A 141,157-nucleotide genomic window follows, 5' to 3' on the forward strand; every position below is an offset into this window, starting at 1 on the left:
TCCTGCCAGTGTGTGTAGCTTGCACTCCCTGCACTCCTGTGGGGGGAGAAGGGGCTGCTCTGGCTGGAGCAGGGCTGAGGAGGGACCGAAAAGGCCCATGAGTGAAAGGCTGCCTTGAGCCCAGCCTCACACCTGCTCCCCGCTCGATTCCAGGATGTCCAGGCTCCTGAGGATGTTCGGGAAGAAGGCTCTGCAGGTGGCCCCAGAGCCTGAGGGAAGGAGCTGCCATCTTCCCAAGGGGCAGAGCAACCTCTCCATCCCCGCTGGTGGGGAAGCAGCTCCCATCCAGGCCAGAAGGCAGAAGTGCCCAGCCTTCTGGTGAACAAAACCAGCTCCCGGTGCAGGCACTGAGCTAGGAAAGGCCCCGACCAGGCCCAGATGGAGCTGGCTCAGGGTGCGGTGTCGCAGACAGGCCCCAGCCCAGGAGGGGCGCTGGGCAGGGAGGCTTTGGGGCTTGTTGTGTGGGCAGCAGCGGCCCCAGGAGTTCAGCCTCATTCCCAGCAGGAGGCATCACCCTGCCCGGTCACTGAGGACCTTCCAGCGCCCTCAGGCCAGGAGGTGGAAGATCCCTGCCCCAGCACCAGCAGCTCAGCCTGGGACAGCAGCAGCGCCTGGGACTCTGGCAGCAGCGATGCTGATGGACGCTGCTGCTTTGTTCCAGGTGAGGAGCCAGGCTGGGCTCGGGGAGGGGTGGTGAGGACGGGGATGTGAACACCCTGGGCCCAGACACTCTCCCAGTGGTATGGCGGGGCAGGGGGTCCCCAGCCCAGGTGTCTGGCCTGAGCCACGTGAACCCCACTGACACCAGCAGCAGTCAGGGGAACTAGGGGTGGGGGCATCAAGAGCTGCTGCCACTTTGGTCCTTGGTGCTCCGGGGCTGGGGGAGTCGGCACCTCCCATGGAGTCTTGGACAGTGGGGTGGGGGGCTCTGCTATGGGCTTCTGAAGCTATTGGGGGCTGAAGGCATCCCTGAGAGGGAGGTGTTGGTGTCATCAGGTATCTGTATTAGGCCAGAATCGAGAATGGAATGTGTAATAGCCCCTTATCAGTGCAACACTGGCACCAGGAGATAATAAAGAGGCCTGCTTGTGTCTGGCTGAGGGAGGCAGAATAACAAATCAAATAAAGTAAACCAAGCTAACAGCCTTGAAAAGTTACTAACAAGATGAATTGTTTGCTGTCAAGAATGATTTAACCTGCTTAGTGTAATTACTAGCTATGCAATGTGTCTACTATATGGGAGGGGATTAGAGGGAGGGGGGAATAGTGGGGGTAATGAGAATGCCTAGCTGAAATCATGTATAAGAAGGGAGAAATAGCTTATATGTGTGTGCTTGATTTGAGACATGTGTCTCCTCGCACAAGCTTTGAGATCTCACATAAACTTTGTCTGCGTCTCCACCTTGGTGTGTTTATTGGAGCGAAGCACACCGGGCAATGAACCACTGTTTGCAGCCTCAGGCCTTTTGGGCCGGCAACAGTCTTGGCGTCCCTGGGTGGGCTCAAGGCTAAAATCTAGCCTTGCCCGGACCCCTCCTGGAGGTCGACGGATTGCGGCGATGACCGACGCCCAGCGCGCACCGGTGACTTCATCGGGGGCCTCGGCGAAGACGCAGTGTGGTCGACCCCGGAGGGCATCACGGTGCAACGCGCTCGAGTAGTGGAGAAGCAGCTGCGGGCGATGGTGGGGAACGGTCCCGTGGATAAGGTAGGAATAGTCCAGTGCTGTTAACCTTTTGTTTGCCTGTTAAGATCTGGGGACGCCCAGTGTCTTCCCATAGGTATGGGGCAGGAACAGAGTACAGGCAGGGCACAGTGTATGCCCTTAGAATGCATTCTATTGAATTGGAAAGTGTTTGAAAAAGATCCATTGACTAAAAGTAAACTGAAAAGATTCTGTACAGTAGACTGGCCTCAGTACCAGCTAGAGGACCAGGAAAGGTGGCCACCGGAGGGATCACTTAATTACAATATGATCCTTCAATTAGCTTTGTTTTGTCAGCGAATGAATAAATGGAATGAACTTATGTATGCACAGTTGTTTATGACGTTAAGAGATAAGTCAGATCTCTTGTTAAAGTGTAATTTGACTCCGACAGGTTCGGTAGTCACTAGTGTTAGTTCCCCGAACCCCTGCCAGGTTGTAATGGCAGAGTCGGTGTCCCCTTTGGCTCCTACACCCCCACCATATAAAGACCAGGTGCCTCAGGTCCCAGAGATTGCCCCCTCAGTGGGACTTTATCCGTTGATCACTGAGACTGTGGTAACCCTCCATGGAGCAGACAATCGCCAGGCCACCACTATGCAGGTCTACACGCATGTGCCTTTCAACCCGGTGGACCTAGCAGCCTTTAAGGCACAGGCAGGGGAATTCTCCACGAACCCCAGCAAGTTCATTTCAGTTTTTGAGGGATGTTTTGCCAGTCACAAGCCTGATTGGGATGACTGTAATATCCTTATGAGGACTCTGTTGTCTGAGGTGGAGAGGAATCAGGTTATAGCCAAGGCAAGGGAGGAGGCACAGCAGAGGCATGATCGGGATCAGGTTCATATCCCCATTCCTGCCGACATGGTCCCCACGGCAGATCCTGGGTGGAATCCTAATGATCCTAATGGTCAGACCCGCCTCACCGTGTATAAGGAGCTGCTTTTGCACAGACTCCGACGCTCAGCTGTTCGCCATAACAATTGGGCCAAACCTTACGAGCTCATACAGGAGCCTAAGGAAAGTCCATTTGCTTTTCTGCAGCGCATCCGGGATGCCATTTGGCAACACACTAATGCAGACCCTGATGCTGAGGCAACTGAGGCAATTATAAAGGGTATCTTTACCAGCCGTGCGGCCCCTGACATTAAAAAGAAATTGCAGAAAAAGGAGGATTTAATGGGAATGTCTATGGCTCAAATTTTGGAAACTGCAAATAGGGCTTACAGCCTTAGAGAGGGAGAGAAGGAAAAGAGGCAAGTGAAGATGATGGTTGCAGCAGTACAGGCCAGTGACAAGAGAAAGTTTCAGGAAGGCGGTGGAAGGGGCCGGGGAATGAGAGGCCGTGGACGTGGGCGCCCTGGCCCACAGGCAAGGCGTTTGGGTCGCAATCAGTGTGCCATATGCTGAAAGGAGGGACACTGGAAAAATGAGTGCCCCGAAAGGGAAGATACCCCTATGATGGCAGCAGAGAATCAAGACTAGGGGTGTCAGGGGAGACAGACTGTCCTGCCCCCGGAACCCTGAGTAAAAATGCGGGTGGGAAATTCGGAAATAGACTTTTTAATAGACTCTGGAGCAGCTCAAACCGCTGTAAATCAACCCCTTCAGCTGCCTGTGGCAGATTCCCTCACTGTGGTAGGTGCCACAGGGAGAGGAACTAAGTGTCCAGTGTATGCCCCAGCAGAATGTGCCTTGGGAGACAGAACTCTATCCCACAAGCTGGTTTACCTCCCTGACTGTCCAACACCTTTATTGGGACGGGATCTGCTCTGTCGCTTAGGTGCCACCCTGCATTTCACTCAAGAGGAAATCACCCTCACCCTACCCCCAGAGAATGCCAGGATAATGACTCTTGCAGTTGAGCCCTCAGCCATGCAAGCCCCAGAGTGGAGCCAGTGGGAGGACCAGGTTTTTCCTCTAGTATGGACATCGGGGGTCCCAGGAAAGGCAGCCCATCACACCCCCATTAAGGTTCAGCTCCTGCCAGGAAAAGGTCCAGTGCGGATCAAGCAGTACCCGATCAAGAGGGAAGCCAGAGAAGGGCTGCAGGAAACTATAGATCGGTTTCTGAAGTATGGGGTACTGCGAGAATGCCAGTCAGCCTGGAACACCCCTATCCTGCCTGTTCGAAAGCCCAATGGCACATATCGGCTGGTCCAGGACCTGAGGGCAGTTAATGAGCGGGTTAAGATTCTGCACCCCCTTGTTCCAAACCTGTATACACTGTTGGCATCTATAGGGGGGCAGTACACCCACTTTTCGGTCCTGGACTTAAAAGATGCTTTCTTCATAATTCCGGTTGATACTCAATCTCAGGAGATTTTCTCCTTTGAGTGGGAGGACGAGAAGAGGGTTAAAAAGCAGTTCTGCTGGACTGTGTTAGCTCAGGGGTTTAAAAACTCCCCCACCCTTTTCAGCCAGGCTCTGGCTAGAGATTTGGAAGAATGGGATAATGCGGACAAAGTCCTCCTCCTGCAGTATGTAGATGACTTGTTAATTGCTGCTGTGGGTCTGACTCCTTGCCTTAAGGCTACTGTGAGCCTCCTGAACTTTGTTGGACTCCGAGAATACTGGGTAGCTCGGAGCAAGGCTCAAATTGCCCTCTCAGAAGTACAGTACAGTACTTAGGGTTTCACATACGGCAGGGAGAGAGACAGCTTTCAAATGAAAGGAAGGAAGCAATCTGTCAAATTCCTGTCCCCAGCAATCGTAAACGGCTCAGGGCTTTTCTGGGCATGGCAGGCTTCTGCAGAATATGGATCCCAGAGTTTGGACTGTGGGTTAAACCTTTATATGAATGTGTTAAGGGAGCGGACCACGACCCCTTTCACTGGTCCTCAGAAGCCGACAAGGCATTTAAAGTGTTAAAGAGAAAACTAATGGAAGCCCCCGCCCTCGGTCTGCCAGACCTCTCTAAGCCGTTTCAACTGTATGTGCATGAAAGAAAGGGAGTAGCCCTAGGAGTGCTTACTCAGTTATTAGGCACCTGGAAACGTCCTGTGGCATATTTCTCTAAACAACTGGATCAAGTTGCCAAGGGGTGGCCAGCATGCTTGCGGGTGGTCGTAGCAACTGCCCTAGTGCTTGGGGAAGCAGAGAAACTGACTTTGGGGGGAACTGTGCAAGTGTATACCCCTCACATGGTTCAAGCCCTGCTGGACACTAAGGGTTGTCTCTGGCTCACCCAGGCTCGGGTAGCTCGGTACCAGGCTAAACTCCTAGAAAATCCTGAGGTTTCCCTGCAAACCTGCCCCTCCCTTAACCCAGCCACTATGTTGCCAGAAACAGAGGAGCAGGAACATGATTGTCTGGAAGTCATAGATGCCCAATACTCCAGCCGTCCAGACTTAAAAGATCAGTCACTCCCGAATGCAGAGTATGAGTGGTACACTGACGGCAGCAGCTTTGTCACAGATGGACAAAGGAGGGTGGGCTATGCTGTTGTAACTCTCCACGAAACTGTGGAAGCGGAGGGTTTGCCTGCTGGAACGTCAGCCCAGCTGGCTGAATTGATAGCTTTAACCCGTGCACTCGAACTGTCAAAAGGAAAAAGAGTTAACATTTTTACTGATTCCAGATATGCCTTTGGAGTGCTGCACACTCATGCAGGTCTGTGAAAGCAAAGAGGAATGCTGAAAACTGAAGGTTCTCCGGTCAAGCATGGGACACTGATCCTCCGGCTTCTGGAAGCGGTACAGCTCCCTTCAGAGGTAGCAGTTGTACACTGCAAGGCTCATCAAAGAGAAGACCAAGATGTGGCCAAGGGCAACGCCAGGGCAGACGGGAAGCCAAGCGAGCTGCCACCCTGGAACCATTGGGAGCTGAGGAGGCCCATATGCATGCCCTTATCCCATCAGTGGGTGAGCTCCCAGCCCCTCAGTACTCTCGCGAAGAAAGGAACCTGGCTAACTCACTTGGGCTCCAGGAAAAGGAGGGATGGCTCCACTCCACAGAAGGAAAAATCCTCCTACCTAAAAGCCTAATACGGCCAGTACTACAGAAACTACATCAGACCACTCACGCTGGAAGGGAGGCTCTCACCCAGCTTATGAATAAGTATTTTCTAACCTCTGGACTTAGAGCCCTGGCTTCCCAGGTACAGGCTGAGTGTTTAGTCTGTCAAAAGAACAACCCTCGACCAGGAGTGTCAGTACCGCCAGCCACTCTGGAACCTACCCCAGGGCCAGGATTGGTGTGGCAAGTAGACTTCACTGAATTCCCCCGGACCCAAGGGTTCAGATACCTCCTCGTCTTGGTGGATCGATTCAGCGGATGGCCTGAAGCCTTCCCATGCCAAAACAACACTGCCAGAACGGTGGCTCTCAAGTTTGTCAAGGAGATCATTCCTCGCTTTGGACTCCCCCAGTGGATGGAATCTGACAACGGAACACACTTCACATCGCAAGTCATTCAGGGGATTTCGGATGTCCTACAGATCACCTGGAAGCTCCACACTCCATGGCGACCACAGGCCAGTGGAGTAGTGGAACGTACTAATCAGACACTCAAGCGGCATCTCTCAAAGGTCTGCCAAGAGGCTTCTCTTCGGTGGCCTGATGCCCTACCCCTTGTTTTGCTCCGAGTTCGTGCTCTCCCAAAGGGCAGGTTAGGGCTTAGTCCCTTCGAGATTATGTTTGGGAGGGCATGGCCCATGAATGGTACACCGGTTCTGTTAGGGGAGTGGGAGGTAGGCTGCGGTTTCTTATCTCAGTACATGTGCTCTCTGTCTGCTGTTCTCTGTTCTCTCCACAGGTATACCAAAGATTTGCAGCCTCTCCCGCTGGATGCCCCTGTCCACTCCCTGCAGCTTGGTGACTCCGTTCTCGTTCGTACCTGGAAGGACGAGCCTCTCCAAGAGAAGTGGAAGGGACCCCACACCGTCCTGCTGATCTCCCACACAGCAGCAAAGGTCGAGGGATACAAGAACTGGATCCACCACTCTCGTCTGAAAGCAGTGCCAGCTCCTGAACGGTGGACCGTCCAACCCGCGGAGAAGACTGCCAGCGACGATCTGGGACTCAAACTGTTATTCAGGTGACGGTAAGGCCTGATGGGAATGCCCTGTGACCCCTTTGGACAGTTACAGCGCACTCCCTGTGAAAACTCTGAGCGTTGGCTGTGTTTATTTTCACAGGGCCAGCCTAACCTGTGGGCCTGGTCCCTTTTGTTTTTAATCTGCTTGTTATTAGTAGTAGTTATTTTGTGGGTATTTGGGGAATTGTAATTGTTAGGCCTTAGGATCACTTGCCCAGTATGGATCCAGGCCTAGGGTTTGCCACAGTGTTGCTCTTTGCTATGGGAACACTCCTCTCGTTAACTCCCGTTTCTCCCCAGGCATATGCGGGATGGAGGGGAATCCCTAATAAATTAGGAGCAAATACGTATGAGTGTTGCACCTCAGTGCACCTCATGCGGGCGTGGACATATGTTCAGCAGTCAGTATGATTGGTAACAGAGTCATTTATTTCTCTCCAGCATACATCTTTATACTCTTGAAGCAGGCAAGCAAGCAATTGCTAATTGGTTAACAAAATACACACAAGCACTGCTATAACTTCATAGGGTAACATCATCCTAAACAGCTTTCTAATTTATTATCCTATTATTGCCTGCTAGAGAGAAGTTAGCCAAGGCCAACTTCTCATAACAAAACTCACAACCTAATTAACCCAACCTGAAAACCTAAACATCTCAAGCTTCCCACACTACCATCTGCCAAGCTAGCAAAATATTCCCAACACCTCCCCCCTTAACTCAAAATCAAAACAAAAAAAAAGCAATAGCAAAACATTTCCAACTTATAACAACATAACACCACAATCTATCACAAGCCAAAATTAAAACTTTATAAAGCCAACCTATATAACCATGCAATTCTTAACACAACCCCAACAACACCAAACAAAAACAAAAAAAGCACAACAAATAAATGGTGTAAATTCTACAGGATTCCCCCCTTCTCTATAGCACACCAACTTGTGGCAAACTTCTATTACCAAATCATCCCTCAGATGTCAGGCGATCAAACTGACACTGAGGGAGGGGGGGGGGTCCTAGAAAAAACACAACATAAACCACATAAAATGCAAAAAACACTTCTGGCCAGAAAACAAACATAAAACATAAAACATAAATGTGAACTCTATAAATAAATGCATGGTACATTAAATACTATACAACTAACATCAATTTTCTATAATTATCTAAAAAACAAAAGCAAATCTACCCCTACTGGGCAAGCAATCATTACATACAATATACAAATACCCTTATTACTATCAGGCAAAAAAAAGAAAATTACATCATCAATTAAATCATTTACAATAATACAATTGCTTCCTAGCTTACCTCTAAAATCCAAAGCTAATCACAGCTTAAAATTTCTTACTATCAACTTCTGCTTTAAACACTAAAAAAAAAAAAACATCACCACTTATATGCCCATAAAACCTAATACAATCTCAATTACATAACACTACATACAATCTTCAGCTAATGCAACAAAATTATTCATAGCCAAACAATTACAAACTAATTTCTTTGCCTACATGTATTTACAAAAATTTCAAAACACCAAAAACTTTTCTCTCTCAGCATTTTTACAAAATTCAGCTATTATTCCCTTTAGCAACCACAGAGTTAACTTTTTACTCTGCCTAACATTACTCGCTTGTAGTTAATTACCTTTTCTATCAACTACACCCTCAAGGTTATCAACCAGTTTTCCAAGCTTGTTGTCTGTTGCCCGCCGCCTGGGCCCGATCCTTTTTTCCTCTTCAGCTTCTCTGTCCGTTGCCTACCCGCCTGGGCCCGATCCTTTTTTCCTCTTCCTAAACCGTTCCTGACATGAACACCAACTTATTTCACTATCAATTTAGCTAGGAGGGTGTACTTCTTAACTAGCCCCCACCCTTCTAATCTCTACTGCGAGCAATTATCTATACTTTCCCACCGTGGGGGCTACATTTTATGCATAACTTTAATTACAACATCTGCATTCAACCTATCTATATAATATTGGCTACATCTAATATCAAGCAATCTACAACAGCCAATAATCAGCACATAACACAAAATTAACAAAATCTAATAAGGCTAACAAAAGCACTTTACATAAAGGTACTTTGGGTCACATAAATTCAAAGCCATTCTCCCAAATTACCTAAATTTATGCCTAACAACACCATAAACTCCCCCCCCCCCTTGAGAATACTCAACAAACCTTTTGGCTGAGTTTTCTCAAACTTTAAAAACAAAAAACAATTAAACTCTAAAAAACCGGGGTTAGTAATGGTGGGGGGGGGTAATATCAGTACAATCCAATTAGGGAGGGCAATATATGCTAAAAATTTTATCCAAAACACAGGGCGCAGCCTGTAGAATAAATCCCAAAATCCAATTAACATCACATTTCTCAGCAGGAGTCCCAAATTTCTTCCTGCCAGTGTACAATTCTTTATTTCTTCACCAGGGTCAGTTCTCAATGTCTTTTTAGTCAGGAATTTCTGGTCTTTGGCAATATCAACAACGTGAGTGTTTTTTCTTCTTTTCCACCACCGTCGTGGTTCAGCTTCTACGGGGGAAATAATCAGGACGTGGGGGCTGCAGCGGACGAGGGAGAGATTAGCCAGCACGTTACCTTGTCCTTTTCTTTCCCTGCTTGGCTTCTTTTAAACTGTAAATCCTGTGTCAGAACACCCAGCTGTTGCTGCTCATACCGGAGAAGCATAACGGTATTCCCGGCACTGTCCCCGGCTCAGACCAGCCAGCGTGGAACACCTTCTCCGGGCTGCTGCCAAAACAACTTACTTGCTTGTAGGTCCGAACGACCTCCGGGGCCACGGCACGAACCTCTGCCTGTGCCATGCACTCCAAAGTTTTCCCGTCCAGGGCTCGCTTGCAGCGGAGCACCTCCTCACGTGCCTCTGCCTGCTCACGAGCCTCTGCCTGTGCCATGCACTCCAAAGTTTTCCCGTCCAGGGCTCGCTTCCAGCGGAGCACCTCCTCACAAGCCTCTGCCTGCTCACGAGCCTCTGCCTGTGCCATGCACTCCAAAGTTTTCCCGTCCAGGGCTCGCTTCCAGCGGAGCACCTCCTCACGAGCCTCTGCCTGCTCCCCCTCTTTCCACAATGATCCAGCTGGAAGACCTTGCATTTGATTTAACTTATTATAAATGGCCTGCAGCTGTTGACCCTGGCGCTCCATTTTCTTATAAAAGACATTAAACTGGGTAAACTGAATAGGCGTAGTCAAATTGGGATAGACTTGTGATGGCACGTGTCTCACCCGAGCCTCCTTTATTTCCCCGCATTCGTGACACCCCCAGGTCCCGTGGACACGGCATGGCTTGGGAGGGGGTGCATACGGCAAAGCTGTTTTCATAGGCTCGGGCGTATTGGAGAGTAGTGGAACCATAACAGGGGCAACATTATCCAGGTCGGAAACCAAAGGTATCACCGTGTCCTTGCCACCGAAAAACTCCCTGGCTCCAACCGACAACACAGAAGGCATTTCGGGCGTTGGGCGGAAAAGCTTAAAAAGGGCCGCCTGCACTCCTGCCTCGGCCACGAGAGTTTGTACTATCTTCTTTGTCTTATTCCATACTGGACTCAGGGAAAAGGCTTCCTTATCGCCCTGAGCCACCGACTTCCAAAGCTTGGAGCCTAGCCGCTCCCACACAGTTTTATTAAAAATTGTACTCGGCTTAACGAAAGGTTCCCTTCTCTGTCCCCACCGCAGCAGGCGGGATAACATATCAAAGGGGAGCCTTTCTCCCTGCCGCTTCATAATGTGCAATAAAGGCTCTTGTGTTATCTTTTCTTCAGCTGATACAGCGGTACTCACGTTAGCTGCTCTGCCCTTCTCCACCGCGGCTTATAGCCGCCCTCCTCAGGGCTCAGGTGCGCCTCTCTTTTCGGACGCCCGGGGGCTTCTCCAGCACTCCCCGCCGCAGCTCCTCCGCTCGCCTCTGGGCTCAGGCTCCTGGCCGTTCGCCTCTGGGCTCAGGCTCCCGACACTATCATCATTCGATACAAGTCACGTCGGGGTCCGGGGGCTTCTCAAGCACTCCCCGCCGCGGCTCCCAGCCGCCCGCCTCTGGGCTCAGGCTCCTGGCCGTTCGCCTCTGGGCTCAGGGCTTCTCCGCCTGGGTCAGGCCACCGACACTTTCATTCGATACGAATCACGTCGGGGTCACCATTTGTTGCACCTCAGTGCACCTCATGCGGGCATGGACATATGTTCAGCAGTCAGTATGATTGGTAACAGAGTCATTTATTTCTCTCCAGCATACATCTTTATACTCTTGAAGCAGGCAAGCAAGCAATTGCTAATTGGTTAACAAAATACACACAAGCACTGCTATAACTTCATAGGGTAACATCATCCTAAACAGCTTTCTAATTTATTATCCTATTATTGCCTGCTAGAGAGAAGTTAGCCAAGGCCAACTTCTCATAACAAAACTCACAACCTAATTAACCCAACCTGAAAACCTAAACATCTCAAGCTTCCCACACTACCATCTGCCAAGCTAGCAAAATATTCCCAACATATGAGGATCTGAAGATTTGCTTTGCCCAAGAGTTTAATCTCTCTAACTGCTGGATATGCTCCCAAATCCCGCACCACGCAGCTGGGTTGCCCTGGAGGGTGGTTCCCCAAAATTGGTCAGATCTCTGTTGGGGATGGTTCAGTAGGGGAAGAAACATCTCGGGTACCCCCTTGTACAAAACTGTACTATTGAATCCCAGTATGCATTGAGGGACGACCCCTGGGAACCACAGGCCAACTCGACGCATATCCCTTCCCCTATTAGACTGCAGTCAGTGGACCCCGGGTTAGTGTGCTATCGACAGTTCCAGTCCGACAATCACACCTGGTCTGCTGGAAATAGCACCTGTCAGTATTATTTCTCCCCTGGCCATAATGATTCTCTCCCGGTCTATGTTAATGGCAAATTCAACTCTACTGCCCGGGTTGGAACTCTTAGTCGTGCCCAAGAAAAACAATGGAGAAGTGGGAATAATGGGTTGGTAGGAAATGGCCACTCCTTTTACATTTGTGGTACCTCTGCCTATAAGTGGCTCCCGCATCGGTGGTATGGAAGCTGTTACGTAGGATATCTTGCCCCTCCCCTCCGAGTGCTCCCTAAGCTGCCCCCTGGCCGCCCCAGGCAGCACAGGTCCTTGTATGATGTCCCAGAGCCCATTGGCGAGGGAGACAGACTTGGCATGATCCTTCTCCCATCTTATGGGGTGGGACGGCTGGCTAAACTTTACTGTAAGCTCTCTATGTTTCTCACCAAGTTTGCCAATGACACCCTGGCCATAGAGAAAAGCCTTAACTCCGAGCTTTATCAGCTCTGGTTGCTGGCCCTGCAAAACAGACAGGCCCTAGATTATGTTTTAGCCTCTCAGGGTGGGGTGTGTGCCCTTATTGGAGATGAATGTTGTACTTATGTCCCAGACAACTCACAGGACATTAACAAACGCATCCTGTCAGCCAAACAGGCTTTCGAGCAGTGGAAGGCCCAGGAAGGGAAACCCACAATTTTTGATTCCCTTTGGAGTTGGTTGCCCAACCTAGGAGGACTGGGAAGTGGCCTTGTGCGTCTCCTCCTCACAGGTGTGGTACTGTGCCTGGTCACCCTCCTCCTGATTGCTTGTTTTAAACTGCTCCTTCGTAAACTTTGTGCCCCCCGTGCCCCGAAGGTCCCTATGTACCCTCTCATTGAGAGCCCCAGCTCCAGGGCACTCACTCACATCTTGTCCACAGTATATGAGAACACTCAGCCAAAGGTTTGTTGAGTATTCTCAAAGGAGGGAATTGTTGGTGGCATCAGGCATCTGTATTAGGCCTGAATGAACCAAAGTTATTCTATGCTTGCCTAGAGGGCCCCATCTTAAACTCTGATCGACCTTACAAGTCAGTAACCGAGAATGGAATGTATAGCAGCTAGTTATCAGTGCAACACTGATACCAGGAGGCAATTATAAGGCCTGCTTGCACCTGGCTAAGGAGAGGAGGGGGAAAGCAGGTTAACAAAGAGGGAGTAAAACAAAATAACCGGTCAAGAAAAGTCACTAACGAGATGATTTGTTTGTTGCCAAGTATGATTTAACCTGCTTAGTGTAATTGCTACTTTATAATGTACTTGCTACATGGGAACGTAAGGGGGAGGGGGGTAGAAAGGGGGGAAGGAAGGGGGGCAGTGGGGGTAGGAATGCTTAGCTGAAATTATGTATAAAGAGAGAAGGCTGCTTTTATCTGTGCTGCTTGATTTGAGATGTGTCTGTGTCTCCGAGCATCCACCTTTTCTTTGAGATCTCAAATAAACTTTGTCTGCTTCTCCACTTCGGTGTGTTTATTGGAGCGAAGCACACCGGGCAACGAACCACTGTTGCTGCTGCCTCAGGCCTCTGTGCCGGCAACAGCAGTGATGGGTGTATTCTCTACCTGTTTAAAGTAGAAGATTTCCTTTTGGGCCCTATTTTGATGTTTGACCGGCAAAGGCAACCTTGACAGGCCATTTGCATTGCCGTGCAGGGTGGATTTCCGATATTTGATGTCATATGTGTGTGCTGAAAGTAACAATGCCCAACGTTGCATACGACTAGCAGCTAATGGGGGAATGCCTGTGTAGGGTCCAAAAATTGACGTCAGAGGTCGATGGTCTGTGAGAAGAGTAAACTTTTGCCCAAACAGGTACTGATGAAACTTTTGAATTTCAAAAACAATTCCTAATGCCTCACGTTTGATTTGGGCGTAGTTAGTTTCTGCTTTGCTTAGAGTGCGTGAAGCAAAAACAATAGGTCTCTCTTCTCCTGAAGGCATAATATGTGACACGACTGCTCCCACTCCATAAGGGGAGGCATCACAGGCCAATTGTAGGGGTAAGGATGGATCAAAGTGCGTTAGAACTTCAGAATTTAGCAATGCATCCTTAGCTTTGTTAAATGCAACATCACAGGCTTCAGTCCATTTCCAGGCCTTGTTTTGCCCAAGGAGCTCATGAAGTGGTTTTAGCAGTGTAGCTAACTGTGAGATGAACTTTCCATAATACTTCAGTAGTCCTAGAAACGAGCACAGCTGGCTTACATTTCGAGGTGGGAGAGCCTCCACAATAGCTTTAACTTTTGTAGGGGCCTTATGAAGACCTGCAGAATCAATGATGTGTCCCAGATATTGAACAGAGGGCTTGAAGAATTCACACTTGTCTTTGCGAACTCGTAGGCCATACTCTTCCAGTCTCTAAATTTTTTAAGTGATCCTCTTCATTTTTTTCAGTGACCAGGATATCATCCAGATAGCACTGAACTCCTGACAAGCCACACAAGATCTGGTCCATAGCCCCCTGGAACAGGGCGGGAGCAGACGTTATTCCGAAGAGTAGGCGACAGTATCGACAAAGCCCCTTATGAGTCACAATAGTCAACAGCTCTTGGGACTTTTCATCGACGTGCATCTGTAAATATGCTTGACTCAGATCAATTTTACTGAACTTTTGTCCCCCAGCCAGGCCTGCGAAGAGGTCATCGATGTGGGGAAGCGGGTATTGCTCTGCACACAACACTGGGTTGATAGTGACTTTAAAATCACCGCAAATCCAGAGAGAGCCATCTTTCTTCGCTATTGGAACGATAGGAGTGGCCCATGAGCTATGGGTAACTGGTATTAGGACTCCATTGGTGACCAGGCGCTCCAGGTCTGCTTCAACTTTTGGCCTGATGGCACATGGCACAGTTCGGGCTTTCAGATATTTTGGTGGACTGTCAGGTTTAATGTTCAATGTTACAGTGATTCCCTTTATACTTCCCAAATCATCTCCAAAAACAGCAGCATATTTCCTTAGTATAGGGGTTAGACTGGTTTCTTCTTTAGTCATCCGGTGCACTTCTGCCCAGTTCAGTTGAATCTTCCCAAGCCAAGACCTACCCATTAAGGCTGGGTAGTTACCTCTCACCACAAACAGTGGCAATTTAGCAGCCTGTCCATTGAGCTCCACCTTAACATTAATAGTGCCCAACATGGGCACAGCTTCTCCCGTATACATCTTCAGAACAGTTTTTGTTGCCTTAAGCGGAAGATGCTGTAGCTTTTCTTTATACACAGTCTCGGAGACCAGCGAGATGGCTGCACCGGTGTCCAGTTCCATGCGTATAGGTTTGCCATCCAACAACGGGGTTACCCAGTATTCATGTGAGCCCACTGCCAAAGACAAAGCATGCAGTGGCACTTCCTTTTGCGATGAGGTGTCACCTGGATCATCCTGGGTCTGCTTTAGGGTTTGCAGAGTTCCTCTTTTTGTCAGCCAGACCACAGGCCTCTTTTTCTTTTGTTTACAGGCACACTCAATGTGTCCCTTTTTGCCACAGTGTCGACACACCAGGTCCTTACACCAGCATTCTGATGCCTGGTGACCCGGCTTACCACAGTGATAACATTCTTGACTCCACACAGTTTTGTGGGTCGGTTCTTGTGACACTTTTTGCACCCTATAGGATGCACCGATGTATTGCGCCTCCCTTGTAGCCAGTTCCATGGAGACAGTAATATCAACAGCCTTCTGTAAGGTAAGCTGAGCCTCTGTCAGTAGGCGCTTCCGTATAGCTTCACTGTAGAGGCCACACACTAACCTGTCACGCAGGGCATCATTTAACATCTCTTTAAATTTACAGTGTTCTGCTAGCTTTTTTAAAATTGCTACAAATTGTACAACTGTTTCATCTTCTTTTTGGTCTCTTTTGTGGAACCTATATCTTTCAGCAATTACCAGTGGTTTTGGGGAAAAATGGGACCCCAGGATTTCCACAATGTCACTGTAAGATTTAGTCTCAGGCTTAACAGGGTGTAGTAAGCAACGTAGCAGGGAGTAAGTTTTAGCCCCTACAACACTTAAGAATATTGGCACCTTCTTCGCTTCTGTAATGTCATTTGCAATAACAAAAAGCTCAAAACGCTCAGTATACACATGCCACTGCTCTATATTCTCATCAAAAGGTTCCAGTGGCCTGATCAGAATAGCCATGATTTTAGTTTCACTTTCACAGTCAGTGCAAACAAGCATTATTTTTCTTTGTTTGTTCTTTACCTTGACTTCTCTTCCTTCTGTTACTGGAGCAGCACCGGGATCCCATCCATCGTCGCCACTTGTTATATCCTTGGGGGCAGCCAAGGAAGAAATCACTTGAGGCCAGAGAGCAGACAGCTAACAAAACTACCCCTTTATTTACAGACACAGAGCTCACCCAACCAGCCGAAGCCGGACGGGCTATCCCCTAATAATCTAACTCAGTTGCCATAGGAACAAAAACCATGACAACCAAATACACAGCAGGTGACACCAAGGGGCAGCATTCCCTCACCAATCAGCCCTGTCCCAAAGGGGACATGTCCCTGCTATGCAACAAACCTGGGTTTTTTCTGCCCCTTACCATCCACCCCAGTGACACTGCTGTTTCCAGCCTATTGAATGTCATAGGAAAATGCTCTGTGCAGGGAAAGGAGCAGAGAGCTCCCAGGGGGAGGTGGGTCTCACCATGGATAAAACATCAGTGGTATGTACAGTATCTGCGTAGAGCTGGGCGCGTCTCCACCCTGCAACCAAACACAGACAGAGGGGTGAGAACGCCCTGAACACCAACACACTGAGCAGGAGACAATGTCACACAGGGTGATACTGGGGGGAAAGGAACTTACTGAGCTCAGCCTGGAGTTTGTCTGAAAATAAAACAGATAAATGAGTCAATAGCACATTATCTTGCAGAAGGGAAGCAAGTCAAAAAGACCTTAATACAGGGAAATTACAATCCTTAGACTCAGCCTGGAGGCTACCTCAACAGCCAGACACCTGAACCCCTGAGAAACAAAAGAATCAGCAAGAGGACAAATACTGTAACTCCACATGGCCATGGGCAAGGGGTTGTTAGAGCCAAAACAGGGATCCTTCAGCAAATGGAAAATATTAACCCTGTGAAGCCAAGAAAAAGGAGCACACCGTATATCAGGTGAAGTGCATGATGGGAATTAGGAGGCTAAAATGGAATTAGAAGAGTGACCAGGCAGAGATATAAACCAAATACCAGGGAATTATTTCAGTCCATCAGAATCAGAAAGCCTGTGAGAGAAATGAAGGATGCCTTGGATCAGCAGGGGAAAGGAAGCAATTGAGGACGGTAAGGACAATACTGAGAGACAATATCTGATTTCTTTGCATCAGTTTTCAGCAGGGTGTTGGGGCTGCTCTGTTCATGAAATAAAGATAATGGATTGGGGTGTGAAGAGGAGAGATTGGAACAAACTGGTAAGTTAAAGAAACAGCAGCCACCAAGACCAGATGGCAAATGCCCGAGAGTTCTGAAATGACCTAAGAGTGATATGGCTGAGCTGCTAACAGTAATCTACCTCTCATTCAAATCAGTTACTCTTCTGGAGAATCAGAGGGCTGGGAATGTTGTAGCCAGTTTTAACAATTTGATAGAGGTAATCCTGAGAATTACAGCCCGGTGAGCTTTATGCAGGGCCTGGTAAACAATAACTAACAGAGAACTGTGCGGTCATGCTATGCTAAGTTCTAACCAGCCTAGCTTCTGCAAAGGAAAATGGGGTCTCCCTAAATCTATCAGAATTCTCTGAGCATGTCAATTAAACAGTGGACAAAGGAGAACCCACTGACACGGTTTATGTGTTTGCGGTATAAGTGTAGCTTGGCTGGTCCCAGGGTATTAGAGAGACAAGGTAGATAAGCTAAAAGTTCCTGTGGAATTTCACAAGCCTTTGACAAAGTTCCTTACAAAAGGTTATAAGAAAATTGAGTCATCATGGTATGAGAAGTAAGATTGTCATGGATCAGAGATTGGGGCCTCTGTCACAGACAGGATCTCAGACTAGTCAGACTCTGGTCTGATTTGCTTTGGTGACTCCTGTGTTCTCAAAAGCTTCTGTTTTGGAGTCTGATTCAGGAAAACACTGTGCATGTGCTGAACAGGGATGAATTCACTCATGGGCTTATAAAATCATGGAATCATAGGACTGGAAGGGACCTCGAGAGGTCATCAAGTCCAGCCCCCTGCACTCATGGCAAGACCAGCACCGTCTAGACCATCCCTGACAGGTGTTTATCTAACCTGCTCTTAAAAATCGCCAATGATGGAGATTCCACAACCTCCCTGGGCAATTTATTCCAGTGCTTAACCACCCTTACAGTTAGGAAGCTTTTCCTAATGTCCAACCTAAACCTCTGACCTTGTAACTGACAAGGGGGCATCGTCATTGAATGGGAGAGCTGTTAACGAGGAGGCACAGGGGTTGGCTGTAGCCCCCTCACTATTCAACTTTGTAATTAACAATCTGGAAGTAAATATAAAATCACTGCTGATAAATTCTGTGGCTAACACAGCTGGCGGGGAGTGGTGGTAAATAATGCTAGTGACAGGGCAGTTGCACAGAGCAGCCCGTATGGTTTGGTAAACTGGGATTAGTAAAACAAATGCATTTTAATACAGCCAGCAGCAAGGCCCTATAGCTAGGAAGGAAGACTGGTGGCCACAGTTCCCTATGCTCTAGGGGTGGCCTGGAAAGAAGGGACTATGAAAAGGATTTAAGTCCTAGAGGATAAACAGCTGAACCTGAACTCCCATTCCTAATGTGATCCTTGGATGGATGTAGAAACAGGGGAGCAGCCTTGGCTTCTTTGTGTATGTAATTAAATCACCTATTCATTTCTGTAAGTAACTTGTTTGGGGGCTTTTCCCAGGCCATGGCTTCTGCTTTATTGTTGTTTGTTTGTTTGTTTTTTAATTTCCCACGTGATTGGCTCCTGGTTGTGCAATCTGCTTTAAAAAAAAAAAAGGTTGAAAAGGCTGCTTCCTTCCTCTGCTCAGGAGAGTGAAACTAACCTGCAGGGGCTGGTAGTGGGGGAGCAGCAGGGGTGAGCAGGGCAGAGCCTGGGAGGGGAGGACAAGGAGTGGAGGCAGTGAAGGGGATGGCAATGGGTGTGAGGCATCCAGGGTGGTGAGGAGGAGGAGTTGGGTGGCAACGATCAGAACAGAACTGCAGGGCAAGACTAGAGTCAGGATGGCCAGATGCTCTCTCCAGGCACCAACCTTGGCTCTGGTTCATTTCATCAGGCCCCACCAACTTGAATACATCTAACTTACTTACATATTCTGTAAGCTGTTCCTTCCCTATTTTGGGTGGAGCTCCTTTCCCGTTGCTGCTAATATTAATTGTGTTGAGTATCTGGTCACAATTAAACTTTTTAGTGAAGACTGAAGTAAAATAGGCATTAAACACCCCAGTGTCCGTGACCGGGACTTGGGCAACCAGGCCTAGGGGTCAGAACAGGGGTCAGTAACCAGAACTAGGAGCCAACACTGGAGCCAGAGCTGATGTCAGGAACCTGAGTCAAGGTCAGAACTGGGTTAGCTGGAATGAAGCAAATCAGGGGCAAGGCTAGAACAGGGCAGGTGCTATCCCAGCAGCACCTGATGCTTTGCAGAACCTTTAAGTGCATCTGCTGCTGGGCTTAAGAGCTGCTCTGCTGACTCTCCCAACCAATCAGGTGCTGTAGCCAGTCAAGCAGTCTCACTACTCCCAGCTGTTGTCCCCAGGGCACCGGCCCCTCTGCTCTCCAGGGACTCTGGGGCTCCACTGCTGGCTCCAGGCCCACCAGGACTCCGCTCCCCAGGGGTTCAGCCCCCAGCCGCTGGCCCCCTGCTCCTCTGGCTGCTGCCAGATCCAGTCTTCCCTGGTCCCACAACACTCCTGGCCCCAGCCTGTCAGTTTTTCCCCCTTGAGTGTTCCAGCCCCGGAGCACCCACTGGGTCACCGACTATGCCAGACCAGGGGTGTTGCCGGATTAGGGAGGTCCAGATTAGGGAGGTTCAACCTGTAGCATCAATTATTATTTTCTATGATTATTTATTATTACAACCATACACTGAGCAGCGCAATGACAGCCATGCACACAGAGTTATCCAAGATGCGCCGAGGAAAATAGGAGTAACCAAAACACTGCTTTAAAAAGGAGTTAAAAATAAATAACTAAAATAGAGTGAAGCTGCATTTACAGTGGCTTCTAGGAAACAGAGTAACTGTCAGGCCCTGGGAACAGCAGGTCAGAGCCACATCAAGTGACAATGAATTATTTTATGTAACAAAGACATATGGGGCAATGGGCTTTAACACCACAGCCCTGGGGAAGGGGTGCTGAGATGGGCCAACAAGGAACACCAGCCTCTCTGCCACATGGCCTATTTTGGCAACCACTGCAGATGGCTCACCCCACTGTGGTAACTTTTATCCCCTTTGCCTATTCATTTCTTAAATGTGCTTGTTTGGAGGCTTTTCCGGGCTGTGGCTTCTTCCTTTTTTTTTTTTTTTTTTGGGTGGACTATCCTGCCGGAGCGCGTGATTGGCTCCCTGTTGCACAAGCTGCTAAAAGAAGCTTTAAAAGGCTGCTTGTTGTTGATTTTTTCCTTTCACTTTCGGGTTGCCTGCGGGTGTGGTTGGTTGGGCTGCTGGCCGCCTGCAAAGGGCAGAGAGAACAGACACCCACCCAACTGCGATGACCTCTCCAGTTACAGCAGGGGACATAAAAGATGACGCTATTTGCTCCATCTGCCTGGGGTATCTGACAGAGCCGGTGACTATCGCGTGTGTGCACAACTTCTGCCAAGCCTGCCTCACCCAGTACTGTGCGGAAAAGGGAAGAGGGACACCTCCGACCTGTCCCCAGTGCAGAGCCCAGTTCCAGAAAGGGGAGTTCAAAGCCAACACCCAGCTGAGCAACATCGTACAAAAGCTCAAACAACTGGGGTCAAAACCAGGACAAGGGCAAAAGGAGGATCTGTGTGAGAGACACGAGGAACGTCTCAAACTCTTCTGTGAGGAGGATGGAGAAACCATTTGCTGGGTGTGTGAGAAATCCCGGGCTCACCGCACTCACACTGTGGTTCCTGTGGAGGAGGCTGCCCAGGAGTACCAGGTAGGAAATGCTGTTGACTTTGCTTAATTAAATCCCTTAAGGACACCAGGTTTATCCCCCATCAATCCAAGGACAATCTTTCACACCTGGCTGCCTAAGGTTAGGCCCCTAAACGAAAGGGGCCTGGTTTTCAGGGGGGTGAGCACTGGGGGTTGTGGGTAACGGGAAAAGATTCAGACATTTTTGCCCCAACACTGCAAGTGTCAATCCCCGATAGAGAGAACAGGGCTGATGGCTCTTTGTGCACCTGCAACCTGTCTGCCAGGTGGAGTGGGCAGCAAGAAGGGCTGGGTTCAATATACAACACAGAACCAGCTCGAGCCCCCACCCAGTGACCTGGGCAAACCACACCCCACCCCGCGCGCCTCTGAGAGGCCAAACTTCCTCTCTCTAAAGCACAGAGCCTGAGTGTGGAAAACACAGGTGCTGGCTTCCTCGTTTCCCCAGGGGTGCTCACGCCCTGCTCTGCACAGGCCCTGCCCCCACTCCATCCCTTCCCCCAAGACCACACTCCCACCCCACCTCTTCCTGCCCTGTTCTGCCCCCTCACCCGAGCGTGCTCTGCCCTCTCTCCCAATGCCTCCAGCTCTATACGTTCAGTCTCTTCAGGTTCCACCCTGCTCTTAGTGATTGTCAGCTCTTAGGCTTTGTCTACACTACAAAGTTTTGCTGGCAAAAGTGATGCCACTTTAATTAAAGCCGCTGTTGCATGTGCACACTAGCTCCTTGTGCAGGCAGAGCACATTCACACTAGCAGCTCTTACATCCACACAGAGAGCAGCACGGTTAGTAGCGATCCCGCTCTGAAAACTGGCCGCCAGGGTGCTTTGCAGAGGTGAAAGTGGGCCGGTGCGGGCTGGAGCAGTGCTCTGGCAAGAGCCGGCCGCCAGCCCAGCCCGCACACAGCTGACGTTTGCTCCCCTGTTGGCGGCCCTGCCGGTAGGTCCCAGCAGCACGGCCGCACTAGCGAGGTTAAAGCGCTGCCATGGCAGCACTGCTGGACCCTACCAGCAGGGCCACCGACAGGGGGGAGCAAAAGGGGCTGCTGCCCTGGGCCCCAGCTTTGGGGGGCCCTGTGGGGCCCAGGGTAGCCTGAGGGATTAGCAGGGGGCCTGGCGCCAGCCAGCAGCAGGGGTTGGGTGCGCACCCGCACTCACTGAAGCCGGTGGGAAGCAGAGCGACCCGGCCCCAGCCATGTTGCTTGGGGGGGGCGGGGCGGAAGGAATGCAAACCACCCCTCTCCCTGCACTCACCAGTGGTGGGAAGCGGAGCCCCCTTGGCCCTTCTGCCGCAAGGCCCCACCCCTTCCAGGAGGCCAGAGCCACCCACCCTGTTAAGGACGCCGGGCCTGGTGCAGGAAGCACTGGTACGTCGCGGCGTCTACTTTCACTGACAGGGCTCAGAAACAGCCAGGAAGTACTGGCTCAGGTGCCTGGGGATGATCATTTAAATATCAGCATTGTTAACAATTTCATTCACCTTGTGAGAGCGGAGAGGGAGAGTTACAACCCAGCACCACGTACTGCTAGTGATTCCTCCTTCCGGTGCCACAGGCGGGTGATGTTTGGGAGATGCCACCTCTTATTTCCCCCCCCAGTAAAGAATGTCCAGGCCCAGAGAGCCCAAGGATATATTCTAGCCCCATGAGGGGAGACCAGCCCCAGCAGCCATTTGGAGCCAATCAGCAACTCCATCCCGTTTTGAACAATGCACCATCTCCTGTGAACAGACCATGGTGTCTCCTTTTGGTGACTCACATGGGCGGAGCTTATTTTGTGGGTGGATCTTCAGAGAATCCAGCCACCTTTGTCCCTCTGTCCTCTCCCCCAGTCTGATCCCTGCTCACTAATGAAGCTAAAGCAACAAAGAATCCTGTGGCACCTTATAGACTAACAGACGTTTTGCAGCATGAGCTTTAGTGGGTGAATACCCACTTCTTGCATCCGAAGAAGTGGGTATTCACCCACGTAAGCTCATGCTGCAATACGTCTGTTAGTCTATAAGGTGCCACAGGATTCTTTGTTGCTTTTACAGATCCAGACTAACACGGCTACCCCTCTGATACTTGACACTAATGAAGCTGTTTTGCTGGATGCAAAGGCTGCTTTTCCGCCTCCTGTCTCTCACTAGTTCCTGCTGGCTCCCTCCCTCACTGCTTCCCTGCAGCAGCACCGCAGGGGTGTCACCGAATAGCTCCCCAGGAGCTCTCAGCAGCAGCTGCAGCAGCAGCCTGGACCTTGGGCAGAGAGGGGGAGAGAACTTGAGGGCCCAGAGAAAAGAGAAGGAGTGAAATGGGGAGATTCTGCAAGGAGCTCAGGAGGGGACTCTCGGGTGCTCCCCTGAGTGCAGTACAGAGTCATGCTGACAGAGCAGGAGCACGTTGCTGTGCCGGGTGAAGGAATCACACAATGTCAAAGGGGAAGAGAGTCCTGGGTTATTACAGCTCTGGAGCAGTTGTAATTATGGGTGACACATTCCCCCAGACCGAGTGTGTTCCTGTTCCTCACTGACCTCCAGCCACATCACAGCTTCATCCTGTACAGTTAATGGGACAGTGCTGGTGTGAGGCTCCCAGCTGCTGCCTGGGGGAGGCCACATGGGAGCCTGGCAGACAGATGAGAGCACCGTGTGGATCTTGTTCCTGGCCTGGGCCTGGGGCACAGTGCAGTGATGCATTGTCCTAAGCTGCTTGCTCTCACCGGCAGGAGGGATCATTCAGAACCTTCCCAGCTATTTCCCCTCTGGCCTGCGCTCAGTGATGTGAAACTTTAGCTAAAAACACAGGCCTTGAGAAGTCCTGAGTGTCTGTATGATGCAGAGCATCCCCGCTCTGAGACTGGCGTCTCTGCTCCCACGCTGCCTTTGGGGCCCGCAGAGCTGAGTCTGCTGCCTCCTTCCAGGGTATTTTACTGCTTGTGTATGAAAGGACGATATCTATGGTACACGGGCACCAATGATGCTGCCAAGAATGACCTTGAGTGGATCACTACAGACTACGTGGCTCTGGGAAGAAGGATAACGGAGTTTGAGGCGCAAGTGTTGTTCTCATCTATCCTCCCTGTGCAAGGAAAAGGCCTGGGTAGAGGCCGTCGAATTGTGAAAGTCAATGAATGGCTACGAAGGTGGTGTCGGAGAGAAGGCTTTGGATTCTTTGACCATGGGATGGTGTTCCAAGAAGGAGGAGTGCTAGGCAGAGATGGGCTCCGCCTAACGAAGAGAGGGAAGAGCATCTTCGCAAGCAGGCTGGCTAACCTAGTGAGGAGGCTTTAAACTAGGTTCATCGGGGGGAAGGAGACCAAAGCCCTGAGGTAAGTGGGGAAGTGAGATACCAGGAGGAAGAACGAGCAGAAGAGCACAAGATGGGAGGACTCCTGCCTCCATACTGAGAAAGCAGGATGATTAGCTAGTTCTCTTAAGTGCCTATACACAAATGCAAGAAGCCTGGGAAACAAGCAGGGAGAACTGGAAGTCCTGGCACAGTCAAGGAATTATGATGTGATTGGAATAACAGAGACTTGGTGGGATAACTCACATGAGTACAGTGATGGATGGATATAAACTATTCAGGAAGGACAGGCAGGGCAGAAAAGGTGGGGGAGTTGCATTGTATGTAAGTATCAGAGGGGTAGCCGTGTTAGTCTGGTTCTGTAAAAGCAGCAAAGAATCCTGTGGCACCTTATAGACTAACAGATGTTTTTGCAGCATGACCTTTCGTGGGTGAATACCCACTTCTTCGGATGCAAGTAGTGGAAATTTCCAGAGGCAGGTAAATATAAGCAAGCAAGAAGGAAGCTAGAGATAACAAGGTTAGATCAATCAGGGAGGATGAGGCCCTGTTCTAGCAGTTGAGGTGTGAAAACCAAGGGAGGAGAAACTGGTTCTGTAATTGGCAAGCCATTCACAGTCTTTGTTTAGTCCTGAGCTGATGGTGTCAAATTTGCAGATGAACTGGAGCTCAGCAGTTTCTCTTTGAAGTCTGGTTCTAAAGTTTTTTTGCTGCAGGATGGCCACCTTAAGATCTGCTATTGTGTGGCCAGGGAGGTTGAAGTGTTCTCCTACAGGTTTTAGTATATTGCCATTCCTAATGTCTGATTTGTGTCCATTTATCCTTTTCCTTAGAGACTGTCCAGTTTGGCCGATGTACATAGCGGAGGGGCATTGCTGGCATAAACTCAGGACTAAACAAAGACTGTGAATGGCTTGCCAATTACAGAACCAGTTTCTCCTCCCTTGGTTTTCACACCTCAACTGCTAGAACAGGGCCTCATCCTCCCTGATTGATCTAACCTCGTTATCTCTAGCTTGCTTCTTGCTTGCTTATATTTACCTGCCCCTGGAAATTTCCACTACTTGCATCCGAAGAAGTGGGTATTCACCCACGAAAGCTCATGCTGCAAAAACGTCTGTTAGTCTATAAGGTGCCATTGTATGTAAGAGAGCAGTGTGACTGCTCAGAGCTCCAGTATGAAACTGCAGAAAAACCTGAGAGTCTCTGGACTAAGTTTAGAAGTGTGAGGTGTTGTTGTGATGGGAGTCTGCTATAGACCACCAGACCAGAGGGATGAGGTGGACAAGGCTTTCTTCTGGCAACTAACAGAAGTTACTAGATCACAGGCCCTGGTTCTCAGGGGGGACTTCAGTCACTCTAGTATCTGCTGGGAGAGCAATACAACAGTGCATAGACAATCCAGGAAGTTTTTGGCAAATAAATGTAGAGGACAATTTCCTGGTGCAAGTGCTGGAGGAACCAACTAGGGGCAGAGCTCTTCTAGACCTGCTGCTCACAAACCGAGAAGAATTAGTAGGGGAAGCAAAAGTGGATGGGAACCTGGGAGGCAGTGACCATGAGATGGTTGAGTTCAGGATCCTGACACAAGGAAGACAGGAGAGCAGCAGAATATGGACCCTGCATTTCAGAAAAGTAGACTTTGACTCCCTCAGGAAACTAATGGGCAGGATCCCCTGGGAGAATAACATGAGGGGAAAAGGAGTCCAGGAGAGCTGGCTGTATTTTAAAGCATCCTTATTGAGGTTGCCAGAACAAACCATCCTGATGTGTAGAAACAGGGGCGGCTCCAGGCCCCAGCACGCCAAGTGCATGCTTGGGGCGGCATGCTGCGGGAGGCGCTCTGCCGGCCACTGGGGGGGCGGCAGGCAGGCAGCCTTCAGCAGCATGCCTGCGAAGGGTCCTCTGGCCCCGCGGCTCTGGTGGACCTCCTGCAGGCGTGCCTGTGGAGGGTCCGCTGGTCCTGCGGCTCCACCGAAGCCACGGCACCAGTGGACCCTCCGCAGGCACGCCTGCGGGAGGTCCACCAGAGCCGCGGGGCCAGAGGACCCTCCGCAGGCACGCCTGCGGGAGGTCCACTGGAGCCACGGAGCCGGCGACCGGCAGAGCACCCCCCGCGGCATGACGCCGTGCTTGGGGCAGCTAAATGTCTAGAACCGCCCCTGTGTAGAAAGAATAGTAAATGTGGCAGGCAACCAGCTTGGCTTAACAGTGAAATCCTTGCTGATCTTAAACACAAAAAAGAAGCTTGCAAAAAGTGGAAATTTGGACAAATGACCAGGGAGGAGTATAAAAATATTACTCAGGCAAGCAGGAGTGAAATCAGGAAGACCAAATCACACTTGCAGTTGCAGCTAGCAAGGGATGTTGAGTAACAGGAAGGGTTTCTACAGGTATGTTAGCAACAAGAAGAAAGTCAGGGAAAGTGTAAACCCCTTACTGAATGGGGGAGGCAACCTAGTGACAGAGATGTGGAAAAAGCTAATGTACTCAATGCTTTTTTTGCCTCTGTCTTCATGAACAAGGTCAGCTCCCAGACTGCTGAAGTGGGCAGCACAGTATCGGGAGGAGGTGACCAGCCCTCTGTGGAGAAAGAAGTGGTTCAGGACTATTTAGAAAAGCTGGATGAGCACAAGTCCATGGAGCCAGATACACTGCATCTGAGGGTGGTAAAGGTGTTGGCTGATGTGATTGCAGAGCCATTGGCCATTATCTTTGAAAACTCATAGTGATCGAGGAGGTCCTGGATGGCTGGAAAAAGGCTAATGTAGTGCCCATCTTTAAAAAAGGGAAGGAGGAGGATCCGGGGAACTACAGGCCAGTCAGCCTCACCTCTATCCCTGGAAAAATCATGGAGCAGGTCCTCAAGGAATCAATTCTGAAGCACTTAGAAGAGAGGAAAGTGATCAGGAACAGTCAGCATGGATTCACCAAGGGCAAGTCATGCCTGACAAACCTAATTGCCTTCTATGAGGAGATAACTGGCTCTGTGGATGAGGGGAAAGCAGTGGATGTCTTATTCCTTGAGTTTAGCAAAGCTTTTGATACGGTCTCCCACAGTATTCTTGCCAGCAAGTTAAAGAAGTATGGGCTGGATGAATGGACTGTAAGGTGGATAGAAAGCTGGCTAGATTGTCGGGCTCAATGGGTAGTGATCAATGGCTCCATGTCTAGTTGGCAGCCGGTATCAAGCGGAGTGCACCAAGGGTCGGTCCTGGGGCTGGTTTTGTTCAGTATCTTCATTAATGATCTAGAGGATGGCGTGCATTGCACCCTCCGCAATATTGCAGATGACACTAAACTGGGAGGAGTGGCAGATATGCTGGAGGGTAGGGATAGGAAACAGAGGGACCTGACAAATTAGAGGATTGGGCCAAAAGAAACTTGATGAGGTTCAACAAGGACAAGTGCAGAGTCCTGCATTTAGGATGGAAGAATCCCATGCTCTGCCACAGACTAGAGACCAAGTGGCTAAGCAGCAGTTCTGCAGAAAAGGACCTAAGGGTTACGGTGGATGAGAAGCTGGATATGAGTCAACAGTGTTGCCAAGAAGGCTAACGACATTTTGGGCTGTATAAGTAGGAGCATTGCCAGCAGATCGAGGGATGTGATCATTACCCTCTATTCGATATTGGTGAGGCCTCATCCAGTTTTGGGACCCACACTACAAGAAGGATGTGGAAAAATTGGAAAGAGTCCAGCAGAGGGCAACAAAAATGATTAGAGGGCTGGAGCACATGACTTATGAGGAGAGGCTGAGGGTACTGGGATTATTTAGTCTGCAGAAGAGAAGAATGGGGGGATTTGATAGCTGCTTTCAGTTACCTGAAAGGGGGTTCCAAAGAGGATGGATCTAGACTGTTCTCAGTGGTACCAGATGACAGAACAAGGAGTAATGGTCTCAGGTTGCACTGGGGGAGGTTTAGGTTGGATATTAGGAAAAAAAATTCACTAGGAGGGTGGTGAAACACTGGAATGGGTTACCTAGGAAGGTGGTGGAATCTCCTTCCCTAGAGGTTTTTAAGGTCAGGCTTGACAAAGCCCTGTCTGGGATGATTTAGTTGGGGATTGGTCCTGCTTTGAGCAGGGGGTTGGACTAGATGACCTCCTGAGGTCCCTTCCAATCCTATGATTCTATGATACTCTCCACCCATCAGACAGGCAGACTAATGGCTGTTCACTGCATGCAATGTCCCTGCAGGAGAAACTCCAGGGAGCCCTGGGTCCTCTGAGGAAGGAGCTGGAGGAAGCCCTGGTGCTGACGTCTAAAGAGAAGGAGAAAACCACAGAGTGGCAGGTGGGTATCCGGGTTTCTCTCTCCCTGAGTCCTTCCCCCTGCAATGCTCCCAGGGATGAAGGAGCTGTGAAGCTCCAGGACAAGGGTATGAACCTGCTCTGGTTGCTTGCCCCATGGCAGAGGCTTGGTGCCAGCAGGATCAGGCTGTGTCTCTGGTGGGGGTCTCAGCACAGCAGCTTCTGTACGTGGCAGAGGAGGGGCAGTTCCTGGCCCTAGTGAGGTGGTGCAAACTCACCCCAGTGCTCTCTGATAGGGGCAAATTCTCAATAGCGGGTGCAGTGTTTTCAAAATCACATGGACCCTGTTTCCCTCCTGCAGGTGGGGCTGGTGTAGAAGCTGCTGCAGCCAGTGGGATTCAGGGGCCTCCATGAAATAGCTCCACAGTGTGTCTGCAGCCTGGAGGACACAGGGATTGTTCCTTCTCCATCCTCCCACATCTCCTCCCCCACAGTCCCCGCAGTGCATCTGCCCAGTGCCTGGGCTGGACACTAGAGCTGGGAGCTGGGGGGAGGATTTACTCCATGGGTGAGGTTCAAAATCACTCAGCGGGCTGGGCTGGGGCCGGGCTGGGAGCTGAGCTCCTTTGAACATCAAACCCAGTTGTGGGTGCTGAGCTCTTTGCAAAGTCTGCCCCAAGGGTGCATCTAAATGGCACCAACAAGTAGCTGCGGGCTAGTCACTGAGTCATTACCCAGGAGGCTGGGTGGGCTTGTACAGCCCCTGCTGCTGTGGCTTCACTGCTACCAGCACCCGAGCAAGCTGGAGTGTGTCGTCACCTGCTGCCTTTACTCCTCCATTGCATTGTGGACACCCCTGAGTCAGCAGAGCCAGGGGCGGGTCAGTGTAAAGCCAGGCAGAGCTTGGCCACTTCACAGCCTCTGCTGCCATCATGTGGCCACCTCATCCCAGTCACCTGCTACTGTTACTGTGACCTTACCTGTGCTTGTCTGTAGCCAGGTGATGAACCCATGGGACACAATGTCTGTGCCAGTTCACCTGCCTTTCACAGTGAAATCCCCACAGAGAGTGTGGGGTGTGTGAGGAAGACACTGGCTGGTCACTGGACACATAGGCATGGGGTGCTCAGGCAGGCTGGGTGAGGCTAAAGCCAGCTCTGACAATACCCTGGGTTCCCAACACCCATGTGTGCCCCACTCCCTTGTGTCCATCCCATGCCACCTGCAAGAACATACTGCGGCTTTACAAAGCACCCTAGACAACCCTGCTACCAAATTGGCCTTATTAATATTGAACTTAAACAAACCCCTTGTGGTATGTTTCTCAAAGAAGTAAATATCCTTACAAACCTGATAGTGATTTAACATTCCCTGCTTCATGGACAGAGGCCCAGTCTGTGTAACTCAACATCTGGCTCATGTTTTCGCTGTGCCTTTCCTATTTTTCTATCTCCAGAGGACAGTGAAGAATAGGAGAGAGATGATGGCAGATGAATTTAACAAACTGCACACACTGCTGAGAGAGGAGGAGCAGCTGCTTCTGCAGAGCCTGGAGGAGGAGGAGAGGGAGATTCTGCAGAGATTACAGAAAAATGTAACCAAACTCTCCCAGCAAAGCTCCTCTCTGCAGCAGCTGATCACAGAGATCGAGGAGAAGTGTCAACAACCAGTTATCGAGCTGCTAAAGGTGAGATGGCATCAAAATTCTCCACCCATCCAGAATTAGAACTCAGATCCCTGGGTCTGGATTCCAACAATTAGAGTAAATGTGTTCTGTGGTTTACTGACAAACAGAACATCCGGCTAAGGCCTCCATCAGTTCCAAAATATCCCAGTTCATGTTAGAGGGGTATTCTCCTCATGGAGACTCAATGAGGCCATGGGAGATTAAATGGATGATACAAGAATGATACTGAGCTGAACCCATCCCTGCTCTGACTCCAGAACATTGCACCCAACACAGGCGATAAACACAGATACTGATGGGTTGGGTCCCTAGAAGGGAGAATCCTTTAGCTAAATTCCTGTCTCACCTACATAAATGAAACAAGTGTTAATGCAAAATGGTGTACGAGATTTTACCACAAAACAGTGAAGCCTGGGAGGGTTTATCTATTTTCTATATGAAAGTTTTATGCACATTGTGTTAATAAAACATTTTTTCTCTTTTTCCTTTCAGGATGTGAAAAGCACATTGAGCAGGTGTGTTTCCTATTGTCATTGCTTGGCTATTCTTGGTGGTGGTTCTGGGATGCTGTGTGTACAGAGCAGCTGAGTGATGATGGGACGTTTTCTTCATAGGAGTGAGAATGTGAAACTCCAGGAACCAGAAGCTGTTTCTACTGACCTGAAGAACGTGTATAAAATTTCCCTTGACATGAGGGAAGCGCTGCAGAGATTTGGAGGTGAGTGGATTCTACTGGGACATTCAGCTGTGTTGTGCCTGGGGAACTGGACAGAGCCTGGGACCCCAGGACACACATGGGCCCAGCTGACAGGCTTGGAGCTGTGATAGCTGGAGGCTGATGCACTCAGTGCTGGGCAGTTTGCCTGCTACTTACAGCCACCTGCTGTTACTTGACCAGGTGTCTGACCAGGCCCCGGCCCCATCACTCTGACATCCTGACCCCTCCATGGCTGAGTTACTGGGTGTCACTGAGCCAGGTGCTGTGAGGCCTGGACTGGGCCCATCGTGCTGGGAGCTGCACAGACGGGTAACGGATGACGTGTCTGTGCCTCTCTCCTGGGACATGTGAGGGCTGCGTTGTGTGGGCACCGCTCAGCACAGCCCCAGCCCCCATTAGCCAAGGCTGGCCGAGCTTTCTGAGCTGGAGGAGGGGCCAGTCTGGCTGCTGTGGTCTGACCTGGGCCGTGTGTTACTGGGTAACAAGCTGAATCCTACGGGCCCCTCGTCTGCTCTGAGCACAGCCCAGTGTGAGGTTGGGTCAGTGGTTTGCTGCTCAGTGAGTGAGACTCACTCACAAGAGTGTGACCCTGTCACAACGGCTGAGCGTGAGCTGCCCCCATCCAAACCCCTCCCACAACCCCAGTGCAGAGACCGGGGGGCAAAGGCAGAAACCTGACAGCGAGGAGGGACAGAGAAGAAACTAAGGCAGAGGAGAGGAGGGAGGGAAGGTTCAGTGAGCTCGGTCTGTGGTAGTTGAACCGGCCCATTCCTCCTACCCCCCCCCCCCCCCGCTCCTCTCCTCCCACCCCACCCCACCCCAGCAGGGATCAGTCGAAGGGGCCAAGCTGGGTGTGTCTGTCCCGGCTGATGGAGGCTGCACAGTCTGTGCCGGCTGCAGGGCCAGGATCTCAGGGCTCCGGGGAGCAGGAACCCCAGGCTGTGGGGGAAGCAGCTTCCTGTCTGTGACTGTCTGGAGCCAGCACATTCCCTGCTCCCCTCCCCGCTCGCTGCTCCCAGCCCAGCACAGTCTGTGCCCACTGGGCCCTGAACTCGGCTGGGCTCTGGGCCATTCCACACCCCTGGCCCCGATCCTGTCGGGATCCTGAGCCAGTCAGCTTAGTGCCTCGTTCTAGGGGATCACCAGCCCCTGGGGAGCCTCCTGTCAGCCCCCCAGAAGCCCCTTCCTGGGCAGGGTCCCAGGCCCTGAGTCACTCGCTGGCTGCTCCAGGCTGGCCAGGCCCAGGGTCTCCAGCAGGGCCGTTGGTGCTGGCACCGCGCTCGCTGCCAGGGCTCCCAGCCCCTGACCCAGCCCGGCCTGTTGTCCCAGCGCTGACCCCTCCCCTGCGGGTGGGGACGCTGCTGCTCTCAATGGCTGAGCCCCTCTCTCTGCCGCTGCCTCTGCTGCTGCGCTCGCAGGCTCAGCACGTGCCAGGGTCAATGCGGCGCTGCTGGGGCTGCTCCTTCCCTCGGCACCTGGGTTCTCTGTGTCTGGGGCAAATGGCGGGTGGGTGGGCAGGGACCTGCTCAGAGACACACGCCCTGAGCTGCACCCAGAGGGCAGAGACCAGCCAGGGCTGAGCAGCAAAGTGCCACCCTGCTGAGATTAACCCTTTCCTTTCCCCCTCCCCAGCAGCCCTGGCCACTCAGTGCCACTCGACTGCCTGTGCTCTGACCCCAGGGACCCGGGTTCGGCAGCTCAGGGGAGTCTCTGGGTAAATGTGTGGGGCAGAGTAACCAGGGCTTCCTGCGCTTCAGGGTCCCTGTGTGCAATGGGGAAGGCCCCGCACTGTCATGCAGACCTTAGGGGCCGGGCAGTGAGTGTTGTTATTGATACCATCCGCAGCCATTTCAGGGTATCTTGGCAAGTTTCTTGCCTCAGTTTACCCTCTTCAGCACTCCTTAAATTACGCCCCACAGTCCAAAATATCTGAGAGAAAAGTCCCCTCCTGGGGTCCATTCTGAGTCCAAGTAAACCCCGAAATATAATCTTTTCCCTCACTCTGCTCCAGCCTCCAGCTCTCACTGCAGCTCCTCACTGTCCTCAAGTCAGGAGCCCTCAGTCCTTCCCAGACCTGGGTTTGGATTAGTTTCCATCATGGAATCAGACGACTCCAGCCCTCCCTCCTGGAGCTGGGTCATTTCAGACTGTGCCTTTATTCTCTGCATCCACTTTCTCCAGCCAGGGGCAGCTCTCCAGGGTTCTGTCCTGCTCCAGCTGCTGCTGTCATTGTCATCTCTGGCAGCTCCTCCCCCTTAGGGGAGCTCCTCTGCCTAGGACAGTGGTCCCCAAACTTTTTTGGTCATGTCCTTCCTTACCTGGTTTGCGCCCCAACCGTGAGAGCTGCTGTCAAGAGCTGGGCCAGGAACGGGGCTCCAGTTGGGGCCAGAAGCTGGGGGCCGTGGCTGGGAGTGGACCCGCGGTTGGGGCTGGGAGCTGGGGGCTTCAGCCCGGGGCAGAACCATGTTTGGGGCTGGGGCTGCAGCTGGGTTCTCAGCCTGGAGCAGGGCCGGGAGTCGGTGGCTGAAGTTCGGGCCGGAGATGCAGCTGGGGCTGAGGGTGGGGCCGGAGTGGAGCTGGGGGCAGAGCAGGGCTGGGTGACGTTCCCTTCCTGCCACCCATGGGAGCTGGTCCACGCCCTGTCAGGCCCCCCAAATGTTCCTACACATCCTCTAGGGGGGCACGACTCACAGTTTTGGGAGCACTGCTCTAGGAGCCCCTTCCAGGCTCCTTGCTCTGGTGAGCTCTCCTGGGAGCTCCTCTCCTCAGCAGCTTCCTGTCCCTGGGATCCCTTCAGCTGAGCCCTGGTTACCCTTTATCAGCCTCATTAGCTGTTTCGCTGCCAAGTAGCCACCTAGGGATTTAATTACTTCCAGGTTGGTCTGGGTTGTCTCATTCTCCCTTACAGGAGCCTGTCACAGGTAGTCTGGTCCCTGACTCCCTTAAAAGGACCAGCCCTCTTGATACCTTTCCTCCGACCCCCAGAGCCAACCTGTATTCAAAGGGAGGCTTGACTATGGCTGACACTTGGTTATGTTCTGATAGAAAAGTTTCAAACTCCAGGGAAGTAAATTGGTGGCCACTTCCAGGAGCTGCACGGACCTAGGCAGGCAGGGAGCCTGCTTTAGTCCCAGGCCCCCGCTGCGCCACTGACCAGACTTTTAATGTCCCAGTCCGTGGTGCCAACCGGAGCCGCCAGTGTCCCTTTTCGACCAGGCATTCCAATAAAAAACCAGATGCCTGGCAACCCTATGGACAGGTGCCAGCCCTAGGTCCTGTCCATATGGCCCAGTAACACCCTGCTGAGCCAGGTACAGGCAGCCACATGCCAGCCCAGGCCCCTGGCAGGGATGCTGAGCTGCCAGCTGCCATGGTCACTAACAGTGTTAACTCTGTCACCTGCCACTCACCAGGCTTAGAGCCCCCAGGGCCCTGGGCCCAGCCCCAGGAACTGCTGTAACCTAGAACCAGAGCAATGCAGGGCTGGAAGGGACCTCGAGAGATCACCTAGTCCAGCCCCCCACGCTAGGTCAGGGACTAGACTATCCCGGGCAGGGATTTGTCCAACCTGTTCTTACAAACCTCCAGTGACGGGGATCCCACAACCTCCCCTGGAGCCGGGTCCAGAGCTTCACGGCCCTGAGAATTAGCAAGTGTTTCCTCATCTCCAGCCTCAACCTCCCTTGCTGCAGATTGTGCCCATTGCTCCTTGGACAGGCCCTCGCCCTGCCCGCTGGGGCACTGGCTGTGTCACCAAGCCTGAGCATCGCTGTTATTGCACTGAATGGCTGGCGGTGCTGGGCTGGCTCAGAGTCCAGTTCCCAGTGGACAGGAGCTCACATTGTAACTCACTTTAACGGCAGCCTCACCAGCCACCTCCGCAGGGAGGCCAAGGCCTGAAGGGGCCGCAGGGACGATTCCTCCCCAGGGAGAGGCTCCAGCAGCTGTCAGGGCTGAGCCATGTTGGCAGGACAGTGGGGGGCTCACACGGCCTCTGTTTCCTTATACCCTCGATACACAGAGCTCCAGCACCCGGGGTGTAAATCCCAATTCATATCCCCAGCACCGAAGTCACTGATAGTGCCCCAAGGATCCTCTCCTAATGGGGATTGGGGGGGGTGAGTAAGGGGCACTGGAAGAGGGGGGCCAGGGGCTATGGCCCCATCACTTTTACCAATGGGAGGGCTGTTCCCTCCCACTTTTTACCAGCTGTAAGGGTGAGCGACGATGAGGGAGGGGCCGAGAGGAGAGACCAGGGGGACAAGGTGTTGCGGGGAAGAGGTGGTGTGAAGGCAGGGGCTCAGGAAGAAGGGGCAGTGTGAAAGTGAAGGTTCAGGGGTGCGGGGACAGGAGCTCGGGGAGAAGGGCTGGCACGAGTGGTTGACCCCTCTACTTTGAGGGAGCTTCCATCACTCCTGGGGCGAGCACCATCCCGGATCCTGATCCACGGGCACATCTGTGTGTTTGCCGGGTGCGCAGAGCTCTCTGTGTGGAGACACTTTCACGCTCACCCAGGAACCTGTGCTGGGAGGCCCCACTGCCCAGGAGGCCGAGGGCTCTCACTCCCCTGCCCTGGGGGTGAAGGGAGGGGCCCTGGAGCTGCTGTTCCCCATCCCAGGAAGGGGGTGAAGGGGATGTGGACACAGACAATGTCCCCTCTTGCACTTTGAGGGGCAGACCTGGCTCCACCCTGGGCTTCAGAGCCTGAGCTCCAGCCAGAACCTGAAAATCTGTACGGCTATTTTTAATTCCAAAGAGGGAGCCCCGCAGACCTGAATCTGTCCACTCTGTTCCGAAACTCGCTGCTGCAGGCTGTGTAGAAGAACCCAAAGTGTCTCCAGAGTCTGGGTGTGAAAGTCCCCAGCAGGTCTGACCCAGGGCTGGTTAATGGGAGCGAGGGGGGTGGCTGGCACAGTTGTTAGATGGAGACATCTGAGCTCCTGGGGCTCTGAGACAGTCTCTGTGATTGTTATCCGCCCTGGGAGATGCCCAGGTGCAGCTGCAGAGGGTCTGTGCCGCTAGCAGCGTCCATGGGACAAATGGCTCTGGGCAGAGAGTTCAGGCTGGAGCCAAGTCTCCATTTTCAGCCTGATTTGTGGGGGTGAGATCAGGGCCCAGGGGGCATTTGTCTGCAAAGGGCAAATTAAACAGCAGCTCTGGAGTGTTTCATAGCTGATGTCCTGAGCCTGGCCTGCCTGTAACTGCGTTTCTGGGGATGTTGACAGTCTCTCATTGCAGGTCACTGGGATTGGGGCTCCTAAGTTGCTCAGACAGGTTTGCAGTGGAGCTGGGTGAAATGTTTTGGACAAATAGTTTATTTGCTGCAAAATTATATTTCGGGTCAAGAGAAACTATTCGTGAATCCATGTCGGGTTTGGTGACTAGTTTCAATTAAGAGGAAAAGGTGCCGCCGCTTCCCTTGTAGCCTTTAGCCCAGTGGCTGGGCCCTCAGCTGGGAGCCCCAGGTTCAATCCCCCCGTGTGATGCCATGAGAGCTTGAACCGCTGGGCTTCAGGTGTCTGATGACGTCCCCCTGTGTCTGAACACTGCCATGGGCACTGGGCCAGAGCGTGGGGGTGAGAACGACTCTGCAGCCCAGTGGGTCGGGCCCCCACCTGGGAGCCCAGAGTCCAGCTCCCCTGCTCCAGTGACCCTGTAATTATTGATCCATAATCCCAGTGAGGGGAGGGGTTACGGCCCCTGGCACAGCAGTGTCTCACCATGTCTGCCGGGGTTTCCTTGCACTGATGTAGCTGCACCAGTGCAAACCCCTAGTGCAGACGCGCTGTGCAGGTGTGAACTGGAAGTGGTCCCTGGTGCAGCTTCTCCCAGATGGAGGGGGCAGTAAGTGGGGAAATGCCCCCTCCCCTCCCCACTGCCCTGGCCTCATTAGCAACAGCCCATTAATCTGCATTTATACCCCACTCCGAATCTTCCACTGTAATGCCCCCCAAGTGAGCCCAATCCAGGCAACTGCCCCCGTGGGGGTGGTGCTCAGCCCGGCAAGGGGAGAGCCTGGCTGTGGGGTTTCCCTGGCTGGAAGGTGGGGCCTGTGGGGCCTGCCAGCTTGGAGAGTCCCAGCTGCTCCCCCTGGGGTAGGGCTGCACCCCCAGTGTGTGTGGGGACAGCACCGACCTGCTCTGAGCAAGAAACCAACCACACATGGCCCGAAAGCAACAGAGATTCCCTGGGGCCTGCCTCTCCCTCCCCCCTCTCTGGCTCCTGCCCCTCCCTTACCCTTCCCTCACCCCTGTGAGGGACCCTGGACCCTGCGTCTATTCTGACCTCTCACCAACATCCCTCCCTCTCTTCTCACTCCCTTTCTGCTCCCCTGTGCCCTGCCCCTCTACTCCCACTTTGCTCCCTGGCACATGCCCCTGCCCTCCACGCATCTCTGCCCCGCTGGAACAGCCCATCCCTTCTCCCCCTGCCCTCCTGGCATCTGCCCCTCTCCCCCAAACATCCTCTGCACCCTGGAGCCCACCCATCACTTCACACCCCCGCTATGTCCTGGCATCCACCTCTCCCCTTCCCCTCCTCTGTGCCATGTCTCCCACCCCTCCCCTCACCCTCCTCTGCTGTCCTGGCTTTCGCTCTTCTTACTCCCCTCGGCCCTCCTGACTCCGGCCCCGGTCCCCACCCTCTCCGACCCCTGGCACCCGCCCCTTCCCTCGTCCCCCTGTGCCCACCCCTCCTCTAACCCCACTCTGATCCCCTGGCACCTGCCTCTCCCCAATTCCCTGTCCTAACGCCTCCCTCTACCCACCTGCCCTGCCTCTCACCCCTCTCTGCCCCCTGGTGCTTCTCCCTCCCCGCCTCTGCCCTCCCTGTGCCAGCCCTTCTGCTCAACCCTCTCACGCCCCTGGCACCTGCCCTTTCCCTTCCCCTGCACCCTTCTGCTGCCTGCCCCTTCCTTCCTCCTACCCCCCAACACCTGACCCTCCCCTTGTCCCCTTCCTTCCTGGTGCTCAGCCCCTCACCACCCTCTGCCCCACTGACCCTGCTCTCCTCTCGCCCCTCTGCCACCATCACCCATGCCACCTTCTCCTTATTTCTCACCCCTGCCCCTCCCCCTCTGGCTCCGTGACACCTGCACCCCTCACCACCCCTCCAGTCCCCTGGTGCCAGCTCCTCCTCTGCCCCAAGTCCCAGCTCTGCCCTGGCCCCATCTGCCTCCCTGGTGCCTGCTGTTTCCTTTGCCCCCTCTGCCTGCCTGGTGCAAGTCCCTTCCCTCGCCCCCCTCTTGGGACCCCTGGTCTCAGCCCTTCCCCTCACCTCAGCACTGCCTTACCCCTCCCCTCCCCCTCTCCTAACCTCTGGGCCCCACCCTCCCTTCATCCTCCCTCTGCCCCCCTGGTGCCCACATCTCCCTGCACACACCTCTGCCCCTAGGGCCTGCCCTTCTCCACACCCCTCTCTCTGCCCCCTTCTGCTCACCTGCTCCCACACCCCCATTCTGCCCCTTTGGCACCAGTGCCTGTTCATTCGCTCCCCATGGTTCCACCTCCCCACTCCTCCTCATCTCACCCCTGGCAGCTCACCGCCCCTTGATTTCCCCTGCCCCATTGGAGCTCCCCATTCCCTCACACCCTCTGCCCCTGGTGCCTGCCCCTTCCCTTGCTTCCCTGGGGTCCATCCCCTTCTTTTCCCATGGAGCCCACCCCTCCCCACTGCCCTGCAGCCCCCTGGAACCTGCCCTTCCCTTCACACCCCTGTCCTGGTGGCCCTCCCTTCCCTTATCACCCCATAGCCCTTGTGCCTGCCCCCATGTCCCTCCCTCCCCCTCTGCTCCTGTCACCTCCCCTCCCCTTTCCTCTCCCAGCATCAGCCTCTCCTCCCCGCCTCCCTGACACCTTCCCACCCTCCCCGATACTCCTGCCCTTCCCCCTCATTGTCTCCTCACAGGCAGAGGGGCCCTGACTCCCCTCAGGCCACAACCCCTCCCCCCAGTGATTAACGGGGACGCAGGTTAATTTCCCTTTGATCCCAGTGACCAGCCCCTGCCCCCAGCCCTGACTCTGTGACTCTCTCCCCAGTGGACGTGACTCTGGATCCACACACGGCTCATCCCTGGCTCGTCCTATCTGAGCATCGGAAACGTGTGAGACACGGAGACAAACGCCAGGATCTGCCCAACAACCCTGAGAGATTTGATCCTTGTGTCTGTGTCCTGGGCACTGAGGGTTTCGCGGGCGGGAGGCGTTACTGGGAGGTGGAGGTGGGAGACAAGACGAGATGGGAACTGGGGTTTGTACGGAATCTGTGAGCAGGAATGGGCAGGTCACATACACACCTGGGAATGGATACTGGGTCGTGTGGCTGAGGGATGGGGGATACAAGGCCCTCACCTCCCCACTGACCCCCCTCCCCTTGAGCGTCAGGCCCAGCCGGGTGGGGATTTTCCTGGACTATGAGGCGGGCGAGGTCTCGTTTTACAATGTGACTGACAGGTCCCATCTCTTCACTTTCACTGGCACCTTCTCCGGGAAACTCCGCCCTTTCTTCTGTCCCTGTCTCAACGCTGGGGGTACAAACGCGGCTCCCCTGATAATCTGCCCGGTCCCAGCTCAGGCCGGAGGGAATCTCTGTCCCTGACAGTGACCCCGCGGCACAGACTGGCCCCTCCCAGCCCTGCTGCTCTTCCCACCCCCAGTGGTGGGGGCCAGTTACTGCAGCATCTGGACTTTCTGTGCTGACCGGACGCTGACAGTTTCCCTTTTCAGCTGGAGGTTCAAGTCGTAAACCGGACAGCTGGGAACGCCCAGGCCCCACCTTCCCGTCCCTGCCCCAGGGGTAGCAGATGGTGGGGATGGGGTCATTCACTCCGGTCAGAATTTTCTACCCCTGTGAAATCTCAATGTAAAATATGAAAGAATAAAAATTATTCTAATTTAGAAAATATTATTGCAACAAGGTGTAAATACAAGAATATTTTAATTTTCATTTCAACAGTATCTCAAAAACAAGCATCTAACCATATTTTTAGAACTGGAATTATTTACATTTATTTTTTGATTCTTCCCTCAAATCTATATTAAACTTTAACTTCTCTAAATAACGTCATTTGTATTTTGACTGTGGAATTTGAAGAAATGCAAAATATTTATCTTAACAAAATAAGCTATTAAATTGTCAGACTGGGTTGTTCAGTTACAATGTACATGTGTCATAAACATCATAACTACACGTGCAGCTTCTCTCTCTCTCTGTCCCCTCCCCCCACCCACCCTTTATTGTCTTGATTGGTTCTTTCCAGGAAATTCATCACAATTCCTCTGGGTTCTGTCCACCACTTTCTCTAAAGCTCTGTAAAAATAGTGACTGATTGATCTGATTCCTTGAAATTAGCAATTAGGAAGTTAGGTACCTTGTGGGATTTTCAAAAGTGCTTCTGTTTAGGCACCTAACTCCCTTTGGTTTCAATAGCCCTTGGTGCCTAGCTCCCATTGGGTTGAATAGCCCTTAGGTACCTGACTCCTATTGATTTCCCTTGGGTGCATTACTTGCTTAGAAGCTTTTGAGAACCCAGTAGGCAACTGTCTGCCTCTGTAGGCACCACTGTACAGAGGTGAAAGTAAGCCGGTCCGATACGGCGTGCCCGCAAGGGCCTGTTTGCCGTGGTGGACTGCACTGGTTTCCATGGCTGGAATTTAAAGGCCTCTGGGCTCCCCGTAGTGGTGGGGAGCCCAGAGCCCTTTAAATCCCGCCTGCAGCTAGGTGGCCGGGATTTAAAGGGTTTGGGGCTCCCTGCAGCGGTGGGAGCTCCTGGCCCTTTAAATCCATGTCTGAGCTCGGCTGCCAGGCTGGGGCCGGGATTTAAAAAGCCCGGAGCTCCACGGCAGCTGAGCCCCGGGCCCTTTAATTTGCCCCTGAGCCCCAGGGGCTCCCAGTCACCTCTGCAGCTGGGAGCCCCCGGTGGATTTAAAGGCCCTCAGCCACTGCTGGTGCCCCAGGGCCTTTAAATCTCGAGAGGCCCTGCCAATTCTGGTTGAGGCCACGCCCCCTCAGGACTCTGGTAGTACCGGTAAGTTCTGTAAGTTACTTTCACCCCTGCCGCTGTACCTTCAAAACTCTGGCCCGTAGTGAAATTCCATGGGCTGGACTGGTCGGGACATCTGCCTCTGTTAGACCTGGACCCCTCTGTGCTTCCTGTGCCCAGCTCTGTAAGCTCACAGGCCCTTCCCTCTGGGCAGCCAGGGGCCAGCCGGGGCCCTCAACCTCTGTGAGCAAGTCCCATTGTCAGCCACCCCAGGACGTGTGGCGCCCACTCTCTGCTGGCACCACAGGAGGAGCCCTAGGAAAATCCAGACTGGGAGGAAAGCTGGGGCTGGAGTTCCTGTTGTGTTATTGTGACTTACCTTATGAATAAAGCAAAGTCTCAGGGCAGGGTGAGTTTGACCCCACACAGCATGTGCAGACTCTGGAGCGGAGTGCAAATGTCGCTCCTTTACAGCATCTTGTGAGCAGGAGTTCATAGCTCGTTAGTCAGTTTTCTAACCACCTGTCCAGTGACAGGAGATCATCCATCTGTGCCCCTAAAGCAGTTGCAGTTCAATGGCCTGGCCTCAATCCAGAGCGAGCCATGTCTAGAGTGTAGCTCCAGCTAGATGAGCTAGTGGGGGGCCATTTGCTAGCTCCCCTCTCAGCTCGCTCAGGAATAGATACGATGCTGGTAATAGTGGTGAAAACTGAAGTATCCAGGGTGGGTTTGCTCAGTGTTGGTTGGACTATTACATGTTTGAAAGAGGGAGAGAAGATTCCTTCTCTGACTGGGGCGTTGTCTGTTTAGATGAGGGGGTGGCTCCCCCCACTCCTGTCTGCAGCAGGGCAGGGACACAGAAGATAAAACTTGCGGCAACCTGTGAATTGTGGCAGACGCGCAGAATTCCATGGCATCACGAGTCCCCTGCGCTGTGAGGAATGGAGAAGTTCCCATTTCTTAGCGCTATGGGTTCAGGCTGTCTGCAGACTCAGGTGGGCATCACTGCATCACTTACACTCAGTTCCTTTTCAGGGTTATCTCTGCAACCACAAGGTCTAGAAACACAGGGTGCGATACTGTGCCGGACCTCTGGGACATGCAGCACAGAATTCATAGCTCTGGGGGAGATGGCAAAGGTCACTTGACACCACTTCTGCAACCTTGCTATTCCAGGCTGCTCTGGCAGGAAGGAGGGGATAAACCATCCCCCAGTGTAATTTAAGATAGCCAGGGGAGCTACCCTAAGTCACAGGAGCCCAGAATGGGCCGCCTATGGGAGGCAGCACTCTCAAAAACGCCCATTGTGCTAACAGTATGGACCCACCTCCTTCTACCTGCAGCACATTCTTTGCTGCCTTCTGCAGAACATCCCTGTGAGTTTGGAATGTGAAACTGTTTGGTGGGTTACCAAAGAATTGTGATGAGCAAGGCAGGACACGTAGATATAGTGGGTGGGGAGTGACTTTTGGAATGGCTTCCCTGAGTTTTGGAAACAGGACACACCTGTGTGTAACTGTCATAACTATAAAGGGAAGGGAACAGCTCTCCTGTATACAATACTATAAAATCCCTCCTGGCCAGAGACACCAAAATCCTTTTACCTGTAAAGAGTTAAGAAGCTCAGGTAACCTGGCTGACACCTGACCCAAAGGACCAATAAGGGGACAAGATACTTTCAAATCTTGGTGGGGGGAAGGCTTTTGTTTGTGGGCTCTTTGCTTTGGGATTGATCGCTCTTGGGACTAAGAGGGACCAGACATCAATCCAGGCTCTCCAAATCTTTCTGAACAAGTCTCTCATATTTCAAACTTGTACATAATAGCCAGGGAAGGCCTGTTAGGTTTATCTTTGTTTTCTCAACTTGTAAACATTCCTTTTTGCTGAGAAGATTTACCTCTGTTTGCTGTAACTTTGAACTTAAGGCTAGAGGGGGTTCCTCTGGGCTCTACAAATCTGATTACCCTGTAAAGTTATTTTCCATTCTGATTTTACAGAGATGATTTTTACCTTTCTTTCTTTAATTAAAAGCCTTCTTTTTAAGAACCTGATCGATTTTTCCTTGTTTTAAGATCCAAGGGGATTGGATGTGGACTCACCAAGAATTGGTGGGGGAAAGGAGGAGGGATAGTTAAATTCTCCTTGTGTTAAGATCCAAGGGATTGGATCAGTGTTCACCAGGGATTTGGTGAAGAAGTCTCTCAAGACTATCCAGGGAAGGGAGTTAGTATTTGGGAGTGGTGGCAGCAAAACCAAATCTAAGCTGGTAATTCAGTTTAGGGGTTCACATGCAGGTCCTCATATCTGTACTCTAAAGTCCAGAGTGGGGAAGGAACCTTGACTGTTTGTATTTGGGTCTGTTTGCTCTCTGTGTACTTGTGGTCTATGAGGGTGTCCATGTAGAGAGAAAGTTTTTAAAAACAAAATTTCTCTGTTGTTAATTGATTGACTGCTCCAGATGTGGCAATCATACAAAATATTTACTAGTGAAGCACTTTGGAGCTGTGGAGTCTTAGCAGAAATATTTATTTGTATGAACTTCTCCTCGCCTCTGTACAATTCTTCACAAACCACTCAGACCAGTTCCCTGGGCTGAGTCAGAGATTGACAATGGCTTGTTGTTTACATTCAGGTTGCTTTAAGCAGGTATCTGAAGAGACATGCAGCTTCGTGATTCATGGTCTGCAATGTAAATGCCTCCGAGTAACGTGAAACACTCAGGAGTCACCTCTTTGCTTTGGGCTTTCTGGTAGTTGATAAAGAAGTTTTATTTCCTCATCCTGTATTGGGACTGGCTGGCAGGAACCTGCTGTACCTAATCCGGGGGCTGCATTCTACGCTAACAGCAGAGGCACTGATTCCAAGGGTGCTCTGGGGCCCAAGCACCCATGGAAAAAAATAGGGAGTGTTCAACACCCACCAGCCACAGCTGTTTGGTGCTGGCCACTAATCAGCTGTTCTGCAGGAGTCCTGGGGCTGGTCACCAATCAGCTGCTCCCCGAGCTCTATTTGGCTGGCCCTAGGGCTGGCCGCTGATCAGCAAGCGGCTGGTGGGAGGCTCTCGGGGAGGGGGCAGAGAGGAGTGAGAGGTTGGCGGGTGGGCGGGAAGGCTCGGGGATGGGGTGCAGAGGAGCAAGTTGCAGGTACAGGAGGAGGCAGAGTAGGGGCAGGAAGAGGTGAAGTGAGGGCGGGGCCTGGGGGAAGATGCCCCGCGGGGACAGGTCCTTAGGGTGGAGCAGGGCCAGAGCATCCTGTGGGAAAAACAAAAGTTAGCGCCTGTGTCTAACGGGCTCTGTCTCCATGGCAGAGTTAACTCAGGCTCTAAGTCAGGCACTGCCCTAACCCCCCTTCTGTCCACACACAAACCCTCTCATCCCAATCTGGTGGTGCTTTCAACCCAGGTGACTTAAGTGACCAATCACATCACACATAATGAATATACAAGGTGATTTGCTCCATGCCTGCTCACATCACATGATTTCTGACAGGTCTCGATGCCTCTTTGGCTGAGCAGCAGTTGAAATTTTGGACCTGGCTGGGGGAGCCAGGATCCGTTTGGATGAGCAATTGCAGACATGAAGTCAGGGTTATCTTCAGTGTCATCTGGTTATTTACAGAAACACAGAGTAAGTCCTGTTCCCCTGAAAAGCACCGGGGATGTACAGTGCACAGGCGTCTACAGAAATCCCAAGCCCAACACTCCAGTGCTGTGCCCAAGAAGCAGCTCTCTCTGCCTTTGCTGCCTTCCAGCATCACCCTGCCACTGCGAGGGCTCAGTCACACAGCGCAGAGCCAACTGCCAGCCCCTGCCCTTGGAATCTAGGGGCTTATCTCGGGGGGGGGGGGGGGATTAAGTCCAGACTAACTCAAGTTAATGTGGATTGAAAATACCTGTGTGCACATAACACAAACCAATAAAGCGCACTTACTCCCCACTTGTGAATTCTGGATTCCACTTTAAAAGTGCGCTAAATTCAATGTGAATTAAGTTAGTTTGCGGATTATTGCTCATGTGGATGCACTGATGCCACCATAAGGACAGTGGAGCCCCGAAGCCGAGCAGCAAGAGTCACTGGAGGAAGCACACGGAGAGGGCCGTGAGGAGATCTCCCCGGAGAGCCAGGATCTCTTCGGGACTCAGGCCTCTGAGCGTGGCCTTGTAGGAAGCTGCCCTGATTCCCAGCCCCAAACCCAGCCCAGGACACAGAAGGGAGATCTGATTGAGGGGAGCTTGGCATGTAAGGATCTCTCTTTGCAATGTATTATTGTTATGCTCTACTGCTGGGCTCACTGCTGTTCTGGGTGCCCCGTGGCCTCAGCCATTTCTGGTGGATGTGAGCTAGGAGCCTTTCCGAATTTACAGCTCCCTACTTCCTCTCTCCCCCTACACTCTCCCCCTTCGTTCAGCCCCCTGAACAAGTTTTCAAACTGAGAGTTGGATGCCCAGGCAATTGGCTTCTAACTCGGACTGAAGCCTCAACCACTGACTGTTAACATGCCCATGCCATGGTGGGCACATCCCCAGCTACTAATTGGCTTTTCCCTCTGAGCATCTGTCCATCCCCCGGCCTCCATCTGTGAGCTCAAAATGGCGACCTCCTGGAGCAGTCACAGCCTCTACCTCCCCTCCCTTCCCTTACAGGGTAGATTCAAATAATGATTCTGTTCACTTGTGCAACTTTTCAAAGTTTATTGAGAGAGTTGGTACAGGAAAAACAGTCTGGTTAGTATCATTATGAACTGGGTGAAACCTTGATATGGGTCAAGTTAAAAACTCTCTGAGACTGATGGATGTGAATTCATCCTTCAGTTAACATAACTGTAAGGATAAATTTATCACCAGCCCCTACCTAAGACAAAGGAGGTATGTGAACCCACCCAGGGGGTTTGGACAGAAGGACTTTGCTGAGCAGTATTTTGGGTAGGAGGGCGTGTGTGTGAAAATATGCAAAATGCAGAGGACCAGAGAACAGACAAGAACAGAGAGGCAGAGGCAAAAGCCAAGCAGCCGCTGTGAGCACAGTGTGACCCCGGACAATCTAGAGAGAGCGTCTGGTGTTGACTAAACGGGCTTGGAGCTGCAAGCTACGAAATTGGTCTTGTTCTTGGTACCTGGCTCCTTGTCCCTAATGACTATTCCCAAACCAGCCCCCAGCAGTGTACGGGGAGATCTCGGCAGACCAGTAAAGTGCCGAACCACCACTGCTTATTGGTAAAAGTAGCCAAGCCAGCAGGCTGTACGTGGGCGTATGCCAGAGCCATAACTAGGTATTTTTGCGCCCGAGGCAAGAATATAAAATTGCGCTCTCCCCCGGGGCTGGCTCTTCGGCGGCAATTCGGCGACGGGTCCCTCAGTCCCTTTCAGAGGGAAGGGCCTGCCGCCGAAGAATTAATGAAGTGGCGGCGGTAGAGCCTGTGATTTTGGGGGGTCAACTCATTATTTTTGACTGCTTGGGCTGGTAATGTTGCTTCCAAGATGGTCTTTGATTCCAGTCCAGTTCCAAATCACAGAGGGACTCACAGGTTAAGAGAGGTGGGAGGTGCTGGATATCAGCAGTGGCCACTAGGGATTAGCAAGTGTCCTGAGAATGCTGGGAGTTCAGGCCTGCAGGGCAGGATCAGAGGTGGCAGTTTTGTAGAAATTTTGGTGGTGCCCAGAACCCGTCCCCACCCAAACTCTGCCCCCCCCATCCAAGGCTCTAGGAGGGAGTTTGGGTGAGGGAGGAGGTCTGGGGTGCAGGCCCTAGGCTTGGGCAGGGGATTGGGGTACCGGCTCTGGGAGGGAGTTTGGAGATGGGAGGGGGTGCAGAGGGAGGGGGTGCAGGTTCTGGGAGGGAGTTTGGGGATGGGAGGGGTGCAGAGGATGGGGTGCAGGGGTGCGGGCTGTGGGTGGGGGCTGCAGCTGCGGGGTTGGGAGGATGGGGGGGCCCAGGACGAGAGTCGGGGTGAGGGCTCTGTCTGGGGCTGTGGATGAGGTATTTGGGGTGCTGGAGGGGCTCAGGCAGAGGGTTGAGGGTGTGGTGGGGGTGAAAGCTCTGACTGGGGGTGTGGGCTCTGGGGTGGGGAAGGGCTGGGGATGAGGTTGGGGTGCAGGCAGGCTGCTCCAGGACAGGGGCCAGAGAAGAGGACTCCCCCCAGCCCTTTCCCTGCTGGCAGCAGCGAGCTCTGGGGGAGGAGCCCCCCTTTCCTGCCCCCCAGCAGCACACTCACCCCCACCACTGTCACTGCCTGTGCTCCTAGGGCCCCTCTCAGGTCCAGGAATCTCCCTCGCCTCCCCCGTGGTGGGTGACGGGGGTGCTGTGTGCGCCTTCTCCCCTACTGTTGCCCCTGACTGTATCCTCACTGGGGCTGCCTCCTTGCCCAGCATGGGGCAGGAGCAGTGACTGCGGGCCGTGTGGGGGGCTGTGCTGCTGGAGGGTCCTATTGGAAAATGAAAGGGTCTGAGGAGGAAGGGCATGCTCAGAGTCAGTCTGCCCTGGCAGTGACATGGAGGGTACTAGGACCCTGCGGCAGCAGTAGCTGCAGGGAGACAGCATGGAGCTGCTCTGCTTCAGGTCTGGGAAGGGGGGTGGAGGACACTGGGGGTGTGGCAGGTGGGGGGGGGGGGAAGATCACCTCGGTTACAGATATCTCTGTGTCTGCCAGCGGATTTTTTTTCCCTCCACCACTTCCTGCGTCGCTGGGCTTTTTGCACCTGAGGCAAGTGTCTCACTGGCCTCGCCCTTGTGACAGCACTGGGTATGCAGCAGCATGACCGAGTCAGGAGGGGAGGGGGTTTGGGTGTCACAGAAAGGGCAGCTTGACCCGCATCCTTCCTGATGAGATCTGTCATAATTGCTGAGGTTCGCATTATAGGTAACCAGGAAGCTTGTCCATATGTAAGCGGGGGAATGGTCCCGCTATTGTGGGGAACTTTCCTGGCTTCTGCACTACCCCGGTGAAGTGGGCTAGCGAAAGGATCTGAGTCCTCGCTCCCACTTCCTTTACCCAGAGGCCTCCCTGCCCTTGAGGACTCCCCTTCCACTCTCCTGTCTGGCAGAGTCCTCGTAACCCCAACAAGGCTGGGCCCAGGATTCCTAGGGGGCTCGACCCCCAACCCTGCTGTAGTCACCTAGGACAGGGGCTAGGGTGTCCCCACTCCGGGGTACCCTCTATGCACCTCCCTGACCCACTGATCACATCATACAATTTAAAGCAAATACAAGTTATTTAATTAACACTTAATTTAAAAAAAGAATAAGGAAAAATGGGAAAGGTTACAGGAAAACACATCACCCTGCTCTGTGGCAGGGAACATCACAAACAGTGTCTCTGAAAGGTCAGGGCAGTTCACAGTCTGTTCCTTGTAGGTCCCAGGCCTCCTTCTCAGGTCCTGGCTGTGCTGCAGGGATGCTGTGGGTCAGACACTTGCTCTGGCGGTGGCCACACACTCTCAGGCTCTGGGTGGCAGGACCCTTCTCTCCAGCGTCACCCCCGCCCTGTCAGGGTTATGATCCCCCTCCCAGTCTGGCCTGCAGGGCCTCTTGGCTGAGGTATCTCCCTGCGCTGGGCCCACTGCCCAGGGTCCCCCTCGCTCTCCCCAGCTGCTCACCGCACCCGGCTCCGGACTGCTCCAGCCCCAGCTCCACTCTGCCTCAGCACGGCTGCTGCTGCTGCTCTGACTTCAGCTCCCTAGACTGCTTCTCTGGCCTCTCTGGCTCCAGTTGCTACCGCTCTGCTCCCAGGGCAGGTCTGCTCTGCAGGCTGCTTCTGTGACTCTGCTCTGAGCTCTCATCTGCTTCCTGGGCTGCTTGTCTGGCCCCTCTGGCTCTGGTTGCTGCAGCTCTGCTCCCAGGGCAGGGCTGCTCTCTCTGGGCTGTGCTCTGGCTTTTGGGGCTGCAGCTCTGCTCCCATCAGCTTAGCTTGGGGCCCTGCTCTCGCCTTAGCTGGGCCCCCCTCCATCTGACTCAGACAATTCCAGCTCACACGGAGGACGGGACCCCCCTGGCCTCCTGACTCCTTGATTAGCCTGCCCGCCCTGTCAATCAGGCTGACCTGGAGCACTGGCCTCTCCCCATTGTTCCTGGAGACTGTCAGTCTCAGGCTCCTGATTTGCCATCAATCCCTCCCTTTTTAGTGCTGGGAGCTAGCAACCAAACACCCCCACTGAATGTTAGTAAGGGGGCAACAGTCCCCTTACATTCCCCCTTGCTAAAATTCTGCCACAGCCCCAATATTCACACCAGTACATTCGGGCCCCATAGTAACAACATATATCCATATTTTATATAAAAAACCCATTAACAATTATCAAAAGATCATTTAACATATTTAATATTTTACATCTACTTCTTTATACTATACATAACAATATTCATTAAAACGCTACATAGAACCAACAACATAATTATCTTTAAGTTTAACAGGCAGTACAGGCTTATTAGCCCTCTGAAACCTTCTTAAGACTGCTGGTTCATTACCCATATTTTCTATTTTCCTGTCCTTGGGTAATACTAGGTCAGTTTGAGGGATCTTCCCATTCTCATTAGGGTTTGGGTTTACCCCATTGGTTTCAGTCTTCTCGGGAAATTCTGCACTATGCCTCCTACGAGCCCTGGTCAGATTAATAGTCCAACGCTTTAGCTGGTCCCTATGTACTACTCTCTCTGCACCTCCTTGTTCAGGCTGGTTAGCGTACACTGGCAGTTCGGGACTGTTGTGGGTGACCACAGTGTGGGGATTTGGCTTCCATTTGTCCTGTATTTTATTACATCTCCGGCGTCTACTGCTACGAACTGGTGCACAGTCACCAGATCGGATAAGAGCCCCACTGGACTTGCGATCATAAGTCCTTTTCCTACTTTGGGCTGTGTCTTTAGTTGTACTGAGAGCAACTTTCCAGGCTATCTTCAGCCCGTCATGGTGACCTTTGACTTGGCCAGCATAATTGGTCACCTCATCCTTAGAAAAGACTTCTTGATGCTTCTCTGGCAACGCCCTTATGTTAGCCACATGTGCAGGAATCAGCCCTTGGCGTGCCACGTGAACAGGAACTGGCAGTCTCCCATCACATCTTTCTTGAAGAAAGGTAACTCGTCCTCCCTTCTCGCTCATCACCTGCAGCTCATTTTCTGGTACACAGTGGTGTTCGTCAAGGATCTTTCCTTTCCACGGAGGAATAATGGTCTTCCGTTTTCTGCCCACTTTAACATTTCCAATATGCCTTGTGGGGCCCAGGGAATGACTCTGCCTCTCCGCTCGAGCCAGTACTCTACTCAGCACAGCATTCTTCGTAGAGTGCTCGTGACAGTTCATTCTCCTGGTTCCTTCTCCTGGTAAGAGTAGCTCCTTCAGCTCACTAATGATGTTCATTCCTAGAATCCCTGGGACTTCTTCTCCCATATGGCTCCCTTTCAAGGCTTTGTCTTTCAGGATGAAGATGCATTTTCCTGGCAGCATTTGGCCCATATACTCTATGTCTGCTTCAAGGCACCCCTCCACTGGGATTGCCAGTCCATTAACAGCTGTTAGATGTACAAACCGTGTGCTGTGCATGGTGAGGTCCTTGTCCTTCAAATACTTTTTAAAATGCGACTCTGTAATGGTGGTGACTTCTGAGCCAGTATCTAACAAACAGCTGGTCTTCACCCCTGCTATACATACTTCAGCAGTTAGACAGTCTCCAAATGCTCGCTTACAGAAGTCGCTAGATATGCTGGCACTGACCACGTTCCTCTCACTGTATGCAGAGGGATTTTCCACCAAGGACAGGCCTAGGAATCCTTCTGCCACTGCTTGGCCTTCTACTCTAGATGGACCACTCGCTCCTGGTGCCCCATTGGTTTTGAGTGCCTGGGACTCTGTTCTCCTTCTCAGTGAACATTCTCGGCTAGTATGTCCTGGCCTGTCACAAGTGTAACAAATGTATCTTCCCAGCTCATCCTTCAGTGGGGCTCTTCGGGATCCCGGTGCCCTTGGATACTTTGGCATACTAATGGGATTTTTTTCTTTCATCAACTCGGTCATCACTTTCAGCATCTCCCCCTGTTGGACTATCAGTTTTTGGACAGCTTCACTTAAGCTTTCCAATGTTAGCTCTGTTTGGGACAGGGCCTTTTCCCCAGCAGCTGCATTCACTAGGCCCTCACTTTGTGTACGGGGGTTAGGCTTGGCTGTCTCTGCCACAGGAACTTCCTCTTCTTCTGACCACATAATGGCAGCCTGCATGAGTTGATGGAACTTCTTACTGGGCTCTTCTTTAAACCTCCTTTTCATTTCACGTCGGAGGGAGTCATCACGAAGCCCCAACACCAACTGCTCTTTCAGAGCTGTATCTGGGTCTGGAACTCGTTGAGGGTCTCGCCGCTCCACTTTACTCATTCTCTCCTGGAGGTCATATGCGTATGCCCGGACAGTTTCACCAGGCTCCTGCTTTCTCTCAAAGAACTCCTTTAGTCGGGTTCCAATAGGCACCTTGTCTCCATACACTTCTAGAAGGAGTTCAAATACCCTTTCCACATCTTTCTTGTGTGCCACTGCCATAAACTTTACTGTGGCCTTGGCCTGGCCCTTGAGGTGCTCCTCTATGAAGTCCACATGATCTTCTTCAGGTACTCTTAGCACACGCAGAGCCGCCTTCACAGACTTGACCCACTCCTCTACCGTAATGTCTCCTGGTCTAGTTGGGAAGCCACCAAACTCCGTGACCTTCCGCTCCCGTGGGACATAAATAGTAGGGGGTTTCTTAGCTTCTGCTGTCTGTTGGTCTATTATTGCCTTGGCCAGCGATAAGGCTTCCCTCTGTTCAGTTCTAGCTTGTTGTAATGCCTCCACTTGGTCTGATAATTTGCGCTGAAGTTCAGCAAACTGGGTTCGTAGTTCTTCAATTCCAGCCATGGTAGAGTGCTCAAACGGGCCTGGGCAGTGCTACTAGAACTCAACCAGTAAACCAATGGGGTGGACCCTGTGGATAGGATCCTGTTCGTGACGCCAATTATGTAAGCGGGGGAATGGTCCCGCTATTGTGGGGAACTTTCCTGGCTTCTGCACTACCCCGGTGAAGTGGGCTAGCGAAAGGATCTGAGTCCTCGCTCCCACTTCCTTTACCCAGAGGCCTCCCTGCCCTTGAGGACTCCCCTTCCACTCTCCTGTCTGGCAGAGTCCTCGTAACCCCAACAAGGCTGGGCCCAGGATTCCTAGGGGGCTCGACCCCCAACCCTGCTGTAGTCACCTAGGACAGGGGCTAGGGTGTCCCCACTCCGGGGTACTCTCTTTGCACTGCGCACATCCCTGACCCACTGATCACATCATACAATTTAAAGCAAATACAAGTTATTTAATTAACACTTAATTTAAAAAAAGAATAAGGAAAAATGGGAAAGGTTACAGGAAAACACATCACCCTGCTCTGTGGCAGGGAACATCACAAACAGTGTCTCTGAAAGGTCAGGGCAGTTCACAGTCTGTTCCTTGTAGGTCCCAGGCCTCCTTCTCAGGTCCTGGCTGTGCTGCAGGGATGCTGTGGGTCGGACACTTGCTCTGGCGGTGGCCACACACTCTCAGGCTCTGGGTGGCAGGACCCTTCTCTCCAGCGTCACCCCCGCCCTGTCAGGGTTATGATCCCCCTCCCAGTCTGGCCTGCAGGGCCTCTTGGCTGAGGTATCTCCCTGCGCTGGGCCCACTGCCCAGGGTCCCCCCCTCTCTCCTCAGCTGCTCACCGCACCCGGCTCCGGACTGCTCCAGCCCCAGCTCCAGCTTCACTCTGCCTCAGCACGGCTGCTGCTGCTGCTCTGACTTCAGCTCCCTAGACTGCTTCTCTGGCCTCTCTGGCTTCAGTTGCTACCGCTCTGCTCCCAGGGCAGGTCTGCTCTGCAGGCTGCTTCTGTGACTCTGCTCTGAGCTCTCATCTGCTTCCTGGGCTGCTTGTCTGGCCCCTCTGGCTCTGGTTGCTGCAGCTCTGCTCCCAGGGCAGGGCTGCTCTCTCTGGGCTGTGCTCTGGCTTTTGGGGCTGCAGCTCTGCTCCCATCAGCTTAGCTTGGGGCCCTGCTCTCGCCTTAGCTGGGCCCCCCTCCATCTGACTCAGACAATTCCAGCTCACACGGAGGACGGGACCCCCCTGGCCTCCTGACTCCTTGATTAGCCTGCCCGCCCTGTCAATCAGGCTGACCTGGAGCACTGGCCTCTCCCCATTGTTCCTGGAGACTGTCAGTCTCAGGCTCCTGATTTCCCATCGACCCCTCCCTTTTTAGTGCTGAGAGCTAGCAACCAAACACCCCCACTGAATGTTAGTAAGGGGGCAACAGTCCCCTTACACCTGCACAGATCCAGGTTTTGCTCTCTGTGAAGTCTGGTAAGTCATTTATTTTGTCTGGGCCTGAATTTCCCCTCTTCTAAATGGGGGTAACAACCTTCCACATCGCACAGCAGCAGAGACATTGTGTGAGGAGGAGAAGGGGACAAATGAACCCATGTGCCTTCCCCCCCCCGGATTTGCTGCTTGGCTTGTAGTGAGCATGCTCACACAGACTGAGCATGCTTAGTTACCTCAGATGAAGGCACTTCCCTGACTCTGCCCCCACACTACTGGCAGGTACAAGTGTCTCTGCACAGCAGTATGGTGAGTCTAAGCACATGGAAGTGTGTGAGTTGCTCAGACAGTGCAGGGATGGGGGCCAGGTAAGGACCTGCAATAGCTAGGAGTCCAGCTCTTTCCTGTCCACATTAAATCACAAAAACGTCACATTGGGATTGTCGCTAGATTTCCTGATTTCACACTGACTCCTTCACTAGCTGGTGTTTCTCTTAATGCCACAGCTCTTGGAATTCTGTGATTACGTGACAATCTCAGCTTTCACTTTAACAAAAGTAAGTTTCTTGCTCTCAGGGCTGAGTAGAAAAGGTTGAGTATGTGACCAGAGCGAATCCTGACTGCTCACAAACAAACAAACAGTCCAGAATATAATTTTTTAGAAGAAAAATCCTCATGTTTTCTTCAGCAGCCTCTTGATTTTTGCTTACATGGTGCTGGCAATATTGCCTTGGCAGTGATCAGTTCAGGTTTTCAGGCCTGGCTTCTCCAGCAAACGCTCTAAGGACCTAAATATAAAACCTGGCATTGGCCACGGTCGGAAAACAGGACACCGGGCTAGATGGACCATTGGTCTGACCCAGTCTGGCCATTCTAATGTTCATGAGACTCATTATAAAATCCAGAATGTTGGCAACACTTTTGACACTGCGTCTCCTTTACACTGAGGCAGAGCTGCCTTAGCGTACATTAGAATCAGGCCTTTGAAACCTTGATTCCAGCTTAAGCAAGTTTTTGGCTTGTGAATTGAATATCCCTAGACTCAGAAGGATTAGATTTTATCGGTAGATGTCAGCAAATGTTGATTTCACTTTGGGCACTATCATAGGTTTATTCCCCACTTTGAACTTTAGCGTCCACAAGATGGGGACCTGCATGGACTCCTCTAAACTTAACTCTTAGTTTAGATCTGGTTCTTGCTGCCACCAGCCAGGTTTCAGTGTCTGGCACACTCTCTGTTCCCCCAAAACTTTCCCTGGGAACACAGATCCAAACTCCTTGGATCTTAACACAAAGGGAAATCAACCATTCCCCCACCTTCTTCCCCCTCCCCTAGTCGTTGGGAGAGATCACCTTGATTCAAACTCCTTGAATCAAACAAAGAGGGATTCCCTTTCCCCACTCCCTCCTCCTCTTCCCCTGAGATTCCAAACAAGGGAAGAAATCAATCAGGTTCTAAAAAGAAAAGATTTTATTAAAAGAAAGAAAGAAAGTACACTATCTCTGTAACACCAGGATGAAAAAATACAGGGTCTAACTTATAAACCTGGAGAGACTTCCCCCCGCTCCTTTCTCAGAATAATCAAAGTAACAGCAAACAGAAATAAAGAGATTTCTCCAGCAACACACATTTGCAAATACAGAAATTAATTATAAGACTAATCCGCCTTTCTAATACTCACTATACTGAATAGAAGAAAATACTTCAGGAAACTTGGAGAGCCTGGATATACATCTGGCTCCTTTTAGATCCAAAGAGAGAATGACACACCAAACAAAGAACACAGACAAAGACTTCCCTCCACAGAGATTTGAAATTATCTTGTCCCTTGATTGGTCCTCTGGTCAGGTGTCCGTCAGGTTACTGAGCTTGTTAACCCTTTACAGGTAAAAGAGACCTTAACCCTTAACTATCTGTTTATGACATGCACACAAACCGATGAAATAATATTTCCATTGATAAGAACTGAAATTTACAAATAGCTACAGTAAGAAAAATGCTGCTTGAGAACTTACTAGAGTTTAATTTAAGGAGATTTACTTAGCATGTTTTGACATGAGATGTTGACAATTTGTGTTTTAACAGTTACACTTTTTAACTTTTTGAATCTCTGTGTCTACTGTCATAAAATAATTGGCTGACTAAAATATTGTCTGAACCCCCCCAATTTCCCACAACTGTGAACAATAATATTGATAAAAACTGAAACTGTGAAAGTTTAAATAGATAAATATATAAACATTCTTACAAATTAATATTAATCTTATCTGTCAAAATTACATATTAAATCAAATGAATTCTGCCAAGCCTAAATATCACTCCTTAGACAGGCAGTTCTGTCAGCTCAGCAGGACAAGGGGAAGCTGATGTCCATGTGAAGCCCCAGTGACTCCCCCGACACACACCAGCAGAGGGGGCTGATTGCAGGATCAGAGCCTTGTTGGGACATTTCTCACCAAAGCCCCCAGGGCTGGAATGTTACCGGTGATCTGGCTCCAGCTCAGCAAACACCCTGAGTCAGTTCCAGGAAGGGAAACACCCAATTGCTGCTGCTGCAGGCGGGGCATATTTCTGAGCTCAGGAAAGTGAAACTAACCCTGTGACACTGTCCAGAGGGAGCCATGGCCACAGACAACCCGGTGGAAAGTCTCCAGGAGGAAGCTACGTGCCCCATCTGTCTGGAGTATTTTAAGGACCCAGTGACTATAGACTGTGGGCACAATTTCTGCCGAGCCTGCATCGCCCAGTGCTGGGAGGGATCGAATACAGACGTCTCCTGCCCTCAGTGCAGAGAAACTGTGCAACAGGGAAACCTCAGGCCGAACAGGAAGCTGGCAAATATTGTAGAAATGGTCAAACGGCTGAGTTTACAGGCAGCAAAGGGAGCAGGAGAGGAGAGGGTGTGTGGGGAACACCAGGAGACTCTGAAACTGTTCTGTGAAGAGGATCAAACTTCTGTCTGTGTGGTTTGCCATCTGTCCCGGGATCACAGAGATCACAGGGTGGTTCCCATAAAGGAGGCTACCCAGGAATACAAGGTAGGGAATTGCTGTCAAGTTTAATGGGTAATAAAATGGATTTTAATTACAGGCTGATTTCACTGAAAGTTGCCTATCATGGGTGTGATGCATCATTCAGCTCTGTAAAGCTTTCATTGTACGGGAGATGCTATAACAAAATGAATGATCTGGCAGTGCGGCGACAGAATCAGAATATCAAGTCTTAAAAGATACCTGATGTAGGAAACTTTTCTCTGAGATTCTGAATGTTTTTCACACTCAGCTTCTACTGCTGAAATAAGGGGACTTTTTACACAACGGGTGGTGTTATCAATCAGTGAGGTTTAAATCACACGAGCTGCAGGCCAGTCTAGGTGAGTGTGTTACCTTCAGACTGGAGAACTGATCATTTAAATATAAACTCTTAATTATTTTGTTCCCTTGTGAGAGTGGAGAGGGAGAATTACAGCTCAGCACCATTTATTGCCAGTGCCACAAGCGGGTGATGTTTGGGAGATGCCACCTCTTATTTCCTCCCAGTAAAGGAAGACCAGGCCCAGCGAGCCCAGCAGAGTACAGTGGTATATTCTCGCCCCAGGAGCCCCTTGAAGCCAATCAGCAACTCCATCCTGTTTTGAACAATGCACCATTTGAACAGATCCTGGGGTCCCCTTTTGGTGACTCACATGGGCGGAGCTTAATTTGTGGGTGGAGCTTCAAAGAATCCAGCCCCCTTTGCCCCTCCCACATTCTGATCCTGGCTCATTGATGAAGCTGTTTTGCTGGATGCAAAGGCTGCTTTACAGCATCCTGTCTCTCACTAGCCCCTGCTGGCTCCCTCCCTCCCTCCCTCCCTCCCTCACTGCTTCCCTGCAGCAGCACCGCAGGGGTGTCACCTGTCGGAGAAAAACTTAGTTCTCGCTTTTTCGTTTGGGTGCAGCAAAATTAAATACTTTATTATTTTTTCAGTAATTACAATGGAGGGAGAGAGTGCCATAAGACACAGGGTTGCCCCAGTCCCGGACAGGTCTCTCAACTAGTAAACAATTACAGCAAACCTTTATACTTTTGTTACAGACAATAATTAGCAATAATACAGACAATAAAGAGCAACAACTACATTTTGTTTATACATAAGCCATTTTCCTATTTTGTTTTTTTACTCTTAAAAGACACCAGGCTGCATATTTGGTTATCAGTTACAAGGTCGTAATAACTTTTTACACAGTTCTTTTTCTCTGCCTCACACTATCCTTGCTTTTAGAAGTCTTACGTCATTAGGGTTACAGCTGGGCTAACTTTTGCTAACTGACTGACGTGCATTAAGATTTCCTTTAAATTCTTATTAATTTTTTCCCTGCTTCCACACACCGAACAGCTCCCCAGGAGCTCTCAGCAGCAGCTGCAGCAGCCTGGGCCCTTGGGCAGAGAAGGGGAGAGAACTCGAGGGCTCAGAGAAAAGAGAAAACGTGAAACGGGGAGATCTCAGGAGGCGACTCTGGAGGGCTGCCAGGGGTGTTGCACAGAGCGGGGCTGACAGGGCAGGAGCACGTTGCTGTGCTGTGTGAATCACACGCTGTCAAAGGGGAAGAGAGCCCTGGGTTGTTACAGCTCTGGAGCAGTTATAATTATGGGTGGCACATTCCCCCCAGACCGAGTGTTCCCTGTTCCTCACTGACCTCCAGCCACATCACAGCTTCACCCTGTGCAGTTAATGGGACTGCGCTGGCTCAGGTGCTCAGCTGCTGCCTGAGAGAGGCCACATGGGAGCCTGGACAGAGGAGAGCACAGTGGGGTCTTGTTCCTGGCCTGGGTCTGGGTACAGTGCAGCGAGGTGCTGCCCCAACCTCTTCACTGGCACCGGCAGGAGGGATCGTTCAGAACCTTCCCAGCTGTTTCCCCTCTGGCCTGTGCTCAGTGATGTGAAACTTTAGCTCAGACACAGGCTCTGAGAAGTCCTGAGTGTCTGCAGGGAGCAGAGCCCCTGCTCTGAGACTGGCGTCTCTGCTCCCATGAGGCCTTTGGGGCTGGCAGAGCCCAATCTGCTGCCTCCTTCCAGGGTATTTTACTGCTCATGTGTGAAATGCCAAAATGGACAGTACTGTCCACCCATCGGACAGGCAGACTAATGGCTGTTTATCGCACATGATGTCCCTGCAGGAGAAACTCCAGGGAGCCCTGGTCCCTCTGAGGAAGGAGCTGGAAGAGGCCCTGGCTCTGATGTTTGCAGAGGAGGAGAAAACCACAGAGTGGCAGGTGGGTGTCCGGGTTTATTCCTCCCTGAGCCCTTCCCCCTGCAGCATTCCCAGGAAAGACGGGACCATAAAGCTCTGGGATGTGGTTACGAACATGCTCCGGTTGTTTGCTCCATTGCACAGGCTTGGTGCCGGCCATGGGCAGCGCATGCCTCCGGCACTTGGGGAGGCCGGGCATGAGTGCTGGAACCTCCCCGGTGCCCAGATCATTGCTCTGCCCATTGCTCCACCCCCATTTGTCCTCCTCTCCCTGAGGCCCCGACCATGTGCCGCTCCTGCTCTGCCCCATGCCCGGCTCCCACTCAGTCCTGTCCCCAGAGGCTCCTCGCTCACCGTTCACTGTTGCAGCTCGCTCCTCTCCCCTCCCCCAATTCCCCCTCGCCTGCCGTTTGCTCCTTTCTGCCCCCTCCTGCCTTAAGGGTGAGTGATGGTGGGGAGGGATGGAGAGGAGCAATTGGTGGCCTCCCTCTTCCCCAGCTGACGAGCTCCCTAAAGGCTGCGATCCCAGGGGCACTGGGCACGGGGCACTCGGCCAGGCTGGGTGAGGCCATAGCCAGCCCTGACAATGCCCTGGGCACCCAACACCCATGTGAGCCCCCGGATGGCACCCAAAGGACTATTAGCACCCGCCCTAGTCCTGAACTTTGCAGCCCTGGGCGCAGGTTGTCAAAGAAGGAGCATCGCCCACATCCCTCTGTGACGGCTCCCCTGGGTGTCTGAGTGCCCAGCACTTGGCACCCAAATCCCCTCATGGATGCCCTGTGTGGCCCCCTGTAAATCTCTGCTGCTCCGTTGATTTCTCCCCTCTCCCGTGTGTCCATCCCGTGCCACCTGCAATAACATACGGCGTCTTTACAAAGCACCCTAGACAACCCCGCTATGGAACTGGCCATATGAACTCTGAACTAAAACAAACCCATTATGGAACGTTTCCCAAAGAAGTAAATCTCCTTACAAACCTGATACTGATCTAATGCCCTGGTTCATGGACAGAGGCCCAGTCTGTGTAAGTCAACATCTGGCTCACGTTTTCTCTGTGCCTTTCCTATTCTTCTATTTCAAGGGGAAAGTGAAGAATAGGAGAGAGATGATTGCAGGTGAATTTAACAAACTGCACACAGTGCTGAGAGAGGAGGAGCAGCTGCTTCTGCAGAGCCTGGAGGAGGAGGAGAGGGAGACTCTGCAGAGACTACAGGAAAACGTAACCAAACTCTCCCAGCAAAGCTCCTCTCTGCAGCAGCTGATCACAGAGATCGAGGAGAAGTGTCAGCAACCAGTTGTTGAGCTGCTAAAGGTGAGACAGCATCAAAATTCTCCACCCATCCAGAATTATAGCTCAGATCTCTGGATCTGGATTCCAGCAATTAGAGTAAATGTGTTCTGTGGTTTACTGACAAACAGAACATCCAGCTAAGGGCTCCATCAGTTCCAAAATATCCCAGTTCATGTTAGAGGGGAATTCTCCTCATGGAGTCCCAGTGAGGCCATGGGAGATTAAATGGATGATACATCTATTTTCTAGATGAAAGTTTGATGCCCAGAGTGAAACTCTCACAGTTTTATGCACATTGTGTTAATACAGAACATTGATTCTTTTTTTCCCTTTCAGGATGTGAAAAGCACCTTGAGCAGGTGTGTTTCCTATGTTCATTGCTCTTATATTCTTGGTGGTGGTTCTGGGATGATGTGTGTACAGAGCAGCTGAGTGATGATGGGACGTTTTCTTCATAGGAGTGAGAACGTGAAACTCCAGGAACCAGAAGCTGTTTCTACTGACCTGAAGAACGTGTATAAAATTTCCCTTGACATGAGGGAAGCGCTGCAGAGATTCGTAGGTGAGTGGATTCTACTGGGACATTCAGCTGTGTTGTGCCTGAGGCTCTGGACAGAGCCTGGGACCCCAGGACATGCATGCACCCAGCTGACAGGCTTGGAGCTGTGATAGCTGGAGGCTGATGCGTTGAGTGCTGGGCAGTTTGCCTGCTACTTACAGCCGCCTGCTGGTACTTGCCCCATCACTCTGACATCCTGACCCTCCATGGCTGAGTTACTGGGTGTCACTGAGCCAGGTGCTATGGAGGCCTGGACTGGGCCCATCGTGCTGGGAGCTGCACAGACGAGTAACGGATGACGTGTCTGTGCCTCTCTTCTGGGACATGTGAGGGCTGCGTTGTGTGGGCACCGCTCAGCACTGCCCCAGCCCCCATTAGCCAAGGCTGGCCCAGCTTTCTGAGCTGGAGGAGGGGCCGGTCTGGCTGCTGTGGTCTGACCTGGGCCGTGTGTTACTGGGTAACAAGCTGAATCCTATGGGCCCCTCGTCTGCTCTGAGCACAGCCCAGTGTGAGGTTGGGTCAGTGGTTTGCTGCTCAGTGAGTGAGACTCACTCACAAGAGTGTGACCCTGTCACAACGGCGGAGCGTGAGCTGCCCCCATCCAAACCCCTCCCACAACCCCAGCGCGGAGACCGGGGCAAAGGCAGAAACCTGACAGCGAGGAGGGACAGAGAATAACTAAGGCAGAGGAGAGGAGGGTGGGAAGGTTCAGTGAGCTCAGTCTGTGATTGTTGAACTGGCCCATTCCTCCTCGCCCCTGCCCCCGCTCCTCTCCTCCCACCCCACGCCCCCAGCAGGGATCAGTCAAAGGGGCCAAGCTGGGTGTGTCGGTCCCGGCCGATGGAGGCTGCACAGTCTGTGCCGGCTGCAGGGCCAGGATCTCAGGGCTCCGGGGAGCAGGAACCCCAGGCTGTGGGGGAAGCAGCTTCCTGTCTGTGACTGGCTGGAGCCAGCACATCCCTGCTCCCCTCCCCGCTCACTGCTCCCAGCCCAGCACAGTCCGTGCCCACTGGGCCCTGAACACGGCTGGGCTCTGGGCCATCCCACACCCCTGGCCCCTGAGCCTGTCGGGATCCTGAGCCAGTCAGCTCAGTGCCTCGTTCTAGGGGGTCACCAGCCCCTGGGGAGCCTCCTGTCAGCCCCCCAGAAGCCCCTTCCTGGGCAGGGTCCCAGGCCCTGAGTCACTCACTGGCTGCTCCAGGCTGGCCAGGCCCAGGGTCTCCAGCAGGGCCATTGGTGCTGGCACCGCGCTCGCTGCCAGAGCTCCCAGCCCCTGACCCAGCCCAGCCTGTTGTCCCAGCGCTGACCCCTCCCCTGCGGGTGGGGACGCTGCTGCTCTCAATGGCTGAGCCCCTCTCTCTGCCGCTGCCTCTGCTGCTGCGCTCGCAGGCTCAGCCCGTGCCAGGGCCAATGCGGCTGCTGGGGCTGCTCCTTCCCTCAGCACCTGGGTTCTGTGTGTCTGGGGCAAATGGCGGGTGAGTGGGCAGGGACTTGCTCAGAGACACACGCCCTGAGCTGCACCCAGAGGGCAGAGACCAGCCAGGGCTGGGCAGTAAAGTGCCACCGCGCTGAGATTAACCCTTTCCTTCCCCCCCACCCCAGCAGCCCCGGCCAGTCAGTGCCACTCGACTGCCCGCGCTCTGACCCCAGGGACCCGGGTCCGGCAGCTCAGGGGAGTCTCTGGGTAAATGTGTGGAGCAGAGTAACCAGGGCTCCCTGAGCCCCAGGGTCCCCGTGTGCAATGGGGAAGGCCCCGCGCTGTCATGCAGACCTTAGGGGCTGGGCAGTGAGTCTTGTTATTGATACCAGCCTCAGCCATTTCAGGGTATCTTGGCAAGCATCTTGCCTCAGTTTTTCCTCTTCAGCACTCCTTAAATTACACCTCACGGTCCAAAAGGTCTGAGAGAAAAGTCCCCTCCTGGGGTCCGTTCTAAGTCCAAGTAAACCCCAAAATAAAATCTTTTCCCTCACTCTGCTCTAGCCTCCAGCTCTCACTGCAGCTCCTCACTGTCCTCAAGTCAGGAGCCCTCAGTCCTTCCCGGAGCTGGGCTTGGATTAGTTTCCATCATGGAATCAGATGACTCCAGCCCTCCCTCCTGGAGCTGGGTCATTTCATCATCATTCATTCATTCAACGGTGCCTTTATTCTCTGCATCCACTTTCTCCAGCCGGGGGCAGCTCTCCAGGGTTCTGTCCTGCTACAGCTGCTGCTGTCACTGTCATCTCTGGCAGCTCCTCCCCCTTAGGGGAGCTTCTCTGCCTAGGACAGTGGTCCCCAAACATCTTTAATCAAGCCCTCCCTTACCTGGTTTGCGCCCCCACCCTGGGAGCTGCTGTCAGGAGCTGGGCCAGGAATGGGGCTCCAGTTGGGGCCAGAAGCTGGGGGCCATGGCTGGGAGTGGACCCGCAGTTGGGGCCGGGAGCTGGGGGCTTCGGCCGGGGGCGGAGCCATGTTTGGGGCTGGGGCTGCAGCTGATTCTCAGCCTGGAGCAGGGCCGGTAGTGGGTGGCTGAAGTCGGGGCCGGAGATGCAGCTGGGGCTGAGGGTGGGGCCAGAGTGGAGCTGGGGGCAGAGCAGGGCTGGGTGACGTTCCCTTCCTGCCACCCATGAGGGCTGCTCCAGGCCCTGTCAGGCCCCCCAAATGTTCCTCCACACCCTCTATGGGGGCACGACCCACAGTTTGGGGAGCACTGCTCTAGGAGCCCCTTCCAGGCTCCTTGCTCTGGTGAGCTCTCCTGGGAGCTCCTCTCCTCAGCAGCTTCCTGTCCCTAGGATCCCTTCAGCTGAGCCCTGGTTACCCTTTATCAGCCTCATTAGCTGTTTTGCTGCCAACTAGCCACCTAGGGATTTAATTACTTCCAGGTTGGTCTGGGTTGTCTCATTCTCCCTTACAGGAGCCTGTCACAGGTTGTCTGGTCCCTGACTCCCCTAAAAGGACCAGCCCTCTTGATACATTTCCCCTCACTCCCAGAGCCAACCTGTATTCAAAGGGAGGCTTGACCATGGCTGACACTTGGTTATGTTCTGCTAGAAAAGTTTCAAACTCCAGGGAAGTAAATTGGTGGCCACTTCCAGGAGCTGCACGGATCTAGGGAGGCAGGGAGCCTGCCTTAGTCCCGAGCCCCCGCTGCGCCACTGACCAGACTTTTAATGTCCCAGTCGGTGGTGCCAGCCGGAGCCGCCAGGGTCCCTTTTCGACCAGGCGTCCCAGTAAAAACACAGACGCCTGGTACCCTATGGACAGGTGCCAACTCACGTGCCACTCACCAGGCTTAGAGCCCCCAGGGCCCTGGGCCCAGCCCCAGGAACTGCTGTAACCTAGAACCAGAGCAATGCAGGGCTGGAAGGGACCTCGAGAGGTCACCTAGTCCAGCCCCCCACGCTAGGTCAGGGACTAGACTATCCCTGGCAGGGATTTGTCCAACCTGTTCTTCCAAACCTCCAGTGACGGGGATCCCACAACCTCCTTTGGAGCAGGGTCCAGAGCTTCACTCCCCTGAGAGTTAGAAAGTGTTTCCTCCTCTCCAGCCTCAACCTCCCTTGCTGCAGATTGTGCCCATTGCTCCTTGGACAGGCCGTCGCCCTGCCCGCTGGGGGCACTGGCTGTGTCACCAAGCCTGAGCATCGCTGTTATTGCACTGAATGGCTGGCGGCGCTGGGCTGGCTCAGGGGGGCAGTAAGGGCAGCTGGGGCCTTTCACTCCCCAGTCACCGATCTCATCCCAGGCTCAGAGTCCAGTTCCCAGTGGACAGGAACTCACATCGTAACTCACTTTAGCGGCAGCCTCACTGGCCATCTCCGCAGGGAGGCCAAGGCCAGAATGGGCCTCAGGGACAATTCCTCCCCAGGGAGAGGCTCCGGCAGATGTCAGGGCTGAGCCATGTTGGCAGGACAGTGGGGGGCTGACACGGCCTCTATCTCCTTATATCCTCAATACACAGAGCTCCAGCAGCCGGGGTGTAAAACCTAATTCGTACCCCCAACGCTGAGCTCACTGACACAGCCCCAGGGGTTCTCTCCTACTGGGGTTAGGGAGTGAGTAAGGGGCACTGGAAGAGGGGGGCCAGAGGGCCATGGCCCCATCACTTTTACCAATGGGAGGGCTGTTCCCTCTCACTTTTTACAAGCTGTAAGGGTGAGCGAGGATGAGGGAGGGGGCCGAGAGGAGAGACCAGGGGGTCAGGGTGTGGGGAAGAGGTGGGGTGAAGGCAGGGGCTCAGGAAGAAGAGGCAGTGTGAGAGCGAGGGTTCAGGGGTGCGGGGACAGGAGCTCAGGGAGAAGGGCTGGCACGAGTGGGTGACCCCTCTGCTTTTAGGGAGCTTCAATCACTCCTGGGGAGAGCACCATCCTGGATCCTGGTCCACGGGCACATCTGTGTATTTGCCGGGTGCACAGAGCTCTCTGTGTGGAGACACTTTCACGCTCACCCAGGAACCTGTGCTGGGAGGCCCCACTGCCCAGGAGGCTGAGGGCTCTCACTCCTCTGCCCTGGGGGTGAAGGGAGGGGCCCTGGGGCTGCTGTTCCCCATCCCAGGTTGGGGGTGAAGGGGATGTGGACACAGACAATGTCCCCTCTTGCACTGTGAGGGGCAGACCTGGCTCCACCCTGGGCTTCAGAGCCTGAGCTCCAGCCAGAACCTGAAAATCTATGCAGCTACTTTTAATTCCAAAGAGGGAGCCCCACAAGCCTGAATCTGTCCACCCTGTTCCAAGACTCGCTGCAGCAGGCTGTGTAGAAGGACCCAAAGTGTCTCCAGAGTCTGGGTGTGAAAGTTCCCAGCGTGTCTGTCCCAGGGCTGGTTAATGAGAGCGAGGGGGGTGGCTGGCACAGTCGTTAGATGGAGACACCTGAGCCCCTGGGGCTCTGAGACGGTCTCTGTGACTGTTATACACTCTGGGAGATGCTCAGGTGCAGCTGCAGAGGGTCTGTGCCGCTAGCAGCATCCATGGGACAAATGGCTCTGGGCAGAGAGTTCAGGCTGGAGCCAAGTCTCCACTTTCATGTGATTTGTGGGGGTGAGATCAGGGGCCCAGGGGGCATTTGTCTGCAAAGGGGAAATTAAACCGCAGCTCTGGAGTGTTTTATCGCTGATGTCCTGAGCCTGGCCTGCCTGTAACTGCGTTTCTGGGGATGTTGACAGTCTCTCATTGCAGGTCACTGGGATTGGGGCTCCTAAATTGCTCAGACAGGTTTGCAGTGGAGCTGGGTGAAATGTTTTGGACAAATAGTTTATCTGCTGTAAAATTATATTTTGGGTCAACAGAAACTATTCGCGACTCCATGTCGGGTTTGCTGACTGGTTTCAATGAACAGAAAAAGGTGCTGCCGCTTCCCTTGTAGCCGGTAGCCCAGTGGCTGGGCCCTCAGCTGGGAGCCCCAGGTTCAATCCCCCCGTGTGATGCCATGAGAGCTCGACCCGCTGGGCTCCAGGTGTCTGATGACGTCCCCCTGTGTCTGAACACTGCCATGGGCACTGGGCCAGAGCATGGGAATGAGAATGACTCTGCAGCCCAGTGGGTCAGGCCTCCACCTGGGAGTCCAGAGTCCAGCTCCCCTGCTCCAGTGACCCTGTAATTATTGATCTATAACCCCAGTGAGGGGAGGGGTTACAGCCCCTGGCACAGCAGTGTCTCAGCCATGTCTGCCGGGGTTTCCTTTCACTGATGTAGCTGCACTGGTGCAAACCCCTAGTGCAGACGCGCTGTGCAGCTGTGAACTGGGACTGGTCCCCGGTGCAGCTTCTTCCAGATGGAGGGGGCAGTAAGTGGGGAAATGCCCCCTCCCCTCCCCACTGCCCTGGCCTTATTAGCAACAGCCCATTAGTACGCATTTATAACCCCCCCCCCCCGAATCTTCCATTGAAATGGCCCCCAAGTGAGCCCAATCCAGACAACTGCCCCCATGGAGGTGGGGCTCAGCCCGGCGAGCGGAGGGGCTGGCTGAGGGGTTTTCCTGGCTGGAAGGTGGGGCCTTTGGGGCCTGCCAGCATGGAGAGTCCCAGTTGCTCCCCCTGGGGCAGGGCTGCACCCCCAGTGTGTGTGGGGACAGCACCGACCTGCTCTGAGTGAGAAACCAACCACACATGGCCCGAAAGCAACAGAGATTCCCTGAGGCCTGCCTCTCCTCCCCTCTCTGGCTCCCGCCTCCCTTACCCTTCCCCCACCCCTGTGAGGGACCCTGGGCCCTGCGTCTATTCTGACCCCTCACCAACCTCCCTCCCTCTCGTCTCACTCCGGTTATGCGCCCCTGGGCCCCTGCCCCGCTACTCCCACGTTGCCTCCCTGGCACATGTCCCTGCCCTCCACCCATCTCTGCCCCACTGGAACAGCCCATCCCTTCCCCCCCCCGCCCTCCTGGCATCTGCCCCTCTCCCCCAAACATCCTCTGCACCCTGGAGCCCTCCCATCACTTCACACCCCTGCTAAGTCCTGGCATCCACCTCTCCCCTTTCCCTCCTCTGTGCCCTGTCTCCCACCCCTCCCCTCCCCCTCCTCTGCTGTCCTGACTTTCGCCCTTCTTACTCCCCTCATCCCTCCTGGCACCTGCCCCTCTCCCCACCCTCTCTGACCCCTGGCACCCGCCCCTTCCCTCACCTCCTGTGCCCACCCCTCCTCTCGCCCCACTCTGACCCCCTGGCACCGGCCTCTCCCCAATCCCCACGCCTAACCCCTCCCTCGACCCACCAGCCCTGCCTCTCACCCCCTCTGCCCCATGGTGCTTCTCCTCCCCTCCTCTGCCCTCCCTGTGCCTGCCCTTCTGCTCAACCCCCTCAATCCCCTGGCACCTGCCCTTCCCCTTCCCCACGCACCCTCCTGCTGCCTGCCCCTTCCCTCCTCCTGCCCCCCAACACCTGACCCTCCCCTTGTCCCCTTCCTTCCTGGTGCCCAGCCCCTCCCCACCCTCTGCCCCACTGACCCTGCTCTCCTCTCGCCCCTCTGCCCCCATCACCCATGCCACCTTCTCCTTATTTCTCACCCCTGCCCCTCCCCTCCCCCTCTGGCTCTTTGACACCTGCACCCCTCACCACCCCTCCAGTCCCCTGGTGCCAGCTCCTCCTCTGCCCCCAGTCCCAGCTCTACGCTGGCCCCATGTGCCTCCCTGGTGCAAGTCCCTCCCTCACCCCCCTTTGGGACCCCTGGTCTCAGCCCTTCCCCTCACCTCAGCACTACCCCACCCCTCCCCTCACTCTCTCCTAACCTCTGGGCCCCACCCCCTTCATCCTCCTCTGCCCCTGGTTCCCACATCACCCTGCACACGCCTCTGCCCCCTAGGGCCTGCCCTTCTCCACACCCCTCTCTCTGCCCCCCTTCTGCTCACCTGCTCCCTCACCCTCCATTCTGCCCCTTTGGCACCAATGCCTGTTCATTCACTCCCCCCCCATGGTTCCACCTGCCCCACTCCTCATCTCACCCCCTGGCAGCTCACCCACTCCTTGATTTCCCCTGCCCCATTGGAGCTCCCCCCTTCCCTCACACCTCTGCCTGCTGGGGCCTGCCCCTTTCCTTGCTTCCCTGTGTCCCCTGGAGTCCATCCCCTTCTTCTGCCCTGGTGCCCACCCCTCCCCTCGCCCCCTGCAGCCCCCTGGAACCTGCCCTTCCCTTATCACCCCATTGCCCTTGTGCCTGCCCTGCCCATGTCCCTCCCTCCTCCCCTCTGCTCCTGTCACCTCCCCCTCCCCTTTCCTCTCCCAGCATCAGCCTGTCCCCTCCCCTCCCCCACCTTCCCCGACACCCTGTCACCCCTCCCCCGCTCCTCCTGCCCTTTCCCCCCATTGTCTCCTCACAGGCAGAGGGGCCCTGACTTCCCTCAGGCAACAACCCTCCCTCCCCCCACCTCTGCCAATGGTTAACGGGGATGCAGGTTAATTTCCCTTTGATCCCAGTGACCAGCCCCTGCCCTCGGCCCTGACTCTGTGACTCTCTCCCCAGTGGACGTGACTCTGGATCCAGACACGGCAAATCCCAACCTCGTCCTGTCTGAGGATCGGAAACGTGTGAGACCCGGAGACACACGCCAGGATCTGCCCGACAAGCCTGAGAGATTTGATCCTTGTGTCTGTGTCCTGGGCGCTGAGGGGTTCGCTGGCGGGAGGCGTTACTGGGAGGTGGAGGTGGGAGACAAAACAGCCTGGGACGTGGGGGTTTGTAGGGAATCTGTGAGCAGGAAGGGGCAGGTCACACTAACAACCAAACAGGGCTACTGGGCCATGAGTTTGAGGAATGGGGATAAATACTCTGTCTCCACCTCCCCCTGGACTCCCATCCCCGTGAGCGTCAGGCCCAGCCGGGTGGGGATTTTCCTGGACTATGAGGCGGGCGAGGTCTCGTTTTACAATGTGACTGACAGGTCCCATCTCCTCACTTTCACTGACACCTTCTCTGGGAAGCTCCGCCCTTATTTTAGTCCTGGTCTCAACGCTGCGGGTACAAACGCGGCTCCCCTGATAATCTGCCCGGTCCCAGCTCAGGCTGGAGGGAATCTCTGTCCCTGACAGTGACCCCGTGGCACAGACTGGCCCCTCCCAGCCCTGCTGCTCTTCCCACCCCCTGTGGTGGGGGCCAGTTACTGCAGCAACTGGACTTCCTGTGCTAACCAGACGCTGCCAGTTTCCCTTCTCAACTGGAGGTTCCAGTCAAAAACCAGACACCTGGGAACTCCCAGCCCCCACCTTTCCCGTCCCCTGCCCCAGGGGTAGCAGATGGTGAGGGATGGGGTCATTCACTCTGCTCAGAATTTTCTACCACTGTGAAATCTCAGTGTAAAATATGAAAGAAAAAGGATTATTCTAATTTAGAAAATATTATTGTAACAAGTTGTAAATACAAGAATATTTTAATTTACATTTCAACAATATTTCAAAAACAAGCATCTAAATATATTTGTAGAAATGGAATTATTTACATTTTTTTTATTTTTCCCTCAAATCTATAGTGAAGTTTAACTTCTCTAAATAACCTCATTTGTATTTCAACTGTGGAATTTCAAGAAATCCAAAATATTTATCTTAACAAAATAAACTATTAAATTGTCAGACTGGGTTGTTCAGTTACAATGTACATGTGTCATAAACATCATAACTACACACATGTGCAGCTGCTCTTCCCCCCCCCCCCGCCCTTTATTGTCTTAACTGGTTCTCTCTGGAAATCAGAGCACATACACCCACCTCTTGCACTTCACCTTTGAAAATTAGTAGGTTAAAAATGATAGAATTAATTAAGCAATATATTTAAGTTAACTCACACAAGAATATATAATGTTCTTTGAACTTCTGTCAGCATTAATTCATGTGTTTTTTAACTTTCTAGCTACATATCATTGGTAATCAAGATATGACCCTTCCTTTCTTTTTCTCAAATCAGTTAACAAAGCATGGTCCCCAACCTCAAATGCTCTCTTCCTATCGATAGAAATCTCTTCTACAATCTCCATTTTTTAGTTTATTTCTTTTAGAAATATTATTTGCAGGCAATGTATTGTCAGTGTCCACTGTTGATTGCAGTGTACTGCCAGGCTCTTCATGTTCTTGGTTATAAGGACACAACAAATGTAGTTTGATAAAGAAATAGAGAAGAGGTTGTGTTCCTTTACTCAATCATCACAAATTAACTTAACTGTACTAAAGACACTGGCACTTAATGATGCATAACATTAAATTTGGTGAAGCTTTCTTGGGAAACCTTTCTTCTTGCCATAAATCAGTTGAAAGGGTGATATTTTTGTTCTCATGTGAGGTTTAGAGTACAAGGAATAGAAAGTTGCTCCAGGAAATTCATCACAATTCCTCTGAGTTCTGTCCACCACCTTCTCTAATGCTCTGTAAAAATAGTGACTGATTGATCTAATTCCTTGAAATTAGCCATTGAACCTAATTTCTTGAAGATCTAGCTGAGCAGAGTGTGAGGGGAGGCACGTCACATGGCATTGCTAGGACTCCTTTTTGTTTTAAACATGATGTGTTATGAACATTTTCAATGTAATAATTCAGTTTTGAAGATTTAGTCACAATATGCCATTCATGGCAGAGTGCCCTAAACTTGTTGATTATTTGAAAATAAATACCCTAAAATTATCTTTTAATAGATTAATTTGTGCTTTTTATCCAGTCTACTGGTGTCTGGGTGGCAAGGGCTGCTGAAGCTATGTGTTTTTCCTAGTTTTTCACACAGGGAAATATTAATAAAAAATTAGATAATTTTTCCCTAAAATTTCCTTCAGAAATATCTGCGTTCCTTTTCCTATTTCTCACTGACTTATGTGTAATTACTGTGCTTTCTTATCCAATCTTATTGTGTTATTACATTGGGAAATATGTTGGCAAATAGGTTAATATACAACATGGTTATTACTGTCTGACAAGACACAATAATGTGTTGTCACTCACAATTTACAGCATGAAGTGTCATGAAGATATTGCAGGCAATGTTCATTTTTAAATTTCTAACTGTGAATGGGCTCCCCCATCAGTTCCTGCAACCTCTGGCTGGCAGACCTCTGTGTGAATTAAGCAGCATCCAGTCAGCCAGGGAACTTCCACCAAGTGTCTTTATGACTTTTTATGGTGCATCACAAAACAGCAGCAGTTACAAGGAGTCCCTTCCTGCTCCAATTGAGAATTTTATACTGCTGCTTTCTTCTCAGCGTGGAGCTAGTGACCTCATCAGGCTCCCTACAGGTGCAAGTGATCCCCTCTGCCCTTCCAAACCCAAACTACTCAGTCCCTCCTACTCTAACTGCACCCGGTGCCCTGGGCGCTCTCAGTGACCAGGGTGCTGGCTTCCAAAGGGTTTAGTTTGTAGCTGCTAACAGCCCCTGTCACAGGGCCATGATTGTGTAATTGACCATATAGTGAAAATGTAAACTGTTACCTCATGATTCAATTCAGAACCAAGATCTGCCAGTGTCTGCTCTGCACAGCCATGTCAATATATAATTTTACATGTCGTCTTCTCCACCTCATGTGCTGTCAAATTCTAAGTGGAAATTGTTCTACCTCTTTTGAAAAATCATCTGTAGCTGTCAGTACATACTGGTATCGCTTCTGTGGTACTGGATATAGTTCGATTAAATTTGCTCTCAGCAGTTCCCAGGGTTTAACAACCCGTGTGCAAGAACACAGGCTGGAGTTATCATTTGGATCTTTCCTATGAAATTTTTATTATAATCCCATCTATAATACGCAAAGTAAATGTTATAATGTAGTTTCTATAATAGTTGATGTCTCCACACAGTCAGAATCTAACTTTTGGTGTTTTTCAGACATAAATAAATACAGGCCAAACTTCCACAACTGAAAACTTGCATAAATATGCTGTCACTGTTCCAGCACAGCGGGCAATAGAAGTTGTTGCTGCACTGTGTTAGAGCTGATTAGAGGCTTTATTGTGCAGCAATAATAAATACAGATCAGGACAAACAATTAGCTTGGCTAATGTTTAAAAACACTTCAGGTGTATTTAACATGGGGAAAGATGCAAAGTGTTTGATTTAACCAGGAGCCATCTGCTCCGGTCCACTTCATTGCAGGAGTTATAAAGTTAAGTCCAATCCAAGCAGGACATTTGCCTGGCATGAGATCCTGTATGAACTCCTGCAAAGCATATGACAGAGACAGCAGGGTGACCAGAACCTTCTGTAACTCCCTGGGTTCTCTGCTGTCTTTCCAATGAAACCAGGGAACGTTACCCAGAGCACTCAAAGGTCTCTAAGAGGGACCCAAACCAAGCAGGGGAAACACAAACTGCCTGATGGAACCAGCACAGGATAATTGAAAGGGCCTCAAATGCCACAGCTCTGGACAGTTTCTTGTCCCTATTTTAATCTACAGTCTGTGCACTAAGAATTTCTGACTTACCCAGCAAGGCAGAAATAGAACCCAGGTCTCCTGATTCTTAGTCCAGTGCCATAATCATTAGACCATTCTGACTCCCCTGGAACATGGTTTCTTTAAATCCTCCGTGCTGGGCCAAGGGACAGTCCCTCCGTACGTGTCCCATCTCCCGGCAGATCTAGAACCGGGCCTCCCCCATGGAATAATGCACTTGGTAGTGGGCTCCATGGTAGGGGACGAGGAAGAACCCCTCGAGCGCCTCTTCATCTCACGCCGCCAGCTGCAGTTGAAGTTGCACCTGCCGGCGGAATGAGAGGACATGATGGAGGGTGGGGTCTTTGCAGCCCAATGGAAGAGGGCTGATGACAGAGATTGGTCACCCCAGGGTAGAAGGGGCAGGCAGCAGGGTGGCATTGGGCAGGAAGGGAGGGACGGAGGTCAGGACTAACTGGACACTCAGGTCTTCCAATGGCTCCAGGGGGCCAAACACACTCCCACCGCCAGGCCCTTCTTCACCGCCTCCTGAGCGGCGGCCTCCGATGCTAGGAAGAAGACGACATTTCCGTACATTTTGGAGGCCGCCTCGATGGCAATGGGCCCCACTACCCTCGCCAACGCCCACACGTAGGTCTCCACTTGGGGCGAGGTGGGCACCAGGAGGCAACGGACGCTGTGCTTCCCGGTCAAGGTGGGGAAGGGGCCCCGGTCGCTATAGATGGTAGTGTAGGCGGAGGTCAGAGGAGATGATGTAGTGGCAGGTGGGAGGGTCGCTGCCACCTGGGCATATGCCCTGGGGGTTGGGGGAGGGGCATCTCCAGAGCTGGTAGAAGGAGCAGTGGGGAGGGATGGCTCGGCCTTAGAATGTGTGTATAACACAGGCCCTAGAACGTCACCAAGTGCTTCCTCCAGAAAACTTATGACGTGCCTGAGCCAGAGCACATCTGCTGGAAAGACATCTCCATGCATTAGAGCCAGCTAGTAAGAAAAAATCTTTCTTCTGCAGTGACGTGAAGTTAAAGAACATGGAGAAGAAGAAAACCTCTACTTGGGTTGTAAATGGAGCTGAAGCAGAGAGGCCAGGATAAACACGGCTGGGGCCCAGGACTGACTATCAGCAGATCTGCCATTTTCTATTCCTGGCTTTTTGACCATGAGCGAATCTCTTTGCTTCTGTGTGCCTCAGTTTCCACAACTATAACATGAAGCTAATCAAGGTTCTGGTTTTTCTTTCTCCTATATTGCAAGGCGGGAAACTTAGATACATTTGGGTCCTGTCTACGCTACTGGTCTAGAGTTTCTTTGTAAGGTGATGACCCCCACCTGTTGTTCAGAACCTATGGATAACACAAGCTCCTAAGTGTGTTCTGTGCTTAGCCCCTATGGAACAGCTGGGCTGGGCGGCCTTTTCTCACTCTGCTCTGTGGAGCAGGTTCTGGGCACTAGGGATATGAAGAGGCTCTCAAGGACTCATTCTTGAAAATAAATATCAATGAACTGCAACGCAATATAAAATCACTGCCGCTACTATTGGTGGGTGATAAAATACTAGCAGAGTGGTAATTAATGCTGAAGACAGGGCAGTGACACAGAGCAATAGGATCCCTTGATTAGCTGGACCCATTCAAAGAAAACAAGTTTGAAAAGAACCAAGTGAAAGGTCCAATACCTAGCAGCAAAGCATGCAGGCTGCAGCTACAGCATGAGGATGTGTATCCAGGAAAGCACTAACCGTGAAGAGGATTTAGGGGCCATGCTGGGCAAGCCATTCAACATGAGCACCCAGTGTGATGCTGTGGTGAACAGGGCTAATGCCATCATTAGATGTAGGAAAGGAGCAGTAAGACTGATCCTGGAAAACTGCATCCAGTTTTGGAGTCCACCTTTGAAAAAGATTTTGAAATATTGGAGATGGTACAGCAAAAAGCAATGAAACATTTTGAGGGCTGGAGAAAAATGCCTGCTAGTGAGCTATTGAAAGAGCTCAGCCTGTTTAGATTATCAAAAAGATCAGGAGGTGACGTCACTGAAGTGTTGAAGTGACTTCATGGAGAGAAAATATCGGGTATTAAAGGGCTCATTAATCTAGCAGAGAAACGCATAACAAGACCCAGTGTCTGGAAACTCAAAAGAGACCAATTCATATTAGAAATAGGGCAGTAAATTCAAAAGTGAGGATGAATCACCAAAGGAACAAACTAGAAAGGGAAGTGGTGGGAATTGTCCATTTCTTGATGTCTTCTAATGAAGACTAGATGCCTTTCTGGAACTTATTTAATCAAAAACTAGCTACTATGCTATACAGAAAGCATGCGATATGCAGGCTGTCAGATTACATGCTCTAATTTTCTCTTCTGTCCATAAAGTCTGATAATTTATGAACAACTGAGCGTAGCCTGGGGAAGAGCATCTCGTGTTCTACTGTGTAGTCGGTGTCATCCCCACAATGAAGAGTCATTGAGTGGGGTGATCCAGGGGAAGCAGCTCAACCATCCAATGTGGCTGGACAGGGGCAGGACATCAGCACTGCAGGGGAGGGGTGGGTGTGGCAGTGACATCACAAGGGCCTTTGGCAGGACCTCAGCCTATTAGACAAAGGTGGTGGGGAGGCGATGATCTCACAGAGAGATCTTGACATCAGCCAGGCAGGACAGGGGTGCAGGACAGGGGCAACCTTGGAGATCCCTGTGGCTTTGCTGCAGCACGTCTCCTTCTCGAGGTTTCTCCTTTAGGACTGAATGAGAATTCACTTTCACGTACGTGAGCGCAAGGAGGACCCTCTTTGGAGTTTTCTCCTTTTCTTGATTTTGCTAGACAACAGACGTGCCTGTATAGAAGGTAAGAGCCTCCGAGATGTTTGGAACCTGTTCAAGCTGATCCATCAGGGGCCAGCTGATTTTTAGGAAAGGAAAACACTAGATTGTTGGGGCAGCATTTTATTTCCAACCTAGGATTTTGTCCCTGAGAATGACTGGGGACATTGGGGTTTCTCCTGTTTGTTTTCCCTTTTCCTGTCTCTCCCTCCTTTCTCTTCTTCTCTTGCATCTTTGTCCTTTTCCCCTGCTCTTCTTTCACCACCAGGACCTGTCTGTGCATGTGGAGTGGGGGACGGGGAGGGGTGGGGTTGCGCTCCAACACTCATTGCGGGAGATCCTCCCAAAGACATATGGCTGGAATAGTGCTCTAAGAGTGACTCCCTCTGGTGGTGACCTGGGACATCTGGTGAGAACTCTCAGCTTTCTGATTCTCAGAGTCTCAGTGCTGATTGGGCTGAGCATGGGGCTATTGTGAGGGAGGAGACTCAGGTCCTTGTTACTCACTTTTAAGAGCAAGGAAATAAGCCAGAACCAAACATGTGTTTGATCGCTCTTGCTGCTTTTCTCCATTCATTGTCTGAGTAATTCATGATTCTCTCTCTAATGGGCTAGATCTTCTAAAATACTTACTGAATAATTAGGTTTTAATAAAGCCAGAGGCAAACCCATACTTCCAGTCACAAAGGAGTCAGGCAGCACCCTACAGAATGGGGGACAGTCCACTGGAAAGCAGTGACCCTTAAAAGGATTTTGGGGCCATAGTGGACGAGCTACTCAACATAACCTGTCCATGTGAAACTGTGGTAAAAAAGGTTAAAGCCATTCTTGGATGGATAGAGTAGTGAGTATAGAAAGGGAAGTGATCCAGCATTGGGGAGACTGATCTTGGAATGTTGAATCCAGTTCTTGTGTCCACATTTTGAATATTATGTTAAAAAACTTGGAGAGGGTACAGAAAAGATTCATAATTGAGTGATGAGGATGATGCCTTGTAATGAGACACTGAAAAAGCTCAATCTGTTTAGCATGTACAAAAGAAGAATGAGAGGTGAGTTGCTTGACTTCATGGAGAGAAAATGTTGAGTATAAAAGGGCTTTTATCTAGCAGAGACAGGCATGACAAGCCCCCATGGATGGAAGCAGAAATCAGAAAAAATATAATGACAATCAGACCCAGATTTGTAAGAGGGTGATTCATCACTGGAACAAACTACCAAGAGAAATGATGGCTTCTCCATCTCTTGATATCTTCTAATAAAGACTAGATGCCTTTCTGGAAAATGTTCGAGTAAAAAAAAAACCCAGCTCTTTTGACATACAGGAGGCCTTAGGATTTGCAGGGGATCAGATTAAATACTCTAATGGTTCCTTCTGGCCATAAAGTCTTCTAACTTATGAAAAGCTGATTGCGGCCTGGGGAAGAGCCTCTCATGTTCTACTATGTAGTCGGTGTCATTCTCACAATGAAGAGTCATTGAGTGGGGTGATCCAGGGGAAGCAGCTCAACCATCCAATGTGGCTGGACAGGGACAGGACATCAGCACTGCAGGGGAGGGGTGGGTGTGGCAGTGACATCACAAGGGCCTTTGGCAGGACCTCAGCCTATTGGACAAAGGTGGTGGGGAGGTGATGATCTCACAGAGAGATCTTGACATCAGCCAGGCAGGACAGGGGTGCAGCACAGGGGCAACCTTGGAGATCCCTGTGGCTTTGCTTCAGCACGTCTCCTTCTCGAGGTCTCTCCTTGAGGACTGAGAGAGAATTCACTTTCACATATGTGAACACAAGGAGGAGCCTCTTTGGAGTTTTCTCCTTGCCTTTTCTTGATTTTGCAAGAAAACAGATGCCCCTGTATAGAAGGTAAGAGACTCGGAGAGGTTTGGAACCTGTTCAGTCTGATCCATCAGGTGCCGGATGATTTTTAGGAAAAGAAAACACTAGATTGTGGGGGCAGCATTTTATTTCTGACCTAGGACTTTGTCCCTTAGAATCACTGGGGACATTGGGGTTCCTCCTTTTTGTTTTCCCTTTTCCTCTGTCCCTCCTACCTTTCTCTTCTTGCTTCCTTTGTCCTTTTCCTCTGCTTTCCTCCCACCACCAGGAGCTCTGTGTGTGCAGAGAAGGTGACTTCCCCTGTCTGTCTGGGGAGAGGGGGAAAGAGGGGGAGAGAATGTCTTCAAAGGGGGATTTCATTTGCAAACAGCCCCCAAGAGCCCCTCACTCTCCGACTGGGCAGGGGCATCTCCAGAGCCGTCTCCAGCGTGTTTGGAAAGGTCCCAGTAATGGGGCTCCCAGCCCTTCCCTTGTGGGACACTGTTCCCCAGGCTGAGAGTCTCTGAGCTGGGCCAGCCCCTGTGAGCTGCTGAGCATGGAAATCAATGGGGAATGAGGAGGGCCCTGGTCTTCCTGTGCCTCGGGTCTTTGTGACTGTGAGGTGGGGAATGGTTTCCCTGGAGAAGTCCGGACCCCTGGGTTCTGTTCCTTCTCTAGCCTGGGCAGGGGAGTGTGGCCTGGGATAATAGGAGGGGGCTGCTTGTCCAGAGTAACCGCTGGTCTTTGGGACTGACCCCATTGCTCTAAAAGGATGAGACTTCCTGGATATTGCAGCAGCAGCAGGGATTATGAGGGGGAACATTGGGAGCAGATCATGCAATGAACTCCTGGCAGTGTGTGTAGCTTGCACTCCCTGCACTCCTGTGGGGGGAGAAGGGGCTGCTCTGGTTGGATCAGGGCTGAGGAGGGACTGAAAATGCCCATAAGTGAAAGGCTACCTTGACCCCAGACTCACACCTGCTCCCCGCTCAGTTCCAGGATGGCCAGGCTCCTGAGGATGTTCGGGACGAAGGCTCTGCAGGTGGCCCCAGAGCCTGAGGGAAGGAGCTGCCATCTTCCCAAGGGGCAGAGCAACCTCTCCGTCCCCACTGGCAGGGAAGCAGCTCCCATCCAGGCCAGAAGGTGGAAGTTCCCAGCCTTCTGGTGAACAAACCCAGCTCCCAGCACAGGCGCCGAGCCCTGGAGCTGGTGTGGGTGGGGCAGGAAGGTCCCTAGCTAACAGGTTCTCTCTCGCTATCCCCCACTCCTGGTGGGTACAGGATGAGGGGCAGCAGCTCAGGTTCCTGCAGGCCATCTACCCCTCGTGTCTTGCTGCACAGGACAGAGGGCAGGACACGCTGGAGCCGCGCTGCTGCAAGGCGGCTGTGGTGGAGAGGATTGTGGTGAGTGAGACACATCCTACGGCAGCTGGAGGGAGGAGAGAGACATGGGATTGGCAGGGGTATCATCTGGCTAATGGGTGGGGGCTGGGTGATGTTGGAGGGGGCAGCAGAGGGCAGGGATTGCTGGGGCTGAAGGCTGGGGAGAAGAGAAGGGAGAAATTCTGAGATTGGGCAGTGGGGGAATTGTGGGGCTGGAGGGCAGCTGAGACTGGGGGACAAGGAATCACATGGTCCCAGCTCGGTAGTCGGGATGGTGCTGAATGGGGGCAGTTTTGACAGGGAGGAGGAAAGAAGGGGATTGGGACTGAGCTGGGCAGGAATCTGGAAGGAGACAAGTTCGATGGGCAGGAAGAAATGGGAGGAGCAGGAGGTAGTGGGGGATCCTGCTGGCAATGTGGGGCACTGGCTGTGTAATCTCCTCATTGGGAGGGGTCAGTAGGGCCCGAATTTCTTATGCTCCTTTGTCTCCTTCGCGTCTCACAGGAGCTCATTGAGGAGCTTCCTAAAGACTCTTCACCCAGCGCCATCCTCACCAACTCCCTGGTTGCAGTGGGCAACCTCAGGTACCGAGACAGCCCCCCCACCCCCACTGGCTCCCCTAACCCCAGTGCTGCTCAGGCCCAAGGCTGGGAGTCACTGTCCCTCCCACTCCCAGGTCACCTCCCAGGAGTGGCTCCTCTGGCAGAGCTGGTGGGGTGGGAAGGTTCACTCTATCCTGGCTGGGCTCTTCTTTTCACTCCACTAACATTCCAGGGGCTTTGGGGAGGGGCTCACTCCCGGGCTCAGATACAAGAGGGGCAGCAGGCTCCAGGGAACAGGCGCTATTCCTGTCCTGCTACTATTTGTCTGTGACGCCTTGGCCTTGTCATTCCCTAGCTCAGTGCCTCAGTTTCCATTCTCGCCAGCCTGTGCCTATATCCCTGTGGTTTCGTGTCTGTGTTGGCGACAGTCCCACCCCCATACTGCACAGTCTAACACCAGCTCCTCTCTCTTGCCAGCACCATGAAACCTGCCCTTGAGCCTGACCTAGAGACCCACCTCTTGCAAGCTGCCCTTCGCTCCGTCTTCACCCTGGGCACGGAGAAGGACACCATCAACATCCAGGTACATCCTCCTCCTCCATCCTCCTCCTCTTCCAGAGTGGTCCTTGGTCCCTGCTCCCTTGTTTCACTGGAGCTCCAGATTTAGGGGTGGGGTAAGCAGAGATGGAACAAGCTGCAGGGTTGGATCCTTCCTTCCAGAGGATTACCCCTCCCTGGGGGATTTCTTTCTTTCTTTCTTTCTTTCTTTCTTATGCCGTATTTTGCCCAGCAGCCCAGCTTCCATCCATAGCAACTTGGCTGTTTCATACTCTTCTGCCTACAAGGCCCTCTGCACAGACCTGCTAAGCTCATGGATCAAAGATCCAGGTGTCATCAATTCTTGCTAATTGCCTGCAGCGGGATGTGAAGGAGAGAGGCCAGGATATGTGTTTGGGAGTCTCCCCAGTGCTTCCCAGAGACCCCTCTTCCCATTCTGTGGCAGGGGTAGGCCCAGTTTGCCTAACTCTGACTCATGCTTTGCAGGCTCTGCACAAAGTCATGCCAGAGCTCCTGGATGCCATGCTGGGGAACCTGCTGGCAGAGTCCCCAGACGCAGACAGGCTCCGCTACATCTTGGAGGTGAGCCCCGTAAGGAGGGGTGGGAAACAATTTTACCTTAACTCTTTGGGGGACTGGTGAGGAGAGACTGGAAGATCCATTTTCTACTCTATCCTCCTAGCTGGGTCCCCAGTGGGGCGTCCTTGGTTGGGGAGGTCAGTGCAATGCAGTGTCAGGTCCTGCTTTCTTGAGGGACAGAGGAAGGAGCTGGGACTTCAAGCCAGAGCTCTGCCTGGTTCTGTTGAGCACTAACCACAGGGCCCCTAGCCATCTTGGGGAATGAGAGTCTGAAACACCCCCCCCCTTCTCCCACCCCTCAAGACACACACCCCATGAGATTCCAGAGATGGTTCTCAGAGAAGAGGCACATGCTCCTTCCTAGAGAAACAGGAGGACCCCAGGGAATCAGCCCTTCTCTCTGATATGCTCTGAAATTCCTGGGGGGATTGTGCTCTCAGTGACACCCTACATCCCACCAAGGATTTTAGTAGCAGGGAAGGGCGAGGGTTCAGGCTCCTTTCTGGTGAACTGTTCAGGAATCAGGAGTTCTGGGAGGATGGGACCAGCCCTGACACCGAACCTTGTCCCAATCTAGAGAGACCCGGACACATTGTGACCTGCAGGATACAAGCTGCATCCTGGGGGAAAGAATCCCCTTCTAAAGCTCTGTGATCAATGACTCAGCTATTCCCCCTGCGCATAATGTCTCCTGCCCCTGGGGCTGGGGGTTGGGGGGGCTCATTTGCAAAGCACCACCTGCCCATTGATCCTGACCTGCCTCCTTTCCCCACAGCATGTCAACCTCTGGATCGTGTCCAGGGTGTCCCAGGAGAGAGCCAGGGCCATTAGGAGCAGCATGGCCCTGCTCAGATTTGCAGTAACGCTCCCTGAGTTTGACGTAAGTGACCTCTGACCCCAGCTTCCTGACTCCAGGCGTAGGCGGGCTGGCTCCAATGGGCTGTAGGATCTGCTGCTGCAGGGGCTGTGGGTTCAGAGTGTTCCTCTTGGGGAGGCAGAGTCAGAGCAGGGAATGAGATAGGCTTGACTCAAGTTCTTCTTGTCCTGGTTAAGTGTTGTCCCTGGGCCTTTAAGGGGACCATGCTCCAGCCCCTGCTTGGCATCCCAAAGCAGCTCCTGGCTCCCTTGGCAGCAGAGCAAATGAAGGGTCTATCTCAGGCTCCTCTCCCCCAGCATCTCCTGCAGAGGGGCTAAGGAGAAGGAGCCTTTTGGCCCAGGGGGGACAGGGATCTGACAGGAAAATGCTGATGGAGTCCCCTCTCCTCTCCCTTCCATTAGATCTCAGCAGAGTTCCCTAGGATGGGTCACCACGTGGCACAGCTGGCTCTGTTTGTCAGTGACCCAGACAAGGACATCAGCCGGCAGGCCAGGGAGGGGACTTACCGGCTCTACCAGCTGCTGCTCCAACAGAGGGGTAAGGAACCCGCTGGCACACGGAACCCAATAGGGGACTGAGAGTGACCACAGGTAGATAATGGGACCCCGGACAATTTCTCTCAGACTGACCCCAGCTGGAGGACAAGTCTCTCTGCCTCTGTTCTTCTCCATTCCACTGTGCAGCCACCAATGGGATTGGAAGGACACAGAAACTGCAACCAGAATGATCAAAGTGTCTGTCTCTCTTCCAGGGCTGACCATACACGAGGCAGAAGATCTGTGGTGCCATGACTGGCACCAGGACAGCAGGCTCCTGGGCTATAAGAACACAGCCAGGGTGGGGGAGGTAAGGACACCGTGGCAGGGCATGACCCAGCTCAGGGAGTGGGGCTGGCTGGGGTCCCTGCAGTGGATGCCTCCTGGAGACAGGACAAGAGCCCACTCCTTATTTCCAGCTCAGAGTTCCTCACCCAGAACCCAATGGGACAGGCTGGTGCTAAAGGTCCCACATTGGAACCTCGCTAGTTGCCGTGATTTGAGTGTCTTACATGGAGCCATTGCTACGTGGCATAAGGAGAATCCCTGGGTGGGTGAGTTAATAGAGGATTATGGCGCTGGGTGTCTCTCTGCTCCTTGTCCCCCTGGCTGATCCCCAAGTGTCTGAGAGGAGAGCACTGGGTCAGTCAGTCACTATTGCTTGATGAGATCCTTGTTTAATTCCCTGCAGCCTGAAGAAGCAGAGAAAGGAGGTGGGGGTTTGCCCAATTCCATTGCCAGTCAGGAAGCAGAATGCCCCAACCTGGGAACTGGGTAGGGGACACAGTGAGCTCCAGAGCCAATATGGACCACATGCGCCCCCCTCATGTCTCCAGACCCGGCCAGGGAATGGCAGAGTATCTGGACCTCAGCCACTGTTCCAAAGAAGCACATTGCCACTGACCCAAATTGCGTCTACTTGCTGCACAAGTAGAAAATCAAAGACCCTCTCCCCACCCGTCCCCCCGTCTCACAACTGTGGTGAGAACATCCAAACCTTGGAACACACCATAACCCAGTGCCCCCAGATTGGAGTCAAAGGTGAAATGGGTGATTTCCACAACATCACAGAGGAGGCCTTGGAATGGCTCCTGGATCTACAAGTGCATCTACAGAATGCTGCTCTATAGCCGCCACGTGAGAGAGACTGTGTGAGCTTGTCCTGCCTCCCACAAGCTGAACTGCTGCAGCAGAAGAAAAATTTCCTGCGAGTGTCTGTGATGGGGACGGGGACATGAGTCTCCTTATCCTGGTCAGGTTGCAGATTGGATTCCTTTTGGAAGAAACCAAGGAGCTGCAGAGGCCTTACCCAGCTACTAGAGAAATCAATAATTTGGGGGGAATAGACCTTTGGTCTGTCAGCTCCAAACCCCCTCCCCGCCATGCACACTCCTCTAGCCACTGAGGTGCAGGAGATCTCTGCTGGAAGCAATCCAGGGTCCCCTATCATCTCTGTGCGCTGCACAGCAGAGTGGGCCCTGCTCACCCACATTAGAGATCCATTTCCAGCCCATCATGGCCCCTGCGATAAATTGCCCTCCAGAAAGAGCCACTGGAGGCTTTGGTCCCTAAGCATCTGCCACCTTTTAATAAAGGGGCTTCCCTGAGCCATGGGACCCTGAAAGCCTCCTGGGCATAGGCAGCGAGTTCTATGGGCCCGTGGAGCCCAGGCCCCACCAATAATCCTGGAGCTGGGCCCAGCTCCACCAATGTCTGGGCCCCAGGCCCTGTGCTTTGGGGGGTCCCCGGCTCCCTGCGTCTCAATGCCGAGTGCTCTCACGGCAGCGGCAGCTCCCGGCAGAGGCCCCAGCAGCGACAGGGCTCACAGCCCATTGGCCGGGAACCCCAGCCAATGGGAGCTGCCGGGGGCGGTGGCGGAGCTGCCTGGTCACGCCTCCACAGCAGGGTGGGGGAGCGAGCCACCGGCAGCGTCTGAGCCCTGAGCCGAGCAGCAGCAGGGTCTGTCCCTATCGGACAGACTCAGCCGGTGAGCTGTGGGGGCAGCCAGACACATGGACACAGCCGGGGAGGGGGGGTTTGGTGGGGACAAACAGACACAGCCAGGGGGTTGTGGGACAGACAGACAGACACAGGGGGGGGACAGACAGAGCCGGGGGTGGTGGGGGCAGCCAGCCAGACACAGCCGGGGGGTTGTGGCACAGACACACACAGCTGGGGGTGGTGGGGGCAGCCAGACACACAGAGCGGGGGGTGGTGGGGACAGACAGACACAAAGACACAGCCGGGGGGGGGCATTGGTGGGGACAAACAGACACAGCCAGGAGGGTTGTGAGGACAGACAGATGGACACAGCCGGGGGGTTGTGGGGACAGACAGATGGAGCCGTGGGTGGGGAAAGGAGCAGCAATGGGCACCCCGGGGCTGGTATAAAATACACAGGATGCGGGGGGAGCTTCCTGAGGGGACTATAGCAACACCCCCTGCAGAGCAGACCCAGGTTGCTGCTGGCTCCGTCCATCACAGCCCCCTGCCCCACAGAGACCCACACAACCCTCTGCCCCCTCGAGAGACTCCCAATGACCCCTGTGTCCCTGTCACTCCTCTCCAGAAAGCCCTCCCCTTTGTGCCAGCCCACTCCCCTCCCCCACTGCCTCCCCTCCTCCAAAGCTCCCTACAATCTCCCCCTTTGCCTTCCGCCCCCCAGCCCAGCCCATTCCATTGGCCGGGAGGCTCCCAGTCTAGTGGCTATCAGGGCCCAGGGGAACTGCACATGAGGCAGGGTGCCTACCTGCAGATGCAGACCTGCCTGGCTGTGCCTCCACAGCACAGGGAGGGGGAGCCACAGGTGAGCAAGCCCTGGTCATCATCACAGGCCCAGTAATTCTCTGCATATTTAATTTCACTGAGGCAAAATGTGTGCAATTTTATAGGTTGAATGATTGAATGACATAATACCCACCTGCCCACATTGTCCATCACTAAGTCCAGTAATTTTGTCAAGTGTTTGTTGCACAACATGGTGGTGCCTACCCCTACCTTGTGCTTCAGGGGGTGATGGGGTCCAGGGCAGCCTGTTATAGCCTGTTATAGAACTACCTGATTAGTAATTGGATATGTTGGCTGGCATCTTTTTTTACATGTTCGCTCCCCCTGATGTTAGAACCTGGCTACACCACTGGGGAGGGGAGCTTCCTAGACCTGTGCAGCTGGGGCTTAGGTGAATTTTGTGACACCCTGCCCCTCCCCAGCTACCACCCTGCAGTCCCCACTCCTGCACCATGCTGGGCAAGGGGCAGCCCCATCCCCAGTGAGGCTATGGTGAGGGGTGGCAGCAGGGGAGGCCACACGTGATGGCAACCTCCCCCCTCAGTACCCACCATAGGGGAGGCGAGTGGGCTTTCTGGACCTGAGAGGGACCTAGGAGCATGTGCAGTGAACTGTGGGGGAGAGGAGGGGTCCCTCCCCTGGAGCTTGCTGCTGCCAGGGAGGGTGGAGGGGAGTCCTCTTTGGCCCTAGCCCTGGGGCAGCCTGTCTGCACCCCAAGTTCCTTATCCCCAGCCCTGCCCCAGAGTCCTCACCTGATGGGAAAAACACGCAACTTAAATTTGGTGGTCAGTTTAGAGTATCATAGACTATCAGGGTTGGAAGGGGCCTCAGGAGGTCATCTAGTCCAACCTCATGCTCAAAGCAGGATCAAACCCAACTAAATCATCCCAGCCAGGGCTTTGTCAAGCCGGGCCTTAAAAACCTCTAAGGAAGGAGATTCCACCACCTCCCTAGGTAACCCATTCCAGTGTTTCACCACCCTCCTAGTGAAAAAGTTTTTCTTAATATCCAACCTAAACCTCCCCCACTGCAACTTGAGACCATTACTCCTTGTTCTGTCCTCTGCTACCACTGAGAACAGTCTAGATCCATCCTCTTTGTAACCCCCTATCAGGTAGTTGAAAGCAGCTATCAAATCCTCCCTCATTCTTCTCTTCTGCAGACTAAACCATCCCAGTTCCCTCAGCCTCTCCTCAGAAGTCATGTGCTCCAGCCCCCTAATCATTTTTGTTGCCCTCCACTGGATTTTCCAATTTTTCCACATCCTCCTTGCAATGTGGGGCCCAAAACTGCACGTACTACTCTAGATGAGGCCTCACCAATGTTGAATAGAGGAGAATGATCATGTCCCTCGATCTGCTGGCAATGCCCCTACTTATATAGCCCAAAATGCTGTTAGCCTTCTTGACAAAGGCCAGAGGAGGGAGTGTTAGTGCCTGTGCGGACTTCTGGGAAGTGCATGGGGTGGAAGGGGATGCTGGGATGCTCTGGAACCACTCCTTCAAAGCCAGTCAGGACTCTGGGGGAGCCTCCTCTCTGAGCAGACTGTCTCCAGGGCAAGAAGCTTACACCTTCCTGGGTCTGACCTCAGAGCATTCAGCCCTTCCACACCATGCACTTTCCACAGTGAGTCTGCCCAGGTGGGGTCCTGGGGCAGCCAGAGGTCCCTGCACCCCAACTCCGCAGTCAGATGTGACTCTCAGCCAGACTGTAAAACAGAAGGTTTATTAGATGACGGGAACACAGTTTAAACAGAGCTTGTTGGTACAGAAAACAGAACCCCTCTGTCAGGTCCATCTTGCGGGGTGGGGAGCCCAGAACCAAGTTCTGGGTCTCTCCCCATTTCCCCAGCCAGTCCAAACTGACACTCCCTCCTCTGGCCTCTGTCTCTCTTCTGGACAAGGAGGCCACCTGATCTCTTTGTCTCCAACACCTTCAGTTGGCATCTTGCAGGGGAAACTGAGGCACCCACACAGTATTCAGAGAAAATATTAAGAACATTCCCACTTCATCACAACAGGTGCAACAAAATATAATACTGTACATTGAAGTAGGCAAGTGCTGCTTCTGACTTTCCACTTTTAATTGACCCTTGTAATCTTGTGGTGCTGACGCGTTGTAGCTTCATTTTATATCGGTTTACAGGGCGGGAGCGGGGGGCACCACCATTTTGGGCCCCACCAAAAATTATACAAACCTGCCGCCTATGCTCCTGGGGAATGAACTGCCTTGGCTACAGCAGCTCTCTTACCCTCCCTTTGGGGCACCAGACGTTGAGGCTATTCTATCTCCAGGGCTTGGAGGCTGGCTCTGGGCAATCTGCTACAGCCTCATGTCCTGTTGGTTTTAGGTCTTTGGAAAATTCTTCTCTGAGGGGCAGAGAAAATACTTCCTCCAGATAGCAATGCTGGCGATCCATAACCGCCTGCTGCGTGTCAGCCAGGCTGGGCTGCTCCTCACATACTCCATCCTGGGGGAAGCCCAGCAGCTGCTGGGGGACGAGGTGAGCAGCTGCATTAGACTCAGGAGATTGGGGCGGGGCCCAGGCCTCATTCCCATCCTATCACCATTCACTGGCCTGGGAGCAAGGAGCCTAGTGGGGACTTGTGGACTTCATGGACTTGTGTTCTTAGGATGTGATGCTCTGCTGTCACTCCTGCGAAGGGCAGGAGAGTCCCCTAAGTGCCCTCTGTGAACCTTTTCTGACCCACAGAACTGCACCCATTTCCCCATGGCCTAGTGTCCATGTCACCCGAGCCACCACCCAGAGCTGCTCCCATCACTGGCCGCCTGGGAGGCCAAGGACTGATGGGTGATGGTGACTGGCCAGGCAGTTCTGAGGCACTTGGGTGGGAGAAGCTTGTCCTGCTGCTGGCAGGGCTGGACCCACTCTCAAGAGAACGGGAGGATTCAGTTAGCAGGGGCTGCAGACCTGCCCCGTTCACCAGGGCTGCCATCCTGTGGCTTCAGCATTTGTCACTGGGGTGACTTGGGGAAAGGTCTCAACCTCCCCGCATCTCACTTCACTGCTGCCAGAATCCCTCCTGCCCCCCTCCCTGCCCTACCTGGGTGGGGATGGAGGTCGGGGAGGAGAAGAGGGTTCTACAAACTTGTGTGGTGTCCCCAGGTGGGTTGAAGGTGGAACAGCTGTCAGGGGCACTGATGGGGAGGTGGCAGGAGCTAACCCTACAAGGAGGGGGTTGGCACTGGAGGTCACTAGAGAGGACAAGAAGCCTCCATCCTGGGGATCAGGAGGGTGAATCCACCACTCAGACATGAGCAGCTGCTGGGTGGAAATGGTGCTGGTTCCAGGTGCCCTTAATCCTCCCTGATTCCTGGGCAGTGTCTCAGTCTCTGACATGTTCTCATTCCCCTGCAGCTGGAGGATGTCACAGCCAAGGTGATGTGCCAGCTCCGCATCATCCGGCACTTGCACCAGGTGCCTGAGGCGCTGCAAGGGCTGCGCCTCATCTGATGCCCTTAAAGGTTCCCCTCTCATGTTCAGCAACTCCTGCTCCCTGCTGCAGGTACTGCTCTGTCTCACTGTAAATGGGGGGCTAGTGGAAGGGGAAATGGAGGCCCCTGTCACTGACAGAAACTCTCTCCCCTCTCTGTGGACCAGGCTCCTTCCCTCTGACCCCAAACTTCCTTCATCTGGGACATGAGCTCTTCCCCTCACTCCCGTACCCCTCCCCTCTTTCCTTGCTCTGACCCCCATCCCATTCCCTGTGCTCCCAGGCAGAGATCTCCCTGCCCCATATGGCGCAGAAGGACCTTTGTGTCAGGGCTGCAGACTGTCTGCCCAACTGAAGCTCAGGAAGCTCCACATTTGAGGAGGTGAGGATGGGACAGAGGCTCAGGGCCTGCTTCACCTCCTGCCCTTTATTCTTCCTTTGGCCCTTCTATGGGCTCTCAGAGGGTGACATGAATAGGAATCTCCTCCCCACCTGTCTTCTAGGCCCTGGGGGGTGTGACAGCCTCCCAGATGGGTGCAGTCAGAAGCTGAGCCACCTCAGGGAGCAGTGGGGACAGGTCACCTTGTCCTATGAAACCAAGCAGGGCTAGTTCCCAGAGAGGCTGAGAGGGAAGACCCCGCTCCCTCATGGAGGTAAGAGCCATTTACTTCTTTGGGCATATGGGTCTCCTGGGGGAGAAATGGGATCCCTGCTGCATAGCCTGGCTGGGAGCTTCCCTCATCCCTGGGACAGAGACATCTCCATCAATGTGCCACTCTTGGTTTTTTCCTAGCAAGAAGCTCCCCAGAGATGTCCTCAGACCTGTTCTCCTGGGAGAGTTTCTGAGAGGAGGCTCCCATCCCTCAGTCTCCAACTCCACCATGCAGTCTCATTCACATAACATCTCCGCTCTCCAGTTCCACTTCCTGCAGCAGGACAAACGAACCTTCAGCTCCTAGAGACCTGACTCTGACCTCCTTCTGATCAGCAATGGAGTTTCACCATCCTCTCAACAAACCTGTCAGCCTCTGAACAATGAATGTGAGAATCACCAGAACCAGCAAAACTCCAACTGCAGCCAGTGGAGTCTTTGTGAACTTAGCCCCTCTGGAAACCAGGTCTGAACTGGAGAGGTCTGAACTCATGGACTCCTAGACTTTAAGGTCAGAAGGGACCATTATCATCCTCTAGTCTGACCTCCTGCACAATACAGGCCACAGAATCTCACCTACCCACTCTTGTAATAAACCCCTAACCTATGTCTGAACAATTGAAGTTCTCAGATAATGCTTTAAAGACTTTAAGGTGCAGAGAAACCTCAGCAAGTGAACCACACATGCCGTATACTGCCGAGGAAGGTGAAACCCCCCCCAGGGACTCTGCCAATCTGCCGTGGAGGAAAATTTCTTCCTGATCCCGGATATGGCGTTCAGCTAAACCCTGACCATGGGGGCAAGACTCACCTCAACCCAATAAGAGCAGGACTGGGCAGTGCAGGTCTGTAACAGGGAAAGGAGAGTGCTTTCCCCTGGGCTGCAGAGTCTGGGGCTTAGCCAAACTGATTACAGAATCAGTCCTACCTCAGAGGGACCATGTATTGGCCCTGAAAGAACCAGACTTCAGCAGTGATAAAGCCCAACTGGGCTATGAAGTGGAATGAGAACTAGGTAGGAAGTTAAAAACAGCAAGGAAAGCCTAGAAGGGAACTTGAAAAGAGAGGTAGGATGTGCCCAGGGAAACCTGCAGCAAAGAGAAAAGAGCAGCCCTAGCTGTTGAGTATAGAGCCCTGGGCTGCTACCAGTGTCAGGGTGGGACCAGGTTCCTCTACTGGCCCCAAAGAAGGGGACATACACACACCCAGAGAGGGTTACCAAGCCCAGCAAGGGAGCTGCAGGCTGAGCCAGAGCCCCAGCGAGAGCAGAAGAACTTTTTTCTCTGGGAAGACCTCTTTGGACTTTCCGTGTGTGACAAGCTGAGCCCCAAAAGCATGGACTAAAGGTGGTGAGCCGGACAGAGGGCCGAATTACCAGGCAGAGAGACTGCCATGGTGCTGGAGTGACCATCGCTGGAGGACCAGAGGGCACCTAACAATGAGTAGATTCATTGATTATTGGCATAGTCAGCAGGATTGAATTCCCCCTGTCATCCGTGAGGGCTCATGGAAGTCTTGGTTACTGAGGGAAGGTCTGATCCTGCAAAGGGAAATCAACTTGCTACGCCCATGGACAAAAAGAGCAGACTCAGCGAGCATGCTGGGGCTGTGCTGAGCAGGTTAGCCAAGAAGAGCAGGGCATGAGAAAGTGTACAAGCATAGCCTAATGCCAAGTTTGGAACAAAAGTTCTTTGGTTTGGGTGCAGAGAAGCAGGCCATATCGAAAGACCCGGCCTGCATAGGAAATTCCTGAGTGGCAAAAGGAGGGGCCAGAGCCCCAAGAAGATAGAAAGAAAGGAGAAGGTGTCCTCTTGGACAAACACACACGAGGCAGGCTAGGTGGAGATGGCAGGGGTGGCTGTGGACCTTGCAGACCCTCCTCCAACACACCTGTCGGGTGCTGCAGGGAGGTGAAGGATTAAATGGTTGGCACAGAGATGAATCAGGCACGAGAGTTGAGCAGTGGTGTGTGCTCAGACCCTGATGGAAAAGCTTTTGGGGGATGCAGCAGCAGTAAAAAAAAAAAAAAAAGGCTACAGAAGAAGCTAGTGGCTTCCGAACAAGGCCCTGCAAGCAGTTGTTAATGAGAATCAGTGGCTGCAGGAAGAGAAGGATGGCCTCTGAGTTCTGGTGAATACGAGGCTGTACGAGTGCACAGCCGGTGACAGCGACGAGATGGTGAGGGATGAATACTGGACAAGAGTCGAACTTGCCCCGGGTTGGTCTGGATTTTAAGGAGGAGGGGGTATATAACAGGGTGGCTTGGCCTGCGGCTGCAAAGCCTGGAGATGACCAAGTGAGCCCCATCTGAGAGGAAACAAGGGAAAACAACAGCAAAAATACAGAAGCAGCCCTAGCTGTTCTATACGGCCTTGGGCCAAAATCTGGAGTCCAGGGTAGCACTGGGTTCTCCCACCGTCCCTAAGGAAGGGGACATAGAAGACCATAGAAACCCAAGAAGGGCAGATCAAGCTGAAATCAGGCGGTGGAAGAGCTCCCCACGAGGGTGGAAGGCCTTGTTTCTCTTCAAGACATTTTTTGACTTTGTTTGGAAGGAGCGTGACCCAGGAAGGAGTGGACTAAAGGACAGTCACCTGGTTGGAGGGCTGAGTTCCCAAGAGTGACTATCAACGGGGTTGCTAGCCCAGCTAGAAAGCTGTGAGACGAGGCCTGGCCAGGATCTAGTGGTGAGTGAACTCTGGTACAAAGCTGCTTTCATTATGGAAACAGCCTGGTATTGGAGTGTGGGTGGGGAGACCAGGGAGATGGGAGGGGTTACTGAGGCTGGGGTAGGGAAGAAGCTGTGGGGCTGGGAGGGGAAGGACATGGCCCAGCTTGTGGGAGGGATCCTGCTGGCTGTGTCTGGAGCACTGTGTAGCCTCTTCTATGGGAAGTTCCCATAGGTCAGTGGGGCCTGAATCTCTCCTGCTCCTTTGTTCTCTTTGGGCTCACAGCACCACTCCGAAATTATTTGCTACCTTTGAAGAAATAGGGCACAGCTCAGCCTGTTAGGTAGGCTGGAGACTCACACTTCACTCACACACACAACACTGAGGGGCTTTGGGAAGCATAGTAACAAAGAAGAGATTTAAGTGATGCTAAGCAAGAGAAAGAGACAAATTTTAAACAGACAAACAAAACAAAACACACTTTGTAGTGACTAAAACTGAATCTTAAGAGTCACAATCTTGGCCTTAGCAGTTTCCAGACTAACATCTCAGCTTTCCTAACAGACCTTATTTGATGTCCCTGTATGGTACAAAAATTCTCTGTCAAATCCGGTGATTTGATTGCTTTGCCTTTCGGTTTCAGACCCTCTGTTCTCCTTCTCGGGTTCCTGGACCCTGATTGTAACATCTCTCTTCCAGTCTCTGTCCCAGCCTCTCACACAGATGAATGCTGCAGCCAGCCCAGCTCAGAGAGCAGTGGGGAGAGATGATCTCATCCTGTCAAACCAAGCAACATGGGTCCCACTGAGGCTTAGATGGAAGATCCCATGCACTTCCTGGAGGTAAGAACTGTTCACTCTTCTGGGCACTTGGGGCTGTTGCAACAAAGAGGGGGCTCCTGTTACATAGCCTAGTTGCAATTGCGACTTTGTTTTTTTATTCTCAGAGGATGTATCCGGGATCCTGGAGAATGTTTCCTGCAGGAGGTTTGAGCGGGGAGAGATCACTCACTGTCATGACCCATGGGTCATTAACCCGGGTCTGTAGGGTTCATGGGAGCAGCCACACTCCAGCAGGCCACCTGGAAGCCTCCTAAAAACTGCTTACCTAAGACTTACGAAGTCCAGAACCAGTTGGAGGCTCTATCCCTAAGGCCTTATTGGCAGAGTCCCAGAGCAGCTAATCGGCCCCCGGGACCTCCTTAAACCAACATCAGGAACAAGAAGCTGTGTGAACACCTGAGCTCCCCCGTCTTCTGGACCATGTGTTAGCTGTTCCTGCTCCCACTGCCCAGCCTTGATTTCCTGGCATCCTGACTTGCTGTGACTCATCTGATTTGAGGGTCTGGACACAATTTGGTCTTTTGCTTCTGTTCTTCTGACCCAGCTGACTCTCGACTCCTGTCTTCTGAGTGTGGACTCTGCCTCTGACCACTAGGTCTGGCTGCCCATGACCCAGCCATGACACTGACTTTTCTACAATTCCTCCAATGCCCTTTTCTGCTCTCCAGCTCTGCTCTCCCAGCAAGACACACCAATCCCCTGGCTCCCAGAGTCCTAGTTGCTGCTATTCAAGGGCTCAGGTGTAGTGTTTGTATTGCCCCCCTCCCTCACCATAGCTGCTTTTCCTATGGGAATCTCCCTAGCACAGAGGAGAAATCTGCTCTTCTCTTAGAATCAGTCCTGGCAGCAATTCAGGAAGTCATAGAAGGGACGGTCTGCTAATCTCCCTCTGCAATGCCACTGTCAGAGACCATTACTGGTGGGTGTCAAGTGACTGCGCAGGCAGCTCCTTGAGAGACTCCTAGGGGCAGGGTAGTCGTGTTTCATGGGGACCTCTGAAAGCCATGCAAAGAGTGCAGCATTGAAGAGACTCTCCTGCTGTAACAAAGGGTTTCTGTTCTCCTACACAGTCAGCCAGTGAGGCCAGTTTGCAGAACGTGGAAGAGCTGTTTGGTGATGAGTTGGAGGATTCACCATATAGGTGACAGCAGCTGCAGATCCTGGAGTCCCTATGGTAGGGTTACCATGAGTCCGGATTTTCCTGGACATGTCCGGCTTTTTGGTTTTTAAATAGCTGTCCGGGAGGAATTTGTAAAAATCTAAAAAGGTCCGGGATTTCCCTCCCAGTGCAGAGCGCAACGCAGCTAACACGGCAGCTGGGCTGGATTGAGCTGCTCGCATCCAGGCCTCCAGCAGTCAGAGCCCCTCCCCTGCTCCCCTCTCCCCTGCAGGATCAGCGCACGGCACCGGCAGCGCTCTGGGGGGGCTGGGCTGCGCACTCCACAGGGCAGCGCAGACTGTGTCTGGCTCTGCACACCAGACACGCTGCTCTGAGCAGCATGGTGAGGGTGCTGGGGGGTTGCAGAAGGGGCATGAGGTCCCAAGGGACAGTCAGGGGACAGGGAGCAGGGGGGGTTGTATGGGTCAGGGCTTCTGGGGGGAGCCTGTCAGGGGACGGGGCTGTGGAGAGGGGTTGGGGCAGTCAAGGGACAGGGAGCAGGTGGGGTTAGATGGGTCGGAGGTTCGGGGGGGGAGTCAGGGCACAGGGAGCGGTTGGATAGGTGTGGGAGTCCTGGGTGTCTGTCAGGGGTGGGGGTGTGGATAGGGGTCATTGCAGTCAGGGGATAGGTAGGGGGTGGAGTTCTAGGGGTCAGTTAGGGTGGGGGGGTCTAAGGAGGGGGTAGTCAGGGACAAGGAGAAGGGAGGCTTAGATAGGGGTGGGGTCCCAAGGGGCGGTTAGGAGCAGGGGTCCCGGGAGAGGGTGATCAGGGGACAAGGAGCTGGGAGTTTGGATGGGTTGGGGGTTCTGTGGGGGGCAGTCAGGGAGCAGGAAGAGGGAGCGTGTGGATAGGGGGAAGAGCTACCACTCCCCGCCATGGAGTGTCCTCTTTTTTGAAAGTTCAAATATGGTAACCCTACCCTATGGGCCAAGCATCCACTCCTGACAGCTCAGGCTAACCTCCCCCGTTCTCAGGGAGTCTTTGGCGTTAGCTGCTTGGCCTGCCTGCTGAGACAGAGGACTCAGGTATTTCCATCAGGCTGCTCAGTTGCAAATGCAGCCACCCAAAGAAGTGAAGAATGGAAGTGAAAGAGCAAAGCTGGACCATCCGCTGAGCTGCTGCAATCAAGTGAGCAGAGCCTGGGAGAGAAGAGGGAAAGCTCGAAGGTGGCTGGTGGCTGTAGTTAATGAAGAATCCTAGGGTCATTGTCTTGTGTGGTGAAGGGTTTAAAATGGGTCTATTTACTATCACATTAAACTTAAAATAGCTGGTGTGACAGACCCAGGCCAGTGGGGTACAGGAGTCTGGTCCTATTTGGTATCCAGGAAGTGGGCGGGCAAAGCCCACCCACTGCTAAAGGACCTCCCCCCAGCCTAAGGGGAGGATCCACAGGTCTGTGATACCAACTAAGTATGTGGGACAACAAATGAAAAAAACGGGATCGGGAGTGAGGTCATAGGGCTAAACGAAGGGAACCTGATGGGGACACCGAGCAGAGAACCCCAGACAATGCCCACTGCTCCTCGAAGGTATGAAGGGAGCCAGCGGACGCCACCCAGAGGAACTCTTCCTGGATGCGTGAACGGACAGAGGAGCGGAAATAGGCCCCACCGTCATAGGAAATCCCATCGGCCAACCTCCTCTCCCTGGTTTTGTAGATGGCTAGTTTGGCCAGGGCCAAGAGGAGGTTGACAAGGAGATCCCGCGACTTTGTGGGGCCACGGATGGGGAGTGCATAGAGAAACAGGTGAGGGGAAAAGTGCAACCAAAAACACAAGAGGAGATCCAAGAGGAGCCGGAACAGGGGCTGCAACCTGGCGCACTCCAAATAAACGTGCGCCAGGATCTCCTTCACACCGCAAAAGGGGCAGGTGTCGGGGACAGGGGTAAACCGCGCCAAGTAAACGCCCGTGCTCATGGCCCCATGAAGGAGCCACCAACCGACATCCCCGGCGGGCCTTGGGACCAGGGCAGAATATGAGCTGGCCCACCGGGGCTCCTCACCCTCGAGAGGTGGCAGGAGGTCCCGCCATTTTGTATCGGGGCGGGACGTGAGGGTGAGGTAGTAAAGAGCGTGGAGCATGAGCGTGTACAGATGTTTCCTCGGTGCGGTCTGGAACAGAACCGGCTGCAGATCGGGCAGCTGGCTCGCAGCAAAAGGGTGAGGGGGCCGATTGGGTCCACGGGGCAGGGGCCCAATAAAAAGGTCCACGGGGCCTGGGGTGGAAGGTGGGCGGGGCGTGCCCTCTTGCAGGACCCGGTCGAGGTAGGCCCGAGTAGCGGGCAGTAAAGCGGCCTTCACCTCCTGAAGTACGCGCCAGGGAGTACGAGGTCTGGAGAGCCCCATGCGCTGAGCGAGCGTCAGGGGCTCCAGCCAGTCTCCCTGGTCGTAGTCCAGGAGGTCTCCAACCCTGGTGACCCCGACCAAGACCAGCCTCTGGCGCACCGCGGGGGACTCCACCACCTGCACGCGAAGCTGGGGGTTGTGTAGCAGGGGCTCAGCGAGGAGATCAACCCCCACGGTGGCCGCCACGGACCTGGTCGTTGAAAAAAGCTTCCAGGTCTGGAGGAGGTCTTGGTAGAAGACCGGCAGCCCAGAGAGGTGTCGTGGAAGACCTCTCGGATGGAGATAAAAGAGCTGCCGGTCGTATCAGAGCCCTCGGAAGCGGCGGAGGAAGACGTGCGCCAATACGCTCTATGCCGGACTACCCGCACCAGTCTCTGCAGGGCCTGGAGGCGGCAGACGTGGACCTGAGTGCGCAGGCACTTCAGGCCCTGCCCCCCACTCCTCCAGGGGCAGGTGGAGCACCCCTGCAGAGACCCAGTGTGTTCCTGGCCAGAAGAACTCCAGAACCGCCGTCCGGAGGTTAGCCAGGAAATCCGGGGCTGGGACCAGGGTGTTGAGCCGGTACCAGAGCATGGACAGGACTAGTTGATTCAGCACCAACGCCCCGACATCGGGCCCGGAGAGGTTGCGTTTTTATCAGCAGGTGTCCGCCTTCCTTGGCTCCCTGGATCCTCGTGAGTGCCTGGTCCTGGGCGGGGACTTTAACACCACCCTCGAGGAACGGGACCGCTCGGGGACCGAGCAGTGCCCAGCCACCGCGGACGTCCTCCGGGAGATCATCAAACGCCACTCCCTGGTGGACGTCTGGCGCGACCACCACCTGGACGACGTCTCGACGTTCACCTTTGTCCGGGTGGAGGCCCATCGGTCGCGCCACTTCCGCGGGACCACATTTACCTGTCACGTTTCCACCTTTCACGAGCCCACTCCTCAAGCGTTCTGGAGGACTAAGGAGCACAAGTGTTATCAGACGCCAGGAGGAAGGTCCTGTGGTGAGGATAAAGAAGGTATTTGGAGGAGGCCATGGGGAAGTAGCCCAGGGAGGTGTAGCTGTCATGCAGCTGTTACAGGAGGCACTATAGACAGCTGCAATCCACAGGGCCCTGGGCTGGAACCCGGAGTAGAGGGTGGGCCCAGGTTCCCCCCAAGCCTCCCAACTCCTGATCAGACACAGGAGGAGATGACCAGACTGTGGGGAAGATCGCTGAGGTGAGCAAATCTGCCAATAAGCGCAGGACCCACCAAGGTAGAGGAGGAACTTTGTCACAGCGGGTATGACTGTAGGGCAGCAGGAGCGCTGCCAGCTTTTTTGGTGCCCTAGGTGATGGAAACTTCCACCCCATAAATGGCGCCCCCGACAGAGGCGGTGGAAGGTCCCACCCTCAAAATACTGCTGACCACTGGGGCAGCCAAAGATCCCGCTACTGCGGTCGCCATGCCCCCCAAATGTTAGTGCCCTCGGCTCCATGTCTGCCCCCACAGTGGAAGAACAAGATCTCGCTGCAGAACCTGTCCATGGTTCTGCGGCAGCTGAGAGCACAGAGCAGCATGCCCAGAATGCCATGGACAGCCTCCAGCAGGCCAAGCTGGCTGTCTAGGTGGACATGCGGGACAGCTACTTGTGGTTTGAGTGACAGCCCCTTTCCCTTCCCTAGGCAACACTCCTGCCCACTCCCTGCCCCAAGGGACTCTGGGACCCCACGTGGTGCCACCTGGGAGGGGCTCAGGCTTCCCAGCATGCTCTGCAACTTCCTGCCCTTCACCTGGGTCTGGGGGGAGGCAGACACGGAGCCAGGGTCAGCACCTCAGCCTGACTTTCTGCCTCCCCACCCAGACCTCTTCTGCCCTCAGTTCAGGCACAGGGTTCCCCGGAAAGGCAGACGTGGAGCTCTGAGTAAGGGAACTGCCTGCTGCTGTTTGTTTGTACTGTGTTCAGGGCACAGGAATGTCTGGACATTGTTTGTAACTAATACACATTGCACCAGAGAAATACCAGACTCCTATAATCAATATCTCCTGCCAATGGAAGAACCTAGCAAGGCCACAAACCCTGGCTAACTGCTGAGGTCAAAGGAGCAATGGTACAACCCGAGTCAGTATCTAGACCTGTGGAGGCAAATGCGTTGGTGGGAAACATTTGCGGGGAGCTCCAGCAGCAAAGAGCCTGTGCAGAGGAGCAATTGCTGCTAACTGTGGACTTGAGCATGTCCAGCTTTGTGTGCCAAGCAGTCCCCATTGTCCCTTCTCTCAGGCCTGACACTCCTCTGCCCAGAGTCAGACAAAGCCCAAACTGGCTCGTATTTCCCCCCAGCAGAACCGGTCCACACAGTGATTACAGGGTCAGTATTGGGCCAAGGAGAAAGACCACATCAAACTGGTGTCATCACCATTATCACCCAACTCTGCACAGACTGGCCTAGTGACTGTGGGGAGGGTCAGTGAGATGATTATCAGACAAACTCTGTCTGGGTGTGTCCATCCATCTCCTTATCCTCTTCTCCCAGGTTCTGGCTGCAGAGGGAAAGGTTTGCCCCATAGTTAAGGTGCTAAGTTAGCCTGCACAGATCCAGGTTTTGCTCCGTGTGAAGTCAGGTAAGTCATTTATTCTGTCTGGGCCTGAATTTCCCCTCTTCTAAAATGCGGGAAACCCCATCTCACAGCAGAAGAAGCACTGTGAGGGGCGGGGGAGGCACATGGGGTCATGTGTCCCCCAGATTTAATGTTTGGCTTGTAGTGACCATGTTCACACAGACTGAGCATGTTTAGTAACATCAGCTGAAGGTGCAGCCCTCACTCTGTGCCCCCCACACACACACCATCGGCAGGTCTGGGTTGTCTCTGCACAGCAGTATGACGAGGCTAAGCCCATTGGTGTGTGTGACATGCTCAGACAGTGCAGGGATGGGGGCCAGATAAGGACCTGCAATCGCTAGAAGTGCAGCTGTTTCCTGTCACATCAACTCCCCAAAACTTCACATTGGGGTTGTCACAAACTTTCCTGATTTCACACTGACTCCTTCACTAGCTGGTGTTTCTCTTAACACCCCAGCTCCCGGAATCCTGTGATTAACTGACAATCTCAGCTCTCACTTTAACAAAGGTCAGTTTCTTGCTCTCATGGCTGAGAAGAAAAAGCTGAGAACATGGCAGCTCAGAAACAAACACACACTCCAGAATGTAATTTTTTAGAAGAAAACCCTCGTGTTTCCTTCAGCCAAACTCAAGATTTTGGATGACGTGGTGCTGACTGTACTGCCTTGGCAGTGATCAGTTTGTTTTCAGGCCTCTTGTCTCCAGCAAAGGCTCTAAGGACCTAAACATAAAAATGAACTTTCTAATTTATCTCTTCACTTCACCCCCAATACAGGGGGCCTGTGCTCATTTGCTGCTTGGGCCCACAGCCCGGCTCCATGCGCATTCCCACACTTTGCCCTCTCTGTCTACTTCCCTTTCTATTAACTCTTCTGTTTTAGATAAATGATGGCACTAAATTAGGGGGGTTTCCAGGGGTAGCAGATAGAGATTTACGGCCTGAGTTCTCAGTGGCACAGGATTGCCAACCCCAAACTTTTGAAAATCATGAGTCGAGACCCCCAGAATGACACAACTGCATGTTATGAGACATAAAAATGATAAATGTTGAGTTCTTTCGATTTGCCTTCTGGCTTCTCAGCCCTTTAGGCTGCACTTAGATCACCTTTTTATAGTTTTTCTCTGTAACCAAGAAACTTCCTTTGTTTAGGAAACACAAGCCAAAAGTCTCACCTCGTCACATGCTTCCAGAACCTGGGGCTTTAACAAATACACCAAGTATCAGGTAAAACCATGCTCTGAAGTGTCCCTAGCCTCTGTTTGCCAGAAGCTGGGAATGGGTGGCAGGGCATGGATCACTTGATGATTCCCTGTTCCGTTCATTCCCTCTGAAACACCTGGCATTGGCCACTGTCAGAAGAGAGGATACTGGGCTAGATGGACTATCGGTCTGACCCAGTATGGCCGTTCTTATGTTCATGAGACTCATTATAAAATCCTGAATGGTGGCAACGCTTTTGACACTACATCTCCTTTACACTGAGGCAGAGCTGCCTTAGCGTATGTCACAATCAGGCCTTTGAAACATTGATTCCAGTTTAACCAAGTTTTTGGCCTGTGAATTGAATATCCCTAGACTCAGAAGGATTAGATTTTATTGGGAGATGTCAGTAAATGTTGAGTTCACTGTATACACACAAACCATGGAAAAATATTTCCATTGATAAGTGAAATTTTCAAATAGGCACAGTAAGAAAAATGCTGCTTGAGAACTTACTAGAGTTTGATTTAAGGAGATTTACTTAGTATATTTTGACATGTGATGATGACAATTTGTGTTTTAACAGTTACACTTTTTAACTTTTTGAATCTCCATGTCGACTGTCATAAACTAATTTATTGTCTGACTAAAATATTGTCTGAATCCCCCCAATTTCCCACAGCTGTGAACAATAATATTGATAAAAACTGAAACTCTGAAAGTTTAAATAGATAAATACAAAAAAAAGTCTTACAAATAAATATTATTCTTTATTTGTCAAAATTACGTATTAAATCAAATGAATTCTGCCAAGCCTAAATATCATTCCTTGGACACGCAGTTCTGTCAGCTCAGCAGGACAAGGGGAAGCTGATGTCCATGTGAATCCCCAGTGACTCCCCCCCCCCACACACACACACACCAGCAGAGGGGGCTGATTGCAGGATCAGAGCCTTGTTGGGACATTTCTCACCAAAGCCTCCAGGGCTGGAACATTACCAGTGATCTGGCTCCAGCTCAGCAAACAGCCTGAGTCAGTTCCAGGAAGGGAAACACCAAATTGCTGCTGCTGCAGGCGGGGCATATTTCTGAGCTCAGGAAAGTGAGACTAACCCTCTGACACTGCCCAGAGGGAACCATGGCCACAGACAACCCCGTGGAAAGTCTCCAGGAGGAAGCTACGTGCCCCGTCTGTCTGGAGTATTTTAAGGACCCGGTGATTATAGACTGTGGGCACAATTTCTGCCGAGCCTGCATCGCCCAGTGCTGGAAGGGATCGAATACAGACGTCTCCTGCCCTCAGTGCAGAGAAACTGTGCAACAGGGAAACCTCAGGCCGAACAGGAAGCTAGCAAATGTTGTAGAAATAGCCAAACGGCTGAGTTTACAGGCAGCAAAGGGAGCAGGAGAGGAGAGGGTGTGTGGGGAACACCAGGAGACTCTGAAACTGTTCTGTGAAGAGGATCAAACTTCTGTCTGTGTGGTTTGCCATCTGTCCCGGGATCACAGAGATCACAGGGTGATTCCCATAAAGGAGGCTGCCCAGGAGTACGAGGTAGGGAATTGCTGTCACGTTTAATGGGCAATAACTTTGTTTTTTAATTACAGGCAGATTTCACTGAAAGTTGCCTGTCATGGGTGTGATGCATCATTCAAGCTCTGTAAAGCCTTCATTGTACGGGAGATGCTATGACAAAATGAATGATCTGGCAGTGTGGCGACAGAATCAGAATATCAAGTCTTAAAAGATACCTGCTGTGGGGAACTTTTCTCTGAGTTTCTGAATGTTTTTCACACTCAGCTTCCACTGCTGAAATAAGGGGACTTTTTCCACCACAGCCGGTGTTAACAATCAGTGAGGTTTAAATCACACGAGCTGCAGGCCAGTCTAGGTGAGTGTGTTACCTTCAGACTGGAGAACTGATCATTTAAATATCAACACTGTTAATTATTTTATTCCCCTCTGAGAGCGGAGAGGGAGAATTACAGCTCGGCACCATTTATTGCCAGTGCCGCCTCCTTCCAGTGCTACAAGCGGGTGATGTTTGGGAGATGCCACCTCTTATTTGCCCCCAGTAAAGGAGGACCAGGCCCAGAGAGCCCAGGGGTACATTCTAGCCCCATGAGTCGAATCCGGCCCCAGGAGCCCCTTGGAGCCAATCAGCAACTCCATCTCGTTTTGAACAATGCACCATTTGAACAGATCATGTGCCTCCTTTTAGCGACTCACGTGGGCGGAGCTTATTTTGTGGGTGGAGCTTCAAAGAATCCAGCCACCTTTGCCCCTCCCCTGTTCTGATCCCTGCTCATTGATGAGGCTGTTTTGCTGGATGCAAAGGCTGCTTTTCCGCCTCCTGTCTCTCACTAGCCCCTGCTGGCTCCCTCCCTCCCTCACTGCTTCCCTGCAGCAGCACCGCAGGGGTGTCACTGAGCAGCTCCCCAGGAGCTCGCAGCAGCAGCTGCAGCAGCAGCCTGGGCCCTTGGGCAGAGGGGAGGACAGAACTCGAGGGCTCAGAGAAAAGAGAAAAAGTGAAACGGGGAGATCTCAGCAGGCGGCTCTGGGGGGCTGCCAGGGGTGTTGCACAGAGCGGGGCTGACGGGCAGGAGCACGTTGCTGTGTGAAGGAATCACACGCTGTCAAAGGGGAAGAGAGCCCTGGGTTATTCCAGCTCTGGAGCAGTTATAATTACGGGTGGCACATTCCCCCAGACCGAATGTTCCCTGGTCCTCACTGACCTCCAGCCACATCTCAGCTTCACCCTGTACAGTTAATGGGACTGCGCTGGCTCAGGTGCTCGGCTGCTGCCTGGGGGAGGCCACATGGGAGCCTGGACAGAGGAGAGCACAGTGGGGTCTTGTTCCTGGCCTGGGTCTGGGTACAGAGCAGCGAGGTGCTGCCCCAACCTCTTCACTGGCACCGGCAGGAGGGATCATTCAGAACCTTCCCAACTGTTTCCCCTCTGGCCTGTGCTCAGTGATGTGCAGCTTTAGCTCAGACACAGGCTCTGGGAAGTCCTGAGTGTCTGCAGGGAGCAGAGCCCCTGCTCTGAGACTGGCGTCTCTGCTCCCATGAGGCCTTTGGGGCCGGCAGAGCCGAGTCTGCTGCCTCCTTCCAGGGTATTTTCTGCTCATCTACAGTACTGTCCACCCATCGGACAGGCAGACTAATGGCTGTTTATCGCACATGATGTCCCTGCAGGAGAAACTCCAGGGAGCCTTGGGCCCTCTGAGGAAGGAGCTGGAAGTGGCCCTGGCTCTGATGTCTGCAGAGGAGAAGAAAACCACAGAGTGGCAGGTGGGTGTCCGGGTTTATTCCTCCCTGAGCCCTTCCCCCTGCAGCGTTCCCAGGAATGACGGGGCCGTAAAGCTCCAGGATGAGGTTATGAACCTGCTCTGGTTGTTTGCTCCATTGCACAGGATTGGTGCCAGCTATGGGCCGGAACCTCCCCTGTGCCCGGATCATCGCCCTGCCCACTGCTCCACCCCCATTAGGCCTCCTCTCCCCGAGGCACCACCCACACTCCCCTCCTGCTCTGCCCCATGCCCCACTCCCGCTCAGCCCCATCCCCAGCCGCAGCCGGCATCCCTCACCCCTTCCCCAGCACCGAGGCCAAACCCTCTGCCTCCTTCCTCCGGCGGGGGATTTGGGGAGGGATCCAATGGGGGAAGAAGGGGGCGGAGTCAGGGCAGGGGCGCGAGCCCCCTCCAGGCTCTGCCTGTGGAGGCAAAATAACTGCCTATTCGCATCCTGACCAAACATCGGTCGGGATGCAGGACAATGAAGTAAATATCGGGACAGTACCGATAAAATCGGGATGTCTGGTCACCCTAATCCCCTGCCACCTGCAATAACAGACTGCGTCTTTACAAAGCACCCTAGACAACCCCGCTATGGAACTGGCCATATGGACACTGAACTAAAACAAACTCTTTATGATACGTTTCCCAAAGAAGTAAATCTCCTTAAAAACCTGATACTGATCTAATCCCCTGCTTCATGGACAGAGGCCCAGTCTGTGTAACTCAGCATCTGGCTCACGTTTTCTCTCTGCCTTTCCTATTCTTCTATTTCAAGGGGAAAGTGAAGAATAGGAGAGAGATGATTGCAGGTGAATTTAACAAACTGCACACACTGCTGAGAGAGGAGGAGCAGCTGCTTCTGCAGAGCCTGGAGGAGGAGGAGAAGGAGACTCTGCAGAGACTACAGGAAAATATCACGAAACTCTCCCAGCAAAGCTCCTCTCTGCAGCAGCTGATCACAGAGCTAGAGGAGAAGTGTCAGCAACCAGTTGTGGAGCTGCTAAAGGTGAGACAGCATCAAAATTCATCTCCACAATCCAGAATTAGAACTCAGATCCCTGGGTCTGGATTCCAACAATTAGAGTAAATGTGTTCTGTGGTTTACTGACAAACAGAACATCCGGCTAAGGGCTCCATCAGTTCCAAAATATCCCAGTTCATGTTAGAGGGGAATTCTCCTCATGGAGACCCAGTGAGGCCGTGGGAGATTAAATGGATGATTCAAGGTTGATACTGAGCTGAACCCATCCCTGCTCTAACTCCAGAACATTGGACCCAACACAGTCGATAAACACAGATACTGATGGGTTGGGTCCCTAGAAGGGAGAATCCTTTAGCTAAATTCCTGTCTCACCTACATAAATGAAACAAGTGTTAATGCAAAATGTCATAGGAGTTTTTACCACAAAACAGAGAAGCCTGGGAGGGTTGATCTATTTTCTAGATGAAAGTTTGATTCCCAGAGTGAAACTCACACAGGTTTATGCACCTTGTGTTAATACAGAACATTGATTCTCTTTTTTTCCTTCCAGGATGTGAAAAGCACATTGAGCAGGTGTGTTTCCTATGTTCATTGCTCTTATATTCTTGGTGGTGGTTCTGGGATGATGTGTGTACAGAGCAGCTAAGTGATGATGGGATGTTTTCTTCATAGGAGTGAGAATGTGAAGCTCCAGGAACCAGAAGCTGTTTCTACTCACCTGAAGAACGTGTATAAAATTTCCCTTGACATGGGGGAAGCGCTGAAGAGATTCGAAGGTGAGTGGATTCTACTGGGACATTCAGCTGTGTTGTGCCTGGGGCTCTGGACAGAGCCTGGGACCCCAGGACACGCTTGCGCCCAGCTGACAGGCTTGGAGCTGTGATAGTTGGAGGCTGATGCGCTGAGTGCTGGGCAGTTTGCCTGCTACTTACAACCACCTGCTGGTACTTGCCCAGGTGTCTGACCAGGCGCCGTCACTCTGACATCCTGACCCCTCCATGGCTGAGTTACCACGTTCAGACATTTCAGGGTGCCTTGGCAAGGTTCCTGCCTCAATTTATCCTCTGCAGCACTCTTTAAATTACACCTCACAGTCTAACAGATCCCGTCCTGTGGTCCACTCTGAGTCCAAGTAAACCCCAAAATAAAATCTTTTCCTTCACTCTGCTCCAGCCTCCAGCTCTCACTGCAGCTCCTCACTGTCCTCAAGTCAGGAGCCCTCAGTCCTTCCCGGAGCCGGGCTTGGATTAGTTTCCATCATGGAATCAGACGACTCCAGTCCCCGCTCCTGGAGCTGGGGTCATTTCAGACGGTGCCTTTATTCTCTTCATCCACTTTCTCCAGCCGGGGGCAGCTCTCCAGGGCTCTGTCCTGCTACAGCTGCTGCTGTCATTGTCGTCTCTGGCAGCTCCTCCCCGTTAGGGGAGCTCCTCTGTCTAGGACAGTGGTTGCCAAACTTTTTTGGTCCTGCCCTCCCTTACCTGGTTTGTGCCCCCACCCTGGGAGCTGCTGTCAGGAACTGGGCCAGGAACGGGGCTCCAGTTGGGGCCAGAAGCTGGGGGCCATGGCTGGGAGTGGACCCGCAGTTGGGGCCGGGAGCTGGGGGCTTCGGCTGGGGGTGGAACCATGTTTGGGGCTGGGGCTGCAGCTGGGTTCTCAGCGTGGAGCAGGGCCGGGAGTCGGTGGCTGAAGTCGGGGCCGGAGACGCAGCTGGGGCTGAGGGTGGGGCCGGAGTGGAGCTGGGGTCAAAGCAGGGCTGGGTGACGTTCCCTTCCCACCACCATGGGGGCTGGTCCAGGCCCTGTCAGGCCCCCCAAATGTTCCTCCACACCTTCTAGGGGGGCATGACCCACAGTTTGGGGAGCACTGCTCTAGGAGCCCCTTCCAGGCTCCTTGCTCTGGTGAGCTCTCCTGGGAGCTCCTCTCCTCAGCAGCTTCCTGTCCCTGGGATCCCTTCAGCTGAGCCCTGGTTACCCTTTATCAGCCTCATTAGCTGTTTCGCTGCCAAATAGGCACCTAGGGATTCAATTACTGCCAGGTTGGTCTGGGTTGTCTCATTCTCCCTTACAGGTGCCTGTCACAGGTAGTCTGGCCCCTGACTCCCCTAACAGGACCAGCCCTCTTGATACATTTCCCCCCACCCCCAGAGCCAACCTGTATTCAAAGGGAGGCGTGACCATGGCTGACACTTGGTTCTGTTCTGCTAGAAAAGTTTCAAACTCCAGGGAAGTAAATTGGCGGCCGCTTCCAGGAGCTGCACGGACCTAGGGAGGCAGGGAGCTTGTGTTAGCCCTGGGCCTCTGCTGCGCCACTGACCAGACTTTTAATGTCCCATTCGGTGGTGCCAACCGGAACTGCCAGGGTCCCTTTTTGACCAGGCGTTCCAATAAAAACACAGATGCCTGGCACCCTATGGACAGGTGCCAACCCTAGGTCCTGTCCACATGGCGCAGTAACACCCTGCTGAGCCAGGTACAGGCAGCCACATGCCAGCCCAGGCCCCTGGCAGGGACGCTGAGCTGCCAGCTACCATGGTCACTAACAGTGTTAATTCTGTCACGTGCCACTCACCAAGCTTAGAGACCCCAGGGCCCTGGGCCCAGCCCCAGGAACTGCTGTAACCTAGAACCAGAGCAATGCAGGGCTGGAAGGGCCCTCGAGAGGTCACCTAGTCCAGCCCCCCACACTAGGTCAGGGACTAGACTATCCCTGGCAGGGATTTGTCCAACCTGTTCTTACAAACTTCCAGTGACGGGGATCCCACAACCTCCCCTGGAGCCAGGTCCAGAGTTCACGGCCCTTAGAATTAGCAAGTGTTTCCTCATCTCCAGCCTCAACCTCCCTTGCTGCAGATTGTGCCCATTGCTCCTTGGACAGGCCCTCGCCCTGCCCGCTGGGGCACTGGCTGTGTCACCAAGCCTGAGCGTCACTGTTATTGCACTGAATGGCTGGTAGCGCTGGGCTGGCTTGGGGGGCAGTGAGGGCAGCTGGGGCCTTTCACTCCCCAGTCACCGATCTCTGCCCAGGCTCCGAGTCCAGTTCCCAGCGGACAGGAGCTCACATCGTAACTCACTTTAACGGCCGCCTCACCGGCCACCTCCGCAGGGAGGCCAAGGCCTGAAGGGGCCGCAGGGACGATTCCTCCCCAGGGAGAGGCTACAGCAGCTGTCAGGGCTGAGCCACGTTGGCAGGACAGTGAGGGGCTCACACGGCCTCTATCTCCTTATACCCTCCATACACAGAGCTCCAGCAGCCAGGGTGTAAAACCCAATTCATACCCCCAGCACCCAACTCACTGACACTGTCCCAAGGGTCCTCTCCTACTGGGGATGGAGGGGTGAGTAAGGGGCACTGGAAGATGGGGGCCATGGGGCCATGGCTCCATCACTTTTACCAATGGGAGGGCTATTCCCTCCCACTCTTTACCAGTTGTAAGGGTGAGCAACGATGGGGGAGGGGGCTGAGAGGAGAGACCAGGGGGTCAGGGTGTGGGGAAGAGGTGGTGTGAAGGCAGGGGCTCAGGAAGAAGGGGCAATGTGAGAGCGAGGGTTCAGGGGTGCGGGGACAGGAGCTCAGGGAGAAGGGCTGGCACGAGTGGGTGACCCCTCTACTTTTAGGGAGCTTCCATCACTCCTAGGCAGAGCACCATCCCGGATCCTGATCCACAGGCACATCTGTGTATTTGCCGGGTGGGCAGAGCTCTCTGTGTGGAGACACTTTCTCGCTCACCCAGGAACCTGTGCTGGGGCCCCACTGCCCAGGAGGCCGAGGGCTCTCGCTCCCCTGCCCTGGGGGTGAAGGGAGGGGCCCTGGGGCTGCTGTTCCCCATCCCAGGAAGGAGGTGAAGGGGATGTGGACACAGACAATGTCCCCTCTTGCACTGTGAGGGGCAGACCTGGCTCCACCTTGGGCTTCAGAGCCTGAGCTCCAGCCAGAACCTGAAAATCTATGCGGCTATTTTTAGTGCCAAAGAGGGAGCCCTGCGAGCCTGAATCTGTCCACCCTGTTCCAAGACTCGCTGCTGCAGGCTGTGTAGAAGGACCCAAAGTGTCTCCAGAGTCTGGGTGTGAAAGTTCCCAGCATGTCTGTCCCAGGGCTGGTTAACGAGAGTGAGGGGGGTGGCTGGCGCAGTCGTTAGATGGAAACACCTGAGCCCCTGGGGCTCTGAGATGGTCTCTGTGACTGTTATCCACTCTGGGAGATGCCCAGGTGCAGCTGCAGAGGGTCTGTGCCGCTAGCAGCGTCCATGGGACAAATGGCTCTGGGCAGAGAGTTCAGGCTGGAGCCAAGTCTCCATTTTCAGCCTGATTTGTGGGGGTGAGATCAGGGGCCCAGGGGGCATTTGTCTGCAAAGGGCAAATTAAACAGCAGCTCTGGAGTGTTTCATAGCTGCTGTCCTGAGCCTGGCCTGCCTGTAACTGCCTTTCTGGGGAGGTTGACAGTCTCTCATTGCAGGTCACTGGGATTGGGGCTCCTAAGTTGCTCAGACAGGTTTGCAGTGGAGCTGGGTGAAATGTTTTGGACAAATAGTTTATTTGCTGCAAAATTATATTTCGGGTCAACAGAAACTATTCGTGAATCCGTGTCGGGTTTGCTGACTGGTTTCAATGAACAGAAAAAGGTGCTGCCTCTTCCCTTGTAGCCTTTAGCCCAGTGGCTGGGCCCTCAGCTGGGAGCCCCAGGTTCAATCCCCAGTGTGATGCCATGAGAGCTTGAACCGCTGGGCTCCAGGTGTCTGATGACGTCCCCCTGTGTCTAAACACTGCCATGGGCACTGGGCCAGAGCGTGGGAGTGAGAATGACTCTGCAGCCCAGTGAGTCAGGCCCCCACCTGGGAGCCCAGAGTCCAGCTCCTCTGCTCCAGTGACCCTGTAATTATTGATCCATAACCCCAGTGAGGGCCGGCTCCAGGCACCAGCCTACCAAGCACGTGCTTGGGGCAGCACCTTGGGAGGCGCGATCGGGTTTGTTTTTGTTGGTTTGGGTTGGCCCCGGTGAGGCGGGGGGGGGGGCGGGGACTTGAGCGGCGCTGGGGGGCGGGGTCTTGGGCGGCGTGACGCGGCACTTGCAGATGCGCTGTGCAGGTGTGAACTGGGACTGGTCCCCGGTGCAGCTTCTCCCAGATGTAGGGGGCAGTAAGTGGGGAAATGCCCACTCCTGTCCCCACTGCCCTGGCCTCATTAGCAACAGCCCATTAGTGCGCATTTATACCCCCCCCCCCGAATCTTCCACTGTCATGCCCCCCAAGTGAGCCCAATCCAGACAACTGCCCCCGTGGGGGTGGGGCTCAGCCTGGCGAGGGGAGGGGCTGGCTGTGGGGTTTTCCTGGCTGGAAGGTGGGGCCCGTGGGGCCTGCCAGCATAGAGAGTCCCAGCTGCTCCCCCTGGGGCAGGGCTGCACCCCCAGTGTGTGTGGGGACAGCACCGACCTGCTCTGAGCGAGAAACCAACCACACATGGCCTGAAAGCAACAGAGATTCCCTGGAGCCTGCCCCTTACCCTTCCCCTACCCCTGTGAGGGACCCTGGACCCAGCGTCTATTCTAACCCCTCACCAACATCCCTCCCACTCTTCTCACTCCCTTTCTGCTCCCCTGGGCCCCTGCCCCTCTACTCCCACGTTTCCTCCCTGGCACATGCCCCTGCCCTCCACCCTCTCTGCCCCACTGGAACAGCCCATCCCTTCTCCCCCTGCCATCCTGGCATCTGCCCCTCTCCCCCAAACATCCTCTGCACCCTGGAGCCCTCCCATCACATCACACCCCCGCTATGTCCTGGCATCCACCTCTCCCCTTTCCCTCCTCTGTGCCACGTCTCCCACCCCTCCCCTTACCCCAATCTGCTGCCTGCCACTGCCCTTACCCCATCCATCATCCTCCTCTGCTATCCTGCCTCCTGCCCTTCTTACTCCCCTCAGCCTTTCTGGCATCTGCTCCTCTTCTTCTCTGACCCCTGGCACCCGCCCCTTCCCTCACCACCCTGTGCCCCCCCCTCCTAACCCCTCTCTGCCCCCTGGTGCTTGTCCCTCCCCTCCTCTGCCCTCCCTGTGCCCACCCCTCCTCTAGCCCCACTCTGACCCCTGGCACCTGCCTCTCCCCACCCCTCTCCTAACACCTCCTCTACCCACCTCCCCCGCCTCTCCCCCCACTCCCCCCCCGGGTGCTTCTCCCTCCCCTCCTCTGCCCTCCCTGTGCCTGCCCTTCTGCTCAACCCCCTCAATCCCCTGGCACCTGCCCTTTCCCTTCCCCCTGCACCCTCCTGCTGCCTGCCCCTTCCCTCTTCCTGCCCCCCAACACCTGACTCTCCCCTTGTCCCCTTCCTTCCTGGTGCCCATCCCCTCCCCACCCTCTGCCCCACTGACCCTGCTCTCCTCTCGCCTCTCTGCCACCATCACTCATGCCACCTTCTCTTTATTTCTCACCCCTGACCCTCCCCTCCCCCTCTGGCTCCGTGACACCCGCACCCCTCACCACCCCTCCAGTCCCCTGGTGCCAGCTCCTCCTCTTCCCCAAGTCCCAGCTCTACCCTGGCCCCATCTGCCTCCCTGGTGCCTGCTGTTTCCTTTGCCTCCTCTGCCTGCCTGGTGCAAGTCCCTTCCCTCGCCCCGCCTTAGGACCCCTGGTCTCAGCCCTTCCCCTCACCTCAGCACTGCCACACCCCTCCCCTCCCCCTCTCCTTGCCCCTGGGCCCCTGGTGCCCACATCTCCCTGCACACGCCTCTGCCCCCCTAGGGCCTGCCCTTCTCCACACCCCTCTCTCTGGTCTCCTTCTGCTCACCTGCTCCCTCACCCCCCATTCTGCCCCTTTGGCACCAATGCCTGTTCATTCACTCCCTCCCCCATGGTTTCACCTCCCCACTCCCCATCATCTCACCCCTGGGAGCTCACCCTGCCCTTGATTTCCCCTGCCCCATTGGCGCCCCCCCATTCCCTCACCCCCCTCTGCCCCCTGGTGCCTGCCCCTTCCCTTGCTCCCTGCTGCCTCCTGGGGTCCATCCCCTTCTTCTCCCATGGAGCCCACCCTCCTCACCCCCTGCAGCCCCCTGGAACCTGCCCTTCCCTTCACACCCCTGTCTGGTGCCCCTCCTTTCCCTTATCACCCCATAGCCCTTATGCCTGCCCCACCCCATGTCCCTCCCTCCCCGCGCCCCCGCTCCTGTCACCTCCCCTTTCCTCTCCCAACATCAGTCTGTCACCTCCCCTCCCCCGCCACCGTCTCAACCTCCCCGCTCCTCCTGCCCTTTCCCCTCATTGTCTCCTCACAGGCAGAGGGGCCCTGACTCCCCTCAGGCCATAACCCCCCTGTCTTCCCCCCCAGTGATTAATGGGGATGCAGGTTAGTTTCCCTTTGATCCCAGTGACCAGCCCCTGCCCCCGGCCCTGACTGTGACTCTCTCCCCAGTGGACGTGACTCTGGATCCAGACACAGCTCATCCCGACCTCGTCCTGTCTGAGGATCGGAAACGTGTGAGACAGGGAGTCAAACGCCAGGATCTGCCCAACAACCCTGAGAGATTTGATACGTTTCCTGAAGTTCTGGGCGCTGAGGGGTTCGCGGGCGGGAGGCGTTACTGGGAGGTGGAGGTGGGAGACAAGCCAGGCTGGGAACTGGGGGTTTGTAGGGAATCTGTGAGCAGGAAAGGGCAGGACACATTCTCACCTGGGAATGGATACTGGGTCGTGGGGCTGAGGGATGGGGGATACGAGGCCCTCACCTCCCCCGCAACCCCCCTCCCCATGAGCATCAGGCCCAGCCGGGTGGGGATTTTCGTGGACTATGACGCGGGCGAGGTCTCGTTTTACAATGTGACTGACAGGTCCCATCTCTTCACTTTCACTGACACCTTCTCCGGGAAGCTCCACCCTTATTTCTGTCCTGGTCTCCACGCTGGGGGTACAAACGCGGCTCCCCTGATAATCTGCCCAGTCCCAGCTCAGGCCGGAGGGAATCTCGGTCCCTGACAGTGACCCCGCGGCACAGACTGGCCCCTCCCAGCCCTGCTGCTCTACCCGGCCCCGTGGTGGGGGCCAGTTACTGCAGCAACTGGACTTTCTGTGCTGACCGGACGCTGCCAGTTTCCATTTTCAGCTGGAGGTTCCAGTCGAAAACCGGACACCTGGGAACCCCGAGCCCCCACCTTTCCCATCCCCTGCCCCAGGGGTAGCAGATGGGGGTGGATGGGGTCATTCACTCCTGTCAGAATTTTCTACAGTGAGATAGATCTCAATGTAGAATAAGAAAGAAAAAAGGTTATTTAGAAAATATTGTAAGAAGGTGTAAATACAAGAATATTTTAATTTACATTTAAACACTATTTTAAAAACAAGTATCTAAATATATTTGTAGAAATGGAATTATTTACATTTTTTATCTTTCCCTCAAATCTATAGTGAAGTTTAACTTCTCTAAATAACGTCATTTGTATTTCAACTGTGGAATTTCAAGAAATCCAAAATATTTATCTTCACAAAATAAACTATTAAATTGTCAGACTGGGTTGTTCAGTTACAACTGTCCAAGTGTCATAAACGTCACAACTACACACATGTGCAGCTGCTCTCTCTCTCTTTCTCCCCCCCACCCTTATTGTTGTCAAAGTTAGAATCAAGACTCACAATTTGTCAGACCACTCTGTTTTTATTAGCGCAGCGCTCCGCCAATAACATTCAGATAATGTGAGTGGCCATGCAAGACCCACACAGTCTTATTTATACAGATAAAAGAGCAGGAATTAAACAAAGGGACAAAGAGAGAAAAACAGCAAAATTCACCTGGGGCATAGCATGCATATCCTACTTCCTTACTAACTTCTATTGATCTAAGGCTAATGCTTCACCAATTGCCCTTAAACGGTGCAATTGTTCTATGTTAATGTCTGTATTCCTGACACCTGGACTCCAGCATTCCAGCAATTTTCCTTAAAGGTACAGACAGCATTTCTTTAATCCTATCTATTTTTGTAATATAATTCATTCTACTTTCACAATCCCTCCTTTTGGTCACGCTTCGCCATGACCAACGATGGACTGGGTTCCACATATTAACCGTTCTTTATCTTTTTGTTCATCAGCGATATTTAAAATCATCATATTAGCACTCTGTTTTGGGGCAGTCACCCGGGTGGCATATTTTACACAATTTTGGATACAACAGGAGATTAACTGAAAACATACAAAAATCACTAGGATTCAAAACAGGATAGTCAGGGCTCCCTGAAACAACCAGTTTCCTAGGCCAGAGAAATTGAACAGGTTGCTTAGCCACTTCCATAAAGAACTTGGCTCTTCATGGGGAAGATATGCGATTTGTTCTAAGTGGCTAACGTGATCTATTACCTCATTGGTATTGTCAGGTATATACACACAACATTGTTTTCCAATGAGTGCACAGGTCCCTCCTTTGGCTGCCAGCACTATGTCCAATGCCTGACGGTTTTGAAGGGCCACCTGTCGGATTGCCCCTGTTTCTTTGGCCAGGGCTCTTAAACTTTCTCCAGTTTTATTTGCCATTTTTTTTTTTTGTGTATTACTCCCCCAAGTGGGTTAAAGGAACTGCCAATAGTTTCTTCCCAGGTGTCATTACTGTTCCATATTGTGTTAAACGGACAAGGTCCTTCAGTGAGGTCTGGGGAATTGAGTGGGATAGCCAGGACAGGAACATCAGTTTGAGAGTGGGCTGGGATGTGGCTGCAGACCCAGCATTTAGAAATATTAAGGGTCTGAGCTATCCACACTTGCTGCTGGATAAAAGAATTGTCATTGTGGACTCCCCAGACCTTCAGACACCAACAGCCGAGGAACAGGCACCACATGTTGGAGGCAGGGCCCTTCTGGTTCTGACAACCTCAACTGAGGGAACTGTAGTCACAGTTTTATGTCCACCAGGCAGCAGGCGCTAGGCTCACTACTGCTTTTTCTTGGGCCTTGCTTTAGGTAGTCGTCTGCTTCTGGCAACCCTTACGAGAACGTAGATTGTAAGGTATTGCAGGCTGTTCCTCTACGTCATCTTCTGGAGTCAAAATTGACTCTGCGTGGTCCTGAGGTGATGATTGGTTCGCTGGGGTGGTGCATTCTTACACGGCAAAGCATGTATTCATGCTGCGGATGCCAGACAGTTTAACAGCCGTCTGGGTAGTAAGCAGTGCCTGATGATTCTTTGATACTCTAAGTCTTTTTGCTTTTTTTTCTTGACTCTGGCTATAACAATGGCCTTCACACCTTATCTTTTCCTGATGCATTCATTCCTCATTCACACAAACAGATTGAGAATACAAACAGTAGTATTTTATATTGAGCAAAAAGGCATTGCAAATTAAACCTTGCTAAGTTTTACAATTAACCAAGACAATTTACATTGAGACCCAGGCCTTCAATGTTTCTCTAATTTACTTAACATAGACACAATAGAGAATCCTGTCTCTTACTACCTAAATCTTAAAACAAAGAGTTAGAGAGGGCCCAATTTGTAATGCATATGGGAAAACAGAATCTTATAGTCCCAGAGGGTCATTTCTTTCTGCTATTCAAAAAGGGTGGCTGGTAGGATGAAATCAAATTATACATTATAAAGTCCAGCTCCTACATATCCCCCTTTTGACACTAAGATTATGAATCGCCAGTGGCTATGGCTACATTAGCGCTTCAAAGCGCTGCCGCGGCAGCGCTCCCGCGGCAGCGCTTTGAAGCGTTAAGTGTAGTCAAAGCGCCAGCGCTGGGAGAAAACTCTCCCAGCGCTGTCCGTACTCCACTTCCTTGTGGGGAATAACGGACAGCGCTGGGAGCGCGGCTCCCAGCGCTGGGGCTTTGACTACACTGGCGCTTTGTAGCGCCGCAATTTGCAGCGCTGCAGAGGGTGTGTTTTCACACCCTGCTGCAGCGCTGCAAATTTGTAAGTGTAGCCAAGCCCAGTGTCACTTCTTATGTAGTAAAATACTGGGAGGTGATTTGGGCCTGTGGCTCTAGCTTTGCATACATTTGTTTTATGCACCAGCATATTTTAAACATTTCAATTAAACACATACAATTTAAAACCAAAAACAATTAGGGGTAGTAACATTAGTATGCCAGTAGTTGTGGGAGACCATCCAGATAATATGAATGGTTCTGTTTCCCACATTGTTTTGTTTGTTTTTAGGAACTGTTACCTTTTTACCTTTTTAAACAGATAATTGATAACTGTTTGCCATTCAATGCTAAGACTGATAGAGAACTCAGCTAAATCAGTGCTTACAGTAAGCTGAGACTTTTTGGTTGTGGCAAATAGTAAATGTGATTATTGGTAAACACAGTACTTACATTACATGTACATTTGTCTACTGGTGGGTTGCTAACACTTTTATCCTTTTAAAACACTTCTTTCCAAGAATTAACACACACATTGCCCGTTTGTTATACAATACTTTGGCCTAATTATTAATTGTATCCCACATACAGGATCCTAGTGAGATGCCTTTACTACAGGGCTTTGGAGCAACAGGCATGGATAAGCATACCCACTTTTGAGGAGTCCACTTGGTACAACCTCTAGTGTCCAATAGTTTCCCTTCCTCCCCAGCCCACTGGCTTGAGGTCTGAGGTAGCCAGAAGGATCCCAGGTGCAATCTGTGGAGTGGGCTAACTTTCCATATCTTTGCTTCCAGAGCCTGTTGGTGTGCAATTTTAACAACAATTTCTTCACTTAACAAATTTTGTCTTACCGTACTGGAGATAATATACTGCATCCAGTTATATTGATAGGTAAACAATTATCTTTTTTTTTTTATGTATCAAAACCTTTTTTTTTTATATTACCCAAAACATTTTATGTTCTAAATATCTGCATTTCAGTACATTCCATAGCTATTGAAGTATGTTTTTTTTTTTTAACTTTCATTTGTTTTTGTAATAGGTTGTTCTGTAGCTGGTATTAGCTTTTTCTGGTTTTCTGAAAGACAAAAAACATTTTTCTACCCCTTTCAGGGTAGCATTGATTGTCGCTTAAAAGATTCCTTTCTTTTACAAATACCGTTGCTGATTGCAGGCAAAACAGAGGAATTACACCCATATTTTCCTGTTTTTTTTGTTTTTTTTTTTTGTTTTTTTTATAGGCAGGCCAGGTTTTAATGGCTTCTACTTTTTAAGGGTTATGGGGAAATTATTCCACTGTTGAGGTATACCACCTCATGAATTTAATAACTAAAGTTTTTCTTCTTATATAGCAGACCAAGTTTGTAATGTTTTTCCTGCTGTGTTGAGCTTTAAGTTTATTCACAGGTAATAGCTGAGAAGCATCATTACCATATTACCTTAAAGGATTTTTCCAAAAATCATACATACTATACGTTGTTACAGGGGTACTTACTAACATTACATTTATTTCAATGTTTAATATTAACAATAACATTAGCGTCAAATCTATTAAAGATATCTTGTTATACCATGTTTTGTTTTTATTTAGGCAATTTCTTTTGTGCTGGCAGTTTTCACCTTCCTTTATCAGTTAGGTAATTTGCATCAACACAGGCTTGGCTTTTGGATTCAAAGCCATCAGCAGAGCTCAGAGACTCTGTCTTAAAAGGGACACAATCAACTTTCACCAGAGTTTTGATTTCTTTCCACTTTCAACTCCTGCTTACAAAACAAACAGAGATTTGAAAAAGAAAACACAATCTATTGCGGCTCTTTTTGGAGCCCTAGTAGGATTTTAATTCAGTAGCATATTTCATTTGTATTTCTTTTACCCCTTTTTACAATATACACTGCACATGTCCTAGGGAAAAAGCGCATTTCTTCTATACTACAACTTTTTTTTTTTAAACATTAGCCATATTAATTTTTACATTCGATGTAACTGTTTCTTTTTTTTTTCTTACAGAGTTTTCATGTACCCTTATCAAAAGTGACAGTCTGATTACACAGAGCCATTTTAAGGCTTAATTTTTTAACATTGCTTCTTTTTGTTTTATGCACCTCACCTCTGCTGTTGCTTCAGAGGGGCACTGTTAAATTTTTTTTTTCACTACAGCTCTTATCTGCTATTGTTACCAAAAAAAACCCCAAACAAACAAACAAAAGGTAAGACTCCAGAATCTCTCCCTATTCTCCTGATTTTGACTGCCCTATTGCAGCCATGACTTGGTTTTTATTTAAAAAAACATTTTAAATTTTATAAAGAATCAAGTTACCTCTTAAGGGTTAAATGCTAAATCCCAAAGGCAAACAACACTAATTACCTGTGTCTTGCAAAAAGGTCTGTTAGTTTTGCAACTTTGAATTAAGAGTCAAATGAATTTTTAGTGGCATTAAAAACAAAAACAAAACCAATTTATCTTACACCTACAGAACAGGAGTTTTACAAACCAGATGTGCTGGTTTAGCTTCTTAGAACTTTACATATTTTCACAGACAAATAGATACATATACATTTTCTATTCCTTTACACTGCTTTGTTTTTACATAGCTCTATATATATTTGGATTATTTACAGGCATTCTTTTGGAAAAGGGCCCATTTTCCCTTCAGAATGGCTGCAAAGAAACCAAGAATTCTCTCTTTAACATGGTCCTTTTTAACATTTTCACAAAGTTTAACTGCTTAATTCTCTCCAGCCCTTAATTCTCTCCAGCCTTTGTAGAGTTAACTTTTCACTCTCTTTCCTTAAATCACTCGTTTATCTCCCAAAATAACACCTTTATCACCTCAGATTTCACCATTTTAAGTATTGTTCCAGGGGTTCATGCCTGCACTTACTGCTTTTCTTACTGCCAACACTATGCCCTTAGGGCTTCCAACCTGTTTTTCAGTTTCTTTATCTGTTGCTTGCCTGCTTTTCTGGGCCCGATCCTGCTTTTTTTTTTTTCAATGAACCCTTTGTGAGTGATATTGTGGTCACTTCACAATTTTGAAATAAATGTTTAAGGAAAGGGACCAGGGAGGGTGGGGGCTAGTTGAGGAACTCACCTTCTTTGCTGAACTGGTAGTGGAACACTAAAGAATCATTTTTTTTGAGGCAGACAACAAAGGGGAACAGAACAAGGGGCTTTTTGTCCTTTTTACAATGAGATGGGAGTATTAAGGGGGTTGGATCGATCCGGGGTGGGTTTTTGAGAACGGGGTAAAGGGGAGCGCTCGGTCTGGTGGTGGGAGAGGAAGCTTTTAATAAAGCTTTCAACTTATTATTTGAATATTTGAGAGAGGCGAGTTTTTTTTTATTTTGTCCAGCTACGATTTGCCTCTTCCCACCACTGAATGAAACAATTAACCTCTTCTTTAGCCAATTTAGTTTTAGGTTGGCCGAGTTTGTCCTTTAAGACATCCACTCGGTCTTGTTCCAAGATTTTAACAGTGGCCACTGAGTTTTGGGATCCCCCTGAGTTAGCCTAGACCATTTTTCCAGAAATTTACAGGAGTCCGGACCCTTCTTACAGGAGTCTGGACCCATCCTAAATATATAAAATGAGCCAGCGTTCGTTTAGGGAACTGTCCTGACTTAGACGTCTGGTTACCCATACAGGAGGACTTCACACACCAATCGCACAAGAAGGAAATTCGGGTTAGGAGCCCACAGGCTACTGCCTCAATCGCCCTTGCTTTCACACCAAGGCTTTTACCCAAAGTGCGGTGCGGCTGCGATTGTGCAGATTCCACTCACTCAGACCGCGGGGACAGGAACCCCTTGGTCGGCCGATCCCCGGACGGAGATGGCACCCAGACTCAAACACTCCACAGGAGGACGGATAGACACAGAGACAGGACAGTCCTCAGTCCGGACAAAACACAGAAATAATTACCTGACCAGATTCCTGATGTCAGATCCCGGGATCCCTACCAGAACAGAGTGGGAACCAACAGGTTCAATGGCGTAGACTTCACTGTGGTCGTGCACCTTTCCGTTCTGGTGGAGGACCGCTCGGGCCAAATGCCCAGGTGCCGGCTGCCACGGTCATCCTACAAAAACAGTCAGGAATCACACAGCCCCAGTGAAGACGGTTGCCATCTCGGTGGAACCTCCAAATTGTCAAAGTTAGAATCAAGACTCACAATTTGTCAGACCACTCTGTTTTTATTAGCGCAGCGCTCCGCCAATATTCAGATAATGTGAGTGGCCATGCAAGACCCACACAGTCTTATTTATACAGATAAAAGAGCAGGAATTAAACAAAGGGACAAAGAGAGAAAAACAGCAAAATTCACCTGGGGCACAGCATGCATATCCTACTTCCTTACTAACTTCTATTGATCTAAGGCTAATGCTTCACCAATTGCCCTTAAACGGTGCAATTGTTCTATGTTAATGTCTGTATTCCTGACACCTGGACTCCAGCATTCCAGCAATTTTCCTTAAAGGTACAGACAGCATTTCTTTAATCCTATCTATTTTTGTAATATAATTCATTCTACTTTCACATTGTCTTGACTGGTTCTCTCTGGAAGGCAGGGCACATATGCTCACGTCCTGCACTACATCTTTGAAAATTAATAGTTGAAAAAATGATAGAATTAAAAGCAGCAAAGAGTCCTGTGGCACCTTATAGACTAACAGATGTTTTGGAGCATGAGCTTTTGTGGGTAAATACCCACTTCGTCGAATGCATGTGGTGGAAATTTCAAGAGGCAGGTATAAATATGCAAGGAAGAATCAGGCTAGAGATAATGAGGTTAGTTCAATCAGGGAGGGTGAGGCCCTCTACTAGCAGTTGAGGTGTGAACACCAAGGGAGGAGAAACTGCTTTTGTTGTTGGCAAGCCATTCACAGTCTTTGTTCAATCCTGAGCTGATGGTGTCAAATTTGCAGATGAACTATAGCTCAGCAGTTTCTCTTTGACGTCTGGTCCTGAAGTTTTTTTGCTGCAGGATGGCTACCTTTAAATCCTGTATTGTGTGGCCAGGGAGGTTGAAGTGTTCTCCTACAGGTTTTTGTATATTGCCATTCCTAGTATCTGATTTGTGTCCATTTATCCTTTTCCGTAGGGACTGTCCAGTTTGGCCGATGTACATAGCAGAGGGGCATTGCTGGCATCCCTGCCTGCACCCTGTGCAGCAGCACTCTTGGATCAATAAGCCATAAAAGCAAATACTTTCTAAAACTAAAACAAAATGTAGCCCCTTCTTTTGCAATGTTCTTCAGGAGGCAGCAAACACTTTTCATCGTTGTCCAGTGGGGGATGGACCTGCCCCTTGCCCTGCCACTCTGTGCTGCGCTACCTCACAACAAAGGAACTGCGCCTGCAGAGGCAGGAGGGGAGGAGACACACATGTTATGGCAGCCCCCCCGCCCAGCACCCACCGGGAGTTGACTGACTCTGAGGGGGCTTCCTGGAGTCTGGACCTGAGCAGCTAGGGCTTGGTATTTGCTTTTATGGGTTAATGATCCAAGAGTGCTGCGTTGTTTCCGTATTCAAAACAGTATTAATCAAGTTGATAGTCTTAGTTAAATACATTTTTCTGACAATAGTGATATTGTGCAATAGAGGGAAACTGTTAAGCGCTTACTGTTTCCAGTCCATTTTTACATTATTTTAAAAATATATAGATCGGCTTACAAGGCAGGTGGGGGTGGGAGGGGAGGCGCAGGACATGGACCCATTCTGGGCATGACCAAAAATTATACAAACCTGTTGCCCCTGCCGCTGTGCCAGCACAACGGTGAATAGAAGTCGTTGCTGCACTATGTCATTGTTGGAGAAAAACTTAGTTCTCACTTTTTGGTTGGGTGCAGCAGAGTCAGATACTTTATTTTCTCTTTACAATTGCATAGAGGGAGGGAGAGCCCTAGGACACAGGGTTTCCCCAGTCCTAGGCAGGTCTCTCAACAGGTAAACAATTACAGCAGCATTTATACTTTTTGTTACATACAATAATAGGCAACAGCTGCATTTTGTTTATACATAGGCCATCTTGATATCTTATTTTTCTCACTTCTATTTAGACGCCAGTCTACATTCATTATCGACACAAGGTCGCAACGACTTCTCCCACAGTTCTTTCTCACTCGCCTCACACAATCCTCGCTTCTATAAACCCCGCGTTATTAGGGTTACAGCCAGCCTGACTCTTGCTCACAGAGACTGTCATGCATTGAAATCCCTGTCCGTTCTTGCTCTACTTCCACATCATCCATTAGTTCACAGGGGCACTTGTTACAGCTGTTATTGTGCAGCAATAATAAATACAGAAAACGATAAACAATTCGCTTGGCCAATGTTTAAAAACACTCCAGATGTATTTAACATGGGGAGAGATGCAAAGTGTTTGATTTAACAGGGAGCCATCCGCTCAGGTCCACTTCATTGCAGGGGTTGTAAAGTTAAGTCCAATCCGAACAGGACTTTTGCCTGGCATGAAATCCTGTATGAACCCCCTCCTGGCATCTTCTCATTTCTGTCCCCACCAACTGCATCTGAGGAGGGGGGAGGCCAATGCTTATGTGGCTGCATCCTCCAGACTTTCCAGAGTCCCCCATCCTAGCTGTGAGGGGAGGGGTCTGCAGGAGGGGATTTGCCCATCCCAGCTGTGGAGAGACCCATCCAGACATGCAGGACTGTGGGCAGAGATATGACTGAGAACAGGAGGTCTCATGGGCAGTGTGAGATGTGTATTGAGAATTGATCTTAAAGTCAGTATTTTCTGTGCCCACCAACTGGGGGGTTCTATTGTTTCTGGTTCTGTTTTTGAACATAAAGAATTTAGGGGCAAAAAGAGCAGGGGGGATGGGGAGAAATTAACAAAGGGGAAAGTGAGGCTGAGTCTCAGGGGAAACTTCCTGGCAGTGAGATCTGTGGGGCTGGGCAACCATCTCCCCCAAGGCCAGCGCTGGGCACCCCATTATTCCATGTTGCCTCTGGGAACCCTGCATCACCAACCCCCCTGAGATCTTACAGTGCGTATGAGCTGAAACAGCCCCACAGCCACCTCTGGGCCCTGCTCTGGGCTCCTCCCTGTGCTGCCTGCAGGCTGAGTGGGACACAGGCATTGGTAGCAGCCTGGTGTATTGCAGCCTCCGGGATTCCCCAGTGGCAGCAGGTGGTGCTGCCCCCTACAGTACCTCAGCTGCACTGCACAGCAGTTACATTCCTGCTGGGACTTCACTCCACCCTCCCCCAAGGAGGAACTGCCCCTGCTGGTGACAGGTCTCTGGAGGGACAGGGCCCCTAAGCAAGAGCCCCTGGTGACAGGGGTGCCAAGTTTGTATCATTTTTGGTGGTGCCCAGAATGGGTCCAAGCAGAGCCATCTTGTCCATAGTACGGACCGGGGCAACCACCCTGGACCCCGCGCTTTAGGGGGCCCCATGCTTAGGGGAACACAGAGTCCAAGCAGAGCCATCTTGTCCATAGTACGGACCCCGCGCTTTGGGGGGCCCCACACTTCAGGGGGATGTGGGGTCCAGGGCAGTTGCCCGGTCTGTACTATGAATGGGACCCCGTGCTTTGGGGGGCCCCACACTTCAGGAGGATGCGGGGTTCAGGGCAGCCAGGGGGCTAGTGGGGGGCCTGGCACGGCAGCAGCAAGGTAACTGGCCCCAGCCCACCCTGCCCTGCCGGCTCTCGGCATCGCTTGTGGGAGGGGTTGGAAGCAGGAAAGAGGCGGGGTGATGGGGGTTTGGGGGAAGGGGTGGAGTGGGGGCAGGGAAGGGGCAGAGCAGGGGTGGGCTTTGGTGAGGTTGCTCACTGCTGCTGGTGCCAAGCCCCTCACTAGGCCCCCCCTCGCCCAGGCCGCCCTGGACCCCGTGTCACCCTGAAGCACAGGGCCCGGGGCGGTTTCCCTGGTCTGTCTTATGGATGGGACGGCTCTGAAAATAGAAGCCCAAACATTGGTGGAGCCGGGCCCACGTTCCTAAATATTGGTGGAGCACGGGCACCACGGGCCCATATAACTCGCCGCCTATGCCTGGTGAGTCACTGGAACGCACAGTGCAACAGGGGAGAGTCTAAGGAGCGATCCTGGGGGAAGCAGAATCAATTGTGAACAGGCCCTAAAATGCCAGGGCTTAGGGCTTTGGGCTTTTCTGCCTGCAGCTCATTTCATGAGGTGAGGCCCATGGTGGTGAAATGAATGAATGAGACTGAATTTCCCCTCCCTGTTCCTCTCCTAGGGCCCTCGATTTCGAACTGTGGGCAGAATTTCTGCTGAGTCTGCATCACTCACAGCTGGGAGGAGTTAGAGGGAGATTTTCATGGACAGGTGTAAATACCGTCCACCGTCCCAGCAGGGCATGTGGAGGCCTGCTAAATCCCTGCCCTGTTCACCAGAACCAAACTGGCTGGGCTGGGGCTTCCCCACAAGGAGTTATTGCTCCCCCCCGACACACACACACTGCTGTAGGTGGCTTCTCAATAGACCACAGAGGGGATTAAAGGTTCAGTTACCCCCAACTCTGTCATCGAAGGCCCCCATTTGCCCATCTCACCCAGTGCCAGGCCCTCTGAGCGTCTCCCATTTCCTGCTTCCAGATTTCTGACACAGTCAGTGCAGTTCTGCCTGCTGATGCCTAGAACATTCGCTGAAGTGTTGGAATTGATCAGATGCAGCATTGAAACATTATTGTGTTACACACAGAGAGGTGAAATGCATTGAGTTGAATATAAGGCCTCTGTACCTCAAAGCAGCACCCTGCAACCCCCATATTCACCACTGTCAGATCATTATGATATGTTTAGTACAAAGTATGCCTTGTGAGGTATCATTCTAAAAGTTTTGATCTGTTGGATTGTATGTGTTATGGTATGTGAAGTTATGAATTGTTGCTACATGTGTTACTGAAATATGTTGTCAGGTTGGGAACATCACAACTAGCCTTTCAGGTACAACAACGGAGTAGCCAGACAGCGGTAAATGGCTCATCAACACCCATTAAGGAAAGAACTCACTCTCCAGAGATTGTGTACTATGGAGACAGCTTGACCAGTGGGGACTGACTGACCCCCATGTCACAGCAAAAGATCTTTCCAGCAAGCTGGAAGAAACTATCACAGAAGGGGGTCCCAGGCTGGAAAAGAGTCCCAGCCTGCGTATTGAGGAACTAGACCATCTGTCAGGGTGAGACACTGCTTGATTCAAATCCTCTTTAGTTTGTAGAACTTAGACTGGAAATTTATTTTCATTTCTTAGGTAACCAGCTTTGATCTCTACATTTGCTACATATAACCACTTAAAATCGATCTTTCTGTAGCCAGTAAATCTGTTTGATATTTAACTAAAACTGTGTGTTTTGGTTGAAGTGCTTGGAACATCTCAGCTACATTTACAAAGGCTAGTTCACGTCTTCTCCCCATCAAGGGAGGGGGCGGACTGGGTAATGAGCTTATATTGGCCAGGCTTCTGACCAGGGCAGAACCAGGGCCGGTGCAAGGATATTTTGCGCCCTAGGCAAAACTTCCACCTCTCCTCCTCCCCCTGCACATCGGTTCATTGTGGGGCAAATTGCAATGAGCCTTTATAGACCCCAGGGGCCAACCTGCCCAGGGGCTGCTCCCCAGACCAGGTTCCCCTTCCTCACCCCCTGAACTCCCCTGGAGGATGCACAGCCCCCTGCGAGCCCTTCCCACCCCACCCCGAGTCCACTCACTGGCTTTGCTGGGATCAATACCATTCCCCATGCACCATCTGCAATGACCATCCCATAGGCACTTGCAGAGCCGGTGTACTTGCTGTGACAACATGGCTGCAGTTACATACATTACACTCCAAACAGCACAGCAGCTGCAACAGTCACACACACTCCTCATTTGCACACAAAAAAACCCAGCCCACAGCCACAACCAAACCTCACACAGCCTGAATCTGTTAACTGGCCACTTCACCTTGAATCAGGGCCGGCTCCAGGCACCAGCCTACCAAGCACGTGCTTGGGGCGGCACCTTGGGAGGGGGCGGCGATCGGGGTTTGTTTTTGGTTTGGCCTGGAGGCACTGGGGCGGAGACTTGGGCGGCGCTGGGGGCGGGACTTGGCGCGCACGCTCGGGGCGGGACTTGGGCGGTGTGACGCAACGCGGTTCTGGGGGGCGGGGCCGTGGGCAGTGCGACGCGACATTGGGGGAGTGGGGACTTGGGCGGTGCGATGTGGCGTGGGGGGGCGGGGACTTGGGCAGCGCAACACTCGGGGAGCGGGGACTTGGGCGGCACTACACGGCGCTGAGGGGGGCGAGGACTTGGGCAGTGCGACGCGGCACTGGGGGGTGGGGACTTGGGCGGTGCGATGCTCGTGGGGCAGGGACTTGGGGGACGCGACGCGGCGCTGGAGGGGCGGGGGCAGGGCGGCGCTCTTTTTTTTTTGCTTGGGGCGGCAAAAATGTTAGAGCCGGCCCTGCCTTGAATGGTCCCTTGAAATGTGTGTTAACTGCTTATGCTAACCAATCTGTTCCAATTTGTATTTAGCAGTGACTGAGTATATTTCCCAGAGGGAAGAAGAGCTCTGCTTGGCTCGGAAGCTCGTCTCTCTCACTAGCAGAAGTTGGTCCAGTAAAAGATATTATCTTGTCCCACAACCACACCCACCAGCTCCAGCCACAGACTCTCACCTCTCCCCACTGCCCGCAGTGCACCACAGACATGCAAGCTTAATGTTGCGCAATGGATTTGGCCACATCCAAAAGTTCCTGGAACTCATGTGAGTCATTTGGGATGGGATGGTCAATGCCAGCCTCAAAGCAGGGGCATAGATTCAGCACTTATGTGAATTCCCCAGTCAGGCCTGTTTCTGAGGTCCTTAATGCAGCGCTGTTTGTGTACCCAGGACTGAGCCCAGTTGAGATGCCAGAGGCCAAAGCAGTACCAGGCCCTGAACAGTGAGCTCTCAGCACCTTACCCCTGGACACTCCTGGCTGCTGCCTCAGCTACTTCCTCTCCCCTGCTTGGCTGCTTCTCAGCACCCGCACCAAGAATTCCAAGATCATTGGGCAGCACTCACCTCTGCGTGTCAGGAGCCGCTGCCGCCGGGGGGGGGCTGGGAGGGGAGGGGCAGCGGTGGCTCACACACCCAGGAGCTGCAGAACCGGAGCCCGGTGAAGGGGGGAGCTGGGGGTCACGCCTGCCCAGGCTGCGGCCTGGCACACCCCCGGGGGCTCCTGCAGTGGATGCATGCAGGCAGTGCCCCCCGTGTGCTCCCTGGTTCCCCCCTCACCGTGCTCGCGCTCAGTGGTTCCCAGGAGTGTGAGCTGCCACCGCCACTGCCCCTCCCGGCAGGCTCAGGGCCCCGCACCGCGGTGGCAGCTCACATGCCTGGGAGCCGCAGAGCCCGAGCATGGGGGCATGACAATGGGGGAGCTGGGGGGCACATGGGAGCCACCGCCCACATGCATCTGCTGCAGCCTGCAGAAGCCTCGGGGGGGGGGGGTGCCAGGCCGCAGCCTGGGCAGGAGAGATGGGGGGCACAGCTGCTCCCTGCTAGCGGCACCACTGCCTTTGCAGGGCTGCTGCCCCCACTGCACCGCACCGGCTATTCCATGGCTGGGGCTCGCCACCCCCGCAAGCCGGTGCTCTGGCTCTCCGGTGCCTCCGGAAGGCGGATCCTCCCTGCCGAGCCAGGTCACCGCTTTTTGGCACCCCCGAACACTTGGCGCCCTAGGCAACCGCCTAGTTCTCCTAGTGGTTGCACCAGCCCTGTGTGTAAATGCCCCTGGGAGCCAGGGAGGTTGGTGGAGCTCTGCTCCATTCAGTGTCTGAGCTCTGAATGATCAGCATGGCCTGACACGAGCCTCTGCCTCCCATAACAACCAGCTCCAACTAGCTAAGCCAGGGCCTCTCAAGGGTGCTGTTCCCCCGTCTTCCTGCCCCAGCCAAACTTATCCATGAAAACAGTTAACAATCAACACAAACACAACTTGGAATTTCAAATTCTTTCAGCTAGAGCCTGGGGCATTCTCTTTATTGTTATAATTTTATGTTTTTTTGTGGGGAGGGGGGAGAATTTTCTGTTATTTAATTGCATCCACATAAGGGTGGGTCCTGCCGTTTGGGGAGGGAGGCCTGGAGTACTGTGAAGCATTCCTGCCCCACGCTCACCCTGCAGCGGCAGCTCCTGTCCCATGGGGCTGAACCCTGTCCCACATGCTGGCTGGTGTGACCTGGCACAAGGCAGGGGCGGCTCTAGGAATTTCGCCACCCCAAGCATGGTGGCACGCCACGGGGGGTGCTCTGCCGGTCGCCGGTCCCGCAGCTCCGGTGGACCTCCTGCAGACGTGCCTGTGGAGGGTCCGCTGGTCCCACGGCTCCGGTGGAGCATCCGCAGGCACGCCTGCGGGAGGTCCACCGGAGCCACAGGACCAGGCCACAATGTCACTCATTCAGATTTAACCCCCTGCCCTCACTGTCATGATCACCTCTCCATCAGTTGGATGCAAACAACAGAGGTGAGCTTAGGGGAGCTGGCCAAGGTGGACAGCCAGGAAGGGGCATTTCAAAAACATGAGGGGGAAGGTTTAAGGGGGAGCTGGGCTTCTGGTCTCTGTAACCTCTACACAGAGGGGTTTACATTTATGAGCAGAGCGGTAACTATTGCAGGGACTGGGGCACTGTGGGGCGGGGGCTGGAGGAACGTTAGGGATCATATAGGCCAGGCCTGCACAACTCGTAAAGCGGTGAGGGCCACATTCCTCCAAAGAAAACAGCCGAGGGCCGAAACCTCCTGTCCCCGCAGAAACACCCCGCCCCAGGGCCGCCCAGCCCTGCGGAAACAAACCCTCCTTCCCCAGAGCTGCCCCACCAAAACAGCTGTGGGCCAAAAAGGAAGGTTGGGGGTGGGGAGGTGATATTCTATATTAAATCAATCAGGGGCTCCCTGCTGAAGAGGTGGCTGGGAGCCCTCAGGGGCAAATTAAAGGGCCCGGGGCGCCGGCGGCTGGGGGAAACCGGCAGGGCCGGCTCTAGGTTTTTTGCTGCCCCAAGCAAAAATCAAAAAAAAACTTGGCTGCTCCTCGTCCCAGTCCTGGGCTCTCCCCCCACCCACACCCCCTGCCGCCCCAGCCCAGGGCTCCCCCGCATCAGTGCCCCCACACACACACCTCCTGCCGCCCCAGCCCTGGGTCACTGGTAACTCGCTCCCAGGGCGGGTCATTCAGCCGGAATTTTGGATGTGCACAAGACACAGACAGGACTGGTTCCCATATGGTTACAGAGCTGCAGTAAAGTGGAACAATTTTCAGCTTGTGTGACTGAGGATATCTGGATGCATATTATAAGACTGTCCTACATAAATGAGGAAAAGTTGAGGTGCCTTTATTATTCTTTTGTACCACTCTTTCTTTCTATGGGGAATTTGCCAATGCAATATCACTGTCTTCCTTTCAAACAAACAAAAAGGCAATGGCTGTTGAAAATAGCAATTCCAGTCCTAATAAGCATTTCTTGCTCAATTTTATCCTGCTTTTTCTACAGCAAGTTACAGTGGATCAGTATATTTGATTTGGGAGAAATGAAGTAACAGCTGCCCAAACTGAGCTTGAGCACTCCTGAATTTTGAGGTGTTCAAATCTGGAAGGCAGGTGCTGGGGGGGGCTGTGGGCTCCGCGGGGGAGCATGGCAGCAACGTGTCTGGAGCTGCACGGAGCCAGACACGCTGGTCTGAGTGGAACGGTAAGGGGGCTGGGGGTTGGAGAAGAGGTAGGGGGTTCCGGGGGGCAGTCAAGGGACAGGGAGCAGGGGGGGTTGGAGGGAGCGGAGGTTCGGGGGCAGTCAGGGGACAGGCAGCAGTTGGATGGCCATGGGAGTCTCAGGGGTTCATCAGGGGACAGTTAGGGGTGAGGTCAATCAGGAACAAGTAGCAGCGGCATTTAGATAGAGGGTGGGGTCCTGGGAGAGGGGTATCAGGAGACAAGGACCAGTGGTGTTAGACAGGGGGTGGGAGTCCTGGGGGGCAGTTGGGGCAGGGGTACTTGGAGGGGGCAATCAGCGGCCGCGGGCTGGGATTCAAAGGGCTCTGGGCTGCCAGCAGAGCACTGTGTGTGGGGGATTCAGAATCCCCCTGCGGGCTGCACAGTGAGGCTCCGAGGGCCGGATGTTGTGCAGGCCTGCTCTAGACACCAGTGGGCAGAACCCTTTTAATTTTAGGAAAAAATCAGAAACCAGACTGGAGAAATGGGGCATACATGGGTCCCTGGCATCTGTTTACATGAGCCACCAGTTTTAATCAGGTCTCCAATTGTCTATAGATAAAGAACCAGCTGATGGCTGCCATTCACACCTTCCTCCTTACCAATAACTCACCAGCCCATCTTGTGATTAACGAGGGAGTAGGGTTGACCTAGGGGAGAAGGCCTTAAAAGCCAGAGGCTGAGCAACCAAGAGGAGCTAGCGAAGAGGAAACTGCAAACCGGAGATTTTGAGAGGGAGAGAAGGAAATGAACAAGGTGTGAGTACTAACTTTGGGGTGAGTAAGTTTGTTTGGCTGTTTGAGTTTTCCTTTCTCATGGGTTACTGGGTCAGTCGGGATTGTGTGTCTGGGGATTGTTTGAACCTTTGTTCCCTGGATCATCTCTGATCAGCCTCAATCAACCCTGTGATCACCCTCTCCCTGTGTGATTAACGAGGGGGTAGGGCTGACCTAGGAGAGAAGGCCTTAAAAGCCAGAGGCTAAGCGACCCAGGGGAACTAGTGAACAGGGGAGTTGAGAGGGAGTTTCTGGAAGGGAGATGTAATATAATAGCTATGGTTAGGAAGGGCCACATCGCCAGTGCCAGCACTGCTCCTGTCTCCTCCACCTGCACCTGTATCCAGACAGACAACCATGGATGCCTCTACCCAGATCCTGGTGTGGATTTCCAGAGACTGTGGCCTGTATTTCCCATTCACAGAAAGCCAAGTGGGAGGGACCATCCAGTGTGAAAGGTGCCTGCTGGTGGAATCTCTTAGGAAGTAGGTGGGAGAGTTACAGGAGGAGGTGGCTAGGCTGAGGAGCATCTGCGCTCACAAGAAATTCCTCAAGAGTATTCATATGGAGACATCAAAGGCTGAGGAAGCTATCCAGCTACAGAGGACTGCTGTCACACCACTCGGGGAGGAGGACATGGCTCTGATACAGGGGGGACACTGGCTGCTGGTTACTTCTGGCAGCAGGCAGTGCTCCACCCCTACTCCCAACCCACACATCATGGAGATAGAAAACCGATATGCTGCCCTGGCAACGAGCGATGAGGTATCACCCCAAAGGTGGAAGAGGAGAAGCCATGTACCCCCAAGGCTGGGAGAATCGTAGCTACCACTCACAAGAGGAAATGTGGTTGGTGACTCTTTTCTGAGGGAAGTGAAGGCACCTATCTGTCGCCCTGACATGGCATCCAGAAGGTATGCTGCCTGCCAGGGGCCCATATCCTAGACCTTATGGAGGGATTGTCAAGGATCATATGGCCTACTACTGACTACTACCCCACGCTACTCATCCACGTGGGCACTAATGATACTGCGAGGTATGACCCTCAGCAGATCAGAAGTGACGACAGAGCTCTTGGAGTAAGGCTGAAGGAGTTGGGAGCGTAGGTGCTGTTCTCTTAGATCCTTCCAGTCAAGGGTAGGGGCCCAGGCAGAGATAGATGCATCATGGAGGTGAATGCCTGGCTGCAAAGATGGTGCTGCTAGGAGGGCTTTGACTTCCTCGACCATGGGATGCTGTTCCAGGAAGAAGGACTGCTAAACAGAGACGGGGTTCACCTATCAAGGAAGGGGAAGAGTATATTTGGATACAGACGGGCTAACCTAGTGGGGGGGGGGGTGTTAAGCTAGGTTCAAAGGGGGCAGGTGACCAAAGCCCACAGGTAAGTTAAAAACATGGAGACCTGGGAGAAGGGTCGATCTTTGGGGGGAGCATGGGCCGGTAAACGAGGCTTAACGGACAGACAAGACAGAACTAATCGAGGCGGGGGGCCAAAACAAGTCAATATCTTAGATGTCTGTATACTAATGCAAGAAGTATGGAGAATAAGCAGGAAGAACTTGAAATAGTAAATAAACACAACTATGACATAGATGACATCACAGAGACTTAGTGGGATAATATGCACGCCTGGAATATTGGTATAGAAGGGAACAGCTTGCTCAGGAAGGACAGACGGGGGGAGGAAAAAGGGAGGTGTTACTTTATATATTAAAAATGTACACACTTGGACTGAGGTTGAGATGGAAATAGGAGACCAAGTTGTTGAAAGTCTCTGGGTAAGCATAAAAGAGGTAAAAAAAAATCAAGGGTCATGTCATGGTAGGGGTCTACTACAGACCACCTAACCATGAAGAAGAAGAGGTGGATAAGGCTTTTATTAAACAACAAAATCATCCAAAGCACAGGACTTGGTGGTGATAGGGGACTTCAACTACTCAGACATCTGTTGGGAAAATAACACAGCAGGGCACAGATTATCCAACAAGTTCTTGGGGAATTACAGACCAGACCAGACCAGTCAGCTTAACTTCTGTACCAGGAAAGATAATGGAGCAAATAATTAAGCAATCAGTTTACAAACATCTAGAAGCAGGGGCGGCTCTAGAAATCACGCTGCCCCAAGCAGCACGGTGCGCTGCCCTTCCCCGGTCCTGCGGCGGGTGCCGTGGTCCTGCGGCTCCGGTTGAGCTCCCGCTGCGGCAGGTCGACCGGAGCCCGGGACGAGTGGACCTGCCGCAGGCATGACTGCGGTGGGTGCCGTGGTTCCGCGGCTCCGGTTGACCTGCCGCAGTCATGCCTGCGGGAGGTCCAGCCGAGCCGCGGGACGAGCGCCCCCTCCACAGTCATGCCTGCGGCAGGTCCACTCGTCCCGGGCTCCGGTCGACCTGCCGCAGCCATGACGGCGGCAGGTCTGCCGGCCCAGCCTTCCGCCCTCCCCGGCTGCAGGGGACGCCCCCTACATTTTGCCGCCCTAGGCACCAGCTTGTTTTGCTGGTGCCTAGAGCCGCTCCTGTCTAGAAGATAGGAAGGTGATAAGTAACAGTCAGCATGGATTTGTCAAAAACAAATCATGTCAAACCAAACTGTTAGCTTTCTTTGACAGAGTAACAAGCCTTGTGGATGGGGAGTGGTCGACATGGTATATCTTGGCTTTAGTAAGGCTTTTGACACCATCTCGCATGACCTTCTCATAAACAAACTAGGGAAATGCAACCTACATGGAGCTACTATAAGGTGGGTGTAAACTGGTTAGAAAACCATTCCCAGAGAGTAGTTATCAATGGTTCACAGTCATGTTGGAAAGGCATAACGAGTGAGGTCCTGCAGGAATCAGTTCTGGGTCTGGTTCTGTTCAATATCTTCATCAATGATTTAGATAATGGCATAGAGAGTACGCTTATAAAGTTTGTGGGTGATACCAAGCTGGGAGGGGTTGCAAGTGCTTTGGAGGATAGGATTAAAATTCAATATGATCTGGACAAACTGGATAAATGGTCTGAAATAAATAGGATGAAATTCAATAATGACAAATGCAAAGTGTTCCATTTAGGAAGGAACAATCAGTTGCACACATACAAAATGGGAAATGTGACTGCTTAGGAAGAAGTACTGCGGAAAGGGATCTGGGGGTCATTGTGGATCACAAACTAAACAGGAGTCAACAGTGTAACACCATTCCAAAAAAAGCAAACATCATTCTGGAACATATTAGCAGGCGTGTTGTAAGCAAGACAAAAGTAATTCTTCTGCTCTACTCCACGCTGATTAGGCCTCAACTGGAGTATTGTGTTCAGTTTTGGGTGCCACATTTCAGGAAGGATGTGAACAAATAGGAGAAAGTCCAGAAAAGAGCAACAAAAATGATTAAAGGTCTAGAAAACATGACCTATGAGGAAGATTGTAAAAATTGGGGTTGTTTAGTCTGGAAAAAAGAAGCCTGAGAGGGGATATGATAACAGTTTGCAAGTACATAAAAGGTTGTTACAAGGAGAAGGGAGAAGAATTGTCCAGAAAGCAATGGGCTTAAATTGCAGCAAGGACTGTTTAGGTTGGATGTTGGGAAAAACTTCCTAATTGCCAGGGTGGTTAAGCACTGGAATAAATTGCCTAGGGAGGTTGTGGAATCTCCATCACTGGAGATTTTTAAGAACAGGTGAGACCAATGGAGGGCAACATGTGGACTACACATGGCCCATCAGGGGAATCCACTGGCGGGCTGCCACACAGTTTGTTTACATTTACATGGCTGCCCGCAGCTCCCAGTGGCTGCAGTTCAAAAATGTTTAAACAAAATGATTTTTTCATTAGAAAATGACTTAGAAAAAAAATTAAGAATGAATTTTCCTATTATTGGAATGTTTCTAATTTTTCAATGAAATGATGCTAAATGAGAATATATATTTCAAATTGATTCAAAATAGGAATTCTAATCAAATCGAATCAAAACATTTTATTGACCTCTCCCCTATTCTTGCTAAAAGAAGAATGAAAAAAAGAAAATTTTGTTTCAAAAATATTTGATTAAAAATGAAAGTCTATAAAATATTAAACAAAACAAAAGTGAATTATTGTTGTAAATGTGTTTTAAAATTAATTTACTACCTTTAGTCCTAGAGATTTCTTCAGGAAATCTCCCCTCCAGTGACTGTTCACACAGTAGGAGATGACCAGATTGTAAATGACACAGGATTATTGAATCTTTGTGTTATTTGTTTTACTCATTATGGAAACACTACATTACAAGTACATTCCCAATGTATAAATATGCCTTTTTTTTTTTAATTATGTCATGAAGTCCCTAATCAGCAGTGCACTTGAGCTCATGATCTGCTTTAGGCACATGCTTAATTCCCCCTCATTTCAGAAGGAGAACAGGATGCAATTTTCTGTTTTGACTGATTGTGGAAATTTTCCTTTTTTCCCTTGAAAATATCAGAAACAAAAGGATTCAGCCCCAGAGTCACAGGTAGAAAACTGTAACGTTAACAGGCAGAAAGACAGAACGGCCAGGAGTGGCACAGTAAATCTCGCCCAGTATTCTCGATACAGGAAATTATTTGTTACAAATCTCCCTGGGACCTCACTGAGAACAACATCGGGCCCAGTGTTCTTGAATGAAACATTCCCGCAAGAGAAACAAATGACTAATTCAACATGCCGCACAAATCTCAAATTACTCTGCTAGGATAATCTGACAAGCACTGGAATGTGAATCATTGGGAATGTCCTTGTAGTGTTTCCATAACGAGTAAAACAAATGACACAGGATTATTGAATCTTTGTGACATTTACAATCTGGCGAAGCAATAAGTGGTATAGATAAGGGGATGTAAGGAGACATTTTGCAGCAAAATTAACCTACCTCATTGTAAAACTGCTCAGAAGGACCAATCTCAGGGTGTGATCAAACTCCACACGTTTTGCTGCGATGATTTACATTGTGACTATTTCAGTTTATCCCATTGCAGGGCTAATTCCCTGGCTACCAACTAGCTGCAGCTCTCAGCTTTTCCTCGCCTTTTGGAAAAGAAATATTTATATTGCAAACAGAGACCAGGACTCTTCTCTTGCAGCATTAGCCGAGATGGAAAGCGAAAGTAAAATCACACAGGCGGTCATGTGACCAGATTGGCGTTTTCTCTTAAAGAAACAGCCACAGCCCTGATATGCTGGAGGGGTCCATGACAAGCCAGCTGACTCCAGCACCCAGGCGGCCCAAGACACCCAGCCCCATGGCCGTTCTCTGCAATCCTCTGCCGAAGCTGGCTAGGGAGGGCTGCTTTATTTCTTCCACCGTGGCAGGACCCTGTCCCCCACCCCTCAGGAGAACTAAGCTCTGCAGCCCCCATTGCAGCGCACAAGCCAGCAGCAGACAGAGCCCGGTGGGTTCCAGATGCCAGAAGCGGCTGTGCTGTCTCTGCCTCTGTTCATCAGTTTGTTTGGCCATTCAGTTTACTACAGTGGACAGAAAAGCAGGAAGAACTCTCGCTTCAATATCATTCTGGCTTCAGATCACTTGGGACACCTGAATGCTTGAGTCTGCTGGGACAGACTCTTCCAGCTCGGCAGGGCTGTAGCTGTTTAGAAGAAGACTAATCTCCCTACACAACCGGTGAAATGACTCCAATTTATCCAGTTACAGCATTATTTTTGCTTTCCATCTTGGCAAAGATTGCAAGAAGGAAACACATTGATACATTGGGAACACAAAGTTTTCTTTTAAACAGTGCGAGGAGAAGCAAGGAGAAAACTCTGCAGCTATTTCATAGACAGAATTAGCTGTGCAACTTGCCAAACTGAAATAAGTGACATTTTAAGTGACTATCTCACCGAAAGGAATGAGGTCTGAGCAGTTTCTTACACTACACAGGCCCAGGAGGCAAGGCCGGCTCTAGGTTTTTTGCTGCCCCAAGCAAAAGATTTTGGCTGCCCCCTACCTCTCCCCCCCTGCTACCCCCCCCCTTGTTTTTTTTTTCCCCCCCCCCCCCCCCCACACCTGCACAACCTGCTGCCCCAGCCCTGCCCCCCCCCCAACGTGACCTCCTCATTCACCACGGCAATCCCCGTTTACACTTGCAGTGGGGATCAAACCGTTTCTCCTATTTTTATTTCACTTTACTATAAATCTCATCCCCTCGTCCCCTGCAACCCCATCTTTAGTGCTCCACATGCACATGGAAGGCATAGGGACTAACCTCAAACCTTGTACCCGGAAAGGAATGGTGTCAAGGTTCCTTCCCCACTCTGAACTTTAGGGTACAGATGTGGGGGACCTGCATGAGCAGCTCTAAGCTCAATTACCAGCTCAGATCTGGTCTGGCTGCCACCATTCACAAGCACTCCCTTCCTTGGGTAGCCTTGAGAAACTTCACCAATTTCCTGGTGAACACAGATCCAAACCCCTTGGATCTTAAAACAAGGAGAAATTAACCATCCTCCTTCCTTTTTCCCACCAACTCCTGGTGGATCCAGATCCAACCCACTTGGATCTAAAAACAGGGAAAAAATCAATCAGGTTTTAAGAAAAAGGCTTTTAATTAAAGAAAAGAAAGGTAAAAGAAACCCCCCTGGGAGAGATTAGCATACCAGCTACTCTCACAGGCAACAGATTCAAAACAGAGGATGTTCCCCTGGGCAAAAACTTAGTACACCAATGAAAATACCCAAATACCAGTTTGATTCTACCTCTAATTGCACAAGACAGGTTACAAAGAAATAAACATAAACCTATTTATCCCTTTCTAAAACTTACTACTCTGATAAGAGGCTGGTTCCTTGATCTTTTTCACTCCCGCTGAAACTGAAAACTAAACAAAGGAAAAAACCCTCCTTCCTTTTGAAACATCTTGTTCCCCCATTGGTTCCTCTGGTCAGGTGTGAGCTAGGCTAGGTGAACTTCTTAACCCTTTGCAGGTAAAAGAGGCATTAACCCATAACTATCTGTTTATGACAGATGGGGATCTAGTAAAGAGGGTTCAGGCAGAGGAGCAGGTGTGGGGGTGCTGGGGGCTCTACACTGGCAGAGAAGTGGCGTGTGATGTACTCACAGAGGAGGGTGGAGGAGAGAGGGTATCGGGAGGGTTGCAGGAGAAGAGGGCTGGGGGAAGGTACAAGGGGAGAGGTGCAGGGAAAGAGAGAGTACAAGAGGAAGGGGTGCAGCGAAGGAGTGATGGGGGGAGGTACAATTATCCCAGCAGTGCACGTAATCCCCAGCGCTATCCCACAATGCTCCTGTCCCAGCTCTGACAGCCCAGAGGGTGAAGGGAGGGGCCCTGGGGCTTCTGTTACCCATCCCAGGAATGGGGCAGGGGGGGAAGGGGATGTGGACAAAGACAATGTCCCTGCGTGTGCTGTGAGGGGCAGACCCAGCTCTTCCAATGGGTGCAGCCTGTCAGCACCGCAGGGGCAGGGAGAGCCGGGCCAGGAACAGAAACGGTGTCAGAGCTCAGGGTCCCAGAGAAACCTCTTCTTGTTGGGGCCTCTGGAACCTGTAAACTCTGTGGGGAGCAGCAAGGCAGCCCCAGCCTGGAGCAGCTGTCTGAGGAGTGCACAAGCCCTGCAGACGCACTGGGAAGCGCATCAGTGCCACGGGCCAGAGATCTCCATAGAGGGGACTCACACGCTCTTCTGGCAAAGCCGGGGCAGCTAGATCCCAAGGGAGGAGCAAGGGGGTGTCACAGATCCACAGCTCTTGAACAGCTCTGGCACAGTCCCCTTGGGAGGAACCGCATCAGAATGTGAACCCCCTCTGGTGTCACTCTCTCTGGGCTAAACCCATTGGCTTCAACACCTCCTAGAACCGGACTTTGGGGCCGTGAGTCCACCTGAATCGGAGAAGAACTTGCAGACCCAAGGGAGCAGTGCACCTCCACCATCCATAGACCAGAGTGGCTCTCAGCTAGCGTAAAACAGAAGGGTTTATTAGTTGTCTGGAACACAGTGTAGAAAGTCCTTAGATTAGCATAGAAAACACAAAGTTACAGCTTAGTCCATCTGGGTCAGACCAGAGCCCAGGGCTCTCAGACCCCGAGACCCAGTCCAACTGCCTCTGTTTGTGTCTCTCTGTCCCACACTGTAGGCACCCCAGCTCAGTTCTTTGTTCTCCAGCTGGTCAGAACGGGCTGATTTCCTGTCCTGGACAGGGTCATCAGTTGTCAGATAACAAATCTCTGGGCCATTCTCTGGGTCCAGGCCCCAGTCAGGCATTTGTCAGCCCCAGCTGGATTCTCCTGCAAAGAAAATACCCTTTTCCCCCCACCACCTTTTTAACCCTTCCCTATATAGGGGAAACTGAGGAACATACAGTATTCAAAAAATATTATGACAATTCCCACTTGATCACAGGGGTTTGTTATTATTGAGACTGGTTGTGACTCCAGAGCTAAAGCCAGGATACATTTCCCACGTTAACCTTGATCATCCCCCATCTCTGTGTGACATTAAATTGCTTCCCCCCTACAATAGCCCTTTAGCACTCTCCAGCCTGGGGAGAAAACTCAGGACTAGGCTGTCAAGCGATTAAAAAAAAAATTAACCACGATTCATTGCAGTTTTAATCACACTATTAAACTATATTAGAACACCATTTATTTACATTGGGGGGGGTTCTATATTTTCAAATATAGCCTCAGGGCTGGGGTCTCAGAGCTTCAGCCTCCCTCAGGGTGCGGGGCTTGGGGTGCCTGCAGAGCTGTGGCTTCAAACCCCCCACACGCACCTCAGCAGCTCTGCTCTGGGGCTTCAGCTGTCCCGCTGCCTACGGAGTTACAGGCTGGGGCTTCTTCAGCCTCCCAATCTGCTCACAAATATGCAATTAACTTGTTAAAAAAATTAATGCATTAATTTTGTTTTCAGTTAATCGCAGGAATTAACTGCAATTAATTGGCAGCTCTACTCTGGACATTTGTGGCCAATCTGGCTAGGCACAGGTTGAAAATTTAGTTTCTGGCTTTGTGAAAAGTCTCATGTTTTAAGCATGAAGGTTTCATCTACACAGCCCACAGCAGCGAGTCCCAGAGCCAGGGCACCAAACATGGGCTCATGGCGTTTGTGCTATAGCATTAGAAACCGCTGTGTAGACATTGTGTCTGGGGAATCCCCCCCTGCTCCCCAGGCTCCAGTGCCTGACTCCAGCCTGAGCCCAAACATCTACACGGCTATTTTTAGAGCCAGGTTGAGAGCCCCTGTCGACCTGGTTCTGAGACTCGCTGCTGCGGGTGTAGAGACATACAAAGTGTCTCCAGAGCTTTGGTGTGAAAGTTCCCATCTCTGACCCAGGGCTGGTTAATGAGAGTGAGGAAGGTGGCTGGCACAGTCATTAGCTGGAGATACATGATCAGCAGGTGCAACCAACTCTGCCTAAAAGTGGAGGGCCACAAGGCCCCACCCCCAGGCCAAGCTGGAATCCAGAGCTGGGCCAGGGAGCCCAGGCCCCTCCACCTGTGCATTTCTGGGAATTTTACAGTCACTCAGAGCAAAATCACTGGGATTTGGGCTCCTAAGTTGCTCAGACAGGTTTGAAGTGGAGCTGGGCAAAGTGTTTTGGAGAAATAGTTTATTTGCCAAAAAATTACATTTCAGGTTGATTTAAATTATTCATGAATCCATGTCGAGTTTGCTGAATAGTTTCAATGAACAGAAAAAGGGGCTGCCTCTTCCCTTCTAGCCTTTAGCCCAGTGGCTGGGCCCTCAGCTGGGAGCCCCAGGTTCAATCCCTCCGTGTGATGTGGGGCAGGAATTGGAATGTGGGTCTCCCCCCCCTCAGGTGAGGGCTGGAACTGCTGGGCTCTGGGCAGCTGATGTGGGGCTCACCCAATCTGGATATTTCTGTTATTTGTTCTAGAAATGCCACACCTACCTCCTCCTCCTGATTTGGTGGTCTATAGTAGACCCCCTCTCATGACATAACCTCTATTTTTTCCCCTTTTATCTTAAACCATTTTAAGCCACTGCTGCCACCCACTAGGAGCCTATCTCCTGCCCAATCCCTAGCACGAATCAAGAACCCGGGGAAAATAGGTGCCCCTCTGCTTATCTTACCTTCTGGGCCCAATTCAGCAGCTCTGCTCAGAGGCAGATCCTCAGTTCAGGTCCCAGTCAGAATCTGGCCAGAGAAGGAGGTGCCTGCCTCTCATCGCTTTCAGCCCAATAATTAAAGCACTCACCTGCAATACGAAGGGACCCAGGTTCACTTCCCCTCCCTCTGAAGGAGAGGAAGGACTTGAACTGGGGTCTCCCACCCTTCAGAGGAGAGTGCTTGAGATATATGTTCCAGCAAATGAAGTTAGGCTGGCTGGTCTATAATTCTCTGGGTCGTCTTTGTACCTATCTTAAAAAAGTGGAACAATGTGCCCTTCTCCAGTCCTGGGTCCTCATCCCTCTTCCAGGAGTTCTCAAAGATAATCATTAATAGCTCTGAGATGGCTTCAGCCAGTTCCTTAAGTGCCCTCAGATGAATTTAATCAGGCACCACCAACTTGAATACATCTACCTTATCTAAATATTTTTAACCTGTTCTTTCCTCTATTTTGGCTGGCATTCCTCCCCCCTTGCAGTTAATATTAATTGTGTTGAGTATCTGGTCACAATGAACCTTTTTAGTGAAGACTGAAGAAAAAATAGGCATTAAACACCTCATTGTCAGTGACTGGGACATGGGTGATCATGGCCAGTGGTCAGAGCAGGAGTCAGTAGCCAGGGGTCAGAGCTGATGTCAGGAATCTGAGTCAAGAATCAGAATTGGGTTAACCAGAATGAGACAAATCAGGGACAAGGCTGAGGCCAAGATAGACAGCACAGCACTGGAACAAGGCAGGTGCAGACCTTATCATAGCTATGAGCAATGGTCTGAGTAGCAGCTTGCTGCTGGGTTTAAGAGCTGCTCTGCTGACCAATCAGGTGCTGTAGCCAAACAGCCTAGTACAGGCCAGCTGCACACATTAGGATCCCCAGAGAACAGCTCTGCTGCAGGCCTTGATTCCTGACACTCAGTCTTCTTGAGGTTGTCAGTTATTAGCTTCCTTCTTTGCTAAGTAGGGGGCCTGCACTTTCCTTCATCTTTGTCTTGCTCATAACATATTTATAGAATCTCTTCTTATTGCCTTTTTGTGCCTAGCTAGTTTTCTGACTTGGCCTTTCTCATTTTGTCCCTATGTGCTTCTGCTGGTCTCCTGTGCTCGTTCTTAGCAACTTGTCCATGTTTCCACTTTGTGTAGGATTCCTGTTTGGTTTTCAGGTCATTAAAAAGCTCCTGATGGAGCCATATTGGTCTCTTACTGTTCTCCCGATCTTTCCTTGGCATCAGGACAGCTTGCTGTTGCACCTTTAGTAGTGTCTCTTTGACAAACTGCCAGCTCTCCTGAACTCCTTTTTCCTGTAGATTTTCTTCCCATGTGGCCTGAGCTGCCGGTTCTCAGAGTTTGTTGAAGTCCATTTTCCTTGTTCTGCTGCTCTCACTCCTTCCTTTCCATAGAATCATGAAATCTATCATTTCATGGTCACTTTCACCCAAACTGGCTTCGACCAGGGCTGGCTCCAGGCACCAGCTAAGCAAGCTCGTGCTTGGGGCCCCAGATTCTACAGGGCGGCATTCCACCCAATCCTAGGGCAGCACGGCCGCTTTTTTTTTTTCTTGGTTCAGTGCTCCGGCCGCCCTGTAGGGGGCGGAAGAGGGGAGCGCCCTGCAGCAAACTCAGCAGAGCAGCCCGCGTCCTTCCCTCCCTTCCGTCCAGAGCAGAGCATTTGTTGGGATCCAGTGATATTTTACCTAAGATTCCAAGCCCTGGCAAGCCAATTAACACTAATTACACAGAAGCTTGGGTCACAGTCCCTGCAGAAATGTTCAGAATAATTTTGGGATCTCCCATCTCCTCCTGCTTCCTCCCCTTCCCCCCATTAGACCGGGTGCACACTCTGCAGCACAGGGAGTCCCCTGGCTCCAGCCGCCCTGTAGCATTTTTTCTTTTGTTTTTCCCTGTTTTGCCTGCCACGCCATTGTTTCTCTCCCCCCTCCACCCCGCTTTGCTGCTCCAGCCGCGCCCTGTCCCCCCACTCCGCCCCGCTTTGCTGCTCCAGCCGCGCCCTGTCCCCCCACTCCTCCCCGCTTTGCTGCTCCAGCCGCGCCCTGTCCCCCCACTCCTCCCCACTTTGCTGCTCTGGTGGCCCCGACTTTTTTTTTTTTTTTGCTTGGGGTGGCAATAATTCCAGAGCCAGGCCTGGCTTCAACCTTCAGATTCACAACCAATTCCTTCCATCCCATTAGTCAGAATCATGTCTAAAAATGACTTTTCCCCTGGTTACTTCATCCACCTTCTGAAACAAAAGGTCATCCCTGATCCATTTCAAAAACTTACTGGAACCTTTTGTGTTTTGCTGTGTTGCTTTTCCAACAGGTATCTGGGGCAGCTAAAGTCTCCCATTACTACCAGGTCTTGCATTTGGATTGGGTAGGAAATAGACATGTGGGTTCCTAGTGGGTGGCAGCAATGCACGTGACTAGAGGCAGAAACAGGCACTTAGGGGACTGCTACTGCAAACACTTAGGCTCCAAGTGAGTTTAGGTTTTAGCTGCTAGTAGCAGAGTCTGATGGGAAGCAGCTCCTGACAGGCTGACCAGCTTCACCTGCCTGGAGCTCAGCCCCTTCTCCACTTGTGCTCCAGTGCTCGCGTTCCCCCCTTCTCCCTGACTCAGACCCTCTTTCATGAATCCTGCCTCCCCCTGTATGAAATATGGAGCAATAATATATGAGAGAGCCCGCAAGGGCCTGATCCTGCAAACCCTCCCATTTCACACATCACGTTGGTCTGAGGGGGTGCTGCTGTGACCCCCCCACCCCCGCTTACCTCCACCTCCTCCGTGAGCATGCTGCAGCATCCTGCTTCTCCCCCCTCCCAGTCCTTGCACCGCAAAC

General features: G+C 52.2%; 3 protein-coding genes and 1 pseudogene across 3 annotated transcripts; all 4 read left to right on the forward strand.

Moving 5' to 3' along the window:
• The first annotated feature begins 20,205 nt into the window (after positions 1-20,205).
• Positions 20,206-39,312, forward strand: LOC120392962 (annotated as a pseudogene).
• A 16,064-nt stretch (positions 39,313-55,376) lies between these two features.
• On the forward strand, positions 55,377-68,601 carry LOC120392963 (E3 ubiquitin-protein ligase TRIM39-like). The gene is made up of 6 exons (XM_039517617.1): positions 55,377-55,945; positions 58,067-58,162; positions 59,225-59,455; positions 59,771-59,793; positions 59,893-59,996; positions 67,923-68,601. The coding sequence occupies exons 1-6, from the start codon at positions 55,529-55,531 to the stop codon at positions 68,483-68,485; spliced, it is 1,434 nt and encodes a 477-aa protein (XP_039373551.1). The 5' UTR covers positions 55,377-55,528; the 3' UTR covers positions 68,486-68,601.
• Positions 68,602-75,612: 7,011 nt separating this feature from the next.
• LOC120392951 (maestro heat-like repeat-containing protein family member 1) lies at positions 75,613-87,311 on the forward strand. Its single transcript, XM_039517603.1, has 10 exons — positions 75,613-75,685; positions 77,566-77,852; positions 78,336-78,415; positions 78,851-78,956; positions 79,418-79,513; positions 80,286-80,390; positions 80,789-80,924; positions 81,139-81,233; positions 86,061-86,213; positions 87,090-87,311. The coding sequence occupies exons 1-10, from the start codon at positions 75,613-75,615 to the stop codon at positions 87,183-87,185; spliced, it is 1,227 nt and encodes a 408-aa protein (XP_039373537.1). The 3' UTR covers positions 87,186-87,311.
• Positions 87,312-99,736: 12,425 nt separating this feature from the next.
• Positions 99,737-111,435, forward strand: LOC120392966 (E3 ubiquitin-protein ligase TRIM39-like). The gene is made up of 6 exons (XM_039517620.1): positions 99,737-100,183; positions 101,828-101,923; positions 102,704-102,934; positions 103,461-103,483; positions 103,583-103,686; positions 110,310-111,435. The coding sequence occupies exons 1-6, from the start codon at positions 99,767-99,769 to the stop codon at positions 110,867-110,869; spliced, it is 1,431 nt and encodes a 476-aa protein (XP_039373554.1). The 5' UTR covers positions 99,737-99,766; the 3' UTR covers positions 110,870-111,435.
• Positions 111,436-141,157: the final 29,722 nt, after the last annotated feature.

Source organism: Mauremys reevesii, unplaced genomic scaffold (genome assembly GCF_016161935.1).
Source record: "Mauremys reevesii isolate NIE-2019 unplaced genomic scaffold, ASM1616193v1 Contig13, whole genome shotgun sequence".
Lineage (NCBI taxonomy): Eukaryota > Metazoa > Chordata > Testudines > Geoemydidae > Mauremys > Mauremys reevesii.

Excerpts from the sequence above, each read along its gene's own strand:
- LOC120392963 (XM_039517617.1), top strand. The coding sequence starts at position 55,529 with ATGGCCACAGACAACCCGGTGGAAAGTCTCCAGGAGGAAGCTACGTGC. Across the intron at positions 55,946-58,066 it reads AGGCTACCCAGGAATACAAG|GAGAAACTCCAGGGAGCCCT; the intron begins GTAGGGAATTGC and ends ATGTCCCTGCAG. Across the intron at positions 59,456-59,770 it reads CAGTTGTTGAGCTGCTAAAG|GATGTGAAAAGCACCTTGAG; the intron begins GTGAGACAGCAT and ends TTTCCCTTTCAG.
- LOC120392951 (XM_039517603.1), top strand. The coding sequence starts at position 75,613 with ATGAGGATGATGCCTTGTAATGAGACACTGAAAAAGCTCAATCTGTTT. Across the intron at positions 75,686-77,565 it reads GTACAAAAGAAGAATGAGAG|GGAAGCAGCTCCCATCCAGG; the intron begins GTGAGTTGCTTG and ends CCCCACTGGCAG. Across the intron at positions 77,853-78,335 it reads CTGTGGTGGAGAGGATTGTG|GAGCTCATTGAGGAGCTTCC; the intron begins GTGAGTGAGACA and ends CGCGTCTCACAG.
- LOC120392966 (XM_039517620.1), top strand. The coding sequence starts at position 99,767 with ATGGCCACAGACAACCCCGTGGAAAGTCTCCAGGAGGAAGCTACGTGC. Across the intron at positions 100,184-101,827 it reads AGGCTGCCCAGGAGTACGAG|GAGAAACTCCAGGGAGCCTT; the intron begins GTAGGGAATTGC and ends ATGTCCCTGCAG. Across the intron at positions 102,935-103,460 it reads CAGTTGTGGAGCTGCTAAAG|GATGTGAAAAGCACATTGAG; the intron begins GTGAGACAGCAT and ends TTTTCCTTCCAG.